The following is a 121,896-nucleotide window of genomic DNA, read 5'->3' as shown; positions in this document are numbered from 1 at the left end:
GGAGTAGCAAAGGGCTAGACAATTTCCTGTTCTAACGGAGGCCTGGGGAAGGCAGTTTGCTCAAGTGGCTGGTGAAGACACCTTCAGATAACGCAGAAATGAGAGCAGGAGAAAAGACAATTTAATGACTTTAAAGTTAGAACGTGGCATAAAGCAAACTGCTTAAAGAGAACGTGAAATAATATTCCATTAATTACGAAAATGTACATAGAATAGCCATTACATAAGAAGCAGGTTGTAAGAAAGCCAAAGCCCTTCCCTTTGCCTATCATTTCCCCCGAAGTGATCACAAGGGGAGCAGCATGGACGTTTCAGGTGGGATAAGATTCTGCTGAGATGTATTTCAATGTAATTACTGTTTACTCAGGGCAAAGAAACAATTAAAGCCAGGTGATGCGAAGAATGTGGAATTCATTAACCTTCCTGCCCATGGCTCCTCTAGGAGAACAAAATCCGACTGCTTTAAAAAAAAAAAAACCGATTTAAAAAACGGCAGGTGGTGGTAATTTTAGGTAGGTATTTACAAACCTGCCCCAAACATACCATCCTGCCATGAAAGTTTTACTATTTTTTCCTGCAAAGAATTAACATAAACTCCAAAGACTGACATGCAAACGGTTACTGGGAAGCTCGGGGAGCTAATAGGGCTTGCAGGTTGAGCCTCAGTTCTGTGCCTTGGGGACCCTCTCATATTGTCCCAGACCTCATATCCCCTAAAACACCGATCAGATCCCATTCGTCAAAAGTAACTTGATATACTGAGAGGCTTGGAGGACATGGCTGAAAATACAACAAAATCATGCTGACTATAGCAGCAAGAAGCTTCTGATCCACTGCCGAACTCAATACACAACGAAATTGCCAGAGTAGGACATGTGTAAAACACATACACATGCACACAACAACTCTGGATTTTGACATAATATTCCCTAAGGAGGAAAAAAAAAAAAAAAAAAAAAAGATTGTGACCAAGAATAATCATGTAGCTTTTACTCTCATTTCCTGTGCTGGAAGTTCAAGGCCAGGAACTGTTGTTGAACTCGCATCCCTGAATTCACAGATGAGCCAAATCTTCGTTGACTCATTCCTAACCCACAGAGATCTCCAATTAGCGCCACCCAGCCTCTGAAACCGGAAGTGCCTGTGTGTGGAGCTTGGTGTTTTCATCTCCTTTCTGGGCTTTGTGGACACTGAAGCACCAGGCATTGTTGCTTTAGCTCATGGTTTTGGGTTCTGTTATCGTTGTTGTGCATGCTAAAGGCCATCGTTCTGTTTGGAGCTATTGCACTGAAGATGAATACGTATCTCTTATACAAGTTACCGTCTTTCCAGATACTGCAACATCATCCTTTTCAGGTTTTAAGTCATGCTAGTGCTTAAAAAACTTCCCAGATAATTGATTCACTCATATTCCTTGGTAAATTTCCCCTGACCATCTGCTCCATATTATCAGAGAAGGTGTGAACATGAAGACCACCCCCCACCCCCCACATAGTTACTGGAGTCCCAAAAAGCACTGTTCAGAATTTCATTATTTTTAAAGGAACGTTGAGGAGGAATTATGTAGAATCATCATATGATGAACCCCCTAGGCTGATTATGGGACACTCTTCACATGAACAGTCCTCCTTTCTTCCCTACGGCTCTGGAGGCCAGGCAGAACTTAGCCAGTGCCTGGGAGAATTGTCAGGTGTATGTGTTTTACCTTGTGTTTCATTTTAGTTTTCTCTCCATTCTCTAAATGGTTCCTTTTTCAAAGGTACCTAACTTTCTTTGTTAAGAAACACGATTTCCCCCATCTTCTTTCTCTCCTTCTCTTCCTAATGGTTCTTGAGATGAAAATACTCTGTTGAGTTTCCTTATTTGTACTCAGGCAGCCTACTCAATGACTCATAAGAGAGTAGCTGGTGACCTGTGGCTCTCCCTGTTGAGAGCGAAGGCACATTTGGCATTCTGGCATCCAAACATAGAGGCCGAAGACATAAAGGGTTAGATAATCATCTCTAGCATGGTGCCAAACATTCCTTTAAAGCAAAACCTCAATTTCTAATCTTCTATCACTTTGGTCACATGGATGACTTTGCCTTTGTGAATGCAATACTACATGTTTGAAGTCTTACTGCAGGTCAAGTATTTCTTTTTTTTTTTTTTTTTTAAAGATTTTATTTATTTATTTGACAGACAGAGATCACAGGTAGGCAGAAAGGCAGGCAGAGAGAGAGGGGGAAGCAGGCTCCCTGCTGAGCAGAGAGCCTGATGCGGGGCTCGATCCCAGGACCCTGGGATCATGACCTGAGCTGAAGGCAGAGGCTTAACCCACTGAGCCACCCAGGCGCCCCTCAAGTATTTCTTTTTGAACAGTATACTTGGCAAGGTTATTAACTGCTCAAAGAACTTACACAGTACATAATGTACATTTTTGTTGGCCTCAAGTTTGGCTTTTAACTTTAATTTCTCCTAAAACTGTGAACATGGTTGTGATTTCTCTTTTACTACCATTTAAATATTATTTCCTCATTGATGATTCTATGAAAATTGTGTATGGTTACATCCACTGCATCTGGAACTTCTTTTATGGACCAGAAATCTTCCAAATGGTTCTTTGCGTATCATTATCAGACATATTGTTATTGGAGTCTCAGGACCAAAACTTAGTTCTTGTCATAAGTGTATGACTTATTTTTTTCATTTCCCAGCTTACTGCTTCCTGGTTTAGGCTTGCTGTAGTTATTACATTTAGTAATTGTTCTTTGAGTGTACCTTTTCTTGGCAGAAATCAGCCCAGATTACTTACGATGACACGGCTTTGACTCTTGTAGTAGTCTTTTGTATTTCAAAAACAGCCCAGGGGGGTCCATTAATTCTACCAAATAACCAACCATTTGATTGAAAAAAAAAATCTGTCAAACCAGCTACTTGATTAAGCCACTAGATTGGGATTACATTGCTGTATACTGTGCAATTAGATGAGGATTATAGAACGTTGTACATTGTGGATCCCAAGTATACTGCAGATCAAATTCCTATCCAGTGTGATGGATTATCTAAATTATAGTGGCCTAAGTCATGTATTTAAAATGGGGCTAAGATCTGTAGGATGCACAAATGCAACTCCAATAACACACCTGCAAAACTACAACTTAGTATCTGTGATAATGAATAGATTACAGTGCGGAGTTCGGGGCACTGGATGGGAAGCAGAACGGCTGGGGTCTGTTCCAGCTCTGTCACAACACATTTCTTTTGACCTGTCTGGACTTGAGTTTCCTCATTTGTAGAATAAGGGAGTTGGACTGTATTTTCTGGGGCCTCTTTTGGCTCTGAAAAGCTAAGACTCTACCTTCCAATGGAGATTGGCTTCCCCTTCTTGACCTTGGAAGTTGGTCAAAAGTCAACGATCCTTCTTCAGATCCGTCTTTCAGATCTCTTCTGATCTTTGGCTTTGGAATATAGTTTTATTTAATCTTACGGCAGGAAACATGTTTTACTGAAATGAACTACCTCTTGCCATGAAACAGGCAACACATGGTTAATTTGGTGGAATGACATTAACTCATTTATGTCATTTTGTTCTTCATTATTTTATTTAATAATGAGCTTTATGACCTTTATGACCTTTAGCAGCCTCTCCACCCAGACACTAACAGACTGTCTCCAGGTTCTGGTTCTAGGTGGGAGAGTGATTTTCTCACTGTGAACTCGTTAATTCCCATGGTCCAGTAGGCAGGTCATGGCCTGGGGAATCATTGCCTCTTAGATGCACATGTCTGGAAAGTTCTCCTTGGTAGAGCAAACATATGCACTCTTTCATCAACATCAGTGAGAATTGAGGAATGGCCCTTTAGTAAGATGTAACCATGCGATGATGCAACAAAACCGGCTAACAGCATTTCATTTATTACGGGGCTAAATGCTCATTATTGTTTGTAAAGAAGGAATCCATAACCTCTGTAAAGTTACTGTTTACGGACGGTTGATTTCCATTTACAGAGGAAGAAAGTCCTAGTTGTCTCTAAATGTCAAGCTTTGGCTCACAAAACTCCCATTTTCTTTTAGTTTGGGGGTGTGTGTGTCTCTGTCTGTGTGTATGCATGCCTGTATGTGTGTGTTTAAGAAAATGTTTAGCAACTGGACGGTCGAGCAGGGAAATAGGACTCGCAACGTGGAAGAAGGAACAACTCATTTCAGAAATTCTAAACAAACAAACAAAACCCCAAAACTGAGGGGATGTCATGGAAGGCGTTAATAGAGAAGACCCACGTCCTATGTTTCTTCGATATGGGGCTGTCTCCGGGAGCAGAAGGGACTAGAAAAAGACTGGATTTTTCCAACAGAAGGAGTGTGAATCTGGAAATTGTTATGCTAAAATTGGTGTCATTTGATGCTGCAAGAGGCACTTTGCTTATGCGACTGAAATCAAAAGTAAACTGCCTACCTGGGCGTTTCCAGGCTAACTGCAAGCAAATAAGACTAATTAGGAGACTTTATTGTCTCTAAAAGCTAGGAAATAATTCATTCTGTGATGCAAGAATCCCTCGCTGTTTGGAAGAGGCATATAGAAAGCGCACATCATTCCTTACTGGGAGCTTTTACTTTCAAAGACCCAAGGTGCTGCTCTACAGAGCACAGCACTTTGGAAGCAGGGGATAAATGGATTCAGAACTTGGTACCCGCAGATCCATCCCCTAAATACACATTTGGGACAATGAGTGTAGGAAGTAGGGAGAGGCAATATATTAGTACCAGCTGTACTTGGAAAATGTCATTTAAATGGAACGGGGAGTGGACATGAACCAAGCTGAGAAGCCCTTTGGGTTGAAGCAAGTGGAAATATGGAAGCACTTTGCTTAACCTTTGGGGACTTTTAAACATTTACTTTTTCGTGCCCCATGGCCAGAGCTTTCTTTTAGATCAGGTTATTATTGGGCAAGGGAGAAAGTGAAATTAAGGGAGGAAAAGGGCAGGCGCCTAGGAAGGGAGGGAGCAGGAAATTTCACTTTGCTGAATAAAGAATATTTTAAAACCTAGGTCTGCCATATTCTTCCCCAATCAGTTTGATTAAAAAGCAGAAATACTACTTTCTTAAACACAGTTCATTTGTAATTTGCCATGACAATATAAATATGGGGAAAAAAAATAAGGCTACACATCAGCAAAAGCATTTCCAGGGTGAATCTTTGGCAAAAACGGGGACCCGCGACAATTCAGGTGGTGTTTTTCTTTCAACCAGGTTCAAAAATCTTTGTAAATTTCCAAAAGTTGTAACATTTTCTTGTTTCCTTCTTACAGTCAGGCATTCAGAGGTACACGTTGGTTCTAATAGCTTTGGTAGAAACAGGCTGAAAATGGAAATGAATATAAAAATCTTTGCCTTGAGGCTAATTTGGTATGGACTTGTAAGGCCTGAGTAAATTGATAAATTAGTACATTTTAAAAAATAATACAAGTAAATGCAAGACACATAGGTTTAACAATAGATTCAGAGAACAAGGTTAGTATAGTGTTCCTGGGTTTTGTAGAAGACACGGGGTAAGGCCACCAATACAGGAACTGAATTCCTCTTCTGGTATGTTGGTGATGATCTCCTCTCATCAGCTTCACGTTCATGGAGGGAAGACGCAAAATGCAACATGGTCTTTGCTTTCATTTGCAACATGGTCAGCAGCAATGCTGGCTGACATCTGGGCGGGCTCAGCATTTTCATGGAGTGTACAATGTGGATGCTTCGGGCTAAGAGGGGGGACGTGGCAGTTGGTGTGCTGTGCTCGCTGGGGGCTCCTGGGGTAGAGGAGCAGGGCTCCGTGCAAAGGGACTTCCTCTCTGGTCGCGCCTTCCTTCATGGCTTGAGCTTGGTCTGAGAGGTCAGCGCCACTGTCACCTTTAGGTGGGGTGGAGGCCAGACCCCCAGCAGCCTCAGATAATTGAACAGCAGCTGTGACACTCAGAGCAGCGTTTCTTTTTTTTCTTGGGGTGGAAAATGGTGAGAATCGCTTCATCAAACACCGCTTTGAGACCTTTCTGAGTTAGGGCCGAACATTCCAAGTAGCACTGTGCTCCGATCTTCAACACAAAAGAGAGAGAGAAAGGCATGAGAGGGAAAGAAAAGAGAAAAGCGGAGTGGGGTCACATCCTGCTGGGCCAAGTGCTGCCTCGGCTTGTCCTGCAAATAGCCCTGTGGTTGGTTTGGATGTTTTTTGTTTTTTTTTGTTTTTGTTTTTTCCTTTTGCATTTCCAGTTGCATCTACTATCTTGATTTTAATATTTTTTTACTTTCTGATATTAGCAATAAATGGTTATGGATTGTTTTTGGTTAACCAGTAAGTTCTGAAAGTGAGCCATTGCCACTCATTCCTAATATAAGAATATAACAAATTTAAAACTTGAGAGAGGATTCAAAAGCAGTGATATGGTTTAAATATACTTTGTGAACAACAGGGCTACATGATGTTGTTTTTAGCACCCTTTCATAGGCGTGCGGAATGTGTAAATCTGGTACGAGTGAAATGTATCTCCTTCTGTATGCAGGAAGGCAGAGTGTCAGCTTGGTTGGTAAACCATATAGAAAGGGAATGGATGATAAGGTTTGATAGATCGTTCTTCACCAAAATGTACTTTTTCTCCCCCAAGACTATTTATTTATTTATTTGACAGAGAGAGACACAGTGAGAGAGGGAACACAAGCAGGGGGAGTGGGAGAGGGAGTAGCAGGCTTCCCGCCGAGCAGGGACCCAGGCGTTCCTAAAATGTACTTTTCTTAAAAAAGACTTTATTTATTTATTTGACACAGAGAGAGAGATCACAAGCAGGCAGAGAGAGCAGGGGAAGCAAGCTCCCTGCTGAGCAGAAAGCCCGATGCGGGGCTCAACCCCAGGACCCTGAGATCATGACCTGAGCTGAATGCAGAGGCTTAACTCACTGAGCCACCCAGGTGCTCCCCACTAAAATGCACTTCAGATGAAGTCTCTCTCACCAAGGTAATATTCAATTGGTATTATTATTTGGTTTTGACATACTTTAAAAGGTGTATTTCTAAGGAGTTGAAAAACCCGAAACATGTAAAATAAAAATAATGAAATATATTTACTGATGGAGACACCCTCCTTGTCAGTATACGTTCCATGCGTACTTAAAATGATAATATTTTGTTCTTGCTTCAGACTTTATTTCAAAGCTTTTGATGATTTCATACTGTGATATATTTGATAATCACAAAAATCCCTTTGAGAAACATAGGAATTCAGTCCAGAACTGGAGCTTCTCTTTAAAAAATAGCCAGCCAGAGCAGACCATGTTTGGCAGGCAAACCGACGAGATTGTTCGCGTGAGGGAGACTCAGGGTTTTAATTGCTCATAAGCTTGGCATTAGCTAATGATATGATGCGGGCCTTTTAATATTAGGGACATCTGGAGAAATGCTTTTATTATATACTTCACATTATGAGAATAATTAAAGAATCGAAGCAGATTCACAAGAGGGTGGTTGGACGGTGAGCCCTCGGAAGGCACAGCGGATCCATGACTAGAGCAGGGTAGCAGAATCACATGCCTATTCCAGTAGCTTCTGTTAATGAGGAAAGCAGGGCAAGGTGCCAGCCTGGAGGGACAGGTGGAAACCGTGGGGAACCTGAACAACCCCCTTCCCCCCCCCCCCCCCCCACCAAGAGCTGGCAGTCTTAGCCAGCTCTGGACAGTCGTTGCCATGGTTCGCTGCTGGCCATCTTTGCACAATTGGACTTTTGGATTTTTAGGTAATAATTACCAATTTAAAAAATACTTTGTGAGCCAACCAAGACACTAATGTGTGATTTCTTTGGCAGCAACCAGCCAGTTTGCAGTGCATGAACTAAAGGAATTTGTAGTAGACCTTAGGATAGAGGGGGAAAAGCCCCGGAAGGTAAAATGATTTGTTGAAGGGTACCCAACCAGACAGTGGAACTAGACCAGAATCTCGGTTTCTTGGCCTGTGTTCTTTGTTCCATGACGCTTGCCCTTATCATTCAACTCCACAAGGAGCTGGTCGAGGGACATCTGGATGGCTCAGGTGGTTAAGTGTCTGCCTTCGGCTCACCCTGGGATTGAGCCTCATGTGGGCTTCCTCTCTCTGTATGAGCTAAAGGAAAACATCCACAGAAGAGATGTTGGATATTAAAAACTGCTCTTACGGTTTCATTTTAACCACGGTTTGGCCTTTGGATTAAAAAATGGCTTTTTTATTTGCAACTGATGAATCACTAAACTCTACCTCTGCAACAACCCCTCCCCCCGCAAAAATGGCTTTTAAAAATCATTAAAAACAGATGGATGCAAAAAAGGGATAAAAATAGAGACCATTTTCCTAATAATGTCATGAAATGGCATTGATTACATTTTGGGATTGTGGCCAATGCTTGCTACGAACATGTGAAAAGCACACCACTCTTGTGAGTTGCCGACCGAAGGACTGCTTGTAACGCGGGCTCTTCTCTGTCATGCTGAAAACATACCCAGAGAGTGCTGAGGGGCCATTTGTCTGGAATGCCTCCCTACTAAGCTCACAAGCCTCACTTGATTCTGGAAGGCTCAGTTCAGGTGGGGCTCTGGGCCATCAGATGCTGCAAGATGGGCGGGGCTAGTGCGTCATCCTCCCTCCTGGGTGCTCCTAACAGCCCAGCAGGCCTTGCCTTCTGAAGGCGGAGGAGGAACCCAAATGCCTCTGCCCCTATGCAGATATTTCTGAAGATAATGAAATAGTGGATCAAGGCATTACTGTGTAACTGAGTTAATATAACACTGTTTCGGACTGATAGTTCCAGGTAAAATAGCAAAGAGATTTTGGGCATGATTTGGGAAATAGGTGTGTGAGAGAGAACCCAATTATGAGGTATTTTGAAGATTTTTTTTTTTTTAATTCATTTGAGAGAGACGCAGAGACAGAGACAAACAGAGCACAAGCAAAGAGGGAGAGGGAGAAGCAGACTCCCTGCTGAGCTGGGAGCCTGACATGGGACTCGATCCCAGGACCTGGAGATCATGACCTGAACCGAAGGCAGACGCTTAACTATCTGAGCCACCCAGGCACCCCTGAGGTGAGTATTTTGTTAAACATCTATCAAGTGCTCTGGGTCAGAGAGAAGACTTCACCCTGGTTCAGGGAAAAGGCACAGCCATTATAGACATTGCTAAAAAGAAACCACCTCATTAATGACTTCAACGTTGTGAAATGGAAAACGGTCTCAAGGAAACATGGCTTTCCTTACAGCTTCCTCTGCCTCTTGGAGCAAAATGACCTACACAGCCAAGTATTTGGAACATTCTATAAGAGAGCAGGATTTGTGGATGCTTGTTTAGATACACATGTTAGCAATCTGTGACATGCTTTGCCAAAATGATTTATTTTCCAGGAAAAAAAAAAAAGAGATTGAGGAATGTACACTGAGGGAACACTTTTCTCATAGCTTTATAATGGCTGAAATGTATCACCCCAAAGCTGAGAAATTTATCAGACATGTAGAGAACATACAAGAGTCTGACAAGAAGAAATTAAAGAAACAAACAAATGGACAAACAGAATCCACAGTGACCAGTCGTGTGAAAGAAAACCTCCTACATCTTCCAGGTTGTCATTGTGGAGGTGGGACATGTTATGGAATAAAATAGAGTGTCACTGGAAGGAATGAAGGCAAAGAGGTCTTCCTAGCCATAGATGCCTCTGAGAGGCACATGAATTTATTGACAACTGTAGCTTGCTGAGCTGGACCTCACCTTTCTTTGGGTCACTTAATCCTTGTAAGGACTTGGCAAGGTAAGCCTGTAACCATCCTCATTTGCAGCTCAGCAAACGGATGCCAGAGAGAAGAGGTGACCTCCGGAAGGGCACACAACTGAAACAATGTCAGAGGTTGGAATTTGTCTTAACCACTCTGTGGGGCAGCTTCCAGTGAATGAAAAGAAATGTGGCTGGAAAAGCAAAACGAGCAGACAAATGGAGACGTTGTTTTGGTTGTAGTGAGGGTGACGAGAGAGGGGATGGGGCGAAAGGGTAAGGCATTTCTGATAAACGGAGAGAAGAGAAAATATTAGTGAAATAAACAGGGGAAGCTGGTATCTCAGCAACCAGTGAATGACCAGAAGTTTTTTCTCTCTTATTTAAGAATTTGGAAAGGTACAGGCAACGTGAAAGCCAAGAAAAGGAAAAGGAACCCAACAGCTTGTGTGATAAATTTCATCCTAACAAATTGCTCCAAGAGGAAAAATGTTTCTAGGCTGGATGGATTTGCAGCTGACTTTTTGTAAGAGTATAAAGCAGTGGTTGCCAGCTCAGGGGTGGGTAGATGATGTGAGTGTGCCGCCTGAGTGTAGGTGAGATGGAGTGGGGGGGTTGTGGCAAACTGAAGGGTAGGTGCCTTTTCGAAAAGGCTGTTGAAGGATTGCAGTTGATGAGGAAATGCTGACCTAGTGCTGTCAAACCTTCTGATTTTTTTTTTTTAGAAGCCAGAAATATGTATCTTCATGAAAAGTTTCTATTGTTCAATTTTGGCCACTAAATCACATTAAAAATACACATGTGGACGGATGAAAGCATTTGTGGGTGAAGTTTGGTTCATCGCTTGCCAATGTTCTCCCTATGCTTGAAAGGATACTTTTATGTGTACTGGTCTCTCTATTTGGAATTTTTTCTCTCCCTAGTCCCCACCTTTGCCCACTTGACAAACGTGTCCTTATCCTTCAAACCTGGCTCGGATGTCACCTGCCCTGAGACATTGTCTTGGAATCCTCTTTCCCTGAATGTGTCCATCACTTCCCCCTCTCTGCTACCTCAGTACTAAGTATTCATTCAGGGGGCAGGCTTTGGTTTGCTGGTCACCCTCCTCTTCTGGCCTATGGGCCTCTTGAAGAAAAGGGCTTCATTTTGGTAACCCAGACCCCAGCAGTGAAGTAAACAATTTTCAATGACCATGAGAAAGAGAAGCAATGACTGGCACACAAAACAAGGGGGATTATGGTGACTTTTGCAGTCAGTAGGTAATTTAATAATTACTATCGTTATTATTAAAGATTCTATTTATTTACTTAACAGAGAAAGAGCACGAGCCAGAGTGGGGAAAAGAGGGAGAAGCAGACTCCTTGCTGAGCAGGGAGCCCGATGCAGGGCTCAATCCAGGAATCATGACCTGAGCCAAAGGCAGATGCTTGACCAACTGAGCCTCCTAAGCACCTCAGTAGATGGGTATTGAAGATACCGGTTGATTAAGATGACTGAACATTGAGGAACGCCTGGGTGGCACAGTCAGTTAAGCATCTGATTCTTGGTTTTGGCTCAGGTCATGATCTCACAGTCGTGGGACTGAGCCTTGTGTCGGGGTCCACGCTCAGTGTGGAGTCTGCTTCAGATTCTCTCTCCCTCTCCCTCCCCGCTCACTCACTCTCTCTCTCTCTCAGATAAGTAAATAAATAAATAAACAAACAAAAAAGTAAAATCTTTAAAAAAATATGATTGAACGCTGATGACAGGATTTCTACAATAGTTTTGCTGCCGTCAACCCACTGGTGCAAACCTGTTCCAAAGCCAGAAGGAAACAGGTATCAAGACAAAGAGTGAGAATAACAGTAAGAAAGGCACAGGGTGAACAAGATCACGAGAGAGGGCAAAAAGAGGCCAGAGGCTGACACAGGGATAAATGTTTTGTCAAGAAATACCTATTACTTAGGAAGTCTGGACTTAGAAATTCAGGTTTAGGGTGTGTCAAATGGAATTGGGAAAGAGAATGCATGAAGAATTATAATCTTTGGGCTAACGTGTAGCAAGGTGTCTGGCACATGCGAGGTGTTCAGTGAGTTACTGACAAGTAAACCCAATAGTAGTGTGGACATACGCAAATGAGGAAAGCCGGCTGGAGATTAAGAAACACAATAAGGACAGGAAGAGGGAGGATAAAACAAGTAGAGGGATAACTATGAATATTTATCATCGATTGATATGACATATTTACGTAAATGTGTTTGACTTTTGATAAGTGTAAAGAATTGTAATATGCATGATATGAAAATATCCTTTAAAAATAAAAAGCCTTTTGAGACTAAAAAGAGATGCTAGATGAAAAATGCTTTGGAAGTTGGAAAGTACTGAACAAAAGGAATCGAATACGAAAAATCGGAACTTGCAAGGCATTTAAACTATGGGGGAGGATGTGCACATTAAAATACGGGGCTTCTGTACCCCTGGGGAAAATAGTACATTATATGTTAATAAAAATAATTAATAAAAAATTAAATAAAATACAGGGCTTCAGTATATAAAATAGAAGCCCCAAACCTAAGGGTTTCTTTTCAGAATATAGGAGGGAAGCAGAAGAGGATGGTGGTTAAAGCAGTTTCACATCCCAGCTCTGTCCCTTTCTAGCAGTGTGACCGTCTCCTCCCTGAGCCTCAGTTTCCTTTAGGAAAGTGGAACTAATAATACACACACCTCAGGGGGTTACTGTGAGGGTTAATTAAGACAAGGCATGCAAAGCGCTTGGCATAAAGCCTAGCACACAGCAAACACTCCATAGATGCTAGCCGTTATTATAAACTACTTGACAGGAAAGTTAGGGAGCAGAGAAACTTAAAGCATCTCTATAATTACATGTATTGTGATGAAACAAGTTAAACTCTTGCTTGGATTTCTTCTAAATTGGATTTCGTAAGCTAAACATGATTCTTTCCATATCCGAGAGCAGTTGCTAGGAGAAACTGGCAAAAGGCAATAAAGTGGTGAACTCAGCCATTGTTCTTAAAATAAGTATGAAACGAGATGGGAGGCTTTGGAGTGACTTCTTTTCAGAGGGGAAAAACAACTTCTTAAATGAGAAGTCAAGCCAGGACGCTGACAACATGATGGTGGATATAGGACAGAAGCAAGGGACACAGAGACCAGCTCCTGCAAAATGTACCAGCTGATTCTCTGGGGTGGGGGGGGGGACCTCCTTATTGTGAAAAATTGCATACTGGACTCACACACAATTGTCTGTGGAGGTATATGTCTATGTGCCTTAGCAAGGGAAGTTAAACTGAATGTGCGAAGAGGAGGTAGAAGATTGGCATACATAGGCATGTACCCATTTTACAGAAGGCAAAATAAATGATTGGAAGAGACCATTTACACCATGGTCAGGTGCACAGGGGTCACACCCACAGATCTGGATTAAAGTTGCTCCCATGATTTTAAGCTGTGTGAATCCAACACGTTCATCTCCCTAAGACTGTTTCCTTACCTGCAAGATGAGATGCATGTTATCAGCTTAAGAGGGTTACTGAGAGGCTGAAATGAGACAGAGCCTGTAAAGTGTGTAATATTGTAAGAACTCGATGAATGGCTCGTACTGGTAGTTCTGACATGATATTCACAGAAGTAGGAAGTGTTGTCTCAAGTACGTGTGAGACATTCTCATGTATTGCATCCGTAAAAACATAATTCTATTTAATTCATTTCTATTTGAGTGTATCGCTTAGTCTTGGTGCCTATAAGAACATTTTAAGACGAGAAATGCATACATTTTTGTTCACAAAGGATTTGTAGGTAATATTCTTCTTGATTGGTTTAAAAGGGTGACTCCTTCTCTGCCCAGGGCATGCATTTTGCAGGGTTAGTTACTTTAGAAACCTTAATTACTTTATTTATTTATTTATTTATCTATCTGTTTATTTATTTATTTATCTGAGAGAGCACGAGCCTGAGTGTCGGATGGGGGTATAGAGAGAATCTCAAACAGAATCCCTGCTGAGCTCAGAGCTCAACTCGGGGCTCGATCTCAGGACAGGAGATACCATGACCTGAGCTGGAACCAAGAGTCAGATGTTCAACCGACTGGGCCACCCAGGTATGCCCAAAGCTTTAGTTATTTTAGAAAAGGAGCAGTTTCTGAAACCTCTGGCCCAGGTCTCTGGGTTTATGACTAATTCAGTGAGGAGGTAGATTCAGGTTATGGAAATATGTTAAAAGCCTCCTGGTCCTTCTTCTCTTGTGTCCATTTTAGTGTCTGCTTTTGCACACATCTTGGTAGTAACTGGGAGACAAAGATTTGGTCTACATAATTTCCCCATCGGAATCACCATTCACATGAAGCTTTCAAGAACAAAGACACATCGGTGAGAAATGTTCCAGCTGTGAGCTGGTTGCTATCATCTGTCAGCAGCCCCTTGGATTTTCCAACTGGTCACCTGCTGGTCTATGTTACTCTTTTAGATGCTGTTTGGGACATAATCCAGGCTCTCTAAGTGGCTGTTCACTAGATGGTGAACAAATATAACCCTACCAGATGCTCATCTAAGTTTTTCCTAAGGAAATCACAAAATGCCTTTTATGGGGTCATTTCAATGAATTACATTGATAATAAGAAGTGAGTTGTCAAATATATATATCTAATAACTCCCTTTACTCACACGCACTACAGCAACCGGATATTTCAAAGGTTGTTAAATCAAATGATAAGTGCTTCAGTGGTTTAAATTCACCAGGTTTCTTTCTTAACAAGAGACAACGATGGCTGAGAAGAACGCTAACCAAATGGTCCCTTCCAATCCACTGAGAACAGAGGGGACAGCAGGAAGCAGACTGAACATCAAAGCAAGAGCATACGTGGCTCACCCATCCCAAATCATACACCTAGTTCTTCTGTCAGCATATACTTAAAATGGAATTCAAATTGGACTGTACCGCTTTTGCAAGCTTCACACCGTGCTCGTAAGTGAGAGGTTTCTCTTTCATATACAGCAAACGGGCCAAGGTTTTGGGGTCATCGCGGAGATCAATCTGGCAAAAAAAAAAAAAAACCAAAAAACAAAAACACCCACATGATAAATTCACTTTTTTTTTTTTTTTTTTAAGATCTACCCTGAGATTTTAACTGTGATTTTTAAACCGTGGTATGGTAGAGATTCCCTGTCCCCCAACTCCCCCAAGATCTATGAAGTCGCTCAGTTTTCGTTAAGGAGGCACACACACATGCCCATGTTACATCTGAAAAACTAAAGGGTTTTCTTTGTAAATGTAAACATCAGGTTTTCCATGTGCTTTCTTCTTCAAAAGCAAGTCCCTCTGGGGAGCTGAGGACTTACACCAATAATCCCATAGTCGTCTCAGTTGTCTCAGGCATCTTTGGAATTCCCTGTTTATTTTTAGATCCCACTTCTAGGAGGTGCACCGTGATTGATCAGTCTTATTACCTTACGGTAATGCCTCATTTGATCCCAAATTATATTACTCGTTTCTTAATAGTCTATTTCCTGGCTCTGAATCCATCTTTGTCTTCACGCGCACCGGGATCAAGATTTGCCTCCTGTGAGGATCTTCTAATGAATGTCACTGCAGGTTCTGAAGGCGCGTCCCAAAGAGGAATTCCCAAAGGGTTTGCTCAAGGAATAAGCGTTAATCTTTTCAAAGGCAGAACTGCTTTGAAAATGGAGTATATGTTTGGATTAGTGTTGATAATTTAATTAAATATTTTAGTTGTTTTAAAAATCTCACTGTGTATGCAAACCTATGCATACATGAATGGGTATAAATGTGGGCTTGAATTTTAAAGAAAAACCAATATATTCATCTAGTAAAGTTCCATTTATAAGCACATTGCTCAGCTTTACTAATTTGTGGTTTTTTTCTTTTCTAGTCTCGGTTGTTCAATGTAATGCCCACCAATTATAAAATCAGCTCAAATTGCACAAAGATGTTAATGCCGTCAATATTTTGGCAGCAGGAATCAGGCTCCATCAATATGGCCAAACATTATCATCTGGAGTTAAGGTAAAAGACTGCATTTAAACAATTATCTTGGGGTGCCGGTGTGGCTCAGTCGTTAAGTGTGCCTTCAGCTCTGGTCATGATCCGAGTCCTGGGATTGAACCCCATATCGGGCTCCCTGCTCAGCAGGAAGCCTGCTTCTCCCTCTCCACTCCCCCTGCTTGTGTTCCCTCTCTCGCTGTGTCTCTCTTTGTCAAATAAATAAATGAAATCTAAAAAAATAAACAGTTACCTTTCAGAATTGAAGCACTAACTATACTCTGGTTTTTGGATGTGTTAATTATCTGTCCGTATCTTCTCTAGGAAGTACTTTTATTATTTTTAAACATTTCTCTTTGTTAAACAGAACAGAAAATGAGAAATAGAAAGCAGGAGCATGTGAAACAGATAACAGTAAAACCCGTCAGCATTATTATGTTTCTGTGTCTTTGGATAGTAATTTAGGTTTTAGCGTAGCGAAGAACACAATCCTTCCAAAACTATAAAAAGTAGGAACAATCTCTAACACATTTGTGCAGTTGGCTTACTGTTGGAAATTCAAATTATGGAACTTTATTAGCTTTCAAAACACTTCAAAGCCTTTGACAATCACAGATTTGTTTATCTGGTACACCTGTTTTTCACTTCTTTCCTAAGCTCCGGAAGACCAAGAGGTTTAAAGGGGAACAGAGAAGAGTGAAATCCTGTCTTCCTTCTCCAGTGGTGTTGAGGAGTCCCTCTCATAATGTGCCCATTCTGACTGCTGGGGTCATTTTGACATTCACCTATTTTGTGACTCCCAAACAACTGTAGATTTCAGATATAAAAAATATTAGGCAGTGTGGTTGATATCCCCATCTCATTCCTCCCGCTCAAGGCTAGAGAAGGGCATCTGTTTCAAAACGTGCTTCGTTATTTAAAACTAAAAGCAGAGAGATTAATTTTGAAAGACCACCTCAAAACCTCCTGTTTCATATTAAATAGCTCCGTCGTTTTCTCGACCATGGGCTAAATAATTACGCAGATCTTAAGAATGGCTGTTTATTGGATTGATAACATCTGAGACACTCTTCTCTCATGTTGTTGAAATAGGATGTCCAAGAGACACCTAAAGGGTCTTTCCTTTTTTGCCACCCTCCTGCCCTGCCTACCCGCCCGCCATCACGGTCACTAACCTGGGTCCCTATGAGGACATAAGGCACGTGAGGCATGCAGTCCTTCAGCTCTGGGACCCATTCCTCCTGGACGTTGTGGTAAGAGGCAGGATTCACGACAGAGAAGCAGATCAAAAACACATCAGTGTTGGGGTAGGAGAGTGGCCTCAGCTGGTTGTAGTCCTCCTGTGGGAAGAGCAAAGAGTTTGTACAGGCGGGAAAAGGCGGGTCCCCTGTGGTTGAGTGTCCCGGGCCAGACTCCCCCGTAGCGCCCTGTGACCCGATTCCTTCCTGGCCCTGGGATCTGGTGGTTCCCTCCAGGTATTCCTAGAAATAAAGAAGCCGTCAGTCAGGAAAACACTTGTTCTTTGTGTATGGAGATGGTAAATTGCTCCCCTTGAAAGAAGAACTTAAAAAGAAATTTTTTGAGCAGGTTTAGTGAGATCATGTACATGCTATAAATTTTACCCACTTAATGTATATAATTCAATAAGGATTATGGCAATTCCCTGTCCTGTTGGAATTATGTTGTATTGAATATTATTTAAATTAGTGTGCCATTGGCCAAGGCACAGCAATTCTCTTCTTATACAACTTTTAAAAGTTGCATGCAAATTTAATTTAGAATAAGCTATCTATAAATGTAAAACAAAGAGTTGTTACCAAATCAGACACCACAATTTTGTAGAAATAATATTGTGTGAGGGTTTAGAGTTCAGACTTTGGCTAAGTCTACCTAGAGGACATCGTGTGGCCTAGTAAATAAAATACCAGATTAATTATTTTTTCCCCAAACACTTTTCAGATCAGAATATGCTCTTGTTGAAGAGTTCCCAGTTACAGAAGACGTTTATGTATGTGCTGTTTCCGTGGAAGAGGAAAAAGACAAAGTAAAACATTGAATCATCTCAACTTTGGGAAAATGTCAGCAAGTACCTTTTGTATGTGAAGTGTCTTAGGAGGTTCCAAGGTAAATCTGCCATTTCAATATAACATTTTCTGTTTTCATAGAATTTAGTAACACATAAGCGAAAAGTAATTTTATGTGTGTGTATTTACACTATATAAGTATATGCTATGTATACGTTCATGTCTGCACATACCACAATTTATATACTGGTCGTACATACCGTGTGTACTTCATATATGCACACACGCCATGTACATGCACACACTACACATACATAGGGCAATGAAACCTGTATGTTCATGCTTATCACGTACTTAGATGTAGGCAACATATCATTTCATTTATTAGGGTCCTGACTTCTCTTCCTAACATTAAAAAAAAGCATCTAAAACCCATATAGTTCATTGCAAAAATTCAGACCTTACCTAGAGTAATACATATGGTACAAGGGAAAGCTTGTTTTTGCCTTCTTTGTGATCTCTCCTAGTTTTTCCTCTCTTCCCAGAGGGAGCCATGATTGAGCAGTATCCGTCTGAATTTTACATACTTATAAACAGGTATAATAGACATGGCGCTTAGTTTAAAAAAGATAAATTGATGGTATAGTTCCTATTGTTGTGCCACTTGATTTTTTAAACTTGCTATGTCATGGTTATTTAAAAATGTCAACCTTGTGCTCTTTCTGTTGACTCTCATGATGTCTTTATAAAAAGGGAGAACCTACGTACGTACGTGAACGCCTGGGGACTGGAAGGGAGTCCCTGGGGAGAGGGCATGTGCTGATCTACGGTGGAGCTTCTCCAAGTACCCGGCCTGCACAGACTCAGCCCACAAGGCTGCAGCTATTACCACTGCTAATCCTACTAAAATATAAGCAAAGGTTTTTAATTACCTAAACAAAATCAGTGTAAGTTGGCAAGGAGGCTAAAAAAAATCTCAAGTCTTAAAAAGTAAATTAAAGAATAAAAAAATGAGTTATAGTGGATCATTGATCATATTCCTATTAAGCAAATAATCAGAGTTGATTGCACTGCTGAATAAAGACTGGTCATACTGGGCTGTTGGACTGGGGCTACTGGTTGCATATCACTTAAATTGTTCCCTCTGTTCGTGTGTGTGGTGCTGGTAGTGGCAAGGCAGTGGGAAGTGGACAGCTCATTTCTTGTCATTATTCCCTCTTCTTTATACGAGAGCCCTGTAACCAAACCGTCTTGCCCACGGTCTCTGCACTGCTCTCCTTTTTCTCTGGGGCTTTGCCTTAGGGAGCAGCTGTGAGGTCTGACAAGCTACAAACTCTCCTTCCCAGGCCGTATCTTACAGCTGTTCATGATACCACCTGCCCTCTGCTACTTCATCCTCCCATGTGGATTGTGTTAAAGGGAGCAGGGACCATGCTGTTCTTTCTCATGCCCTACTTATACTCTGTCCACAGCATGCATTCCGTAAACCCCGCCCACGGGTTGGTGCGGTGACGAACCATGCTAGACGAACCTGCTAACGAACACATGGCTTTGTTTGCCATTTATGGCAGAGTTTTCATTAGAATCACCTGGGGAAATTTAAGACCATCCCAACATGCTGGTAGCCAACTACCTGCCTCTTTCCCCACACTCCAGGACCAATTAAATCACTGTTTTTGGAGATTGGGCTGGGAATCTGGGCATTCTGGTATCATCAGTTTGGAACTGACGTGGAATTGAGAATAACTGATTTGCGTCCTCCTTATCTTCATCATTGCTGAGGTGGGGTCAAGGGCTTAGCACGAAGGGTCAGGCATTGTTTCAGGCACTTACATGAATTACCTTGTTGGTTCTTCACAATGGCGCTGGAGAGATGGCAGCATCCACATCCATATTTCACTTACGAGCAAATTAAATTTTAGAGAAGTTCAGTAATGAGCTAATGTCTCAGAGCGATTAAATACCGGGATGGGTTGTTTAGCCCGAATCCAGCTGCAGCTCTTAATTGTGACCACATTATTTGCTCAGCTCAGAATGTTAAGCGACAGATTAAGCATTTTTTTTTTTGGAAATTCAGTTTTCTGCGAATCTTAATACGGACTCATGCTTTTACCCAGGAATCTAAGAAATGTTGGATTTCGCAGGTTTATTATCTACTTCATAGCCTGCAGTTGCTAGTAATTACCACCAGGTGGCAGCAGATACTGTATATTTAAAACCTCAAAGCCAGAACCCAAAAACTGCACCATCAGAACTATATAAGGTAGGAACAAATAACTAGTTGTCTGAAAGGATCATGTTGATTTAATTCTATAACCAGAAGCTATCAAAGCAATTCTAGAAGAGCTAGGAAGACCATGGGTTGCTGTGGGGACTGCAGGTGGGAGTGTAAGAGGAGTTCGGGTTTTCGATCATTTACTCCTGGCAGGGTAGCCAGGGCCCTCCAGCCGAGGGACTTCCGACTTTGTCCTTCATGGGGCCTTATCTTGCTCTGTATTCTGGATATCTCTTCTGTAGACACCTTAGTTCTGCTGTGTAACTCCATTCAGAAAGATCGACTGATTGTCTCCTGCACTGTTAAAGATGCTCTATGAAGCCTAAAAGGTGAATAAGAATTGACTCTCCACTTGGGGGAAAGAAAACGAAAATATAGAAATAACTAGTTTGTCCTAGCTGATATGTTTTCTTCAACAGGGCACATTTTGAGCCTAGGTTGGATGACCCCGTGTGGAGATGCTGTAAAGGAGCTCTGAGAAATGGAGAAATGGTCTCGCTGGTAGTTGAGGCCCCTTCCAATGTTGAGACTGAGAATGGAAGACCAGGTCTTGAATGTTTCTAGAGGAGACAGGTCAATCTAAAATTGCGGCTTGAGTGGAGCTTTGGGGGGCTAAAAGGGACAAGGGGGCTGGGTAAGGGGTGGGTGGTTCAGGGGATAGGGAGGAAGCTGGGGCAAGGTAGGCTTTTGAGTACTTTCCACTAACTTTGCTTCAAAGGCAGGAGACTGGTTTGAAGGCAGATCCGGGGCTCTAGGATGACTATGGGACACTGTGAAGAAATAACAGTTCATGGGTAGCCTCGGTCTGATGGCCATGTGCCTTCCACATATGTCTGGAACAGCCAGAGCCTCATGGTCCAGGTGGTGAGGAAATGAAACAATTCGACCAATCCTCCTCAGACTTTTGGCACCCATGAATCTTGTTAACGTGTGGCTTCTCATTCAACAGCAGGTCTGGGATGAAGTCTAAGAATTTATTTCTAACAAGTTTCCAGGTGATGCTGATGTTGTGGGCCCAGGGACCACACTCGGAGTTACAAGGAGAGTTGCACTGAGTCTCCCCCCCACCCCGCACCCCAAACCCACCCCATTCCCCACCCACATTCAATTGGAAATAGAATTCTGCTTCCAAGTCCTCTTGGGTTTAGTGACTTTTATCCCAGATTTTAGCATAAGTCTCATTTCTATCTTCTCCCATAAGTACACTCATATCTGTCAGGCTTGGGCTGGAAAATGTGCGCAAGAGCCAGTGGGTGGGAGTGTAGCATAGCGCTTCAAAGCCTGGGCCAGGGAGACACATTCTCTGGGTTCAAATCCCAGCATGGCCTGTGACTACTGTGTAACACTGGGTAAGTTCTCTCTGCCTCAGCATCTTTATCCATAAAATGAGTGGATAATAGTGTTGCCCCATAGGGTTTTTTGAGAATAAAATGCATTCGTATGTGTTGACTGCTTAGAGCACAGTCTTGAATGTAGTAAGTTCTTTAGTGGTCGAGAGTCCCTCCCATGAACAACAGTCTCAGTGTCCCCGCCCTCAGGGGATACCAGGGCTGAATCTGAAATTCACTTATTCTAAACTGAATAGTAACAAGACCCACGTGATTGCATACTCTAATTTCACCTCTGAATCCATGTCCCTAAAGCTTTATTATTATTATTATTTTTTAAAGATTTTATTTATTTGACACAGAGAGATCACAAGGGGAGAGAGAGAGGGAGAGAGAGAGAGGAGGAAGCAGGCTCGCTGCCCAGCAGAGAGCCCGATGTGGGACTCGATCCCAGGACCCTGAGATCATGACCTGAGCTGAAGGCAGAGGCTTAACCTACTGAGCCACCCAGGCAGCCCAGCTTTATTATTTTTTAAAAATGATTCGAGAGGTAAGATTTTGTCCTGAGGTTACTTTTTTAAATAACTCGTCATGTTAGAAAACTTCTTCCTGATCTCTAAATTGCACGCTTCTAAAACCACATTAAGATGCTTATGAGTTAGAAAAGTCGAGTTGCTCACTGGGGAAAAACATTTGTTTTGAGCCTTAGGCAAACTTTCTGTGGAGGGTTGATGCCAGATTCTGTGCTCCAGATGGCCCCATGGGGTCAGCCAATGGCCACAGGGAAGGCTCATGTCCTTCTGAATGGACCCTGGGTTACCATGAGGGAACCCCAGCTGTACTTACCTCCCATGCCTCGTCAAGCTCTCGGGGTCCCGGGAGAGATGCTTCAGAAATCAGGGCAGGTGAGGACACGCGGTGTACAGTCCTGGCTGAGGGAGGCGTGTGGCTGATGGCCTTTCTACCCCCTCACTTCCCTGGTCACACAGCTGAGCTGCTGGGGGCTGTGGCTTTGCATCCCATGCTTGCCAACATACAGACAGCACCCCCCCCCACCCCATCCTGTGGGTCTTGTGTGCAGAGAACATGGGGGTTCATCCTGCCGAGAAACCCAGCTCCTAACACCAGGAGATCCCCATTCTTCCCTGGCAGTGCCACCAATGCCACGTTTGCAAATGTGGCCTTTGAGAGGTGTCTCTCCTAGAGTTAGGCCTGAGGGGTCACGGTCTGAGTAAGGCTTCACCCACACGCTCATGTAGCCAAGGGCCCACTGACAGGAGGAGGAAAGATGTCTGCTGCCGTGGCTGGCTCTGTCCTAGGTGGCTGGGATGGGAGGATGCCTGGCTCTGAGCCATGACCTGGGACAGACTGGTCCCCCAGTCTGGCATTCCTTGGTTAGTGAATGCCCAGGCTTTGCTGCACCATCCCTGCCCCAGCATCCTGTTCTCTGCTTGGTCTCTAATGACGCTCTTGACACGTACTGGCCTGCAAGTACGTCACGGAAAAGTTGGCTCTGGGACTCTTTGTAGCCGAGCCAAAGGTCTGAACTCTAGAAATCCCTTTCAGAGAACCTTTCAGTAAGACACTACCAGGGGCTCATGCTGTACAGCCTGACTTGGTGTGACCTCAACAGATTTGGTGTCCAGGCCTGGCCTCGCTGCCTCTCCAGGGTGAGCTGAGCGGAAACACGCAGAGTCAGCCTGCAGAAAATCCCACACCTCATTGCCTTAACTCACGGTTTGGAATTCTGTCTCACAGCTGAACCAGAGTTCTGACGACTTTGTTTTCAAAGGATTCTACTCCAAGTCCCAATATTTGTTTGTTTTGGGGATTTGGGGAGGAAGTTCATGGTTAATAGCAGCGGCTGGGTGCTGGACTTCATTCTGAACTGTCTTTAGCAAATGCTTGGTGGGTTCCTGAAGGGCTAGGAGCCTGTCTCTGGGGGGTGCCGGGGGGGCACCCTGCCGTGATGTGTCCAAAAGGACTATGTATGACCACGTGGACAGAGCTAGGTTAAAGCATTTTGTCTAGGGCTGACTTTGAGCGTAGAAATACCAAATTCCAATCACTTTACTTTTCAGAACATGCACCTCTTGAGGTTGTGTTCATGGACTCTGACCCACAGTTAGTTCAAAACAAAGAGGAGGGACACTACTTCCTGGTTTATTCATGTAAGAAAATCTAAATATTCCCAGCAAGATAGCATTCTAGAGTTGGTTTCAGAGACTTCTTTCTTTCTTTCTTTCTTTTTTTTTTTTTTCAGTTCAGGGATTAATCAGTTGGTTTTGAGATCACTTCTCTTTCTTAGTAACTCTGGCCATATGCATATTTTTGAATTAGTTGAATGTCCCTTAACCTTGTGACCTCAGTGAAATTTGCTGGAATATAACTGAGGATAGTGGATGATCCTACCTGAGGCCAGCCATGGGAATTTTGGGATCGTGCTTCTAAGTTAAGCATGTCACAAAGCCTGATTAGCAGAAGGGTAGAACCAGGGGAATCAGCTCAGGGAAGGGGTATTTTCTGCTGCACCCTCCTAAGGTTAAAGCCATGCTCTGATCACCAAAGACTTGTAGAGTAGTGCTTCTCCTATAGGTCATGTGGGGATCTTCTGAACATGAATTTTCAGATTCAGTAGGCTGGTCTTGAAAATCTGCATTCCTACCAAGCTCCCTTGGTGATGTCGATGCTGCTGGTGGACCACACTTTGAGTGGCAAAGTTCTAGAACAATGATTCCCCGCCCGCCCCCAGCACGGGGCTTGAACTCATGACCCTAAGATCAAGACTGGTCTGATACCAAGAGACAGTTGCTAAACCGACTGAGCCACCCAGGTACCCCCAGACGTGTTTCTTTAAATGTGGTGTACAGACCAGCAGTCACAGCATTAGGAAGCCTGTTAGAAATGCAAATTTTGGGCCCCATTTCAGACCCATAGATTCAGAAATTCTGGAACTGGGGCCCAGGGACCTGGATTTAACAGGACCTGCATGTGATTCTGATGTCTGCTTAAGACTGAGAACCACCACTATTGTACAAAATGAATTACATGTCACCCTTTAGTGTAACACACTCCAATATTTAATAATCCTTTGCTGCTGGAAGGTCTCCCTTGGGTCTGGCCTCAAATCCTTTTGCTTAATTACTCCAGGTCTTTTAGGCTTTCTTGAAGTAGTCTGTTAAAAGTCCTAATCATAGAATTTTAGGCCTAGAAGAACTTTAAGATGTGTTCTGATTCCTCTTCCCTAAGCTGCATGTACCCCTATGATCCTTGTCCACGTCTGAGCTTTTAAAGAAGTGGGCGGAAAGCATTAGAGTACAAGTTAAGTTGCAGAAATGTCTATAACCCACTTGTGATATTTTATCAGCGCCCATCACATCTTCTGTGTCAGAAGTTTGGGTCATTCCATTTTTTTCAAGTTGGAGCTTAAGGATATTTTTATACTGCCTTACAGCTTTAAGTCCTATACTAATGTTATTTAAATTTTTTTTTCTAAAAAGGACAGCAGTGGGAAAGACTAATTAAACTCTATAGGGGCTTTTAAACAGTTTTATTGGATTTGAAATTAAATAGAGGCTTGGGGAGATTGTTCTGGGGACAATGAACAGGTAGAAGCTAACAATTGTTATGGATTGCTACTGAGGCGGGGAGCACTGGATGGGTATGAGGGGCACACAGAGCTTTTCAGAAGGCGAGGGAAACGGAGAAGTTTCAGAGCCAGGCAATAATCCTTGCTGTATTGAACTTTTCAAACTAGACTGTATTTATGAAAGCTGACTGTGGGGATAAAGGGTGTAAACTCCTTTCTCTTCCAGGCTGTGAGTTTCTGGTGAATGGGGACACCCTAATGACTATATGACTGAATGAAAATAGGCAAATTCAATCCAAAAAAGAGAGTAACTCTATTGCTGCAAGGTTTTCTGGTGGAGGGATATGCAAACAGCGGGTGCACGGACGCCTTTGTACCTTAACCCAGAGGAGGCCAACCGAGTTTGTGATTCAGGCATTTGAAGCATCGTGTCCGAGTTCTGTGTCTTGATATCGATGTGAGAAATCTCCTCTACTCCCCAGTTCCTGAGAGCAGCTGGCTAACACAACCATCTTCAAATGAAGGGTAACTGACTCAATCTTACAAGTCTTGAGTCTGGTGCAAGATTTTTTCCAGGTTCCCCACTGTCCAGGCTTACCTGACATCAGCTTCTGATGTCCCACAGGCTTTTATAGATGGTCCTTGCAAATACACACAGAAATCCCCCCAAATTCCATTTCTTATTATTTTTCCTAGTACAGAGTTTTCAAATTGAGCAAAAAGACCTATCTCTAGATAATCGTGGGAAAAAAAAAAAAAAAAAGCCCAGACAAATGCATAACTACAAAGAACAATAACCAGGAAACTCACAGTAGGAAAGAGCATGGTCAGTGTTCACTCCAAAGGACTTAAGATGTATGAGTTTGGACAGACTGAATAACCCGCTGATTTTGACCTGAATAAATGACCCAATGGTAACAAAAGCTCTATCAAAGAAATTGGGCCACAGCCATCAATTGCTTAACCCATGAATTTGTAACATTAGAAACCTTTCATAGTGGAGTGTAGGGTACAAGGAAAGAAAGATGAGGTGGCATTTTTATCCATGTAGGGCACATGCTAGTTAACAAGTGTGGAGGGCTCTTTCTAATCCACGGCCTTACATTACTGGTTGGCCACGTTCTCCATCTTGAAGGTACATCTCCGACAGAGTGAGAGCATTTCAAGAAGCTTAGAGAATTTAGAGTCAACCTCTGGTTATTCAGGACTTGACCCTCACTTTTGGAAACCATTCAGGATCCTGGCTTGTCTTCTTACTGACACTTAATCCATCTCCCTCCCCTACCCCCACCCCCATCCCCCATCTCTTTTTGGACCTATCCACGGCTCATTAGGCAATTCAAATAAAGGCTGAGCAAAGAATATAATGTGAAAAAAAATAGATGAAACGAAAATTTATAAAATTGACTCATTAATCCCGAATTTGGAATTGGCATGGGTAGGAAGAAATTGAGGTACTTGGCCAAACAACATTATTTTGGTTATTGATATACACCAACCAATGAATGAATGGTTATTTGCCCATCAACACTTTGAGTAATGTAATGATTTGGCTTTTTTGTAATTATAAACATTAAGATATTAAGAATATGCCATTGGTTGTCATTTAGATAGACAATAAATTTGTCCCAAGTGATCAGAACAGGTCATATCGGTTCCTACATGCCTAGCCACATGGATCATTCTCCCTACTCCCAAACCCTTAATGAATCAAAACAGCGACACTGTACCTGTCCCGCGGTGTCATACAGTCCGAGCAAGTGTTGCTTGCCTCCCACTGTCACGGTAACTAGGGGAGAAGAGAAGAGGAGAGTCCATAAATGCAAGTGTTCATCAGGAAGCTTCACATTTCTCCACGCCAGCATCTTCCTGGGCAGTAAGGAGAAGCATATGCCTCACCCACGTATATTCTAAACCAAGCTGACCGCATGATTTCCAAATGAAAGGCAACCTTGGTCTGCAGTGAGAGCAGATGGGCTCAGCCAAGTTCCTAATTTTTCAGCTGAGATGAGTATTATTGGTGCCGCGAGGGCGCTCTGTAGGCTACTCATGGATCCCGATTAGGCCCTGGAATATCAAGCTCTTGAAAGGAAAAGGTTGCTGGATCCTTTCTTGGTTTGGTTATTTTTTTCTTTTATTTCATTTGAGCCATGTTTCAGGATATAGAACTGTGTGAGCAACTTCTCTGTTCGAAATCTTTCTGCTATAGTCTGTCTCTGAAATGTTAATAAAACCATGAAAACCAAGACTAGTGACTCACCTACCTATTTTATAGTCTATAAGGCAAAGCTAATAATGAAATGAGAAGGGCTTAACATTTATTTTTAAAAAGTTTTTTTTTTAAGATTAAATAAGTGCTTTAGCCTACCTGATTTATTACAATATTGAATGTTAGGTGCAGAAGGAGATGTTGTCCGGGTTTGCTTTCATAGACCTGAAGGGTGTACATAGAGTGGAAAGTTGACAGTTTGATTTACCTAGCAGGCTTACTGCCTTGCCGAGTAATTGTGCCCCAAAGGGAGAAGTAATAGAGGGATACAGACCACTCTGTACATGTCTGGAAATGAAATAGAGTCCCAACTTGAAACTAAACTGAGACGGATCACATGGAATGCAAAAGAAATACAACCTCATGGTGAATAGAAAGAGTGAATTTAAGCCCCCCCCCCCATTTAATCTTTTTAGAAAAAGGAAGTAAAATGTGAGGGAGACTGATTTTTTTTTCCCTACTTAATCAAAAAATGTGCAAATACAAATAGTATAAAAATGATTTTTGTTCCTCCAACCATTAGCTATGCAGGAAAGACAGATCTATGGCAGAGGAACCTTTGTCACTGGCTTCCCGCCCCTGCCCACCACCCCGGGTTCTCCAGCCTGTTTCAGAGCTGCTGATTCAGGACTGATTGGACCGGTATTGGTTCTCAGGTTCCTGGGCTACACGAAGGCTAAGTACCTCTCAAAGTCTCATCCTCTGAAAAGCATTGGTTTAAAAGCGCTGCCTCCCTAGACACCGGAAACGATGTTTCTCATCTACCCAGATCGACACGTGTGCGGCTGGATAACGGGGCTGCAGCCGCTCGCCCGGAGCAGCTTTCAAACGTAGACCTGGCGGACCCAGCTCCACGCAACGCCGGCGACCATGCTGACAGAAGAGGGGCTTCCCAACGTTTTGATTTCCTTTCCTATCAGGCGAGCAATGGGAACGAAGGTGAGACTGTGTCGCCCCAGCACTGTCCGGACCTATTTCCCCTCTCCCTGCATGCTTGGCGCACACTCAGATGTTCCTAAAGTCTGCCGAAGTGGTTTCTTTCATGACCAATTCGCTACCTAGTCATGGGTCAGGAATGAAGGGAAGAAATCCAACCATTACAGCATGGAATTTCCTGCTCTGGTGAGCCCAGGACAGGCGGGTCGGGGGTGGAGGGGGAGGCAAGGGTTGTTTTGGGGACCCTCCTGGAGCGTCCCACGACCTGCAGGCCCAGGGCCATCTCCAGCGCGAGCACCAGATGCCAGGTCATCCTCATGGCCCCCGTGGGCGCTGCAGATGTTCCTCATCAATGGCTCTGACCTCTGTTGTAGGAGTGCTGCGGGCTCATCCCTCCGGCCCCACCCTTTGCTCCCCCTGCAGCCTTTGGGAGACTCCGGCAGAGTTTGCCCTCTGTCTGTCCTTCCCAGGGTTTACGGGGTTCCTGGACCGCACTCAGTGTTGGGACTACAAAGACCAGCTAGAATCCCTCCTGTCCTGGGGGGTGGGGAGGAGGGGTTCACCTGCAAGGCCTGGCTGGGCACAGTGCCACGTGGTAAACACCCTGCTGGGGCAGCGTGGAGGGCTGTGGGAGCACACAGTAGGGCCATTACTGTTTTACTGGGCATGCGCGCATGTGTGTGCGTGCCGGCGGGGGAGGGACCATGCGCGGCGCACACACGCACGCACGCGCACACACGCAACGCGTGTCAGACAAGACTTTCGGGAGGACAGGTGTAAGCTGCGTCCCAGGGGTGGCTGTGAGTTACTCAGGGCACACTAGGGGAGGGACAAGGGGTGGCTCACCAGGTAACCCGGGTTTACTGGGGGAGGTGGGGCCGAATAGGTGAGCGCACAGTGCCTGGCGGTCCTGACGCACTAATTTAGACTTTTCCCCAAAGGCTTTGTGAAGCTACGAAAGTCCCGAATTCTTTCTCCCAAAGAAAGTGAAAGAGAAGGAATTGAAATAATTTCCTCGTATTAAGGAAAAAGGGGTGTGTGGTGTGTGCATTTTTCAGGTAGAAGTCTCATTGGCTTTCAGCTTTGTTGGATAGCGGCTATCTACTCTGTGTATTTGGCCAGCCCTGGTGGAGGGATCCCAAAAGGAGGGGCAGCGCTTGTACCCCTAGCCCTGGCAATCACTTTATTTTCTCTTTTCTGCTCTTTCAGTCTCCCATTTTATTGGAGGGAGATAAGTGGATCCCACGGATGATGCTAGGGAACACAAAGGGACAGAACCAAGCATTAATCATCATAGGCTGTCCAGACAGCAAATGGCTTTATGAGTCCTTATCTTAAAGGAGCAGTGGATGCCTTATGGCTTGCCAACCTGTGTCCTACAAAGTTCTTCAGTTTGGAAACACATGACAGCACGAAAGGCCCTACGATGCTGATAGTAAATGTAGTGAAGATGAAAGAACAAGATCTTCTAAGTCCCATGGTTCCGTGTTGGACACCTACCTTTGCTGTTCACCATTTGTGTGATCTTGGGAAAGTCACCTAACATCTCTGAGCCCTGCCTTTCTTATTTGTTAAAGATGGGGATAACATCACCTACCAAAGAGAGCACCTGTAAAGAGCATGTTAAATGAGAAAATGCCTGGCACACAGCCTGGTCTATAGGAAGCGCTGAACAATTATTACCCTCCCCTCCCCTCCTTCAACAAAGGCTTCCTGAACCTTTAGTAAAGACAGGGACCTGTCTTGCTGTCCACTGAATCCCCAGTGCTGATTAACTGGCACAAAAATTCATAATATTTGTGAATTTCTGGTCACTTTTTTTTTTTTAACTTTATTTATTTGAGAGACTGAGAGTTAGATCACAGAGGGAGAGGGAAAGGGAGAAGGAGAAGCAGACTCGCCACTGAGCAGGGAGCCCAATGCAGGGCCCCATCCCAGGACCCTGAGATCCTGACCTGAGCTAAAGGCAGAAGCTTAACCCACTGAGACACCCAGGCGCCCCTACTGGTCACTTTCTACCCCCAAATGGTGGCTATTTAGATCTCTGTCTTCTATCTCCTGCTAGATAGGAAGACCCTGGAGGAAGAATGTCCATACTTCCTATCCCACATGGTACACAGCACAGTTCCTAGTACACACAGTTGAGGCTGAGCACATGGTACAGAAACAGAACACCAGGGGCAACTCAGGTGGAAGAAATCCTTCAAAATGCACCAAGCTGCAGCTAGAAGCCCCCTGGCAGGACATGGACTGCTGGGAAGGCGCAGCCAGCTAATCTGCCTGGCAGACTGCGGTCAGGCTATGGTCAGGCTACGATCCCAGAACACCATCTATTCTTGGAGCTATTAGAGTTGTTTACTGAGTGTAGAGGGGTTTTAAAGAGAGTGGGTCAGATGACCTGATAATGGCTGTTGGTTCTCTCAGTAAAGTGTGAAAAGTTGCCAACGACCTGTTAAGATGTAAAATGAAGGCCTTCTCCAAATCCTTTAAGATCTTTGCTTCCTTGTGGTTCTTTGCACAGACGGGAGTGGTTAATTTTGTGAGCCAAACGAGGTGCTAATGAAGTCGAAGTCGGGGGTGGGATCTCTTGAGCATCACCCAGAAAGAAAATGTCCCGGGTGGGCTCGGAACCTGCTCCCCTTGGCATTTCAGTCCCCTTGTGTCTGGCCCCATGTGTCATTTGCAAACCTGGATGAGGAAGTGTTGGTCATTCCCCGAAAGCCAGGTCAGACCCTTAGCCCAGCTCATGAGCAGCACGAGGCACTTGAGCCAAAGTCCCTCCCTTGTTAGGTGGTGGGCTGGCCATCTCATCCTCCAGGAGCAGTCTTTGGAAGTCAACATGATGCATCAATGATGAAGCCAAAGAACCGCATGGTGGAAATGCCAGGTCAGCCAGGAGGAAGCCGCCCTTTCCTTCCCAGCACCTAGCTAGCTGTCCGCATGGCTCGTGTGGAGTATACTCTGGGAGGTAGGTTGAAGCAGACCCAATGAGGTGTGTGCATGTAATACCATAAAGGTGCTATTTTGGAGGAAGAAACACTAGGTGATATACCTAGCAAGAAATAGAATTTTAAAGAAGATAAAAAATGTGGCTCTCAGGTAAATATAGGATGAAGATAGGTCAAAGATTTATTAACTTATTGATGAGGGAACCAGTAAGGTGACAAATCTTATACAAGGAGCATTTTGAAGAACTGACATTTAGAGGTACTTAAAAAGAAGAGGGGTTGGAGGAAGTGACTAGGTTCAATGGGAAACTAGTTGTTCTGTGGAAAAGATAACCTTCCGTGTTTTCTTTTCTACTAAATGGGAATTCTTTGCGTGTCCACCTGAGAAGATTTATAAGCTAACATGCACCTTCTGAAAGTCCCCAAGTTTTTAGTTAGCAGAATCACACACAAAGGTACATTCCCTTAGATTGTTAGTCCCTGGGGGGAGGGTTGCCCCTACAAGACAGCGAAAGGAGAGTTTCATGCTCTTAGCCTTATATCCAAGTTTCAGATAATTTTTGTTCATGTCTGAATCCAAGTCCATGCTTTGTGACTCATTTGCTGAGATGTTGGGCAAGCCAGTAGGTCTCTCACCTGGGAAATGAACAAATCATGTTTACCCTAAGGGGCCATAAAAACTCTTTCTAAGCTGTTCAAAGTCAGGGGTAATCATCACAACAGTCGTCTGTGTCTAAGAATTTAAATGAAAATTCTTGATCATGACTTTGATCATGCCTAGCTGACCGACACCTTCAGGAGCAGCCTCACCTTTCCCCTCTCTGAACTGACCCTCATCCCCTACTCTTCTTCCTTTCGGGAAGAGCCTGTCTGGGGCAGTGAGTTACCTAGCTTCCCTGGTCACTCTTAGGAGCTGCCTGTGTGTGTTTGTGACCTGGTTGAAGCCTCAGAGTGCACATGTTCCTTTTATAAGGGACCAGTTCAGAAGCATCTGAGACTTTCTTCAAATTAAAATAAGTTAGGGCATGCCTGGGTGGCTCAGTTGGTTAAGTGTCTGCCTTTGGCTCAGGTCATGATCCCAGAGTCCTGGGATCAAGCCCTGTGTCCGGTTCCCTGTTCAGTGGGGAGCCTGCTTCTCCCTCTGCCTCTGCCCTTCCCTACTGCCCATGCTCTCTCTTTCTGACGAATAAAAATCCTTAAAAAAAAGTAGTTTAGAAAACTGTATGAAACTAGAAATAAAAGATACATTTTCCTAAATAAGAATGTTGGTGAATTCCTTCCTGGTTAGTTTCAAACTTCCAGCGTTCACGATCCTCTTTCTTCATGTGGGTTGAAACCCTTCTCACCCGTCTACACTGGCCTACCCCAGCTAGCTTTTTCCCCTTCTTTGCTTCTTTGCTGAGCAGCAGGCTCTCCCTTTCCCTCTACCCTTTTCCTCCCCTACTTATTCCCCAAATACAAGTCGCCTGGGGATGTCTCTTATTTGATGTGCGGGCATGAGGTCTTGTTTCTGTAGAACACAGACCAAGGAGAAAACCCAACACGCTACCCAAGAATCTGTTCAGATTCTGAGTTGAGGTCTTTTGTTGTTATTAGTGTTGTTGTCATTGTTGGGTCTGTATATGGGTCCTACAAAAATGAGAATTCCATGTGAACCGGCTACCACATATCTGCAGGCATCTTCCATCCCTGGTCATGTTTCTTTCTCTTCTAGGCATTTAGGCATCATGACAGGGGATTGGGTTTGTGGTTATTTTGAGGTGTAACCGCCCTGGATTTTAAGGTGGAAGAACTGGTTGGAACTGTGGACTCACTGCAAATGAACTCTGGGAGCTTGAGCAAGCCACAGCTTCCCTAAGTCTTGATTTTTCTTATTGGAAGTTTGGGGAGCAAGAGAGAGCGTGGGTATGATGATTTTGTACAGCAAAGCTCACACAAGTGGAAGGAGGCATCACTGAACAAATGGCTTCTTAAAGAACAATAACTTTGAGGACAGAGCTTGTGGGAATGAAGCTGCCTTGGTTCTGGGCGTGGAGTGTGCATTCAGGAAAGGTCTGCTCTTGCCAGTACTTGTCTGATGATGGAAGAGAAGGAGGAGGAGGAGGATGGGGCAGAGCTTGTTTAGTTCTAGGACTCTTGGAGCCAACTGGGGATGAACACACTTATAGTATGTTCCTGTCAAGGGTTTTCAAGGAATTTCACAAAGCCATGATTCCATGACATCCACATCCTGGAATTTCGGAGTTCTTCTTGGCCTCACTTTTCCTTCCACGACATTCATCCTGCCAATTCTACCTGCTTGGCAGCTTGGGAATCTGAGTCCTCTTTATTATCCTTGCAGCTGTCCCTGTGCGGGCCCTATTTCCCAGGCTTGTCAGTGGCCAAAGCCGCCTAATCCACATCCGGCCTCCAGGCTCAGCTGCTGTGCTTTCCTTACTGCCACCAGAGTTCACGCAGCTGTGGCTCCCGAACATCTCCAAGATAAACTTCAAATACCTTCCAAGAGTTTACAGAGTCCTTGTAATCTGGCCCTGGCTTACTCTTCCAGCTCTCTTTTATTATTATTTTTTTTTAACCATCCAGTGATCCACAGTTCTTACAGTCTATTGTACTCATGATGCCTTTGCTTAAGCTAGTCCCTCCGGAATTCTGGAAAAAGAAATTCTGGAATGCTCTCTCTGCACTTGTCAGTCTGGAAAACTCCCACAACCATAATACTCCCTTCCATAACTTTTTCTTGATTCCCTCCAAATACATTAAGCCTCTTTCTAGGCCTCCTTGCTCCTGAGCCATACAGCATTGCACATTATTTATTCTCACCTCTCAGAGCTCAGCGTGGGCGGCCCTGTAACTCCACAAACGGTGGCTGAGTGACTGATAAGTGCATTAAACTCTACCCAAGTGGAAGGTTTTCTCTGAGACATTTATTTTCTGTAGATGAGTCTTAGGCGTTTCCCAGAGGGTCACCTTGAGCTTTTCTGTACAGTAACGGGCAGGATGGAGTCACCAGCAATGGCGTCCTCCACTGGAGCTGGCCCACCTACTGTGAGAGATTGCCCTGGCAGTGGGGCTTTGCTGGCTGGGATCTGTGTTTGGAGCCCTCTGCCACTTTTCCAGACAACTCTCACCAGCCTGGGGCTGCCGGATTCTAGGCCAGTAGGGCCGGACCACTGCCAAGGTGTCCTGAGGTTCACTGGGGCTGTGAAAGCCATAGTAGCCAGGCAGCTTGGCATTAGCCACAGAGTACAAGGGATCTGTCTTTTAATGAAGACTTTGGGAAGAAGTGACTGAATGATAAGTGAAGCCTGCACACAGGGGCTTGTCGTGGCAAACCAGAGCATGTTTTTTGCAGGATCCCTGTATAAAGAGATACGTTTAAAAAATGCCAGCTTCTTCATAAATTGCTTAAAGAACCTTCATAATTATTGGGTTTGCCGTGAAGTATGGTGGAATAGATGCCTAAGCTGGAGGCAGAAACGTTCAATTTTAGCCTTTTGACACTGTGATGGAAATGTTTCACGGCAGCCACCAGGGGGAGCTAGTTAAAAACACGGATTCCCTGGTTTCACACCCTGCCCCTAAGATTTTGACGGAATAGGTGTGGGACAGGACCCAGATGTTTGCCTTTTTTTTTTTTTTTTTTTTTTTAGTTTTTACAAAGATTTTATTTTTTCATTTGTCGGGTAGGGGAGAGAGCGCACAAGCAGGGGGAGTGGCAGAGGGAGAGGGAGAAGCCCACTCCCTGCTAAGCAGGGATCTTGAAGTGGGGCTCCATCCTAGGATCTGAGATCATGACCTGAGCTCAAGGCAGACACTCAACCATCTGAGCCTTGTAGGCACCCCAGATGTCTGCGTTTTAACCAAGCTCTTCAGGAGACTGATTCAGATCTGAACCTCTGTTTTCTCATCTTCAAGATGGGACTAATGACAACTTGATTACTCTAGAGTAATCCACTTCAGACAGGTATTGTGAATATTAGATGAAATAATATGTGGGAAAATCGTAAAGTTTACCGAATGCTGCACAGATATCTTTTTGGCCATGTCTGACCTATACAATAGGGGAATGAGGCACTTAGGGTATAATGGCACTCTCCCCCCCTTGTTTAGAAATAGTCACTGTGGAAATGCAAAGATCGGGTGAAGATGAAGGTGGACTGGTGTGTTCCTGTGAAGAATTTTCGAAGAATTATTGGCCCATAAAAATTCCATCAGGTACCAGCTATAAGTATTTAGAAAATATGATGGAAAGTATTCTTTTCAAAATGACAACAAAAACTATAAACTGCCTAGTAATGTGCCAGACCTTTCTGGAAAAAGTACTCTGCAGAGCAACATAAAAGAAGGGTATGGAGAAACACGGATCTGGACAAGAAGCTCTGTATTAAAAAGATGTCAGGCTTCCTCAGTTTAATAAGTTAAAATAATTCCAATAGGATTTTTGAACTGGGAACCCCACAGAGTGATTACAGTCGTTATATGGAAAGTGAAATTGGTGAGGATAGCTAATAATTAAAAAATGATAGGATAAGTGGGTTAATATACATTAACATGTATTATAAGGTTATACTAATTAAAGAAGCATGGCACCAGCACGAGAATCAATGAAACGGAACAGGAATCTCAGCCACAGAGCCGATGCTACCTGTGTAAGAATTTAGTATATAAATGGCAATGAAGAAAGATGAAGTAGTCAATATATTGTATTTAGACAGTTGGTTACTATTTGGAGATAAAACAGCAAGTGAAGAACACCATAAAGAAAATGATCAATACATTTGATTTGAAAAAAAGAAACATAAGTGTACTGGGAAAACATAATCATGATATATGAAGGTTAAAGAAGGTTATCTTTGATACATAGGGTATATCCTAATCAATAAGAATAATAACTGATCCAAAAGAAAAAAATAAAGAATATGTATAATTTACAAATAAATTAAGGGCCAGTGAATATTGGAGTGAAAATATTCAAGTTAAACAAGATATAACCTCTGGCCTATCAAATTGACAAAATGAAGAGAGTGGCACCCAGTGTTGGTGAATACAAGAATGTGGAGGAAATGTAAATTGGTTCAAGTTTTCTGGCAAGCCATTTTTCCATATAGATCAAACGCTGAAACACGGATCTGTCTCTGACTCAGCAATTCTATCTCTACGGTGTATCCCCAGGAATAATCATACATATGCACAACAATATATTCCTATAAGACAATTTATCACCAAAGTATTTATAGTTGCTAACAGAAACCTAAAAGTGCAGTAATTGGGAATTGGTCCCCTTCAGTTATGGAGCAACCTTACATTGTAAACTTTTATTTTATTTTATTTTATATTTTTTAAAGATTTATGTATTTATATTAGAGGGAGAAAGAGCTCTGGGGAAGGGACAGAGGGAGAGGGAGAGAGAGAATCTCAAGCAATCTCCATGCTTCGCAAGGAGTCCAATCCAGGGCTGGATCTCATGACCCTGAGATCAGACTTGATCTGAAACCAAGAGTCTGAACCTCAAAGGACTGCCCCACTCAAGCAACCCCCAAATGTAACCTTTTAAACAGTAGTGAGAAGTGAGGTAAAATAGTGAGGATATAATGTCTGATAGGAGATAAAATTCTATATTGCCTCTATAAAAATATTTACAGAAAATGCTTTTCATTTTTTTCTGTACTTTGTTATCTTGAACACGTAAGTCAGAAAAAAAATGATATTTGGGTGCTCCCCAGTTGTGGCTATCGTTTTATGATTATCACTGTTCTATACAGATTAGATTAAATGTCATCTGGGTTGTCTTCTTCTTGGTTGCTGATGCTTTCCTTGTCTACCACTCTGACTGTAAGTGAAAGATAAAGACACCAAAGCGGGATTCAAATCATAAACCATAGCACTGCTTCTTAAATTCATCTTCTCAGTATTTTTCAGAGCCTACCAACAGCCTTGAAGCTTTGTCCCTATCCCCCACTCTTTACCAGCGCTCCTTCTGTACATATTTTAGTCTTCTTTCTGCCAACACAAGGAAGCCCAAGACTTGTGGGGTGCTCTCCATTGGGCTTTGGAGGGGAGGGAAGCTGAGTAGTCAGAGGTATTTTCTCTCTTCCATAGCAGTGGGGTTGGGGATAGGAAGAGGGGGAAGGGGAAGATTATAAACATTTATAAGTTAATATCCTTTCTTGTATACCTGATACATTTATAATGCAGCTGTTTGTTTCACAGGTCAGGGAGGTCACTTGTCGAACTCTGGTGTGATACTAACATCATGTCTTTCTCTTGGAATCCATAGATACTGAGGAGTTTAAACTACTATATTGTCAAGGACATCAGGGGTAGCTGGGATGGCAATTTCTACCAGACCAGAAGGTTAAAGGCTCAAGGGCTGAAAGGGGAATGAGAGATAAGATGATGGCACTCTTGAGTCGTCAGGAATTGGTCAGAAGCAAAATGCGGTTGTGCTGGTGGGAGTCATGTGGACACAGGGTCAGGTGGTTGACAGGTATTTATGAATGGGAAAGGGTACTCTACCAAAGAAATGCAAGAAGGAGCCAGGTCCAGCAACTGGAGGGCCCACTTTCACCTGCCCCCTCATTGGTCTTCAGGAATTAAGGGGGCATAAGGGGGCATAAGCACATTACTGGTTCTGCTAAGAGTGAGCCTCTGGAAATGGCTGTTGGTTTCCTTGATGGGAATTTGAGGCTTGGAAGGAACTTGTGCCAAAAATGAGGATTGTAAAAAGAGGAAATTATAAACAAGTAATCTTGAGGCTTGGAAAATGTTGTGTCATTCCCCTGGGTCATCACTGAGAGGAAATTGACCTCAAAATGTGAGAGCATGAGTAAGGGGAGGGAGGCAAGTGATTTGGGCAAATGAGACCATGAAAAGAACTGATTTGCTCAGTAATTTATTTCAGTATTTCAGTAGATTGTACCCTGGCAGCTTGGAGCATAATAAACACCAGTGTGCTTTCTTGTGTGTGGGGATTTCTGAGTGTCTTTGTGAAGTTCTGTGATCTATTTTAGAAAGTGTGCTTCCAGGGGCACCTGGATGGCTCAGTCTGTTAAGTGTCTGCCTTCAGCTCAGGTCATGACCCCAGGGTCCTGGGATTGAGCCCCACATCGTGCTCCCTGCCTAGCAGGGAACCTGTTTCTCCCTCTGCCACTTTCTCTGCTGTGCCCTCCTGCTCTCTCTCTGTCAAATAAATAAAAACTTAAAAAAAAAGTGTGCTTCTGGACCTGTGGAAGTATCTACTCTTGCTGCTGTCTGTCTGTCTATCTAGTGTAGAGGCTCATGCAGTCCTGGCTTTCAGAACCGCTGGTGGAGCTCATCCAGACACGTCTGATTTGTTTGGATGAACTCCCCTCACCCTGTTTCCCCTCTCTGGCTCAGTAACTGGTGTCCTTCTGTCCCCATCTTCCTTACCAACATCTATTGTCCTCTGTTTTCCCCACACATTGAGGTTCTACAAATGATTAATAACTGACTAGACTGTGAATTCCTTACAGGCAAAGACAAACTTCTGGGATCCAGCAGTGTCTTGGAAGTAAGGGTATTTAATAAATGGATATTTGTTGAATGAATGGATAGCCTAAAATCCACCCTTCCAACCCCTGAAGAGAGCATACATTTTACAGATGATCACACCAAACTGATAAATCTCTAATAGGGATTTCAGGAGCATCTGATAGGTTGGAGGAGAGTCTGCAGACTTGCAGCTTTCCGTATACTCAGGAAATCACAGTAGAGGGTCCTGGTGATACTTTCAGGTGTAGAGGCCAGGAGACATAATTGTTGAATTGAAATTGATCAATTCTAGAAAACAAGGAAAGCTATTGAGCTCAAGGCTTGGGCTCACTCCAAGATGGACAGTGATGGCATATTTGGCTAGTTCCCAGCACTGACAGTTGAGACAACCCTGATCTGGTATTGTATGATATAATGCAGCCCTTGAGGTCTTCAGTTTCAGGGCCTTAGGGGAGAAGCCCAAGCCCTTGACCTCTGCGGCTCTACCATCACTCTGGCCACCATGCTGCCTGGGAGCCCTGGGGGGCCAGTCCCGGCTCCTCAGACTCTGCTTCCTGATCTCACTGCCCAGCCAAGAAGGAGAGAGAAAAATAACTGAACACATCTAATTATGTTCCAGATAGTTTTTTTGAAAATACAGAATTAGTGAGGTAAGAGCATTAACCATACATCTTGAGACAAATTCATACTTTCTTTGTTTTTTTAAATCATCACATTGGCTGATTCTTCAATGGTCAACAAGAACTTTTCTCTTTTAGACTTTGGTCTAAAGTCTATAGAGATCAGGTCTTCTGGCTCTCTGTGAGTATGTCATTTATGACTGGTTGTTGTTATATAACCCCAGGAAGAGTGAGAAGAGATCAGCCTTACAAACCAGTAAGTCCTGCCCCACCTAAAAATAGAAATGGCTGGAGAAAATCAGAGATAGACAAGAAGGGGGCAGTGGCCTCACCCAGTGAGAGAAAATACTAAAGAAATGATTTATGATATTATTTAAAGCCTGTGTGCTTTTGAAGTATTCAGGTGAGTGTATTTTTAGCAGATGAGAGAATTAGGAATTGGCACTTGCAAGCAAATGACAGCCAGATGCTCATGATTAATAACAAACAAGTATCTATTGGATGTCCCTTTGCATGTCATCACCCTGAATTCTGAAGGGTTTTCACCTTCACAGTTATAGAGGCCTTGACCTTTTATTCAAGAGTAAGGAAAGGCAAGAGAATAAACAATATACATAAACAATCCAGAGCCAGCAGCGGGGCTAGAAAAATTATCCAAAAATCCAGTCAGGTTCTTCCTATAGAGTTGTGGGAATTTCCCAGTTTCTCTGTCAAAGGTCTCATCTTCACGTTCCTTTTCTTAGGAAATACTTCTTACTCCATCTCATGCCCCATTCTGATGCTGTTGTCTTTCTGGGAATGGGACTGGTGGAGTGACTGGAGGGCAGGAAATCTCAGGAGTGGGGAGTGGAAGGGGTGGGAAGGTCTGGAGGACCACAGAGACTGGTGAGAGTTCCAGGGGGTGGGGTGTGGAAGTAGAGGGGGGACTAGGGGTGGGGCAGAATAACAAAATAGTTCTTTCCTCACAGCTGCATGCTAGAGGGCTACAGATCAGGAGGAAGGGATGTTTTTGTGAGGGTTAAAATCAGCTTTAGAAATATTCCTTGACTACTTTTCCAGGGCCAAAAAGTATTTTTTGTATCATGTCTTTTGATGTAACCGTTGTAATAAAGGAAGTGGTTTGAGTGGATGGTTCCAGATACGGGAGACCGTTCTTTGATATTGTTTTAATCCTATCCCAAATTCATACCTTGCCATATCCGCAGATGCCTGATTTAATGCAACAAAGGTAAAGCAGAATAAAGATCTTCCAAAGGTATCCACCTCCTAATTCCCTAATCTGTCAATAGGTTACCTTATGTGGCAAAGGAGACTTTGTTAATGTGATTAAAATGATTAAATTAAGGATCTTGAGCTGGGGAGATTTTCCTGGATTACCTGGTGGGCTCAATGTAGTCCCACATGTCCTTATAAGGGAAAGAGGGAGGTGTGGGAGGGGATCAGAGTCAAACATGTCAGAGCTGGAGCAAAAGTTGGAGTGGTACAAAAGGGTCCACAGAAGCTGGAAAAGACTGAGAATGGACTCTCCCCAGAGCCGGTAGGAATACAGCTCTGCCTACACCTTGATTGTACCTTAGTGAGATACATTTTGGATCTTCAGAAATGTGAGATGATAAGCTTATAATTTGTTATGGCAGCAATATAAAATGAATACAGTAACTATATTGTAAAATAGCTACTAGTCAAATAAATGTTTGCAAGTCAATGATGTTTGAGGGGAGAGGACATTCTTTCTCTTGACTTAAAGTTTCCACGTGAAGGGTATCAATAAGTGTTAAGGCTTGGCCTGACCACCCCTGGGAAAGTGGAGAGAATCAGAATGATCTGATTGCTAAGTGTGGGAGCAACACTTAGCATGCAAGGGCATGCCTTGCTTAGTACTTCCCACTTCCCCTTTGGGATCTGTCTGCCCAGAAAAGTAAAAGTTCTGCTCTCTCTTTGGAATCAGAGGACTTTGTTTTCCAATGTCTTTTTTTTTTTTTTTTTTTTTTTTGCTGATGGATTTAGAAGCCCACTGTTACCTATGTGCCTAAGCCCATTCTGGTCTTTTCCTGTTGGATTCTTCTTTCTTTCTTTCTTTTTAAAAAAAGATTTTATTTATTTATGTATTTGACAGAGAGGTCACGAGTAGTCAGAGTGGCAGAGAGGCAGGCAGAGCAACAGAGAGAGAGGCGGGTAGCAGGTTCCCTGTTGAGCAGAGAGCCTGATGTGGGCCTCGATCCCAGGACCCTGAGACCATGACCTGAGCCGAATGCAGAGGCTTAACCCACTGAGCCACCCAGGTGCCCCAGATTCTTCTTTCTTAAGCAGGGAAAAGAGGTCTTATTGAATCCACTGAAACAACTCATCACATAGGTGTGCTTTCTCTTTTCCTTGAATAACTTATTTGTCATTATTTAATTTAGTTATTATGTCTTGCTTAGTTCCATAGAGTATTTAAGATGGCTTATAATACATCATAATTAAGAAAGAGAAGCAGAGGGAAAATGAAGGAAGGACTGATTAGATGAAACTTGATTAGGGTTAGAATCATGAGAGTCTCCTCCGGGGCTGGCAAGGGTTAAGGCTGGGGAAGCTTGCAAATCTGACCCTGGGCTTCTTTTCGGTCAAAGCAAAGAGGGAAGCCTAATTGGTTAATGATTTATAGAATCATTGTAGAATCAAAATTGAATGATTTACGGAATATGATAGCAAAACACCAGCAGGTCACTCAAGAGAAACATAAGTATACATAGAACTGAGACTGTGGGAAAACTTCCTCTGGGGCTTCATAACGGGACTGCTTATAGAATGTAGGGGCAGGATTCTGAACACTGTGTTGCGTAAACATGGCTGTACACTTCATGATCTATTTTTTACAGTATCCCTCCGTGTCAGTAAATGGTGCAATAAAACACACTTGTTTTATTTACATTGAATATTTACTAAGCATCTACTATGGGTCAGAGAAAGTGTTGCTGGGTGACCAAAGCAGAACTGTCCTTGTCTTCAGGGAGTTTATGGTCTAGAGGGGGAGCCACATACCCTAAAAATAACCCCACACCAGAAAGATACAAAGTCAGGCACTGAGAGAGTATAAAACACGGGACTCACTCTAGATTGGGGGTCAGGGACAGTCTCTTTGAGGAAGTGACTTTAAGCTGAGATAGCAGCAGTGAGTAAAGTGAGCAAGGCAGGGAGTATGTGTGTGTGTGTGGTGGGAAGAGATCAGGGGTGTGTGTGTGTGTGTGTGTGTGTGTGTGTGTGTGTGTGTGTTTAAGGGAGAGAGAACAACACACACAGAAGCCTGAGGTAGAAAAGATGTGCAGGAAATGAAAGGTCAAGGTGGTCAGAGTGTAGTAAATGAAGAGGGTGAGCAGACAATGGCCTGGAGAGCTTGTGTGTTTTGTAGCATGAGCAGTAGGAAGCCTTTGAAGGTTTTTGAGGAAGGAAATTACATGTTCTTATTTATATTTTAAGAAGCTCACACTGGCTGCTGGCTGCTTTTTGACGGCAGGCAAGAGAGAATAGGGGGCCTGTTTTAGTGGCCGAGGAAGATGGCGGTGGCTTAGCCCGGGTGATGGCAGCAGAGATGTGATGTGTCTGGGGTGGTGAGGGCAAAAGCATGCACAGATGAGTGGCTGGCTGTTGATCTAGAGAACAGTTCTCCCTGAACTTGATTTAATCCTAGATCAATGTCGACTGTTTCTTGACTGATTGACTCTAGCATTTAAGTTAGTTATATGTGCAAATTGAACATGTTTCCTAGGATACACTTCATCTCCAACAAGGTTGTACTTAGAGCCGTGGTCCTCAACCTTGCCCAGGCCCTGGGCCAATGCTCACAGGATCCCTGGGGCTGAGACCTAGGTGTAGATATCTCTGAAACCTCCCCAAATGACCACACTGTGTGGCTGAGATTAAGAACCACTGACTTAGAGCATTTAGATTGATGATGAGGGATAACACGTGGGCTGAGAATTAAATCCGATATATAATGTTGTAAACAAAGTGGAGAATGGATATGTCTAGTAATGTGAGGTTTGGATGGAACCAACTACTTGCAGTTTTCTCTAAGCAGCTCTATATGGGGAAATTTAATCATGCTCAATGGAGGAAACTAACATCCTTGCAAACATTTTAACTTTCAGTAGCTCTTGTCAAATTTGTCTGAAGCCTTGAACTTATAAATAAAGGTGAATTCTTAGGCACTGCATGAATCGAAGTGTAGGCTAATTGGACATGAAAGGTTTTGCTTCTAAATCACTGCCAGAGGCCAGCAATTTTGAGCATATGGTGGCTTCCTAGTGGTGGTTTTTAACAGAAAAGTCAGCCTGAATTCTGTTGCTAGGGGAAAGTTTCCAGGGCTTCACACTTGTTAGCCCTCATGGATCAGAAATGATTCATGCATGCACTGAGTCGTGAGTTCCCATCCTCCTGCTAATTCTTCAGAGGCTATTAGCTCTGTAGGGACAGGGAGTGGAGTGGATGTATCTTGTTTCTTCCAGCACCAATTTCATACGTTCCTCCGTTTCCTAAAAATGCCCTGAGAAGCATTATGCAGCGGGCTTTGACTGGTTGCAAGAGCGAGCTGGGGTTACTGTAAGCCTGTCACATATTCTGTATCCCTATTTTGTTGACTGGTTGGGAATTAGCACATGACCCAAGTCACACCAACTGGGACCCAGAAGACTAAATTCCAGGTCCTTTACTTAAGCTATAGGACTCCTTCTGGCTAGAAGGGAGTCAGTAAGGAGATACCTCCAGGAGCTACTGGTAGCCATTTGGAACTAGGAAAAGAAATCTGGCAGTGGAATCAGTGTTGAGAAGGCAGGATTGAAAGATGTTGTTTGAGTCATGTATCAGATTTCAATTAAAGCTAAGACGGCTGTCTGGGTGGCTCAGTTGGTTAATCCTCTGCCTTTGGCTCAGGTCATGATCCCAGGGTCCTGGGATCCAGTTCCACATCAGGCGTCCTGCTTTGTGGGGGAGTTTGCTTCTCCTTTTCATTTTTCCTCAGTGCTCTCCCAATCTTGCTCTCTCAAATAAATAAATAAAATCTTAAAAAAAAAAAAAAAAGCTAGGATTCCTCCTGTAACTCGTAGTGATGCAGGCACTGTATCCCTTGTTCACTGTAGCTCCAGCTGGACAATAAATGTCTATTGAATGAATGAATGGTAAGCAGAGGAAAGAGAGCAAGATTAGAAGAGAAATCAGTATGGAATTTATCTAATTTCATAAGCAATTACATAAAAGGTCATTTTCAAAGACACCAAATCCCATCTTTTTTTTTTTTTTTTTTTGACAGATCACAAGCAGGCAGAGAGGCAGGCAGAGAGAGAGGAGGAAGCAGGCTCCTCTAGAGAGCAGAAAGCCCGATGCGGGGCTCGATCCCAGGACTCTGAGATCATGACCTGAGCCGAAGGCAGCAGCTTAACCCACTGAGCCACCCAGGTGCCCCAATCCCATCATTTTTTCTGACTCTGAAATCTCCTTGAATTAGCAAAGTATGGAATTTCCTTCTAATTACCTTACAATGACAAAGTGAGTTAAAATGGAAAAGAGTAGTAATACATAATAATCTGGCCATGAGGTGGATGGGAGGGAGCAAATCCTTTTTCCGTAACACTAGTATCAAGGGGAATCTGACTGAGATTTAATGCATGTAAGTCAGTAAGTTCCCAAGCTGAAGTATTTTATTATTTCCTTAGCTTTACACATGGTTCGCTTCATTAATTGCATTTACCTTGACATAAATTATCAAGATTGTGTCCATAAATGAATTTATAGAGCCACCATATCATGAAAGAAAATGTATTATTCACCGTTTCAATACACTAATCAAAAGATAAATATACCTAGTCAATGATCCACATCATATAATTTGTTACCTTATTGGAGTTATAAGGATACTTTATATGAGGAATCTATCCCATTTCACCTATAACATGTAGGTAAGAAGAAGGCAAAAGGAAAAAGATCTCTATGATGACCAGTGGTCAAACCAGTGATGATTTTTTACCCAAGGACATATTCAAGTATGAGAGACAATACACTTTTATAAATGAGAAAAAAAGGTAGTTTTGTATTTCCCAATAGAAGCTTATACTAGTGTCTTCCAGGACACTATGCAATGAAAATTTTCATCATTTCTTCCCTTCATGATTTTTTTTCTCTATTTTTTCCCTAATCACTAGAGAAATCTAGATTCTGGGCCGATGGAAAAGGGGGAAGTAGATAAAATGATAAACGGAAGGTAGGGTCTGCGAAGGTTTTAATCTTAGATCTCATGCTTTGGGAATCCAGGTACACTTGGTGAGCAGGTTCTCACCACCGGGAACATCTCTGTAGAACTAGGTGCCTGCTCTAGGATGTCCCCTTCCAAGTCTCCTGCTGAACAGACTTGTTGAGGGTCTAAGGAGCCACTACAACCCTGAGTGTCTACACTGAGAAAACCTCAGTGTATTATTCTGCCAGAGTGTACACAAACTACTCTTTGATCTCTCTACTCCATTCCTCACTTCATCTAACAATAAGGGCCCAAACCCATCAGTCCTTTGGGAACCTCCCTGATTGGCTCTACTTTCTGATCCCAGCCTTGTTCTCCATCCCCTTCCAGTTCTGTCTCCAGACCTGTGACGTGGAGCTGGGTAGGAACACAGGGAATAGTTAAAGGGAATTAATGAGCCTATTTCAGCTAAGGGCTGACTCTAAAATCTATTATAAGCCAGTAAACAGATTGTGATCTGAAGTTTGTCCAGCTGAATTTGCAACTTGGAATATAGTCTCCCCACCCCCTGAATGTTTAGGTTTCTAGGCTAGCCCACAATAGCACACACTACAGCTGACTTCTTATGAATTTATATGAAAAGAGTAGTAGAAAGTATTCTCACTCCACATGCTGTTAAACAACAACAAAAAAATTTTTTAGAACTGTATCTTGAATCTTAGTGGTCAAAGGAAAGCCAGGTGCAAGAAACTGGAGGAGGGAACTAATGGGATTAGTAATAGCTCACAGTCACTGCATACTTGCCATGTGGACGCTATGCTAAGTGCTTTATGTGAATCATCTCATTTAATTTCTCATTTTAAGAGTGAAGGGAAAAAAAGTCTCAGGTTATATGATTTCCCCAAGAACACACCAGAAATAAGAGTCAGTACGCTTGTCTAATTTCTAAGCCCAGGCTTTACCCACTCTGTGGTTTTGGTAGAGAGTCTGAAGAAAGCTTCTGGAAACTTACCAGGCTCTTGAAGTCACTGGCTTATTATTAAGGCCAATTTTCTTAAACTCAGACTCCTGAGTTTTTTATTGTATGTCATCATTTTAGCTTACACATGAAATGAGAGAGGACAGCCTGAAACAAAGATTTTGAAGCCTAAAGTGAAAGGCGGGGGTTGAGATGAGTGGAGGGAAGCAAGGACATGAGGAGAAGGAGCCAGGAGTGAGTGCTGGAGAAGGTAATGGGAAACAGGCATGGGGTGAGCCCAGTTGCCTTGGTTGTTGCCAGGAGAGACCTGCAGTCGGGGGAGGGAAGGGTGAGACACTCCTAAGCCGGGTCTTTGAAACATTAGGAGACCTTGCACTAACTCTGGAACCCCCTCCAGGGTTAGAAAGAGGTCATTAATCATCTAATAGTAACACCAGCTGCATGGGTAATAAGGGTCAAAATGAGAGTTAGGATCCAAGCCTGTTCGAATTCAAAGCCTGGATTCTAACCAGAATCCTTTTTGATGTCTCAGATGGTCTGCACTACTGTGTGTGGCTGTGGATGTCTTCTGGGACATCCCTGCCATTGGTGGTTATGGATTTTAGAAGTTTCCCAGACCCTTCAGCTTCTAAGCATTTGGCAAGAAAGAGATCACAGTCCCAGATTTATCCACTGGCCTATGCTCTGGTCAGATTTGGACATCTTAAGAAATATATATATTTTCTAAATATATCCTGTGTGTTAATGCAGCCAATTGAATCTTCTGCCTTTCTTCTCAATGAAGCAAAACAGTCTTGTACTTATTCCCATTATTGAGTTTACACCATGATGACTCCTAGGTAAGACAAAGTGATGCTGAGGAACACCATGGAAAGTTCTGCTTTACTGCCTTAATGCACCCAGAGTCCTTTAGCACTAGATAGAAACATCTTGGATGTAACATTTCCATAGATGCGATTGAGGACATTTTTGGTTTTTTAGTTATTCAGTGACTTGATATTACTGGATCGATTATCAATAATTGATAAATTATTTACTTTGTTCTTTATGTTTTCAATATTATGCTTTTCCAGAAACTGTTTAAAGGGGGTTACTAAAACAGGTGTAATATTTTTGTCAAGTGAGGAAATCAGAGTGAAGAAAAATTAATGCAAGAAAAATTAAGTGAAGACAAAGAAAATATTATACAAAATAGTAGTCTAAGCTGTACACAAAGACTTGTGAGAAGTAGAGCACAAATTTGGTCCTGCCATTTGTGCAGCCAGTGTGAGGGGGTCATGGGACAACTCACAATGTACTTATGATCCATCTTATAGTTAAGGATACTGATGTGCAGAGAGGGTCAGAAAACCCTGGATTTGTATTTAAATTCATGTCTGGCTGACTCCAAGCTCATGCTGTTTTCAGGGAGCCGTGCTGCTTTTGTGAATACCCCTGTGTGAGTGGACTCAGAGACCAGTTTAAAGCTTTGCTTACTTGAAAGCTCCCTTATTTGTTGAAAATTAATTTTTATGTAGTTTGATGACCTTGGGAAAATGAATTGATGGATTTGAGTCTCAGTTTTCTTGTTTTTAAAACTGGGATCTCAACCTTTAAGGAATTGCTGTAAGGATTAGAGATAATGTGTAGACATCTCACTAATAAAATGCTTGAGATATGATAGGTGTTCAAAATGGTGACCGTTATCAATTTCCAAAGCATTTTCGACCAGGCTTTTCCTCACTTTGATAACATCCCTCCTAGTGTTACAACCTAGAAAGCTAACATTTCTTTTCTTCTTGCAATGTGTGAACTGTCAAGCATTTTTTCTGAGCACCTTGTCTCTCACATATTGCGGGAGCCTGTGAAGTCAGAGCGCTATCATTCTCATCTTTGAGATGAGGAGACGGAAGCTGAGAAGTAAGTAAAACTATCTGTTTCAGAAATGATTGTGGTACATGTTGTGGGTAGGAATAGGTGTGTTGATCAATCTGTATTAGTTGTAGGACTTCATCTGTAAAATATGCTAGTCATGATGCCACCCTTTTAGCGACGTATCAGAGATGGGCCTGTTGTGCAACTGTGTCAATGACCTCCATTCGTCTTGGAAGAATCTAGGACTCTGACAGCCTAATTCAAAAGAAAACCACTACTCCAAAGTAGTCACTGTTATTGTTGTGTTTCCCATACCGCGTCTGAAGGAGTCAAGAGGGAAGCCTTCCTTAATGGCTGAGGAGTTATTTTATGGCAATATTTTTCAGGCTATTCTGGCCATTATTTAGGCAGAATATGGTGGGTGGGTCACCGTGTGGGGCGTTGCATCAAATCCTTTGCCGGTGCATTAGAAATGGCAAGTTTTATGCAAGCATGTTACTCCAAAGAGCGGGAGCACGAAAGGAGCTAGTTTTGGTGCCGTGGGTGGATCACTTCAAGACACCAGTTAGTGATGCCATCTGGGTTACCGAGAGACAAACGGGGAGAAGTATTTTTTCTCTCTGTGGCTTTTAGAAGGGCTTATTCAGATTGGAAGTGGGGAGAGTCTGAAGGCATATTTTATCATTTTTTTCTGCTGGGGGTTTTTCTTCAATTAGTTTTTGGTATAAATTAAAACAAAAATGAGAAGTTGCAAATACCGTAGTTCTCCACCCTGTCATTTTGAATCCTTCTGTGCTCACAATATACTTTCCAGTGCCCCCTGGAATCTGGCAGGTTCCTTGTATTTGATGATACGGATGACACAGCACATGCCCTCTATTGATTTGAACTGTAAAACTCAGTAAGAGATGAGCGAGTTTCAAATGAGTTTGAATTATTTTCCAGAGATTTTTTTTAAGGTTTTATTTATTTATTTGTCAGAGAGAGAGAGAGAGAGAGGGAGACTGCACACAAGGAGGGGGAGCAGCAGGCAGAGGGAGAGGGGGAAGCTCCCTGCTGAGCAGAGACCCAACATGGGGCTCGATCCCAGGACCCTGAGATCATGACCTGAGGCAAAGGCAGTTGCTTAACGACCAAGCCACCCAGGCGTCCCTACCAGAGATTTTATTTCTATAAAAATACTGCATGCGGCAAACAGTTGTGGCCATTTAATTTTAAATCTCTGAGTTACCTCTCTTGTATAACTATAAAACATAACTGCTTGTATAGGTCTGTTGACAGTTGCATTTGGTTTGGATAAGAGCTTATGGATTTTTCTCTCAAAATGACAGTGGAGAATGGCTTACTTAAGGAGAATTATGGCAAAGAAACTTATGGTGATTGCTAATGTGTGCCTTTTCATCAGCACCCAGCTTCTTAAAGTGAGTTTGAGTAACAGGCCAGAGAGAGAAAAGGGGTGCTCCTCCCTGTAACATCAGCTCCCAGTAAAACAGCCGAATGACAGCACTCATTCTCACGCTAGAAAAAAGAAAGTTATAATGGGACAGAATGCCAAATTCGTAAGGATATTAAAAGCAAATCATGGAACTCCAAAGAAATTGTCTACTTGTCACTGCTTGGTACGCCCCTGCCCCCATCACTCCCTTCCTCCTGCTTCCACTATTTCCACATTGCTCCCCTTCTTTTGGGCTTACCACCAAAGGATTTACTTTGCAGTCATTTCCACCAAAAGAGTACGTTTGGTAGAAACCTTTGAGAGGCACTGGTGATTCCACCAGGACCCTTGGATGCACTTGATGGTAATGTGGTCTTCAAGGTGGAATCCTTACACCATGTATTCATTTATCTTCCTAACGTGGAATCTCCTGGCCTGAATATAAGTTAGCTTGGCATTTAGCTACTGAATCAACCAGCACTGGAAGGGGCTGTGCTTCTGCAGACACCACACAGGCTCCAGGCTGACTTCTCAGCGGGCCCTGGGTGCCCAGCCTGCACTTTGTCCTCTTAAGTTCTTAACAGCGTAACGAACTGCTCTGCAAAGTTAACTGGATATTGATGTCCTTGTCATCTGCAAAGCTGCAGAAAACACATGAAGGTAGTTAATGTGAGTGTCTTTTGCTTGTACTTGCTTTTCTTTACGTCAGTAAATCCTAAACCTTCCCTTGAAGTCACCAAAAGCTACTGGCAAGTCATTCCTCTGAATGTGTGCCCAGAGACAAGGGGAATAAGTATTTGTTTAAAATATAAAAATAAAGCCTACAAGTTGGTGATGGGGCTAGAAATCTCTTCCTCTCTTCCTCTTTCTCGCTAGTGATTATGGCTGTATGAAAGACTTGGGAGGATACAAACATGTTTTTAGTCCCTGTTTTCCCAGAGAGCTTGGAGGATGGATGATCGATACTATTAGGATGGTGTTGCATTTTTGACTTGCTGTTTAAAATTAACACTTTTTAAAAAAATGCAGACCTCCAATGACTACGGAATGAATGCGTGTATGGTGCAGCCTTCCAAGATCCAAGAGCTGTCCCCTGGGTAGCATTTGCGAGCCACTCTAGGGAACTGATAATAACTGCAAAGGAACTTTTGCTGTGCAGTCTCTGATATCTGGAATTTATATTAATCATTACTTCTCATGACTGCTCTGGGAAGAAAGCAAGTGAAATATTGACGGAAGACTTGCCATGTGTTGAATTTGAAATCAAAAGCTTTCACAAATGGGAAAGCAAATACATTGGAATCCTGTTTTAAATGTCTTTGATGATCTGTGGGGATTTTTTTGTTTTTGTTTTGTTTTGTTTTGTTTTGTTTTGCTTTGCTTGTCTGTTTTTAAGTAAACTCTGCCCCCAACTTGGGGCTCGAGCTTAGAGCTGGGAAATCAAGAGTCACATGCCCTTCCAAATGAGCCAGCCAGGTACCCCTTAAATATCTTACTTACATTAAGTATGTTGGATAATTTTCTTTCAAAAATCTAATTTCATGAAAACCCTTATATAACTTGATTTCATTATGTTCTTACTTATTCTGTAAAGTCAGTAGGTATTTACACAGTGTTCACTGTGAGACTTAATGACAAGATTATAAGGTGGTCCTATAGTTTGTGGGCTTGGTTGTTTTTCTTGACATTTTGAGCTGGGCATCCATCATCTCCCTCCCTCCTTTACTGCTTTTGTCATGTATTCAATGTAAATATTCCAGTATCTTTCTATTTACTGACAATTTCTCTTCTGCTGCCCAAAGCTCTCCACATCTTTAGCCATATCTTTTTTTTTTCCTCTGAGATCAATCAACCTGCAAATATTTTATATTGTTGCTGTAACAGGCTTTGCAGGAATTAAGCTATAATTCCTAAAGGAATGGGGAAGATTTCTGTCCAAACTGCTCCATGTAACAACTAATAGAGTAATATTTCATGCCAAAAAGTACTTAATGGTTTTGATGACAGTAATAAATAATTACATTAGAAAAGAATGGGATCTTTACTCTCTATCTTTTAAACACAAGGAAACTTAGACTATTCAAGAAAGAAAGTATATTCTCTTATTAAGACTTTTTATGTTTTTGTTTGATCATGAGTCACCGCCCAGCCTTTGCTTCTTTCTGTGAACCAAATCCAACTCCTTTAGGGTTTTGTCATGAGCCTTATTTTTGATAATATAAATTATTCAACTTATCACTCCACCATATTCACAGAGTATTTAATGTACAGAATAAAATATAAAAGGCCATGACAATTTATAAAGGCAGTGCAGGTGAGGGCCATCGCCCCTGAGGATTAGAAGTAGTGGGATTCAGATAGCCACAAAGGTTTCTATTTCAGTTTTTCAGAATTTCATCTCTGGTCTTTATCCTGGAATTGACTTGCATGATGACCCTTTCCACCACTCTTAAGTCCAGAAAGTGTAACACATGGATTGGTGAAGAACCTTCTGTTTCTCTTCCTCTGCTCATCTTGAGAGAAGTCGGCTTTCATGTAATTTTGTCCTACAAGTAGATAGCTGTAACCATCACAGAATTACAGCCCAGGCATGCTGACCTGACTCTCTTAACCCCTGAAATGCAGAAGAAACTCCTGACAGGGGCATTCGGTCAGTCATGTCAGGGTCTGACAACTAAATGAGTGGTTCTGGGCAAAGCAACTTTCAGAAACAACTTGAGGCCATTTTAATTTCCCAAAGATATCAGTAAAATTATTTGAACTGATGACTTCTAATGTTCTAGAATGACGCAGGACCACAACGGGTCTATGAGGCCCACCTGAAGTCTCCCTGGTAATAAGGGTCAAATTTGTTGGATGAACTCTCATTTCAATTTCCACTTTAAAATGATTTATTGTAAAAAAAAAAAAAAGATTTATTGTTCATTCAAATAAGCTATGTTTAGCAGTATTTAATGACATAGAAAGGTCACAGTATGGGTTTGGGCCCTCGTTCACCCAGCACCTAGCCTAGGGTGTGATAAGGCAGTGTGGTTTTACCATTATGAGCATGGGTATGGGATGTCAGCTCTGCTTACTGGCTCATAGATGATACAACTGGGCACATTTCTTAATTGTCTTGCATTGTTCTCATCTCCAGAAATGGAGAAATCACAGTTGCCTCCCAGGATCACCATGAAGATATACTGATAAATACGAAAGTTCTCTTCATGGTTCCTGAAGCATGAATAGCGTGCCATCAATTCCATGCTGACTGTGTTATTGTCCTAAGCATGACTATAAGTACACAGCTTGAGACTTTCCCCGACCCTGATTTTTGGAAAGCTAACTTTAACCACCATGGTGATGATGTCTGTTGCTTTAACTAATTTTTTTTTTGAAGATTTTATTTATTTATTAGACAGAGATCAAAAGTAGGCCGAGAGGCAGACAGAGAGAGAGAGGAAGACAAGCAGGCTCCCTGCCGAGCAGAGAGCCCGATGCAGCGCTCGATCCCAGAACCCCAGATCACGACCTGAGCCGAATGCAGAGGCTTTAACCAACTGAGCCACCCAGGCGCCCTGCTTTAACTAATTTAACCAATTTTATAACTTCCTAAACACGGCCTAGTCTGAACTAGACCTGAGTGAAACAAAGACACAAGCAAGCAAAGTATAGGAGTTACCTTTAATACCTCTAAGATGAATCTGACTTCAGCTTTCTGAATATACCTGAACTCTATACCTACCCATCTCCATCCCCCATTCCCCATCTCTCACTTAGGAGTTACCAAGAAAAAAATTTTTCCATGAAAGATTTGCTAAGTTAGACCATGATCTGCTGGTGGCAACCAAGGCCAAGAGGAGAACCCATTATAGGAAGTCTAAAGTGTGTTGAATGTGGTCTGAATCTCGTCGGTGCTTGGCATCAGGGCAAAGCCAGGCTCACGTGGCAAGGAGAATGCCTCTGACGCCCAAGTTGTACTTGCCACAGAATGACAAGCACATGAGAGATCCCTTGATCTCACTGTGCTGAGCTAACAAGACCAGGTGTGATGGAGATGGTCCGATGAGACACATCAATTAATTCAGCCTCACCTTCAAATACAGTCGAATTTCATGAGAAAATCTGACTTAAAAAATGAGTACCTAAATTTTCATCAGCATTTCTCAATTCTAGCTCTTTTTTTCTCTACATTTAGATACTATTTGGAAAACTGAACAAGAAATTACCCTTTGAAGCCATGATTATTTATTTATTTATTTTTTAAGATTTTATTTATTTATTTGTCAGAGTGAGCACAGGCAGACAGAGTGGCAGGTAGAGGCAGACGGAGAAGCAGGCTCCCGCTGAGCAAGGAGCCCGATGTGGGACCCAATCCCAGGACGCTGGGATCATGACCTGAGCCGAAGGCAGCCGCTTAACCAACTGAGCCACCCAGGCGTCCCTGAAGCCATGATTAAACGGAAACCTAACAAGAGTGTTATTGGAGTTTTTGACTAATAGCTAATAGAATGCTGTGTCCCACACCACTCTCCTGCTGTTGGCCTAAGGGAGACCAGGAGGATTTCAGAAATCATACTGACCACCAAAAGCAGATGTATTTTAATATTTAAAATTAAATTTTCCAGGGATTGGTATTGATCTGACTGATATTGAATACCAGGGAGTGGTACTGAAGTATTCATACTGTTTCAAGTGCCGTGTAGAGCACTTGGAAATGAAAGACAATTATCTTTTTATGTTTGAAAGTTTTTTCTCATGGGATAAATTGAGCTGGTTAATGTTTTGTCAAATCATGCTTTCTAGGCTATGTCATTTTATTTCCTGCTAGCATCAAGCTCTTTTTTAACATTTGAGAAACTGATTTTTTTCTCTTGCTCTTTTCTCTTATTTCTATAGGCAAACTATATCTCGTAAAATATCCTCTTTTGTCAGCTCGGGATCGGTTGACATAACGTTTCCCATAGTGTGTGTGTGTTTCAAAATTCTTTGTAAAAAGAGAGAATTCTGGAGCCTTCAATGCTTCTTGGCCCCGAGAGAACATTCCATGCCACATACAGACATTGGAAAGAATATCCCAAAAGGTATTTAGTTGGATCATTTACCATCTTGGTTCACATAGCAGGTTTTGTTGACAAGACTTTGTTCAAATCAAAGGGACCATGCCAAATGATTCACGACCCCTGTAGACTCTCCTAGAGCCTTCAGCCTTTCTTGGAACTTGCTAGCCATTTAAGAGACTTTCTGGAGCCAGGGTAAGGAGATTGGAGGTAGAAGGGGAGACGTGATATATGTAGAAAAATGCAGAAACAACTTAAAGTCTTTGTGAGAACTGCATTTAGCTTTCAGAACGTTGAAATAATGAAATGTATTTATAAAGGAGAATTTCTTCCATGTGTCCCACATGACATTTTTTTCCCTGGGAAATACCTATCCAAGCAAAAAAATTATTTGTTAAAAAAAGTAATGAATTTGCATTTTGACATTTCCTCTCTGGGAGAAAATAATGCTAACTCCAGGTCTTTTGGGAGGTTCTAGAGTAGGATTAATTAATTGAATCTTCTGATTTAAGTACAATTCCAGAGTTAATCAGAAACAGGCGCTGCCATCTCTGTATCAGTTCCAACAGCAGACTTCTTTTATTTTTTATTTTTTTTAAAGATATTTATTTGACAGAGAGAGACTCAGTGAGACAGGGAACACAAGCAGGGGGAGTTGGAGAGGGAGAAGCAGGCTTCCCACCAAGCAGGGAACCCTGTGTGGGGCTCGATTTGGGGCTCGATGCAGGGCTTGATCCCAGGACTCTGGGATCATGATCTGAGCCAAAGGCAGACTCCTTAATGACTCAGCCACCCAGGCACCTCAGACTTATGTTTAACTGAACTTACTATCTCAATTTGAAAAAAATGTATGTGGCAGTGCAGGGCACAACTATGATTAAAAAAAAACAAAAACAACTTTCTTCAAAGTGGATTTTATCCTGATTTTTTGTTTTGAAAATTTGGAAACATACAGAAAAGTTGAAAGAATGGTAAGAACCCACTCTCCCTCCCGGCCTAAATTCAATAATGTGAGCGTTTTACTGTGTATGCTATCTCCATGTTTACGATGCATGCAGGTTTTCTCCCTGAACCCCCTGAATTGCAGACATATGGGTGACATTTGACTCATAAGCACTTTAGCAAAAATAAGGACATCTCCTCCCAATCACAATTCTGTTATTGTATGTAAGAAAATTAACATTAGTTTCATAACTAATCTAAATTATTACATATTAAAATGATCTTCGTTGCCCACAACATATCTTCAGTAGCTTTTTTTTTTCTTTTTTTGAAGTCAGGTTCCAATCAGGTTAAAATACAGTTTAATCAAGAGCAGTCTCTCCTTTTTCCCTCCCTACATTGCTTTTCTTTCTTTCTTTATTTTGAAGAATCCAGACCAGTTTGCCTATGGAATGTATCATATTTGAAACTACTAATAGTTTTGATATCCCTTCTGATCATTTAGAATCACAAAAACAGCAGTCCAAGAACTTAGTTTAATGTATTGGTAAACGAGAGTTACCAAAAAGCTCTTATCTTAGTATAGAAGCCTCGGGAGATTTAGATTAGAGTAAATTTGGCAGGAAACAAAATAGTATTTTGGGATCACAATGTTTCTAAGTTTACTGGTTTTTAAATATTCTAAAGTCAAAAGAGAGGGAAATGATTTCTTTAGCGGGCCAGCTTTCTTCAGTGGATATGTTTAGCAAATGGCAGGGAATGGCGGTTTGCAGCTCACAGGAGAAATTGCCTGCCGTTAGAGAAAACGAAGTTGTTTGTGTAACAGTGTAGCTTGGGAACTGTGGGCACAGGAGACCTCACATTTCCTTCCACATGTACAAGTTTATATATGTTTTTAAGAAAAGATACACGCGAAAAGTGAGATGTGAGAAAAACCATCTTCTTTTTGTGGTTTATTTAGTCTCTTCACATATGGAAGTATATATAATTATAAGTGTGTATATGCACTGCATATCTGTATTGTTTAGATCTGAACAGCCAGAAAACAGCAGTACTGTTACTAATACAAATAAAGTCTATCTCTTTGGAATCAGGTATTTTATATTGACGTGAAAGGGGGTTCATAAGTAATGTTGGCAATGTTCAAATAACCTCTTTAGTTCCCTTTTCTCATTTACTGACAGAATTATTTAGCACTTACGATGTACCAGGTGGTATACTTGAGGCAGGAATGCGAGATGAAAAAAAGAACATGATTCCTCTCCTTGAGGGATCCCAGTCTACGGGGAGGAGGCAGAAATGTACTAAGTTATAGCTGTACGAGACTTGGTATAATAAAGGGACATACAAGGTGCTATGTGCTTGACCCACAGCAGAAACTCAAAAAATATATATTTTTAAAATAAGTGGATGAATGAAGGAATCATAGAGTAGGAATCATCTAGTGATTCCTAGAACCTAAAATAAAAGATTAATAAGGAGGAGGTAAAGTTTAAGCTGTGTCTTAAAGGCTGTACAGGAGTTTTCCAGAAGACAAGGATGGTTGAACATACCAGGTGGCTGGTACAAACATGGGAGGAAGAGTAGTTCCGTTGGTCCAATGTCAGGGTTCCCATAGAGTGGTGGTGGGGGATGTGGTTGAAAAGTGGTCAGAGCATGGACAATGAAGAATAGACAACTCTATTCTAGAAATGGTTGGGGGCCAGTGAAGGATCTTGAGTAGAAAATTGATGTATTTGGATTTTCTTTTTTAAACCTTTCTGATGATGGCAGAGAATGAACTGAAGGAGGAAAGAAAGAACTGATTAAGAAGCTTTTATAATAATCCCCGGAAAAGACAATGGATAAATCAGTGACAGGAGGAACAGAGATGAGGACAGATTGAAGAGTAATTTGGCCTAGTAGTCGGTTGTTACTGTAGTTATTAGATAGGACTCTGCATATGCATTTAGTAACTGAGAACTTTGATAAATTTTTAATAAGAGTTAGAAATGAAAATGTCCCTCATGTTATTTTAGTCTTTAGTTACTATCCAGTTTCTGTTAAACTTTTTTAAGCAAAGAGATCTTCACTTTTTTTCCCAGTCCTGATTATTTTTACAGCTTTTAAAATTGAGATATAATTCACATACCACATAATTTATCCATTCAAAGTGTACAGTTCTGTGGTTTTTTCAGTATAATCACAGTTGTGCAGCTATCACCACAATCAATTTGAATGATTTTCATCACTCCCGAAAGAAACCTTGTATCCGTTAGCAGTCACTCCCCATTCACTCATTTCTCAAGTCCCTGGAAACCACTAATTTACTTTCTGTCCCTGTGGATGTGCCTTCGCTGGGCACTCCGTAAAACAAAATCCTACAGTATGTTATCTTTCGTGATTGGCTATGACCTTCAGTTTTGCTCACCATTAGAGCCAGGGAATTGGGAGGGGACTAAGAAATGGAGAAATCCTTTGAGAATCTGAGTTCAGACTGTAGAGTCCAGACAAGGGATAGTTAGTTGTTCAGAGCTCTGTAAGAGGCCAGATAGAGACAAAAAAAAATTTTTTTTTTCAGTAATGATGCTACTTCTAAATTATCATTAAAATACATAATAATGTTTCCATGCATTAAACGCTTGTTAGATACTTTATGTACATAGCTCATCTATTCCTTACAACATATTTATGAGGTAGTATTTCACTTTTTTACAGGGAAAGAAATTAAGGATTGGGCAAGAGGTTACCTATTTTGTATCTCACTTTGTATGAGCTCCAAAGCCATGCTCTCAATTACTGTTAGAGAAGATGAAGCACCCTATTTTTTAAAATCTCCAGGTAAATTTTTCATTTCTTTTTTATATGCCGCTTTTCATGATCTTTACATTTTCCTCGACTTGGAATAGCTCACCTATCCTTTGGCTATTGGCCTCACATTTTGAAGCTTTAGGAAAACACATTAGAGGAATGAGTAAAGAGGTTGTAGCATACACACACACATACACACACACACAATGAGTATTACTCAGTCATAACAAATAGTATCTTTCCATTTGTGACAACATGGATGGACTTAGAGGGTATTATACTTGGTGAAATAAGTCAAACAGAGAAAGACAAATGTAATATGATTTCACCTATATGTGGAATCTAATAAACAAAACAAATGAACAAACAAAAAGTGGGAGGTACAGGCTTCTAGTTATGCAATGAATAGGTCACAGGGATAAAAGGTACAGCATAAGGAACATAGTCAATGGTGTGTAGTAGTGTATGGTGACAGACGGTAGCTACGCTTGTGGTGGGCAAAACATACTATATGGATTTCTCAGATCATTATGGTGTACACCTGACAGTAATGTGATACTCTGTGTTGGCTACACTTCAATTAAAAAAGAAAATAATAGCAACCAAAGATACTATCTAAATTTTTTAAAATAAGCACAATGGGCATGGTGTATCACAGAAGTGTAAAACTTCAATGGAGGACTATGGAATAAATATTGCAACAAACAAGAAAAAAGAAAACACACATAAAAATATGTCTTTCTTAAGAGATGGCAGGACTAAGAATCTCCCAATTTCCCCATCCTTAGATGGCGTTGGGAGAAAGCTTCATTGTGAAGGTGGGTCAGGGTGATTCCTGTTTAATCACTCAGCCAAATGGATAAGACTCACTACTTGAAAAATACAGGCATTTATATAATGATTATGATTACAGAAATCACATTTTATTTATTATTTCTTCTCAATGTTTTGTGAAAAACATGATAATCTGATTCAATGTTAAACCAACTCTGGTTTATTGTTTGGATGTGGACTGTGCCACGAAGACCCCAATGGGGGTCAACTGTGCATCAGCTGTCAGCTCTATATTCTAGCAAACCTTGAGTGAAGTGGTTCTGAGAAATAGCTTGTCTTTATTTTCTTTCTTTCCCACTCCCCAGGTACCCTAATTTACATTTCTCCCTTGTGCTGTTGTCTAAATCTCCCTTGAGATTATTGTATCAGCCAAGTTTAGTTTTGGGAAGGTGAGATGGCTTTTCTCATCTTGAATTTAAATTTAACAAGCACTTGTGAAAATTAACCTTTTCAGGTATCAGAAGTTCTGGGAGGAAGGTATGTGTGAATGCTGCAGAATGTAGGAGTTTACTTGAGGCTGTCACTTACGATTCTCTAGTTGAAGATGATTTGATGAGACCACAGTATGGGGGAGGATTTATCAAGGAAAATAAAATGCAGTTTTTGGAGGGACCCCAGAAAGATGTTTCATGGGATCCACTGCCTCAGGCATCGCAGTATCCTAGGCACTCAAGGACCATGAGTCTGTTCTCTTTATAAAGAGAGATCTCTTTATAAAGAGATCTTCATATACGTGACTTCATAAATCCCGTCTTCATTTCAATGTCTTATGAACAAATCAGAGTATATTGAGTTAGTCTATGGAGACTTTGTGTTATTTACTTTTTCCTAAATGTTGGAAACTGACCATAGTCAGGGAAAATACAGTCTGTGAGGTCAGCTGTTATGGAAAAACAAAGAAATTGGGACACGTATCTCTCCCACATCAACAAAAACAACAATAGCATTTATTCACCACTGATAAATATACTGACACATTGGCTCAGTTAATCTTCATATGTCCCACATGAAGTAAGTCCCATTATATCTTTGTTTGACACATAAAGAAACTATAGATTATAGAGTTAAATAACTTGGCCAAAACCAAAATGACCACAGAATGATAGAGCTATGTGTCTAATTTAGGTACGTTTGATCGAAAGCACATCTTCTTTTGTTTTTAAAAGAATTGATTTATTTTTTTAATTTTTATTTATTTTTTTAAAAAGACTTTATTTATTTGTCAGAGAGAGAGAGAGAAAGATAGAGCGAGTGAGCGCACAAGCAGGCAGAGGCTTAGAGAAAAGCAGGCTCCCCGCCGAGCAAGGAGCCCGATGCAGGACTCAATTCCAGGACCCTGGGATCATGACCCCAAGCCAAAGGCAGTGGCTCAACCGACCAAGCCACCCCGGTGTCCCTAAAAGAATTTATTTTTAAGTAACCTCTACACCCAATGTGGGGCACAACCCTGAGACTGAGTCGCGTGCTCCACTGCCCGAGCCAGCCAGGCATCCTGAAAACACATTTTCTTGACCATTCTGTATGTATATGCATCCATTCCTAACATGGCTATGCAACATAATGATATGTTACATTTTGCAGAAGCATAGCTAGTTCTTTGCCCACATAACCAAAAAGAAGATAGTTCGAGCATGTCATGTTATAAAGAAAGTAATTTTTAAAAACGTATCTTATTTTTTAATTTTATTTTGAGAGAGAGTGCATGAGTGGGGGACAGGGCAGAGGGAGAGAGAGAGAATCCTCAGTAGACTCTGTGCTGAGCATGGAGCCCAACTTGGGACCTGATCCCAAGACACTGAGATCATGACCTGAGCTGAAATCAAGAGTCAAACACTCAACTGACTGAGCCACCCAGGTGCCCCTAGGAAAGTAATTTTGATTTGACTAGCTGTTAATGTCACCCAGCAAGATGGTTGGATTCACTGGATTATGGAACTGGTCAGCTTCTCTGTGCCACACACTCTCTGCCTCATGATGGTGGAGGGACATATTTATAGAAGAAGTGGAGGAATTGACAATGGTTATCTTTGGAGGTTATCATACCATCAATTCCCTATTTTGCTGTTGTTATTAAATCAATTTTTGTTATTAATTTTTATAATGCTTTGTCAATCTCCATGAAGATGACCATACTAATTTTCTCCCTAGACCTATTGATGCGATGAATTTTATGTTTGTTTTTTTTTTTTTAAGATTTCATTTATTTATATGTCGGGGGCGGGGGGAGAGAGAGAGTGCGCGCACCCAAATGGGGAACGGCAGGCAGAGGGAGAAGTAGGCTCCTCACTGAGCAAGGAGCCTGATGCGGGACTTAGTCCCAAGATCCTGGGATCATGACCTGAGCCAAAGGCAGATGTTTAACTGACTAGGTCACTCAGCGTCCCTGATGAATTTTATGAATAGACTTTCTAATTTTGAACTATCCTTAAATACTTGGAATAAATCCCTCTTGAACATGTCTTTATCTGTATGATTCTTCATGAGATCCTTAGCTTCTGGGATCTGAACCACATCTACGGAGGCTTGTAAAACCCTCCGATTACTCTCTTTTTTGCACTTCTTTATATACATGGGATGTAGTTTTTTTCTTTTCTAGATGTGTCCCTCAGCTTAAAAAGTATATTTTTGTTTGCAGTTTTGGGACTTGTTACCAGTGGACTGTGTCTCCTCAGCTTCTTTCTACTTCCTTCCTTTGTTTCTTCAGTGAGTTCTGTTGTCCTGGTCATCCTTTTAAAAGTATTTTGGAATTTATGTCCTAGTTTTATTGGAAACAGCTTATGTTTTTGTTTTCCATTTTTCTTTTGGATGATTTTCAGGAAGAGAAAACTGAAATCATGGTCATATCAGAAGCCCCGATAGGGAAACAGAAAATTTTTACAGAAGTAAATATACAAGTATTAAATTGATTTTCACAAGCTCTCAATAGGCATTTTAGAGTTGAAATTGAGAAGTGAAAGGTTTCATTATTTATGAAAATAAGGATGAGATTATTTTAAGTTACTTTTTTAATCTTCTTTTCTTTGGTAGCAAATACAGCTGTCTCATGGAAAGCTTGAGGCAATTTATATTGCTCCAAGGGCAAAGTTTTCTCCCCTATCAACTCCCAATTGTATCTTAAAAATGTATAAATTATAGATGTTTAACTGATAAGGATTGTTTAAGTGACAGTTGGGTGCAATTGGGAAAAATGCTTTTCCTTGAAGATTAACCTCAATCACTTCCCAAATTGTGAGGGTCTGAAGAACAAGTCTGAGAGTTAGCAAGAGGCCTCCAGGGTGGAGGTAAGGGGAAAGGAAATTTGCAAAATTGTCTTTAGGAGTCAGAGAACGCTAGGGAAATCAAGAAGGAGACAAATGCAGTCTTCCAAACAGCTAACTTTTGGAACCATCTGAGTAGGGACTAATTGCACTTATTAACTATTCTGTGATTTTGGTAGAGTAGGCCTGGATTTTTCACTAGGCAATAGATTTTTTGAGGTAAATTATCAACAGTAAACAGTACAATTACAATTATGTCTGTAGAATAGAGTGTTTTAATATCCAAATGTTCTTACTGTGAGTCTTTTTAAGATCGTAAAAATGGATTTACATTCCTGATTAGAAACGATTCTTCTGGTGCCAGAGCTGGGTGATCTAGGCCGTGGAGACCCTCTCCTGGCCCCACCTTACACCTGCTGCTGAGATAATGCCCACAGTTCTGAGGCTTTTCTACCCCTAGGGGCAACAAGTGGGCTGTATGTACAAGTTACAGTATAGGAAGCAATACCACCAGTTCTGAGCCCTCTTACGGGCATTCACACATCCACATTGTGAACAAATGTGTGAAGGGACAAATCAGGATTAAATGCGTTCTTAGAGATGCAGTCCTAGAGAAAGAGGATGTATGTGCTTTTACGCTTTCAGTGTACTTTCTGGCTAATTATATCTTATGTCATTCTACACTTGTGGAGCATTTAATAAATAAAGTGATTTATTGCTAGTAGAAAAAAATAACATTTGATAGTATTTTCCAGCATACAAAATGCTTTCATGGACATTATACAATTTGTGATTTCTTGGGAATGTTTAGTTAATATAGATTAGGTGCTTGGGGACCCCTACTACACTGTATTATCAAGAAGACAGGTTACTTCATGGATACTTGGTTTCAATGCACAATTACATGTTAGAGTTATGGTGGTAATAAATTTACTCAAGATATTTTTAGAGGCTCTCATGGTGGAGTGAAATTGTATGATGAAAGGTGACTATAGACATTTCTAAGGAGCTTTTAAGGATAATACCATCTTTTCTTTTTTTGTTAAAGATTTTATTTATTTATTTGACAGAGAGGGAGTGAGAGAAAGCAGGGAGAGTGGCAGGCAGAGGGAGAGAGAGGGAGCCCGATATGTGGCTCAGTCCCAGGGCTCTGGGATCATGACCTGAGAGGCAGATGCTTAACTATCTGAGCCACCCAGGTGCCCCTAATACCATCTTTTAAAAACAAACAGACATGTTGAAGTTATCCTATAGGGATAATATTGAAACCCAATCTGGAAAAGCAGAGCTGTGTAATGGGTACCTGAAGAATATGTTCATATATTTCCTTCCTTCTTTTTTCTACCAAGAGAGTTAGGGCTTCTCTATCTTTGTTTCTGTTTGTCTCTATCACACACACACACACACACACACACAGACACACACATTCAGTATCAACACTGAGTTGGGGTGCACTTGTATTTCAGTCTTCCAGAGATGTCCATGAAATTCAAGGTTGGAATGCTCATATTGAAAACATTGCTTCCAGCCTTGAGCTGATAAAATTGGCATGAAAGTTAGTCTCTGACTATTTCACACCTTTCTCATGAAACTCTGCAGATAGTAACCTCCCAGTGAGGAAAGCACGGACCTGTGGATGACAGAATGAGGCCTATGAGCAATAATCAACTCACTAGATATGCTCCCTCCCCTGTGCACCTCTATGGATGACCTAGGATAATGGTAGAGTAGGCCAACTGATAAAAACATCATGCATAAATACAGAGCATAGATGAAAATGAGACCCCCCCCACCCCCCCCCCCCCCAAAATCCGTAACTCGAAGGAAGAGCTTCTGTCAATGCTGGGAATTCATTGCAGAGACATGCCTGGGGACCTAGAGACAGATAGGCAGAGCCACAGGGGCTCTTTCTTAGACTAATAGGTTCTACTCTAGCAGTAGTCTCTACGGTTGAGCATAATTTCCTCCTTTTCCACTATACACAGCAGTGTGGGTAACACTTGGAGGAAGTGACCCCAACATCTTCACAAGCAGCTTTCAGCTTTGAATTCCATGAGTAACAAACTTAAGGTCCATTCATCTGCCCACAAGCCCCAAATTCTACTATTACTCATTCTTGGTACTTGTCATCAACAATGATAAGTGAGTTTGGAGCATTAGGGGTCCCTCTGTGTCCTTCCTTCTCTCCTCCTTAGCTCCTTTTTGTTCTCCAGATACATGGAGGTGAGGAGAGCAAGAAGTAAAACCCATTTTGAAGTGGTGTTCCTTGACTTTGTTCTCTTGCATTCAGACCCAACACAATACAGGGCTGCTCCCATTTTGAAGTGGATCCATTCACGCTGAAATCGTCTCAGATTCTTTGAAGGGGGAGATGATAAAACCACTTTGGAAATGGCACAGCAATGTCATATTCAAACCGTTCTAGTCTAAATCCCTCATTTTATGGTCTAAGACAGTCATCTTTGGTGTCTATGATGATGTATGATGCACTTTTCATCACCAGGGCACCCACTGTGTTCCTGATCCCAGAAAAAGTGCCACATCCTTTCTTTGGTGTTGGAAATACAATCAGCATTTATAATCCAGTGCCTACTATAAGCCCATGTATGATGGGGGAAGAGCCTTTTGCCTTAGTAAGAGGACCAGCCTGGCAGAGGGGAGAAAAGCAGTTATTTTAAGGGGGGTATTCATACCACCAAGAAAGAGCAGAGAAGGAAGAGGAAAGCTTGGGGGGTTTTATTGCCTTAAGGGACCGAGCATGATAATAAAGATATTGGAGATAGGCGTAATACCAGATTCTTTAATAAAAAATTCCAATTCTGCCTTTTGAATTTCTGTGTCTTTGGTCATTGAGCAACAGTGTGCGTGAAGGAGGATGGAGTCTGGCAGTCTTTTGTAATTCGGACAACACTGGGATGTTTTCTAAGAACTGTGGCTCACACGTGACGTGCTTGCTCTGACTTAGTAGAGCAAAACTCCAGGCGTCCCCTGTTTTCAAACAGCAACTTCCCTGGGGAGGGAGATGGGGTTACCCAGTCAGTGATTCTAGGGACCAGGCATTCCTGGGCTTGTCTTCATCCTTAGCACACAAGAAACTTTACGTATCTGAGACTTAATGTTAAAACGAGGAAAGAGCAGATGGGGCGCCTGGCGGTCTCCACCGGCTGGGCGTCCAGGTCTTGATTTCAATGAACTCAGGTCATAATCTCAGGGTTGTGAGATCAAGCCTGTGTTGGGCTCTGTGCTGGGTGTGGAGCCTGCTTAAGATTCTCTCCCTCCCTCTCCTTATGCCCCTCTCCCAGGACCCCTCTTAAAAAATGAGAAAAGAGCCAAAACTTGGGGAGTAATAGAGGAGGATCACCCTGTGTACTGAGGAAAGGATCCTAGTGGGTCTTAGTAGAAAAAGACCAGGGAGTTTGGGGCTAAAAAAGCCCTGTCCTTGAAGAATTATGGAGAAAAGTTTTACTCAGTTTTTCTCCTATAGATTGGATAGACATTGCTCAGGGGCAAACTTGCATTATTCCTTCTGAATTGCTGATTAACTTAACACTGCGGAGATAACGCAGTGCTTCTTGACTTCTTTTACATGACAATATCATTTCCATAACTGAATTTCTATGATTCCCACATATACCATTAAAATATTTCTCAAGTATTTTTTTCCCATAATAAAGGGCAAAATTTAAATAGTATTAGCATGAAATATGGCCAATCAGAGGCTGCTCGTCAAGTTAATATATCACGCAGCCTTTCTCTTAAAAGATGTACATCCCCTTTCATGTAGAATTCACTAGATGAAGGTACCGCAGAGGGGGAGGGAAACTCTTAATGCCTACACTGCAGAAAGTTTGGGATCCTTTAAGAAAAAGAAGTAGGAGAACATGGGAAGACTAAATAAGAACAAAAACAATCTTTATGAGGCTCTTTCTTGAGTATGCCATATATCTTTCGATGGCAGATTATTGATTTTTAAGAACCATGAAAAGAAAAAAAATGTGCATTAAATCCTCTGAAGTCTCCATTTTTAGATACTTTGTTTAAAGGTTGTTGGTGTCCATTTACAAATAAATAGAAAAAATGGCAACAACTTTTAATGGACAAATAGATCATTCTGTGAGCTAATCCTTCTCACCCTAAAAATGCTTTACTTGGTGCTTTTTCTCTGGGCTCTGAGTTAATTGCAGGGTTTGTGGGAATAACCAGACATTGGCTATAAAATCAGAGGTAAGTGTCTCTGTCTCTGTCTCTGTCAGTAGAATAGAAATTATTTTCCTCACTTCACAGGGAACAGACTTCTGAACTGTTCACGAGGTGGTGAAAGATGGGGAGGCTGAGGCAGTGACATAATCAGAAAGGAAATCTGTGTGTGTGGGTTTCCTAGCTCCTTGTGACAATCAAGGCAAATACAACGTGTTTTCCTGAATGTTCTGTGGATGCTTTGAAAGTTCTGTTCATCTATATTTCTGACCCCCATCCATTCCTTCCCCATCACTATAAGCTGTAACTGCAAAGTTTGGAAATCATTTGAGGACACATGTATCAAACTAGGTGTGCTGTGAAGTAATTTCTTTTCTGTGTAAATTACTATACTTAAGGTTAGTTGATGATGTAGTAGGGTCCATGATCTTGTAGATACTCTAGAATTATAACTCATGATCTTGTAGATACTCTAGGATTCTCATAGGTTGGAGCCCAAGATTATTCTTGTATCCAGAAAAATCTGAGTTCTAGACTACCCTGGAATAAGATGTCTCTTGGGAAACTGATGGGAATTCAACCTGTGGTAATTGGTGAGGTTACCAAAGGATGTCTGGCTAAATAAACTTTTAATATGTTAATGTGTAGAAAGTGAATGAAGCATTAAAGTCATTCAGGATGATTTGTAGTCTACTGCATACTAAATCCTAGTCAGACAAGCCTATCTGTTACAATGATTGGATATTCAGTATTATAAAACACAGTGATCTATGGTAACCACAGGGATGAAGATGTCTCCTAGAATACCAAAAAATGTGTTAACCTACGGACCCAAGATTTATTCTGCGATTTGAGGAAATCCCATGTTTTGAAAGCCTTAACATGATCTTGTATTGTGGATAAACTTGGGAACAACTTAATAGAGATGTATTAAAATGCTGGGGGAGAAATGTGGTACTCTTCTATTGGCAACTTCAGTCCTGTACACGAGTCAGACTGACTTAACTTAAATAACAAGCAAAAAAGAAAACAAAAGACAGAAGTGCTTGAAAAGATTATTTTGTTTAGATTTTTACATCCTGTTAATGATTGTACCTAACCATTTTGACGAGGTGCCCATTCCTACCAAACCATTATAAACGCTGTGTGCCAGCTATGGGTTTGAACAGCAAGCTGTTCACGATTGACTGAAACTGAATTTGTGAGAAACCATCCATTAAACAATGGGGAAATACAAGGTCAGATATCTATGAAGGAAGTTGGAAAGATCTGGGTGTATTGTCTGAAGACAAGGAGGAAATTTTCTGTCTTCAAATACATTAAGGTTCATCATTCTGGGCATGCCTGGGTGGCTCAGGCTTGGGTCATGATGCCAGGGTCCTGGGATCAAGCCCCACATCGGGCTCTCTACTTGGTGGGAAGCCTGCTACTCCCTCTCCCACTCCCCCTGCTTGTGTTCCCTCACTAGCTGTGTCTCTCTCTGTCAAATAAATAAAATAAAATAAAATAAATAAAATCCTCAAAAAAAAAAAAGAGTCATCATTCTGAGGGTGATAATGAGTTCTGCATTTTTGCTGAGCTCAAGTGAGAGGAGATAGCTTGGAACTGCTGCCTGATGGATTCCATTTATCTAGAAGGAAGGACTTAGTATGGAGAATTAGTAAGAGGGTAAATGAGTAGAATGAATAGAATAAAACCACTACAGCAAAGTTTGTACCTAATATTGACACTTAAGATTTAACATTCATTCTCTCTTTTGAAAAGTTTGGTTAAAAACATGTCTACTATTGGGGCGCCTGGGTGGCTCAGTGGGTTAAGCCTCTGCCTTCAGCTCGGGTCATGATCTCAGGGTCCTGGGATCGAGCCCCGCATCAGGCTCTCTGCTCAGCGGGGAGCCTGCTTCCCCCTCTCTCTGTGCCTGCCTCTCTGCCTACCTGTGATCTCTCTCTCTCTGTCAAATAAATCTTAAAAAAAAAAAAAAATGTCTACTATAGAAAATTCTTTAAAAAAAAAAAAAGATTATTTATTTGACAGAGAGAGAGCTCATCACAGGCACACAAGCAGAGAGAGGGGTGTAAGGAGAAGGAGAAGCAGGTTTCTCTTCCCCACCCCAGCCCCTGCTGAGCAGGGTTCCCGATGTGGGGCTTGATCCCAGGACCCAGGGATCATGACCTGAGCTGAAGGCAGATGCTTAATGACTGAACCACCCCAGGTGCCCCTACTATAGAAAATTCTCAAGGCTCTTATCTACCAGCTTGAACTATGACAAATGTTATGCGAAACTCATTTTAGTTGAGGGAAGAAGCATTTAGGGCTCACAATGCAAGCTTATCCAACACGAGCAGAAAGGAGTCTTGTTTCCCTCTCATATCTCTTACTTTGGCAAGTATAAAACACCTCATTATTAATATTTATGCACATGTTCACTGCATTTCTTATAAGCATACCAGCTGAAAATTAGCGCATTTTCTGGCTAATGAATGCTTGTGCTTTATAAATATCATTCATAATTCCTAGGAGTTTTACACCTGTTATATATTAAGAAGATTATTAACTTACTGTTTTTCCTCATAATTAATCTCACTATCTGGAAGAAAACTTCTATGGCACATACTTTAAGGAATTAAGCTTTTCTTTTTGTTTCTGTAACATCCGAAAAACAGATAAAACAGAACTCCTTTATATAATTAGGAAAACAACTTCTGCCTGGTTAAATCACTTAGAACTCATAAGTTTGAAATTTGACTAGAACAAAATATTTTGGAATTTTTTCCCTAGAAAAATAAAATTGTTTTGCAAGTTCTAAACCAAGCCAATACTGTATTTCTGAATGTATGTTTATGATGCTTAGGATATATCCTTTTGAGATGTGGGAGGATCAGATTTCAACATAGAAAATTATCCTGACTATTCACATAGAATGCTAACTTCAGTGTAAGTGCAGTGGTTAAGGCTGTGAGACTCTCGGATCTCGTTCGTTCGTTCATTCACTCATTTATCCAACATTTCTGAGTGTCTGTTGTATCATAGGCTTATTCCCAGGCTTTGGGACATAAGAGAAAACAAGACAGAAAGAAGCTTGTCTTTGTGAAGTGTATATTCTAGAGGGAAGTAAGAAATGGACAATTAAATAAACAAATAAGACAGTAATTACAGAGGAAATAAATAGGTCTTGAAAGGAAGCCTTATTTAATCTGAGTGGTCTGGCCTCACTGATGAGATAACATTTGAGCTGATAGATTTGAATCCTTTCTGCCACTTCCCAGCCTTGTGATGTTGGACAGGTGACTTCTCTGAGTTTCAGTTTTCTCATCCATGAAATGAAGATACTTACCACCTAGAGAAATTATGGGGCTCAAAGAAGTAAGCAAAAGCAACACAGGGATTGACGCATATTAAATATTTAGCTAAACAGTATTAATGAATTATAATTATTATTTTTTTAAAAAGATTTTATTTATTTATTTGTCAGGTAGAGAGAGAGAGAGAGTGAGCACAAGCGGGCAGAGGCAGAGAGAGAAGCAGCCTCCCTGCCGAGCAAGGAGCCCGATGCGGGACTCGATCCCAGAACCCTGGGATCATGACCTGAGCCGAAGGCAGCTGCTTAACCAACTGAGCCACCTAGGTGTCCCTGATTATTATTTTTTTTAAACATGGGGCTTGAACTTACAACCCTGAGATCAAGACCTGAGCTGAGATCGAGAGTCAGAGGCTTAGATAACTGAGCCACCCAGGTGCCCTGCAAATTGTTATTTTTACTAATCAGCTATAGTTATTCCTGCAAAAGGATCAGGAAGCAATTTTGTTCACTATGTTACGTTCTGCTCAGGCCACATGGAACATTGTTTCTCCCCTGTTGGCAAGCAGAATCGCATTCTGAGGCTTGATTTGCTAATCTGTATTAAACAGCTGGAGAAACTCCAAAGGAAGGCTCAGTCCCCACTAGCAGGACTGTTTGTCAACTGGTTGCCCCGTAAGGGTACCTGAGTCCCAGTTCTGAGATTTCTGCCTCCCCCAGAACTGACATGCTCTGTCTTTCAGGAACAAGATTCTAGCCCAAGAAGAAGCCTTTCAGGACGCTCAGTAACTGCATTTTAAGAGGTTTTCGATCTTTGTTTCTCCCAAATGTAGGTCAAAGCGTGAAGAACAGAAGGATTGGCTGAGGGGAAACAGATGTTTATGTTCATTTCGTAATCGTACGGCTGGGTGGATGTGGAACAGTACAGAGCATCCAAGACATCCAGAGCTACACCAAAACCATCCCAAGGGTCCCCAGCTCCTTCCTGTTTTTTGAGACTCCTTTGCTTCTTCCCCTGAGAGGAGGCGTTCTCCACTTTCTCTCAGTGAAGGTCTCCCGGTCAGGCCAATGCTTGTTTTCCAGACAGCAGGCTCCGTGAACAGAGAGATTCAGGTGTGGGCTTTTGTCAGTCATGGCCGAGGCTTTTCTCCCAGCAACTGGTGCTTGGGGCACCCTAATTTGCTTAGTTAGCCTCCTTTCTGCTGTCTTACACTTCCTGTTCCTCTCTGTTCTGAGCTCTGAGGCTTCCCTGCTCTCCCTGCCCCAGCCCTCTCTCAATACTTTGAGTCTCAGCCTTGTGCATTCTCTTTCTTCCAGGATCTCTCTACTCCCAGCCTTGACAGCAGATCTTTGATGAGAGCACTCTGGTCCTCAATTAGGAATTTGCTAGTTGTTTCTGAGAAGTTCTAAAGGCCTTTTCTGTTTTACACAACTTTCCTTGTCAAAAACTCCCAAGTCAAGAAATTATATATGTGGATATGTATTTTTAAAGTTGCTTTTTACTAGTTGATGTTTTATCATAGGACTATCCCTTTTGACTTGATTTATAGGCACCTTATAGTATAAAGAAAGGTTTTCTGAACTTGCTAAATTACTTTAGGTTGAACTATATGACCTTATGATATCCAAAAGATTTTGAACTGTAAAATGGCTGTTTCGTGGGTTCCATCTAGTAAGAAATGCTTAGGATGCTTGTTGAAATTTAGATTTCTTGCTCTTTCTCTCAGTGGCTTTGATATAGCAGACTAAGGCTATGGTGTGGACTAAAAAATATGCATTTTCAACAAGTAGGTTTTTCTGATGAGCAGGCAAGTTTGGGAAATATAGGTATGTCATTTATAGCAGAATAGACACCTCATTCAATATGGTGTTTAGGGCAGTTAGTATCATTTATGTGGGTCTAATGTATTTGGTATAAGAAATTTCAACTTAGTGATTATAGTAAAGATTACTAGAGTCCATTAAAATCTGTTCACCTTTTATTTGGGCATAAAGCTAGACTCACCATTATGTGTGGCCTAGGGTCTAACTTCGCAGTAATGAAGTGTGAACAGAAGTGATCCACATCACTTGTGGCTCTGGCCCACCCCGTGGCTCCTTTTCTTCACTCCGCCCTATTTTACCTTCCACTGTCTCAATACATGGCCCTATGAAGCCCCAGGTAAAGAGCAGAATCACAAGGTGGAAAAAAGTCAATCCTCGAATGGCCACATGGAGCAGAACCATCTCATTAACACAACATTTGCCCAGCCTTTTATATAAATAAGAAATAGAATTCTGATAGTTCGAATCATTACATCCTTGAGTCTATTTGTTACAGCATCCTAGTCTATTGAGTGTGTTGTCATTATAAGAACCTAAAAAAACAAAAAGCAAAAACAAAACTGTGCTGTTGGCTAAGCTGTTCAGTGGCAAGTGGTAAGAAAACAGAACAGTCTGGAAAGATCAAGATTTATGCTTTCCTGTGGCAAGACTGGAGTTTTGCAAAACTGTTACCTGTGAAACCTGGAAGGTAAACTGAGTTCCTATAATGTCCATAGCACTCAAAGGAAAGCCTAGGGAAAACCAGAATGTTATTGTATGTTAATTGTTACTGTATTTAGCAAGGTGTTCTAAGAAAAAAAAAGCTGAATTGGTTATTTTTTTAAAGCAGAGATTGATAGAACACAGGTATTGATGGACTTAGAGTTATAAAACTGATTATTTTTGGATTCCACAATCCAAAAAGGAGCCACGAGTGTCCACTTCTCTGTTTAAGCAGGAGAATCAGTTCTGTGTCAAAGATAAGATGCTTGCATCTGAGCCTACTGCTTCATATGGCCTCTTGGTGGCTATTGTTAATTTGAGGGGGAAAAAAGACATTGGGTAAAGGAGGCAGACAAAGTATGTTTAAGAAGTATGTCTAAGGGAGACATACTTTGGTCTTGGATGTGGTTACTGGGCCATGGAATTTACCAGAAACCTGGTAAGTTTTTGAGGCTTGTGTTTCCACAGAAATGCCAGACTTGGACTGAATATGCTTATAGGTATAAAATAACACTGAGCCCCCAAATTGTAGAAGCAAGAAGCAGGCTGTGAAAGTGTAGTCCCCAAGCAAAACATGTTCCCAAAGGCCTACTTGAGATGTGTGTCATGGAGAGCAATGGATGAACAAGACGAAGCTCCCAGACCTGAGCCAGGAAAAGCCAAGACTAATGGATGCAAAGTCAAGACTGAAGGAAGCCGAATTTCTCCTCCAGAGAAGAGCGTCTGGATCAATTCAAGAAACTTCTTCCATTGACAGCCCAGAGGGTCTTCCCAGTGTTTGCTATCAGGATTCCGTTATTGCCATGTGCCCCCCATTCTTTCCTTTTCTGAAGGGGTTTTGGGTATTTTGGTTATTCCATCCCTGTTCTACCATTGTTTAAGGGGCAATTCTGTAAATGGGGCAGATGGTGACCGTCCCAGCAGACCACCGGGAGCCACTTCTCCATCAGATGGAAAGAGCTGTGCATCACCTGCAAACACTGGACTCTGACTGGATGCGGTGACAGAATGGGAGTCTGGGTGGTCCCTCTGTGGAAAAGGGCAAGTTGGTTTCACAGGGGGGGAAAAGTGTGAAGGGATATTTAGTGGCTGGAGAGCCTGATAGAAGCAGAGATGCCTGGTCTCCACTGAAATCTGTTCTTCCTCTGTGGGGCCTGTGGGTGGGCTTCCTATCCCAGCCTCTCTTGACTGAGGCGTGGCCTCAGACTCATTTATTTACAAGTCGTCTGGAGTGTGACTGGAAATGATGTCTGTCACTTCCAGGCATGGCCCATAAAACTTTACATTCGAGTTTGTCTGTGTTCTTTCTCATTAGTCTGGTTGGATGCAGATAACTGTGAGATCCCAGGGGATGGCAGAGTCACAAGATGGAAGGAGCCCGGTTGTCTACATGACTAAATGGAGGGAAGCCGCCCCGTTGGCTTGAATCCTTGCCCAGGACCATAACATTAGCAAGAAACACCCTGACGTGCTGTTAATCCCTTACATGTTCAGGTTAGGTTAGTATATCCTAACAGTGGCTTTTTGATTAATGTTAATAGCTATAAAACTCTAGACTGCTTATGTTGTTTGTTTGCTGCCTCCATTTACTCCTTTGCAAGTCATTTAACAACCTTGGGCATATTCGTTAATATCTTTGTGCCTTTCTTTCCTCATCAGTAAAATTGGGAAAAGAATACACCCGCAAGGGGCGCCTGGGTGGCTCAGTGGGTTAAGCCTCTGCCTTCGACTCAGGTCATGATATCGGGGTTCTGGGATCGAGCCCCGCATTGGGCTCTCTGCTCAGCGGGGAGCCCGCTTCCTCCTCTCTCTCTGCCTGTCTCTCTGCCTACTTATGATCTCTATCTGTCAAATAAATAAATAAAACCTTAAAAAAAAAAAAAAGAATACACCCGCAAGATCATTGTGAGGAAGCAGGGAATTGATGTATGAAAATACCTCAAACGTGCCTGAACCATAGCGAAGACTCTGGAAGGGTACAGCTACTGTCATTGTTGTTAATACATACACTAGTGACAGTAAAGTTTCATAATTAACACTACTGCACCGCTTGTTGGATCACGCATGGCCGTAATGAGAAAAGCACCAGAAACAAGAGCTGTTGTTCACAACTGAGACAAAACCAGGTGGATACACATGAATCAGGTCCTTTTGTTTCATGAAAATTGGACACAATCAAGAAGCTGGTGGACTTCAGAGCTTTCAGGAACAATGCCAGGCCACACTCTGACTCACAGTTGGTCTCTATTGAATTCATGATGGAATTTATCCAGAGTGCATTACACCCGGGAAAATTAACTGTTTGGATTCTGCTGACTAACCCAGCGGGTGGCATGGATTTTTGTACATGGTGGGTAGGGTCTCCTTCACAGGCCCTTGTAATCTTGTGCTCAGGATTGATGAGGGAGACTGTTTCTCTTGATTTGTGTTACCTGTCCTTTCCCGAGGGGCCTTATGTTCATTTGCCCATCTTCATGCTGCCTTTGTAAAACAAGCCAACTGTACCCAAAACATAAACGTCCAGTGTGCTGGGCCATCCCTGAGCCAGATTTGCTATTTGTCTCACACTAAGAGGGAGAAATGACAGATTTTGAAAAAGCTATTCCAGAAATAAAATACCGTTTCCCTGAAGCCCAACCTCCTTGGGTAGGTCAGTAGTAAAATTTATGAAGGATTTCCTAGCCTGGACATGAAGGGAGTCAGGCCATGTGGAACTAAGAGTCTTGGTCACAGGGAGCCTGTCCACTGAAGCCTGAACTGGTCTTGCTCCTTGGTTTGCTGCCAGCTAAAACTGGAGTGCAGGATGGCTGGGAACTGCAGATGCTGTTTCTAGTCCTGGGAGCATGGTTGTTTTTGGGTCACAGATATTTAATTTTCTTTATCCCTCTTCTATTCTCCTTTCTTACTCCCAAGAGCTGCAGCTCACAATTCACCATCCCTACAGTTTGCTTTGGCTTTGGGAGTGTAATTTACACCCTTGAAGCCTATGAATGTGCTTGCTTCCAGAAACATCTCAGGGTGGAAGGAACCGTCCATGTATTTCCTGCCACTGCACCTTTGGTGTGGCCTCCAAGGGTCCAGAAAAAGCATCAGCCACACATTACGCCCCCTCACAAGGAGATATTGGGGGGTTGGATACCTACAAGATTTTGTATTTTTGAGCGTCATTGCATTTAGAAGGAACAGAGTGAGTGAGTCCACTGGTCTGTTCTTGTCTCCTCTTAGACAAACTTCTTTTATATTTTCGTCTAAGGTTAAAATCTGGTGATTTAGTTCATAGTCCCATGAGAGTTGTTTCAGGTTTCCTTTTGGCTAACAGAAAAGGAATCTCTTCCGTTCTCTAGAGAGTCTTCAGCTGTCTTCAGGAAGAGCAAAAGAGAAACTGCTGAGTAAATATTCCCAAATGGGTAGAACTATGTCACAAACCTTTATAGGCTCGGGTTTGGTTTTATTCACTTTGTATTATTTTGTGTTATTCCCTCTCCTTCCCTTCCCTGGTGGTTGGACAGTTTCCCCTCCTGCTCTGGCTGTTAAGGTTGTGATTAAGTCTACCTTGGACAGGTTACCATTTAATTAGGTGAAAGAGTTGGACTTGACTTTCAGCTCTCTGTGAAAATGACTTCCTTTTACATCTCACTCAGTTGATAGAACAACTAGATTTTCTCCCCCCTTTCCATGAATCGTGTGAATTTCCTGCATAGGTGGCTGGATTTGCAAATAGTGACTTCAAAAATGAATTTTGAAACACAGATAGTTTTTTGACAAATTCTGGGAGGGGTGGTGATAGAAGAAAAAGCCACAGAAAAAATCAGTTCTAGGCCAGAGGCTGATGGAAGTGGTAAATGAGGTACACCGTGCACAGGTTCCTACTCGAACAGGCTTATTTGAACCTGTGTACATGAACATACAAACCACGGACATAATCTAACTTGACACACAAACTAACAAAACACAAAATGGAAGTGCTATCCTGATGTCATATGTTATGTGGAACATCACTGGATAATATTTCATCGGCGGGGGGGTCTGTCACAAAACTCAAAGTTCAAGATAAGATAAAGATAGAAGAAGTGTGATTGTTTTATGGGAAGTTGTGAAAGCTCTAAAGGTTCTTAGGGCATCCGGAGTCACCCTAGAAGGGAACAGGAAGCAAGGCCCAGTGAGGTTTCTCAGGCTCCCTTGTTGAAAGATGAGTGGCCCTATCTACTTTCATCTTGCTCTCCCTAATTTTTAGTCCTAGCCCTTGGTTGAACTTGGGGTCACTCTGAAGCATGCTCTGTATACAAGAGCTGTAAGTCTTTGAGGGGGCCTCTCAAAATTTTGGTAGGCTTTTGAATATAATGTTTATGGGGCAATTTGCAGCTCAGCTCTTTCCAAATGAAATTTACGTATTGCAGAGTTACATTATTCAACAGATGTGACATTGGCTGCTCGGGTCAAGAAAATTCAATGCTATGTTACAATTCCACTAGAGATAAAATAATACTTGTGAACAAAATAGTTCAAAAATGGAATGTATTTAATTCTAAACATATTCCTTCCTAAAGATTGGACTAGTAGCTTGTTCATTTTTTCAGCAATTTCAATGGACCAGAAATTACCTAAGCACTGGACAGGGACAATGATTAAGACATACCAATTTATTTATTCAATAACTATCTATTGAGAGTCTACTGTATGTTGGAGTCTTTTTTAAAAGCTGGAGATAGAGCAGTGAACAAGACAAAGTCCTTGTCCTCATGGAGTTCACATTCAAGTGTGGAATAAAAGTGGTAAGCAATAAATAGGAGTATAATGCCAGTAGTGTGAAATGTTTCAGGTGGGTAGCAGGGTAAGTGGTTAAAGAGTGACTCTGTGTGTGTTGGTGTTCTTGCATGTGGATGTATTAAGTAATGTGGTCAGTTGAAGCTGAAGAGGCTCTGCGGGAACAGTGTCAGGCTGGGGGAAGGACCAATGTGAAGTCTTCAAGGAAAGTGGGATATCAGTGTGTTTGAGGCATACCAAGATGCTTGGTATGGCTTGAGCAGAATAACTGAAGAGGAGAGTTAGGAGATGGGGTTAGAGAGATGACAGGAACCAAGTCATGGAGGGCCTTGTAGACCATGATGAATGATGGGGTCTGAGTGTGAAGGGATTGGAGGAATTGGGCTGTGAATAGCCCTTGTGCCAGCTGTGTGGAGAACTGACTAAAGAGGGGCAAAGTTGGAAGCAGGGAAGTGATAGTATAGTAGTTATAGTTATATATATATATAGTTATATATATAACTATATATATATAGTTATAGTAGTTTAGATGAGACATGGTGGTGATTTGGACAAGAGTGAAGCAATGTAGGTGGTGAGAAGTGAAGGGGTATTTCGAATGTTGCACTGCTCAGTAGCAGGAAGGAATAATAATGAGTAGTTTGAATGGAGAGGGTGGGGGTATTGTCATAGGAAGAAAGGAGTCAAAGATAATACTGAAGTTTTTGTTCTAAGCAACTGGGTGCAAGACAGTTGTCATGTACTTGTATGGGGAAGTCTAGGGGAGGACTAGAGTAGGGGGGTTAAAGAATTTTGTTTTAACAGGTTAAATTGGAGATGCCTATTAGATATTCAGAGGGACAGTTGGATAAATGAGGCTGGGTCTCAGGGGGAGTATTGGGACCAGAGATATAAATGTGGGAGCCATTGATATATAAATAATAATTAAAGCCATGAGACTAAACACAACCAACTTGGGTATGAGTGTAAACTGAGAAGAGAACTGAGGGAGTGAACACTGGGGTTTACCAACATATATTGATTGGGAAGAGACAGAGTAGGCAGCAGAGGATATGGAGAGAGATTTGCCAGTAAAGGGAATAAAAGCCAGGAGAAACCGTTATCCCAGAAACCACGCAAAGGAGCAGTAATAAGCCGTAAAAAAGCCTCCAAGCCGGGGTGCCTGGGTGGCTCAGTGGGTTAAGCCTCTGCCTTCGGCTCAGGTCATGATCCCAGGGTCCTGGGATCAAGCCCCACATCAGGCTCTCTGCTTAGCAGGGAGCTTGCTCTGCCTGCCTCTCTGCCTACTTGTGATCTCTGTCTGCCAAATAAATAAATAAAATCTTTAAAAAAAAAAAAAGCCTCCAAGCCATCTAATAAGATGAGGGCTGAGAACGGACATGGGATTTGGCAAAACACAACCTTCTCCCTGAGCTCAGAGCACAGTGGGAGTGGGAAAAACAAGAAAACAAATAAATTGCTCTATATGGAGGAAGCTATCTTCTAGAAATGTAAAGAAATTTCTGGAGCTGGGTTTAAGATGAAGCAAGGACCTCTCCTTATAGAGTCAAGGGGGCTTAGAGGGGAAGGATGCCTGGAGGAAAGATTCCTGCAGGAGATGTGCTTTTGGGCAGAAGGAAGAGAACTAAGATTCATAAAATTTCAGTATTTTTTCTAGCTGGTTCTTATTTATTTATGTATTTATTTATTTATTTTAGAATCACTCATTCAAAACCGATATTTCCCCTCCCAGTTTAATATCCCTCTACTATTACTGCATGCATATTTGTCAATTATCAATACACGTGATTACTATAAGGGCATTACATGCATTTCATCATTTCCTACTCCATTTGGAGGATACTCTTAGAATTGTATTTTTCTTTGTTGTAGTCTTTATCTTTTTATTTTGGGGGGCAGGGGCAGAGGAAGAGGGAGAGAGAGAATCTCAAGTAGGCTCCATGCACAGTGTGGAGCCTGATGTGGCGCTTGATCTCACAACCCTGAGATCATGACCTGATCCAAAAATCAAGAGTTGGACGCTTAACTGACTAAGCCACTCAGGCAACCCTGTAGTCTTTATCTTTTAATTACATTTTAATTTCCTTTCATGACTGTGTGCAAACATAGAAAACTTATTCTTAACAAGAATAGCTGCTATGTACCTAATACCATGTGTGAGGCACTGTTCTAAGAACTTCACATGTATTAATTTATTTGTTCTTACAAACACTCCTGATACTTCTGTTGTTGTTGTTGTTGTTCTTCTTCTTCTTTTTGTGTGTGATAACTGAGGGACAGAAAAATTAAGTAACTTATTCAAGGCCACACAGAGGTGGCAGTGCCAGTATTGGGACTAAACTCTCTGGCTTCAGAGCCCACCATCTTGAGCAATATGTCAAGTATGCTTCCATCCTTTTTTTTTTTTTTTTTTTTTTTTGCTTCTATCCTTATTTTTGTTATAGCTCTACTTTCCTGGGATAGGCAGCTGTTCGGGAAAAATCTTCAAGGGATAGTGTGTTGTAGACTTCGGCTGCAATTTCCTAAAGACTCAGGAATTCAGTTGCTGCTTGTGATTTCAGAATGTGCCAGTAGGACCCAGGGACTGGACACTGGAAACTTGTCCACATTGGGGAAGAGAGGTAAAACCATAGAGTAGCCAAAATCTTTAAGGTGCTTTGATTCTCAAATAGCAGTAATATATACACAATTGAAATATAAGATAACTCCATCCTAATGGAATCTAGGTGGTAGTTCAGTCTTTGTTTGATCTCAGATATTTTTTATAGGCTGACTGAATCCCTGAGGATGGTTTTATCCTTTTTCTCTTATACTAGGCTGATAAGTGGTTCAACCAATAGATGGGGATCAGGATACATCATTTCCAAAAGCATTTGAGGCCTCTCCCTTTAGTAAATTTTGGGCCCCACCTTTGATCTAAAAGTTTTTGAAATTAGGTAGCAGCCAGTTTTCCTCTCCTGGCAGAAAGAGGGTGTAGAATAAATAACCTTTGCTAAGATGTTTCCATGTCAAGTATCTTAGTAACTTAAATTCCCAGACTTCTTAATCTTATTAGTTTTTTTTTTTCCTCTCAGAGTGAAAATTTTCTGTTCTCTTTATTCTGTTCTCATTTAAATGTTCTTCTTTGGGCACAGTCATTATATTTTCAGAAAAGCTTAGAGCCAGACTTAAAATTTGCTCTTAATTTTTACAAATATTAAAAAAAAAAAAAACCTTCTGGGAAGTAGATACTATTTTCACTGTGATATGGTGGTACTCTCCCAATCTGCGATGTAATATTGTCATAAAACATGTAACTGTAGGAAAAGGAGGGGACTTAGGTGATTGTTTTGCTCTGGAAAAGAAGCTACTTCCTAACAGAGGGAGGATTTCAAATGGCCACATAGCAAAGCCAACATTCACACAGGTTTCCTGTGGGCCACTTCCCCTCTGCTGAACCTGACCCAAAGCCAAGGTGAGGGAAGGGAAAATTTTCTCTTATGAAATCTCAAATTTCTGATAACTCACCAAGCTGATCACTCTGTTAAAAAAAAGTTATAAAATTAGGTTACTATAAACTTGAAGAATCTCATGAACTTGTTTTTGAGGAACAATAAGATTTGCTTTGGAAATTGAGAGAAAAAGGAAGAATGAAAATGGAAAAATTGATGGGGCATCTGGGTGGCTCAGTTGGTGAAGCATCTGCCTTTGGCTGAGGTCATGATCCCGGAGTCCTGGGATCCAGAACCCCCTCAGCTCCCTGCTCAGTGGGGAGTCTGTCTCTCTCCCTCTGCTCCTCTCCCTCTGCCCCCTCCCTGCTTGTGCTCTTTCGCTCTCACTCTCTCAAATAAATAAGATCTTAAAAAAAAAAATGGACAAATTGAGATAAACTATAACATTGACAAGTACACCTACAAACTTTAGAACACTCAAAAAACAAAAGTAACTGAAAGGAATAAGTTGTGACTACTGTATTTTAACTGTCATGCCTTAAAATACTTTATATCCAATTTAATCCTCTTCTGGATATACTTTAAAATGATTCAAATTTTATTTTTATCTTTATTTTTACTTTAAAAACACATTAATTAAAAACGTTTCTTTGAATTCAAGATGCAGACTGCCTAATAGATACTTAAAACCTTTAGTACTCCCCCCACCGCAACTACAGCCCCAGGAAAATAAAAGTACAGTAGTACAGCCACTGATTTTTATAGAAAAATGAGTGTTCTAACGTTTGTTGATCTTACCATTTCATTTATGAATGGCATGAGATAAATAGTTGAAAAGCAGCAAAGATACTTCTTTCACTAGTTGCGTAGTGAGTGGTGCTCTTTAAAAACTGTGTTGCAGTTACACTACATTCTAGGATGTTCCCATAAAAAGTTACGAATCTTCCCAAGAACGTTGAGTGAGATCTCTGTCCCCAAAGCCTGGAGGGCAGTTCAGGGTATTTCCCCAGTGTTAGTCATTTGATTTAAGGAGGAAAAAATGTGAGGATATCAATGGATGGACAAATTGTCCTAACCGTTCCAGCAGAGACCTTGGCTGTGTGTGTTCTGCTCCGTGACCTGGCAGCTGCCAGGCCGGCACCCGAGACGGCTGCCCTGAGAACTAAAGCTGGGGTGTGGCCGCCCGCAGCACGCACCCGGTCCCCCGCCGGGTTCTGCTCCTTCCCTTACCTGCATAGTGGTCAAACACAGTGGGCACGTACTCCTCTGGGAAAGCGTCGTTGGCGTAGCTCATCAGCAGGCAGGTTTTCCCCACGGCGCCGTCCCCCACCACCACACACTTCAGCATCTTCTTCTCCTCCGTGCCCCCGCAGCCACAGCTGCTGTCCCCTCCCTCTGTGCAGCTCATCCGGGTGGCTCCAGCTGCTGGGACCGGGCAGTTGCTGTGGCTTCTCCTGCTTCTCCCCAAGCCCATGGAGCGCGGGAAGCGAGTGAGCAGCGGGCTCGAGATCACTCTGCCTTCCTTGGGGTGCCTGGGGTCACAGGGACCTGTCCGAGGCAGCTGGCACATGCCCTCATGCTTACCATCCTGGTCAAGAAAGGTAGCACACATTTGGGAGAACGATTAAAAGCATCTGTCCCCTTTCCCCTCTAGTTTGAGTTAAGAAACCCTCATTTTTCTCTGAATTCTAGGGGCTTCCTGGCAGTCTAGAAATTTCAACAGCCCGAGGGTTTTGCTGTGCCCTTCCCCTCTCCAGCCTGGCTGAAGACTCGGAATTCTGCTAAATCTTCCCCCTTTTCCACTTCACATCTAACATGGAGGGAAGCTGGGCTTTTTAATGGAGTTTTCCCTTGCTTCCTCCAGCTTGCCGAGTATCAGGAAATCATGGGTTTCCTGCTGCATTCCATATTAGGATCAGTGGGCTGGGGAAGGCTGCAACAATGGGAGCTGTGTGTGTGTGTGTGTGTGTGTGTGTGTGTGTGTGTGTGTGTTTGTACTTGTGGGGAATGCTGCCAGGGCATGGAGTGGGAAAACACTAGGGGTCCCACTGCAGACTCAAGCTGTCAGACTTCCTGTTTCATCTGCTGCTGGGGAGGCTGTTTGCCTGGGGCTGGCTGAGGAGAAGCTGACGACAGGATGGAAACTGGGGAGTGCTGTCTGCCACAGAAACCAGAGGGAATGGTTTAAGTGAGCAGAGAGAACCAGCCGTTGTGGGATAACATATGACATCATCCCTCCCTGAGTCACCAGTGAAAAGCTCTGCGAAGTAAAAATGGACAGTTCTTCACATAGTTAAATGAGAAACTTTAGGCAATTCATCCAGGCAAGAGAGAGAGAACGAGAGAGAGAGAGAGAGAGAGAGAGAGAGGAAAACCTTCCAGCATTACATTGTTTCCAAGGAATACACTCTTTTAGATCATAAGTTAACACACGCGATCAGGTTTATGAGCTGCCACATTTGGGCACAACGCTCAGACGTGTACTGCAGACACAAGCATCTTTATGGTCGGAGCACATAAGAAATCAACCAGACATGGGATGTTTGCATCTTCTTATTAGCGAATAAACACACTTGTGTTTGGCTCACGGTCCTGGAAATGAAAGTATGTGGGACGGCTGCGTTGGTTTGCTTCAGGTCCCCTAATGCTGCCTTTGCTTGGATGGTTCCCTTTGTTCCCTTTGGTTTACTCCTATCCCCTTGGGTCAGCCTGGTCCTCTGCCATTACTAAGGGAGCCACTGGCAGCTAATTTATTTATCTCTTGGTTTGCTCATAATGAAGTTCCTCTGAAGCCCTGTGTTTGAGTAATGTACTTGGTCTTGGAGAAGAAGTGGAACTCTGCAAATGATTTTGATGAATGGATCAAGACTTTTTTGATGAGGGAGTCTCAGTTAATTTGAGATTTGTGAGCACTTATTTTCAAGCATTTAGATTACCCAATTGATTTGAGGAAGTTTGTGTGTGTGTGTGTGTGTGTGTGTGTGTGGAGGAGATGGGGAAATGTCTGTTTTAATAGGTGGCTAACAATAATATACATAATATAATAATATACAATAATATAGGATATTAGTATTATGTATATATATATAAAATGCTACATGCATATATATACATACATACATACATACATACATACATAACACATATATGCTACAGTGTAACAGATAGAACCCCAGATTTATTCTGTTTTAGATTCCAGTAACATTCGCCATTGGGCTTGGTATCCCGATATTTTTTGCCTAGGTTGTGTTGCCATAACAAACCAGTCCCGAAGCACAATTATTTTAAGTAACACATGTATTTCTTGCTCACACTATTGTCCATTTTGCATATTTTTGTCTCCTTTATTCAGGGATCTGGGATGGTGGAGCATCCACAATGAGAACACGATGACCCCTGCAGCAGAGGAAGAAATTAATGTGGTCAAGTGGCATTGGTTCCTGAAGCGTCCTTCTCAAGGTGACATTTCTTCTTGTATTTGTTGGCCAGAGCAAGTCACATACCCATGCTAGCTAGGTTCAACAAGATCAGAAGTATAGTCCTACCATGTGTTGGGAAGGAGGGAACTAAATATTGGTGAACAGCCTGAACAGTTTAGAGTAGTTCAGATCACAGAGAGAGTTTAGTTAGTTGAGATTATGTTAGCAGTACGAAAGTTGTGAATTCTTTTTTTTTTTTTTAAAGATTTTATTTATTTATTTGACAGAGAGATCACAAGTAGGCAGAGAGGCAGGCAGAGAGAGAGAGAGATAGGAGGAAGCAGGCTCCCCGCTGAGCAGAGAGCCCGATGCGGGGCTCAATCCCAGGACCCCGAGATCATGACCTGAGCCGAAGGCAGAGGCTTTAACCCACTGAGCCACCCAGGCGCCCTGAAAGTTGTGAATTCTTTATGGTTCATGTCATTCAGGAGCATTTGAAGGCACTATGACTGCATGAGATCAAGATAATTTTATTTTCATATAGTCTACCAGAAATACTGGGAATATGTGATAATAAGATTGCAACTTGAAAACTTATGTTTTTCTTCTAGAAAAAACCCTCAAGTGTGAAGGTGGCACAAATCTGGGCAGGTAGAGTGGTTGGCAATGTCAGGAACCCCAAATTGAAGATGAACAAGACCACTTTGAGCACAGTGAGATGATAGTTGTTTGGCAGAACTTGGACGGGGTTCTGACTTTGACCTTGTCCCTGAGGTCAGGCAGTAAATATGGCATAGAATGAATATTCCCTTCAAATATGGAGTTCTCCAGCAATGGCTGGCCCCACCTGCACTCCTCCACCACAAATACACTTGAGCCCACTGAACACTTGGCCTAAGAAAAAACTGAGAAATTGGATTGGGATGAAATTTAGCTACATCTGTGTCTAACCTAAATCATGTGTCATCACATACAGATATTTAAGTCCATGCCAGTTGGAATGTGACTACAAATTGGGACAAGAAGAAGAGACCGGAAGCATCCAGTGTGGTCCTTGACCTCTAACTCAGAGGACTGATACATTTGCCAGATCGGATTGTATGCGAAGATGGGCATGGCAGTTAAGAAGGTTGGCTCCATCTCTGAAAATAAACTTGTTTCATCACTGTTTACTGCTTCCCCCTGCCAGACTGAATATTTATAAGAAAAAAATGCTTAAGACATTCTATGGAAAATGGCAAAAGAGTTAAAATTTCAGTAGCCTTCTGATTCTGTGAATCACATTGTCCATGTGAGAATAAATCTTTTTAAAAATTAAAAGATGGAAAAAAAATTAAAAGATGGCTCAAGCCAGAGTAACAAAATTTAAAGAAAAAAAAAAAGTGAAGACGGTTCAGCCTTATTTTTATAGGTCTCTGAGTCCATTGAACTGTGACTGCTTCCTTGTCCAGGTAGAATAGTCAAGAATATGCTTTAATTCCAAAGATTTATAGTTAGGAATTTAGAAGTAGTATGAAAACCATGTGCTGAACTAGTCTCAACCAGATGCCTGTATTTTAAGGATCTTGGGCCATTTGAATGATCGAGTGGTGGTTTTGTAGCCATTAATTATTGGTTTACCTCGAGCACCAAGTTTACACAAACTTAGCAGTACGTGGTGAAATCTTGTTGGGTGATATTTCCTGCTTTTTTCTGAGATCTCAATTCCTTGGCTCCCTCCTGTCCTCTGAGCTCTGGTTTCACACGAATTTTCCCAAATGCCAAGAGAGAATTTTTGTATAAAATTCTGACTTCTCTGATTGCTTTCAGTTTTAGTATGACTTTATTAAAGAGCCCAGATTTTTCTTCTCTATTTTTTTTTCTTTTGTGCTTGAAACTAGAAGTTGCACAGGGAAATAAGGCAATTGAGTCAGATACTCTGATTCTGGATTAGCCTCTCCATAGGAGAATGTTTTGAATCCAGTCTTAGGAATGTGGGATGTGCTGTGGTTATGGTGATTCCAAGATGTTCAGCCCAGTCACGAGTCACCCTGTGTTCCATAGGAGGCCCTCTTTGGGGCTAAAGTGGAAGTCAGGCCTCTAGTGGTGGGGGGTAAGTGGGAGACCAAAAGGGGAAGCATAGTTCTAGGAGTTCTCACCCAAATCTCCCACTGGACCTAACCCTTAAGATCAGTTGGGACATTGCTAAAACTTAACAGGCTGTCCTAGGACTGCCCTGGTCCTGAACGGCCACTCCCCAAGAGGGATGTCATTATGATCACCAACACACATGGATCTGTGTTTTTTTAATCTGTCAGACTACCTGTACTCAGCCTCTGACTATTGCCCATGTTAGTCATATGTCATATGATACAGTATGATAAGATATCATAATCATTTATCAGCCACATTTTCTTGGATATGATCTTTTTATAGTTCTTGAAATGGCTTCCTTTTTCCCTGCTTGGATGATTTTTTTCTTTCTTTGCTGAATCTCTTAATTCTGATAGAAGTAGTTACTTGTGAATCTCAGGCAGATGGGGACTTCTTTCTGTCTAAGAAAGAAGAGTCTGATTTGGCCAGTAATGGTAAAGGGGTGTGTAAGGCATTGTGTGTGTGTGTGCGTGTGTTCTGTGTATCACTATTGCATACTGTAACAAACCAGAGCTTTGTCTATTAAAAACATTTTTTTGGTTCCCCTCTGTAGAAGCCCAGAGATTAGGGATCTTTCAAGTTTCCTCTATCTGGAAGAGATAGCTAATGGTTTGGAAAGATTTTGGATTGATTCCTGATTTTCCAGGTTGAAGAGTTATGTTTTGGAAGGCAGACAAGTTTGAGGTTGAGGGGGTGCTAAGTTGTTTTCTCCGTCAAGGCCATGGAGCATGAATAGCTTTCAGAAATAGCCATCTTCGAGTCAAACAAAGATCTTCGATGATTATTTCAACCTGTTAGTGATATGGGACCCAGATGCCTAAGGTCATTGATTTGGTCATTATCTGAGTGGGAAAGGATTAGTGTCACTGCCTCAGGCTGAACTTCTGTGGGCTCAGGGCCCTGCCACACCTTATTGCCCTTTTTACATGGGAGAATCTATTGCAGAAAGTAAGAAAGACTGGTTTAAGTCTCTACCTCTGCTAGAAAAACAATTCCAAATGTGCCCTATGCTTAGGATGCCTGGTTGTTACATGAAAAATTGATACAAAGATTGAGGAGTTGAAGGGCAGGGGACATGGGACGTGGCTTGTATATAAGGAAGTGTTTTGGTTGTTGTGACCAGATTAAACCCACAAATCAGTCTTCCTGAGAGCCTGCAGGTTACTGACCAGCTCCTTGTTGGTGAGACACTAAATGGCAAGGGAACTTCAACTCTACTCTGTGGACGTAATGTGTGTGATCACACTTCTTGAAGAAACCATTTGCTAATTAATTTGTGCCTAGAAATCACCTGCATCAGAATAAAGAGAGATATAAAGACTGCCAGTGCTTAAATGAGACTTCAGCTCTGATATCAGATTTGGTGTTTGTGCATGACAGGGACTGAGGAAAGATCTGGAAACTAAATCCCAGGGGGATAAGTGGAAGAGTGAAGAAAAAGTAAACAGCTTCAAGCAAATCTATTAAAACCCCCAGGACAAAGGGAAGAAGACAAAGCCTTCTGTGATTGTAACCCCAGCAACCAAGGGCAGAAGGTAGGTGGAGTCATTATATGAAAGGACACAGGGCTTTCAGGTTGAGTGCCCTAGAAAAGACTCTCCTCTATTGTCAACAAGGAGAATTCTTGCAAAGTGTTTATTTTCCATTCAATTTTATGGAATTTTCTTCTTTGTGAATTTTCTATTCACTATTGTGCTGACTTATTAAAAGTGCTGTGAGTATTTCAACAATGCTAGTGGTTTTTAATTTGCTTCTTTTGTTTTTGATCACATTATATTTGGAAGTTATTTTGTACTTTCCCTTTATGGAAAACTGAAGAAATTGTAATCGATTTTGTGAGATGTATATTTCTTTTGTCTACTCTGAAGTTCTGAAAGTAACTTCTTTAGACCATAGTTTTGTATGACAGAATAATATAATTTTTACTAACTTATAATGAGAAAATTGGTAAAATGGTTTTGTTTTTGTAAATTTCGTGTACGCAAGCTTTTATCCAAACTTTATTTTTTTTCTTTCATATTGAAAGGAAGGTGATCCTCCAACACTATGCACATCTCCAAAGCATTCATGGCTAATTCCAATTATCGCAGACGCTCAGTGCCATCATTTATTTGTTTTCTCAAGTGTGGAGATTTCATGATAACTGTTGTCCATTCTGTAGATGCCCAAGGTTTTATTCCTGTTGTATTTTTATTTTTTATTATGTCTCAGAATTCTTCCAAACCTCAATTTCATTGAGTCTGGGAGGGAGTTTTTGTAATTATCGAATACAACTTTTTAAACAATAAAGGAATTCTCTTTACAACGAGGCTCAGAGGCTGTGCCCTTTTCATGAATACTGTTGTTCACTCTGTAAAATGGCAACTGCTATTACTTACTATTTGAATGATCACATTTGTTGTTTTTGTCGATCTTAGATATCTTTCATCTTTTGGGAATGGCACTCCAATTTTCCTTCTACCGTCTACCTATAGTCCAAGTTGTTCAGCTCAGGCTAATGCCACCCTCTAGGGTGGGATCAGGTACTTGATCTAGGTTTGGCAAATAAGAATGATTTCTCGGGCATTTGCTGTTGCTCTCTAGAAATAAATGCTCTTCTCCCCTGGAATTTCTTTCACTAAGGATCACCAGGTAGAAAGATCCTACCTCATGTTGATCATAATGATAATGATAAAGTAGTTTTAAGGAAATTTTTTTAGGGTAGGTTCTGTACCCAGCATGGAGCCCAACACAGGGCTCAAACTCAGAACCCTGAGATCAAGTCCTGAGCTGAAATCAAGAGTGGGATGCTTAACTGACTGAGCCAGCCAGGTGCTCCCAGTAGCATACATTTTTAACTCATTTAATCTTCCCCCAAAACATATGAGGTGAATATTATTATTTCCTCCATTTTCATGATAAAAAACTGAGGCTAAGTGAGGTCAGGGGATTTGGTTAATGTCAAACAGCTAGGAAGTGGTGAATCGGGATTCTCAATCTGGCAGCCTGCTTCTAGAGCTCATGCTTTTCCCATTATACTAAAGAAAAACACGGCTGTTAAGAGAGAAAAATGGATTTTTGATCACATAATTTGAGCTCTTGGATCAAACTATTCCTATCAGAGCCCTGGGTTTCCCTTTTGAATGAACTGTTACATTATCTTTTTGGCCTACCTTAATTTGGGTTGGATTTCCCTTAATTACAATTGGAAGAGCCCAGATTAGTGCCTGAAAGAGCAATGAGGAGATCTTGGATAAACTGCCACATGATATTTGAGACAAGGTGTGTAGAGATGACTTGTTTAACAAAGCTGTGAAATGCTAGAGTATCATTTCCTGCATTTGTGATTATAATTTGAGTTGAGTTGCTCTTCAAATTCGGGTTTTGGGTTTACATGTTTGCATTCAGTATGAACTGAATGTTCTCAAATTCACATATAGAAACTCGTTGTGATGGGATTAGGAAGTGGGACCTTTAGGAAGTGATTAGGTCATGAAGGTGGGACCCTCATGAATGGGATTAGTGCCCTTATACATGAGACCTCCACTCCCTAGCCCTTTCTGCCACGTGAGGACACAGAGAGAAGACCGGCTCATGAATTAGGAAGCAGGTTTCCAGATACCAAACCTGCCAGCACCTTGATCTGGCTTCCCAGCCTCCAGGAGTGTGAGCAATACATTTCTGCGGTTTATAACGTTTGTGGTATTTTGTGATAGCAGCCCAAACGGACTAAGATAAATGGTTAAGACACTTAAGCCCCCATTTGTGCAGACTGAGGGAAACATGAAATAATAATTCTCTGTCTTCTAAATGAAAATATATTAACAATAGCTCTATAAATGTAGTCATGAATATATAAAAGAGCCAAGAAACAAAATTCGATCCAAACTAGCTTGAGCTAAAAGAGGTTTATAATCACGTAACTGAACGTTTGGGGGAAGCTGGCTTTGGGTTTGGCTGACTTAGGACTTATTGTTGCCACTCGGATTCACTCTTGGCTTCCTGCTTCTGGGCGGGATCCATCTTCAGCATCTCCAGGATACTCCACAGCCACAAGTGAGGTGAGTTTCACTTCTTTAGCTACCTAGCCCGGTAGAGACGACAGTGTGTGTCTCAGGATTTCCTGCACAAGGGCCAGGTTTCTCTCTGATTTGGGTTCAGTGATATATGCTGATGGGTTTACACCAATCAGGTCCACACCAGGAGCCCACCAGGTTGAAAATGGAAGATGTGATGTTCAGAGAGGAAACTACAGATATTGATGTGAGGAAGGGGAATAATAATAGTAGTAATAATAATAGTAAGATATAGTAATAATAGTACTATTTGTAGTTACAATGATAATAATAGTCATGGCTAATAATACAGTACATAACATGTTGGTATTTATTAGTGTATTTAATCCTTACCATAACTGTATAAGTACCACTAAATTCTCAACTTGCAGAAAAAACAAGGAAAAGCTTTAAAAATACATATTCCTTGGGACGCCTGCATGGCTTAGTTGGTTAAGCGGCTGCCGTAGGCTCAGGTCATGAGCCCAGCGTCCTGGGATCCAGTCCCACATGGCTCCTTGCTCGGCAGGGAGCCTGCTTCTCCCTCTGCTTCTGCCTGCCACTCTGTCTGCCTGTGCTCTCTCTCTCTGACAAATAAATAAAATCTTTAAAAAAAATAAAAAAATACATATTCCTTAATTTTAACCATGTGTCTGATTGATTATCTTTTATTAAGTATATCCTATGATAGGATATTTGTATGACTTCCTGAATGGGGGATGGGGAATAGATGTTAGTATATTACCCAGGAGCCAAACTTAAGGATCCTCTAGAGTTAAATGAAGATGTGTATTTATATTCCAAAATGTCTAAATATTACAAATGTATCTTCTCCTTTGTTTAAGCCATAAAATATATTTTATTTGGAACGTACCAGTATTCTTGTAATAATATATTTATAATACACCATGATAGTGAAAGAAAAATTCTCATCTTATAGAAAAGGTAACCAAGACCCAGAGAGAGAAAGTTTGCACAGCTAGGAGGTGGCAGAGCAGGGATTCCCACAGGCAGTCTGGCTAGGGAACCCACACTGTTTACCTGGCTATGTTAAGAAGGGATGGTGGTGAGTCAGAAACAAGGAGAGTCCTGCATTCAACATCCACCCTCCAGTTAGAATCCTTGGCCTTTTAGGTGAGAGCTTGTAAAGCTGTAGTTATGTTCAGTGCTGTGCTCTATAAGCTAAACCTCCTTTAGGCTGTTTGTGGTGAGCCTGTAAGCCATATGGGGCAGCGGATTTGTTTCTGAACTCTTGTACTTTAGGTCATTGTCAATACTCCTTTGTTCTTACTGAAGGTGTTGATAAAGCACCACTTGTCCTCGTGAATCGTCTCTGCAGCTGATTTCAGTTTTTCCCTGAATCAAAGGTGACTGTCAAATACCCTTCTCCCCTGTTTGTCTTCATGGCTATTGTTTACATAATCACAACAGGGTCACGACTGTGGGTAAGGGTGAAACTGCTTGGATGTTCTGACGCTATCTTTAGCTCCATGTTTCTTGATCTTATATAGAATGAGAGCCATCCAACCATTTGTTTGATTTAATGTTTGTTTTCTTTTTTTTTTTCCAGTAGATAAATTTGGCACATAATAGGAAACATTTATTTCCTTCTCTTAGGTACAGAAGCTTATTTTCAGATAAGTTGCTGCCTTTGATACCAACTAGAAAAAAAAAAAGAACTAAATATCATTTTGCCCATCCTCTTCTATCCTCCAGAATATATCATAGCCATAACACATATTTTTAAAAATTTAGCTATCACATTCTCTATGCCATGAAAATCTAAGTTACTGTTACTAGGCCACACCAGCTTGATGAATAACATAACATCGTAGGAGAATAATTGTATTCATGTCTAATGTTCTTTTCTTCAGTTAGCATCTGTCTCCTGTACTTTTCTTAATATTTCTTACACCACTGGAATCAATAAAATGCTTAATCTTGAGTTAGTCTGGATTGAAGATCTTTATAAAAAAAGTCAAAATTTTCTCTATGTCATTGGGAAAAGCTCCCTTAGAGTAAATATGGGCCTTCAAAATCTAGTTGAGGAGATGGGATTTGTGAAGCCTGATTAGCTGACCTTCTGCGCTTTTAGACCCTGAGTATACTGAAATATACTGAAAAAAGGCAGACTCCATAAAACGGAGTGACAGCTCAGATATCTTGATAAGCCTTCTGTAGAAATATAGATTTTCTGCTGCCTTTCCTTAAGCCTTACCTCAGAAATAATTCTACACTTGATGCTGGATATAATATAGCTCCTCTCACAGTTCTGCTAGAAAAATCACACGAGCATTTTGAGAAATAGAGGGTTCTTCTGTGAGGCACTAGGGTAGACCATTAAAGCAAGGATGATAGATTCCGCTTAGATACCACCATTTCCCTCCCCTCCCTCAGTTCTTAGTTACCATCATGGTGCAAATTCTAGCTGAATCTGAACTTTGGCCATCAAATCCTTCTCAACCCGGTACTCCAGGCATATACCGTAAACTAAGTAGTATGTAAAGTGAAATCCTTTTCCAGCTCTGCTCAACTCTACCAGAACGAGCAAGTAACTCTTCCTGTGATCAAGGAGGAAGGAGAAAAGGGAGATGGACCTTCTAACATTTGATGAACAACTATTACATGTTAGGCACTGTGTTGAGAAATTTTGCACGTATCACATTTAATCCTTTCAAAGATCAGAGGTAGGTGATGTGATTTCCATTGTTATTAAATGGAAATGAAATCTTGGGCTCAAAGTCACAGAGCTGATAGGTTAAGTGATGTATCAGGGATTCAAGTCCAAGTCCAAATCTGAAGGCCATATCATACTTGCTCTTCAAAACTTTTTATTTTTTTTTTAAATTTTTATGTTCAATTATAATTGAACATATAATGCAACATATAATACATCATTAGTTTTTGATGTAGTGTTCAGCAATTCATTAGTTGTGTGTAGCACCCAGTACTCATCACCACATGTGCCCTCCTTAATACCCATCCTGGTTACCCCATGCCCTGCCCTTCTTCCTTCTGTAACCCTCAGTTTGTTTCCCAGAATCCAGTGCCTCTCATTGTTTGTCTCCCTCTCTGATTTCTTCCCAGTTTTTCTTCCCATCCCCTGTGTTCCTCAGTGCTACTCCTTATGTCCTGCATATGAGTGAAACCATATGATAATATTCAAACCTTTTTAGAACCATTGTTAATAATCAATTGTTTATATAATCTTAAATGTATAGTATTAGTCTGGCAAATCCAGCTTACCATGGATTTATTAATTATGGCAACAGATATTCATGGAGCACCTACCAGGTGCTGGGAATATTGTGGTGAACTAATCAGATAAACACCATCATTGCCCTTGTGGAATTTACATTCTAGTGGAAGGAGGTAAATAATAAACAACGAACATAGCAAATATGTAAATTAACTTAATTGATGATAAATGCTATTGGAAAATAAGAAGACTATAGTAAATAAGAATAATTGGTCAGAAGAAGGGTGGAGCAGAAAGTAGTTCTCAAAGGTGAATGTTTAAGAGGGGACAAGATATGTGAGGGAAGAATATTCTAGACAGAGGGACTTAGCCAGTGCAAAGCCCCTAATGTGTGAGAGTATCCCTGGAATGTTTGAGCTCCAGTGTACCTGGAACAGAATGAGTGAGGAAACGGAGCAAAATGCCAGCTGTGGGACCTTTTAGGTCCTGGTATGGACTTTGGCCAAGTGTGATGAGGAGCCACTGAAAGGTTGGAACAGAGTAGGGCTAAGATTAGGTATATTTTAAAAGGATCACTCTGGCTTCTGTGAAAAATGTGGACTGGGATTGAATGGGGGGTGAGGATGAAAGCAAGGAGATCCATTGTAATAATTCAAATGAAATATGGGTGGCTTGGACAAGAGTGGAAGTGAGAGAAGAGGTTATATTCTGGGTGTACCAGTCATCTGAAGGATTGGATGTACATTATCAGAGAATAAGAGGAATCAAGGATGAACTCTGAAGGTCTTGTTCTGAGCAACTGGGAAGATGGAACTTCTATTACCTGAGATTGAGATTTTAGTTTGGGGGATGTTGTGTCTGTTAGACCAAGAGGACATAACACGGTCCTGGATTTCAGGAGAGAGCTAGGGCTAGAGATGTGAATTTGCTTCTCTGGAAAAAGGAGAAACCTCTTGAGGTTCAAGGAGCAAAGGGATTGGAGGAAAAGCAAGTAGAGTGCCTCCAGAAGGAAGCTGCAAGTGTGCAGTATCCAGGAGACCAGGTCAGGTGTTTCCTAGAGGAGGCAGTGATCAACAGTGCCAAATGCTGCTGATGTTCAGTGAGAGGAGAGCTGATAACTGACCATGAGATTTTGGAATGTGAAGGTCACTGGTGATCTTGACAAGGATGATTTTGGTGGAGTTGATGAGAACAAAAACCCGACTGGAGAGGTTTAAGAGAGGGATTGGAGAAATCAGGGATTTTTTTTTTTTTTTTAAGAAGAAATAGCAGCATAGTTTTTATGCTAATGGAAGTGAACTGATAAAAAGGACAAAATTGGTATAGGAGATAGAGAATTGTTGGTGAGAGGAAAGGTATTCACAAGCATCTGTAATGAGGAAAGAGATAAAAATATTTCTTCACGGTAATCTGATAATGACAGCTTTATGTCATTGGCATATGTTTTCTTTTTTTTTTTTAAATTTTTAAGTAGATTTATTTATTTATTTATTCGACAGAGCGAGAGAGAGATCACAAGTAAGCAGAGAGGCAGGCAGAGAGAGAGAGGGGGAAGCAGACTACCCGCTGAGCAGAGAGCCCAATGTGGGGCTCAATCCCAGGACTCTGGGATCATGACCGAGCCGAGGCAGATGCTTTAACTCATTGAGCCACCCAGGCTCCCTGACATATGTTTTCAAGTGATTTGCTCAAGTGGTGTATATTACTGATACCAGATTCTCAAACAGCCTAATCCATTATTTTGGCATACTGAGATTTTTAATGTTGAGAGTGAAAAATGACAGTTTGTTTCTAAGGTTGACCTATGGTGAAAGAGCTCCATTGCTGAGAATTTTATTTTTCCCAGCACATGATGATGTCCTTCACTGATTCCAGGAAAAACTGGTGATGTGTTATAGGGGAATATTTGAAAATCATATCTATATGCTACAGTAGAACCTGAAGAAATGCTGCTAGAATTGCATTTTGTCAGAGTGGATTGGATCCAATTGCTAGCCTTTCTGCTTTTGAATTGGATCCAACTGGATCCAATTGCTAGCCTTTCTGCTTTTGTATGTGTTGGGTTCCTTGACTCAGCAGCATCTGACAGAGCTTTGAATAATCTTCAGTGAAAAATCATCCTATAACTTTTGGATCATCTGCTTAATTCCATTATGAGCTGTCTGAAGATCCATTCTAAATTGTCATTCCTGATGTCTACAACTGTAATTTAGGACTTTAAAGTTTACTAGAAACAAAATGTAAGAAAATAAGCTGCCTATATGTGGATGGAAACTGATCTAAGTTGACATAGAACGGATGCCTTGGTGAAAAATTGCAAATAATATACTATCTCTCTCTTTCATGAGACCACTTTTATTTTTATTTTTAAATTATATTTTTATTATTTTAAATTGGAGTGAGCCTTTGGTTCTTTTTTTAATCTACAACTTATAGCACTGTGTCAACTAACTGTCCATCAAGTGGTCTTCAGCTGTCAAAGGTTGGAGAAACATTAGGCTAGATCATGCAGAAACACGTACGTTTTTGAAAAGTGTTTGAATTGTGTTCAAGGGCAATAGGAAACCACTGAGACACATTAAACAGGGAAGTGAGATGCTTACAAGTGTTTTTAATAAAGATCATCTAGTTCTTGTATTGGTTAGGGAGGTGCAAATATGAAATTATGGAGATCAGCAAAAGGCTGGTCTACTTGAGGGGTGATGGTTATTTGAACTGGAGTGGTGGCAAAGAAGACAGTAGTATTTAACATTTATTGAGTACTTACTCCAAGAACCTTATGAAGTAGATAGTATTATTGGTCCCAATTTTACAGATGAGAAAACTGAGGCAAAATGAGGCAATGTATCTTGTCCAAGGTTACACAAGCTATGAATTTGGAGCTTGGCTTTCAATCCAAGTAATCTGATTTCATAATTCATGATATTAATTACTAAACTAACTTCTTTTGAATGGAGATGAGAAAAGTTGATAAAGATATAGTTAGAGGTGAGGTCAGGAGGACTTGGTAACTGATTGGTTGTGGATATTAGGTAGAAGATAAGATGGAAGATGCAGAGGTGACTCCCATTTTTCTCCCTGAATCTACTAGAAGGATTCAGTGTTCATTGACACAGAGAAAGAGTGGAGGATACCAAGATTTGGAGATCAACTGTGCTGTTTGGCAGGTACATGTTAAGATGTCTTTGAGACATCCAAGTGAAGATGGTCCATGTAGAATTGCAGCTCAGGAGAGGTCTGGGTTAGAAAGATTCACATGGGAACTGGTGGTTCATTGGAAACTATGGTTGTGCTCTCAGTTGACCTATAAACAACACAGTACCTGTACATAACACGGGCCAGTAATGCTGAAGGATTCATTTTGTAGAGTAGCCATAGATCTTTGGATTTGGAGCACACCATACATAGTACCAACTCATGATATTCAACGTTTTGCTTTCTGGATGTTAGATGGTTAACAATGCTCACTCAAAACATTCTCAGATATTTCTCATGGAATGGCTGTGAAAGAAGAGCACTTAGAAAAATGCCATTTTGAACACATACATGAATACTTAAAACTATCTGCTTAATGAATAGATCTAATGATCTACATTCTTAGTTTGCTAAGAGATAAGCTTTTTTATTTTTGTTCTAAAACTCACCAGTATTATTAAACAAGATTGTGGGTATTGAAAATAGTGATAACTTTTCTTATCTTTCAAGTCTTAATAACCTCATATTTTATTTTAGTTATTTTTAAAAATAAGTTCATATCTTAAAAGAGTTAAGTTTAAACATTTTAAAATTTAAAATAACTATAAATCTAAAGAAAAGTTGCAAGAATAATACAAAGATCTCCCATAAATTCTTTTTTGAATTTTTATAATATATCCAAGAATTTTATTTTTATTTTAATTTTTTTAATTTAAATTCAATTAATTAACATATAATATATTATTAGTTTCAGAGGTAGAGGTCAGTGATTTATCAGTCTTAAATAATACCCAGTGCTCATTACATCACTAACCCTCTTTAAAGATTTTATTTATTTATTTGACACAGAAAGAGAGATCACAAGTAGGCAGAGAGGCAGGCAGAGAGAGAGGGGGAAGCAGGCTCCCCACCGAGCAGAGAGCCTGATGTGGGGCTCGATCCCAGGATCGATCCCAGGACCCTGAGATCATGACCTGAGCTGAAGGCAGAGGCTTAACCCTCTGAGCCACCCAGGCGCCCCAATCACTAGCCCTCTATAATGTCCATTATCCAGTTACTCCATCTCCCTGGCCCCTTCCCCTCCAGCAACGCTCAGTTTGTTTCCCATGATTGTTTCTTATGGTTTGTCTCCCTCTCTGATTTCATTTTGTTTTATTTTTTTCCTCTTTTTTTTTTTTTTTGGATAATCACAAAAATCTACATTTTTTAAAAAATTTATTTTCAGTGTAATAGTATTCATTGTTTTTGCACCACACCCAGTGCTCCATGCAATCCGTGCCCTCCCTAATACCCACCACCTGGTTCCCCCAACCTCCCACCCCCCGCCCCTTCAAAACCCTCAGATTGTTTTTCAGAGTCCATAGTCTCTCATGGTTCACCTCCCCTTCCAAGTTCCCTCAACTCCCTTCTCCTGTCCATCTCCCCTTGTCCTCCATGCTATTTGTTATGCTCCACAAATAAGTGAAACCATATGATAATTGACTCTCTCTGCTTGACTTATTTCTCATAGGATCCTCTGTTTTGTTTCTTAAATTCTACATAAGAATGAGAGCATATGATAATTGTCTTTCTGTGATTCACTTATTTTACTTAACATAATACCTTCTAGTTCCATCCATGTCATTGCAAGTGGCAAGATTTTGTTTTATTTAGATGGCTGAGTAGTATTCCATTGCATATATGTGCCACTTTGTCTTTACCCATTCATCTGTTGATGGACTTCTGGGCTCTCTCCACAGTTTGGCTACTGTAGACTTGCTGCTATAAACATTAGAGTGCAGGTGCCCTTTTGGATCACTACATTTGTATCTTTGGGGTAAATCCCTAGTAGTGAAATTCCTGGGTCATAGGGTAGCTCTATTTTCAACTTTTTGAGGAACTTACATACTGTTTTCCAGAGTGGCTGCACCAGCTTGCATTCCTACCAACAGTGTAAGAGGGTTTCTAGGTATCTTATGGTTTTGGGTACAATTGTAAATCATATTGACTCCTTAATTTCTCTTTCTTTTGTCTCATTGTTAGTGTATAGAAATGAAGCTGATTTCTGTGCTTTGATTTTATATCTTACAACTTTACTGAATTCCTGTATGAGTTCTAGCAGTTTTGGGTGGCGGGAGTCTTTTGGGTTTTCCACATAGAGTATCATGTTATTTGGAAGGAGTGAGAGTTTGACATATTCTTTGCTGATTCAGATGCCTTTTATTTCTTTTTGTTGTCTGATTGTTGAGGCTAGGACTGCTAATACTATGCTGAACTACAGTGGTGAGAAGAATATCCGTGTCACGTTCCTGACCTTAGGGGAAAAGTTTTAGTTTTTCCCCATTGAGAATGATACTCATGGGTTTTTCATAGATGGCTTTTATGATATTGAGGTATGTTCCCTCTACCCCTACACTGTGAAGAGTTTTAATCAAGAAAGGATGCGGTACTTTGTCAAATGCTTTTTCTGCCTCTATTGAGAGGATCACATGGTTCTTGTCCTTTCTTTTATTAATGTATTGTTATCACACTGATTGATTTGTAGATGTTGAACCACCCTTGCAGCCCAGGAATAAATCCCTGTTGGTTGTGGTGAATAATCCTTTTAATGTACTGTTGGATTCTGTTGGCTATTATCTGGTGAGAATTTTGACATCCTTGTTTATCATGGATATTGGTCTGTTATTCTCCTTTTTGGTGGGGTCTTGGTCTGGTTTTGGGATGAAGGTAATGCTGGCCTCATAGAATTTGAAAGTCTTCCTTCCATTTCTATTTTTTGAAACAGCTTCAGAAGAATAGGTATTAATTCTTCTTAAAATGTTTGGTAGAATTCCCCTAGGAAGCCATCCAGCCCTGGACTCTTGTTTGTTGAGAGATTTTTGATTACTGCTTCAATTTCCTTGCTTGTTATGGGTCCGTTAAGGTTTTCTATTTTTTCCTGTTTCTGTTTGATAGTTTATACATTTCTAGGAATGCATCCATTTCTTCCAGATTGCCTAATTTGTTGGCATATAGTTGCTCATAATATGTTCTTATAATTGTTTGTATCTCTTCAGTATTGGTTGTGATCTCTCCTCTTTCATTTGTGTTTTTATTTATTTGGGTCCTCTCTCTTTTCTTTTTGATAAGTCTGGCCAGGGATTTGTCAATTTTATTAATTCTTTCAAAGAACCAGCTCCTAGTTTCATTGATCTTTTCTACTGTTCTTTTGGTTTCTAGTTCATTGATCTGCTCTGATCTTTTATTAATTCTCTTCTCCTGCTGGATTTAGGCTTTCTTTGCTGTTCTTTCTCCAGCTCCTTCACGTGTGAGGTTAGATTGTGTATTTGAAACCTTTCTTATTTCTTGAGAAAGGCTTGTATTGCTATTTACTTCCCTCTTAGGACCACCTTGCTGCATCCCAAAGGTTTTGAACAGTTGTGTTTTCATTTTCATTTGTTTCTGTGAACTTTTAAAATTCTTTAATTTCCTCATTGATCCATTCATTCTTTAGTAGGATGCTCTTCAGCCTCCATGTATTTGAGTTCTTTCCAAATTTCCTCTTGTGATTGAGTTTGAGTTTCAAAGCATTGTGGTCTGAAAATATGCCGGGAATGATCCCTGTCTTTTGATGCCAAGTGAGACCTGATTTGTGACCCAGGATGTGATCTGTTCTAGAGAGTGTTCCATGTACACTTGAGAAGAATGTGTATTCTGTTGCTTTAGGATGGTATACTCTGAGTATATCTATGATGTCCATCTGGTCCAGTGTGTAATCCAAAGCCCTTGTTTTCTTGCTGATCTTCTGCTTAGATTATCTGTCCATTCCTGTGAGTGAAATATTAAAGCCTCCCACTATTATTGTATTATTATCAATGTGTTTCTTTGATTTTGTTATTAATTGGTTTATACAGTTGGCTGCTCCTGTGTTAGGGGCATAAATATTTATAATTCTTAGATCTTCTTGTTGGACAGACCATTTAAGTATGATATAGTGTCCTTCCTCATCTCTTATTATAGTCTTTGCTTTAAAATCTGATTTGTCTGATATAAGAATTGCCACCCCAGCTTTCTTTTGATGTCCATTAATATGATAAATGGCTTTCCACCCCTTCACCTTCAATCCGGAGGTGTCTTTGGGTCTAAAGTCTCTTGCAGACAGCATGTCAGTGGGTCTTGCTTTTTTATCCAAGCTGTTACCCTGGGTCTTTTGATAGGGCATTTAGCTCATTACATTTGGAGTAACTATTGAAAGATACGGACTTAGTGCCATTGTATGCCTGTAAGGTGACTGCTACTGTATATTGGCTCTGTTCTTTCTGGTCTATGTTACTTTTGGGCTTTCTCTTTGCTTAGAGGACCCCTTTCAATATTTCTTGTAGGGCTGGTTTGGTAATCCCAAATTCTTTTAGTTTCTGTTTGTCCTGGAAACTTTTTATCACTCCTTCTATTTTCAGTGACATCCTTGCTGGATTAAAGTATTCTTGACTGCAATTTTTCTCATTTAGCACCCTGAATATATCATGCCAGTCCTTTCTGGCCTGCCAGGTCTCTGTGGATAAATCTACTGCCACTCTAATGTTTCTACCTGGTAGGTTACAGACCTCTTGCCCTGAGCTGCTTTCAGGATTTTCTCTTTGTCTCTGAGATTTTCAAGTGTCACTATTATATGTCAAGGTGTTGACCTATTTTTATTGATTTTGAGGGGGTTCTTTTTGTCTCCTGGACTTGAACACCTGTTTTCTTCCCCAATTTAGGGAAGTTGTCTGCTATAATTTGCTCCAGTATACCTTCTGCCCCTCTCTCTCTTTCCTCTTTTTCTGGGATCCCAATTATTCAGTATTATTTCACTTCATGGTATCACTTTTCTCTCAAATTCTCCCCTAGTGATCCAGTAATTATTTATCTCTCTTTATCTCAGCTTCTTTATTCTCCATAATTTTGTCTTCTATATCACTAATTCTCTCTTCTATCTTATTTATCCTGCACTCAGAGACTCCATGTTTGATTACATCTCATTAATCGTCTTTTTTAATTCAACTCAATTAGATTTTAGTTCTTTTATTTCCCCAGAAAGGGATTCTCTAGTGTTTTCTATGCTTTTTTCAAGCCAAGCTAGTATCTTTATAATCATCATTCTGAACTCTTGCTCTGACATTTTACTTATATTCATTCTGATTACATCTCTGGTAGTCAGCAATGCCTCTTGTTCTCTTTTTTGAGGTGAGTTTTTCGTCTTGTCATTCTTGCAGAAAGTGGTTGTTTTTCTATTTGTAGAGTTGCAGCTATTCTTTCCTTAGCTCTCTGGTTGAGTTTGCAGGTGTTCAGAATGATTTGAGAGCTATCTAGCTGAATTCCTGGGACCAGACAAAACTAAGGTCTCCTATTCCTCCACCATCTCGGACTATCTCTATTCTTCCATAAAGTCTTAATCCAGAATCACCAATTATTAACATTTGCACATTTGTTTTTAATCATGCCTTTTCCCTTTATATATAGTCTTTCCTAGCCCTTTGAGACTATGTTGCAGGTATCCTATTCCTTTACTTCTAAATATTTAAACATATATTTCCTAAGAATGAGCTCATTCTCATCTATAGCCACAGTATAATTTTCAAATTCAGGAAATATAACATCTTTGTAATACCACTTTATGATTTGCAGTCCATTTTCAAATTGCTTCATGGCAATTTCCCCTCCAATAGTGGATCCAACTGAAGGTCATACATTTCATTTAGTCATGATGTCTCTGTAAGTCTCTTTTAGTTTGGACAGTTACTTGGCCTTTGACTTTTAAGAGGTAGTTTTTGAAGAATATGTAAATCAATGTTTTGTAAAATGCCCTCACTTTGGGTTAGTCTGATGTTTCCTCAGGATCAGATTCAGGTTATGTGTTTTTGGTAGAAATACAATAAAAGTTAGGGTTATGTTCTTCCTAGTGTACCATGTCAGGAGGCAAATGATTCTGGTTCACCTGCTTATTGGTGGTGTTAACTTGGGTGTCTTGGTTACAGTGGTATTTGTCAGGTTTCCTTATAATAAGATTATAATTTGTCCCTTTATAATATTAAGTAATCTGAAAGAATTAAATTTTAAGGTAATAGATACTACATCTACAAGTTAAAACCTGGTTTTTTCATTGCCAGATTCCTAGGAAGAAGATGCATTAGGAATCTAGAGGCCAGCTAATAGAATCTGCTTTGGGGACCCATGTTAATTTGCTCAGTTTCTACCATGCAACTTCTCATTTTATTTAAATCTCATAATCACACCATAGGGCTAAGTTGGAAAGGGATAATATGTGACCATATTCATGATGTGGTTCTGACCCATTCTGGTGGGTAGAAAACTTCTGGTCTTTGTACCATTCCTACTTTCCCTCACAACCCAGTACTAAAGAAAGGTTGCTTGATAATTATTCAATATACATCCAAACTATTTTACATAAATTACCACTGGCTTATCTTTCCATCCCCTCTTTATAAGGATTCTAATATTCCTAATATCCTAGAACTGGGTCTTGGCTTTTTACATTGTCTCATTCCCAATACTTATAAATCTTAAGATGCCAAAATGAACCTTAAAATACTAAGAATCTACTCCTATAAATATGAAAGTGTAAAACTGAGTATTTCATTTTATTCTTGAATTAAATGGCTATTCCCTTAGGCCTGTAATCATTAGTTTTAACCCAAATTCTGTAACAACCATAAAAAGATGAAAAACAACATATTTGTGTAAGGCTTTATGCATATTTTATCCACTTTCATTTTATAACTTCTAATGAGTCATCCAGTATGAATTTTGGCAGACTAGTGTAAAATAGTACAGTTCTGTGATTTTTCAGACCCTGTTAACATTGGGTCACATTTTGCCTTTGTTTCACATCTGCTCAAACCTTGTAACAAATTCAACAAAATTCCTGCTGTATATGACTGTTCTAAATGAAAGAGATTTCAGAGAATAATTCCTTTCAAGCATGAATATTTAAATAAGACATTTGTCCATAACATCTTCCCGTGAAAATTGGCTTCTTAGCCTTGTTTCCAGTTATTTAACCCTCAGATGAATTCCAATGGGTTAAAGACAATAAGAAAAATTTATTCCATTCAATCATGTTGTCTCCATGATTGACCCCCAGGGTAATGGAATGGACCACAAAATAGAAAAGAAAAGCACATCTTATGCTATTAAGTAGTGTGTCGAATCTGGTAAAAATCAATTGCCTCATTTACTATTAATAAATTTGAAACTATTGAATATCCAGGTTGAAACAGGAATCTCACTTCATTTGGTCAAGTATTGAGATTGGATACTGAAAACAAAAAACAAAAAACAATACATTGCTAAGATGAGCAACTAATCTTAGCCCAGTAATAGGCTGAATACATTGAATACCTTTAGAATACTTTAAAGCTAATGTCAAAATTGTCAGAAAATTTTTTTGTAGACTTAGTACATTGTGCTTTATAATAAGTATGAGACATTTTCTTGAACAGAATTTTTCAGACTGTCTTATAGTGTTCCATGCAGCAAGACACTTTTCCTGTAAGGGAATATTAAAAGACCCTAATAGTTTTATGATGATGTCCCTATCACCTTTGCTTCATGAAAAGAGTACCAAACAATTTCAAATTGGCCTTAAGAATTATTTAAAGCTAAGGCATAGATGGTATATTAGTTAGGATAAAAGCTAAAATGCTATAACAAAGAAAATGAACAATATTGTAGCTTAAAGAGCACAGAAGCTTATTTCTCTCATGCTGTAGTCTAGTGAGTCCAGGCTGGGGAGGGGTTAGTGGGATCTATGGCGTATTCAGGGGACCACATTCCTTTCATCTTGTTTCCCCACTATTTTCTCAGATGTCGTCTTTGTCCAGAAGTTGAAACTAGGTTGTGGGCTAAGTTATAAAGCTAGGTTGCATATTTTAAAAAGGGTAGGTTGTCTTTGGTGGAAGCTAGGTTGTGGGTACATGCATCTGGTTCTTCAGAAAGGGAAGGGAGCATGAAGAAATGCATGCCCAGTGTCTTAAGGTCCAGATCAAGAAATGATGCACATTTATTCAGTTCATCTTCCTTAGTCATGTGGTTACTACATGTAAGGGAGGCTGGGGAATGTAATGTAGCTGAGCAGTCATGTACCCAGTGAATATTGTGTTCCTATGGAAGAAGGGGTAGATGTTAACCTCCAGAGAGGTTGGATAATTAGCCTAAGGCCACATAGCTGGTAAGTGAAAGAGTAAGTAAGAAAGAGTAAGTGAAAGAGTAAGAGTAAGAAAGAGTAAGTAAGAGTAAGTACCCAGACAATCTTGTTCTAAAAATAATGGCCTTTAAATATTGTTTCAGTTTTTGTTGCTGTGTAACAGCCATCCCCAAATGTAGCTATTTTTCATGCTTCTGTGGGTTGGCTGGGTGGTTCTTCTGTTGCCCGGAGTCACTCATGTGGATACATTCAGCTGGCAGGGTGGTTTAAGACTGGGTTCAACTGGAGCTGCAAGTAGGGCACTTTGATTCTTCTTCTTGTGGCTCCTTCACATGACTGGCTTGGGCTTCCTTACAGTACTGCATTCTCAGGGCAGCATTGTAAAAGGGAGTGTTTTATGAGCATAGAAATTGAAGTTACAAGGTTCTTATAAGCCTACCATTGGAATCATATATCTTTACTTTTAGTTCATTCTTTTGGTAAAATCAAGTCAGAGGGATAGTGCAGATTTAAGGAGAGCTTCCATAGCTTTATGAAAATAATAGAAAACCCTAACTGCAAAGGGTTTATGGGATGGGAACTCTTGTGTCCATCTTTCTAAATTTACCACAAATACTAGGCAATTCTACTTCTAAAAATCTAGGATTGGAGAACACCTAGGGAAATCTGAGAGATGCTCTGGTCCAGGTTTGAAAAATTCACATAAGAGATATAGATATATGGAATCTGTGGTCTTCCGTTTTCATTCTGCTCTAAGCAACGATCAGGACAGCAAGCATAGCAGGATGGAACTAAGAGACTGTGAAAGAATGTCTGGTTCTGAACGGGTGATATGTACCATTGGCTTTCCCATGGCATAATGTATTACATTTTGTGGTATGTTCAAGGAACGAGGAGGCTTGATGTGTAAATGCATGCTAGTTGTGTTCATTAGAGGACATCTTGTGTTGGTAATGACTTCATCTGGGGTATAATCAGGAGGAGATGTTCTCCGAATAAAAAGACCTAGATCTTGGGGCCAGGCTGCCTCTGAATTGAGAGGGACAGTCTGGAAGAAGCAGGGAATCTAAGCTCTGTAGGGCAAGGTAGAGGGGCTAGTGTTGCTTAAAGTAGGAGTCAGGAATCTATAAGACAGTTGACAGTGGGAAATAAAGTTCAGTGGGATGATGGGTGAGGGGATCCAATGGGATTGGGAGCATGGAAGAGGAGGAGATTGGGAAGAACTAAAACTTCAGATGGAAATCTGATAGAATTCATCCTGAACTCCTCAAGGATAGGAAGCACATCCCATTTATTCTCACATCCCTTGCGGGAGCTGGTGTTAAATGTGTGCTAGATACTTGTAAATGTATATTTAAAATAATTTTGTACTGAAGCAGAAGTGAGAAAATTTCCAACAAATAAAGGGAAGTAATAGTGGGCACTAACAAAAAGACCAGGAGGCTAGTTGGTAGCAGATGGTCAGATTTTGTGATTTTGAAAATCAAAATGGGATTTATTTCTGCCCATTTTGTGGGAAGGGGCACTTAAGAGCCATTGCCCTTTTCTGCTGTGGTCTCTGATTTGATGGGAAATACATCTCCACATGCCTATACTTTTTTAGGACATAATTTGACTTCCAGCTAAACCCAAACTCATGAAATAGTGGAGCATTTTAAAGAAGTTTTCCTAAATTTTATAGCTAAATCCCAGATTTTGAAGATGGGGGATCTCAGTTGTGCTGAATTATTGATTTTCAACTAGTTCAACATTTTTAAGTCTCTTTCAATCTGACAATATTAAAAAGGCTTTTTCTTACATTAATTCTGTAGTTTTTTCGGTCTTTAGTTTCAAGCATGCAATCAAATCTAACTTTTATATCTCTCTCTTTTTTGGTCACTGAGGTTTACCATTCTAGGCAAAGTAAAAATTTCCACGGGTTTTAGTGAGTAGCACTGCCAGCAACTGTTAGTTGTCTCTTAACTGTACTGCCTCGCATTCAAGGTTGGTTGATTATATCCTGTTTCTGTATGTTTGAGCTGAATTTGGACACATACTCAAGAACAATGGTGTAGCTCTGGAGTTTTTGTATAAAATATTTTTGGAGTTCCTATATGCTGTCTTGCAAGTGTATATACCAAAGTAAGAATAAAAAAACTTTCTACTTCTGGTTATGATACAGAAGAATAGAAAAAATATTTACTCTCCTGGTTCTAACAACTAAAAAGTTGATAAAATTAAAATTATTCTTTTCTATGGGCCTAGGGACGAAAAGTGAACACAGGAAGCCTTGAAGAACCCAATTCTAGGTAAAAAGAGAAAGGGAGATAGAGAGAGAAAGAACAAAAGCAGGCAAGCCAGCCTTCTCTGGATAACAGAGCAGTTTGGCAACTTCCATACATGGGGCCGGTCACCCCTACTCTGGCTTTGGGCAGGTGCAATGGCAGACCTGCCAGAGATGCAGAAATCCTGTAGGATGAGGACACATCAGCTGAGCCTTAGGTGACTATGTGGGCTACTGGGATGGACATGAAAAAAAGCAGGAGTATTTGACCAATAACTAGAAGAAAACAGATCCACTAGATGCAGACTTGTAGATGACCCAATTATTGAAATTAGCAGGCAAAGACATTAAAACATCATTAAAATATGTTAAAATAATTTACAGGAAGGATGGTTATAATGTGTGAAGAGATAGGATATTTTAGGAGAAAAATAGAAATTTTAGGTAAGAACCAAATGAAGATTATCAAATTGAAAAATATAATTTCTGAAATAAAATCAAAACAATGTATGGACATCAACTAGATTGGGCACTGCAGAAGAAAAGATCAGTGCACTTAAAACCATATCAATAAACATTACCTAAATGAAATAGAAAGCTTAAAAGTCAACTTTCTAGGGAACTGAAATGCTCCATATCTTGATTGGGATTAAATAGGCTTATAAAGTTGTTGATATTCATCCAACTCTATGCTTAATATCTGCGTATTCCACTGTAGATAAATGATAATTCAATTAAAAAAACAGAATCATGATAAAGACTTGAAGGTTACAGAGAAAAATAAAACTGCCTTGTAGCCCATGTTCTACAATGCAATGGATAAAATTTTCTTCATAATTAACCTGGACTGGTAATTCATTTAACAATGTGTAATAAGGCGTGTCCTAGGAATTTGGTGAACGAGCAAAAATTAGCTTGGCTCGCATATGCTTTACATTTTAGGCAAGGTAAAAGGATGTGTTCATGTGTAGTGGGGAGAAGTAAACTATAAATAAATGACTTAATGGATAAAATTATTTGAGATATGGGCTGAGGAAAACTGGCTGGAGAAGGAATAAGAGGAGAATTATATTAGATCAGTTGATGAAGGAAGCCTTTTGAGTGGGTGATGTTTGAGCTGAGTCTTGAATGATAAGAAAGAGCCAGTCATGTGAACATCTGTGGAAAAGCATTCCAGGCAGATGGAATAGCCAGTATACAGGCTCTGTAGTGATAGCAAGCATGGCCTATTGTAAGGACCACCGTGAGCTTGGGTGTCAAGGGCATAGTGGGCAAGGAGGAAAAGACTAGAAGATAAGAGTCATCTTGTATCTGTTACTTAAGCTATATGGATTCTCAGTGATTGTTTTGAATATAAATATTCCTGGCTAGTATCCAAATCATGTTATGGATGGAGAGTTTGCACGAGAATATGCTTTGTGAACTGAAAATAACTAAATGCATTCTGGTTATTATTGCTGTTATTTTAAAATTTTAAATATTTGTATGTTTTCATCAGTAAACCCTACTTTTAAAAACTCTGCTTTTTTTTAACTGCTTAATAATCTAAGTTATAGTGGAACAATTAGAAAACCACATATAAAGCCAAAAGAATTTAAAAAAAAAACCAACACTATGGTCATGTTTGGTATATAATTCTGGATTTAATCATATACATTAACCAGCTGTGTTGTATTGTTCTGAAAATTGACCTCATTACTTCCGTGTCACTTAATATGTGTTACAATATTATCTTAAAGGCTATATAGTGAACTGTCACGATCCTATAATCCTGTGATTTTGAATATTTAAGTTTTTTTTTCTATTCATCATGACAAATAATTGTGCATCTTTGTATTTATCCTTAATTATTTTTAGGGTAGATTTTTGGAATTGTTCCTTTTGACATATACTGACATTCCTAGTGTCTCTATCAATAAAATGAACTGTTTCAGTGTAATTATTTCCTTTACAAAAATTACCTGGAAAAAATGATCATCTTTCTATTGTTTTGCAGGCACATTCTGAACCAGGAAATGTGCTGTTTTGGTTTTCAGAAAATCAAATCCAAGACAAAAGCTTTTTTTGAAAAAAAAAAAAAAATAAGAAAGGTTATGGTCCAGTGGAAAAGTTATGGCTCACAGGTTGACCCATTACGCTTCCTTCTTCCTGTTTGGCTGATTTTACTGGAATCATTATGTGGTTATGTTATGAGGGGAAAGAATGAGAGGGAGACGATGGGTAATAGAATGAAGGGAATAGATGCAGACAGAATCAAGGACCAGGGCAGGTGAGATAGAATGAGCCTCATACAGGAGGAGAATAATGACCCCCATAAGACATCCATGTCCTAATCCCCTGACCCTGTAAGTATGCAGCTACACATGACAAATGGGACTTTGCTGATGTGATTAAGTTACAGATCTTGAGGTAGAGATTATCCTGGATTATCCAGGGGGTTTAATGTAATCACAGGGATCTTTATAAGTGAACAAAGAAGGCAGGAGAATCAGAGTCGGAGAAGATGTGACAACAGAATTAGGTATCAGAGTGGTGCAGTTGGTGGTGAGAAGGGGGCAGCCCCCGCCAACTGGGAGAGGTGAGGAAACCCAGCCTCCCTTAGAAGCCTCTGAAGGGAATGCAGCCCTGCCAACACATTGGTTTTAGCCAGAAAGGTCCATTTTGAACATCTTACCTCCAGAACTTTGAGAAAGTAAATTGTTTTAAGGCACTAAGATTGTAGTAGTTAGTTACCGCAGCAGTGGGAGGGCAGGACAGGTGCTGAAGGTAATGGGGGAGTTAGGAAAAGGAGTTTGATGTTTGGGTGGGAAAGACAATGATGGAGAAAAGTAAGGTATGTGGGAACTGCAGGGAGGGGCAGAGCTGAAGAAGGAGGACCCCAAGATGAGTTTCTGACCCTCTGCGGGGTTTTCTCGCCATACATACTTTTCCTTCCTCACACTGCTTCCTATATACACGTAATTATTTGTTTGATCTCGGTCTTTCCCTCTAAAATGCAGACTCTGTGAGGGCAGGGACTGTCTGTTTTGATCATCATCTTCTGAGCAGGGTTCTAATAACTAATAAGGAACACATGAACATCATGAAGAAAAAGTCAGTGAGTGAACTGGGAGAGAAAGCCTTTGGGTAAATAGAAAATAATAGAAAATCCAGTAGGGAGGGAAGCTTGACACATAGCCAGTTTATAATAGATGTAAACCTCTGTACCCTGCCTATCATGATTTTTTAGTCAATAGGGCTTACTGACTGATTCAGTTCTATAGGCAGAGTGATTGAGGAAGAATACGTGGGAAACTACCACGTATTCTTACACCACATAGCTATGCATACTGTTGTATTTAAGTATGTCCCAAGCATACTTAAATATGAGAAGCTGGGCTAAATACAGCAGAAGGCTCCATGCATCCTTGCATCCATCTGTCCAGTCCAGGCTGGTGGTTAGGAACACATGTGGTAGGGGTGCCTGGGTGGCTCAGTCGGTTAAGCGGCTGCCTTCGGCTCAGGTCATGATCCCAGGGTCCTATGATCAAGCCCCGCGTGGGAGTCTTCTTGTCTCTCTCTCCCTTTGCCCCTCCCCCCTGCTCGTGTGCACTCTCTTTCAGTCTCAAATAAACATGAGGGAAAAAAAAAAAGAAGACAACTGGGGAAGCCAGTGTTCAGTCTCAGCTCTTCAGTTACTATAGGATGCTGGGCAAGTTGCTTACAACTCAGTTGTTTGATCTGTAAAATGGGGGCACTAATAGGGCTGTTGTGAGAACTAGATGTAAAGCCATTAGAGTAATTGCTGGCACCTTGCTGGCATTGATAAATATTATCTATTATTATTATTAGTTGAAGGAGATGAATTTTGGTTAAATACAAGTCGAGACCAAGTCTGCCACTAGACAACTGGGCGAGTGTGTGGAGAGACTCTGTATCTCTGGTTAGGGAGAGGAGCTGTTCTAAACCAGTGATTGCCAATCTCTGATGTGTGTGTGCACTGCTCGGAGGCCTTGGAAAATGCAAACTCGGCTTCAGTGGGTCTGGGTGGAGGCCGGGGTTCTGCATCTAACAGGCTCTCAGGAAATGTGACACGGCCGGTCCGTGCACCACACTCTGAGCGGGTTCCTCCTAGTTACAATACTTCTGCTGTTTGTGTCACCAGCCTTCTAGTTTCGCAGGCTGGGGAAACCTCGCACTTTCCTTCCACTTTTTCTTCCCTCTCATTGCCTCTTCCAGTCTTCTCTTTGCTGAGTCAGTTCATCTTTTAAAAATGTCTCTTCGGCGTCCACAGAGCCTAAACTGTGAGAGAATGATTTAGAAAATTGATATAACCGCTCTGTAGCTATGAAAATGTTGAGGACCATGAACTTGGCAAAATTTGTATAATTCGATATCACAAATATGAAAACATACATCATGTATGATTAACTCTAGGACATTCCCAACCCCCAGCATTCTATATACAGAGGGAAAAGGGTAGGAAGCAAATACCCAAATGGGCTGAGTTTGGATGGTAGAAACATGGTCCTCTCCAGGTGTGTATTATTTTTTTTTTCTTTTCCCGTAGCTCCTTTAATGAGTATTAGTATTTAGAAAATGAAACATTGTTTTCAAAGAATTGCCGGACCAGAGTTCTTCCAGTGCAAAGGTATTTCTGGAACTTTTAGAGAGGCTGCACTTCTTTCTTTTTAAGTATCTTTATCGGCTTTTCTTTCTCCTCATTCCTTATCTTCAGGCTTCACTGACGGAAAAGGCCCCACTCTCCAAAAAGATTTCGTCTCCCATTTCATGGGAGTGGAAGGAAACATCCCCTCCATCCTCCAGGTTATGCCTGATGGAGGAGATTAGCCTCTTTCCTAAACCGTAACATGGTACAGAGTGCGGGTCCCCACACAGCCAGGTCTAACTTCCAGGCCCAGAGGGCTGATGCCATCCGGAATCTCGCCCTGACCCCTCTGGGGTCTGCTCCGTGTCAGAGGACAGGGAGGGGATGCGGAAAGGCGAAGTCACATGCAGCCCAGCCACAGCTGACGCCTGCAACAACTTGGGATGCGGCCCCACAGCTGTGAAGCTGGCCCAGCAGCCAGCCACGTCCACAGCCGTGGAGCCTCCAAGGGAAAAAGCGCCATGGAGCCAGATGTTATTTCTAGAAAAAAATTGCTGTGGAACTTGGCCTCAGAATGGTGCATCTGTCCAACTTATCTCTGCTTGGTCATAGATGATGAAAACTCTGCTAGGAAGCCTGGAAAAAAACAAGGAAGAAGCATAACTTGACTTTGAAAAGAAAGTCATGAAATAGATGTTTTTGCCAAAGTGTTTATGTTGGAGTTTCTCATATTTCTTAGCTTGAATTCATATTGAAATGTCCTTTCTGAGAAGAATGAAGGTCTGTTAATCAGCTGCTGATAAACATTCTGCTTGATTCTACTTTTTATGTCCCAGAGGGTATGAGGAGGACATTTGGTTGTACCTCAGAGGAGAGAAGGAAAACCCTTGCCTTGCCCTCGATTCTAGGCCGTTCTGGAAAAAACCTCCTACGTTAAGCCACTGTACTTTCCAGGACTGCTGGGTATGGTTGGATAGATTGCTCACTGCCCAAGGGTGCCCAGTTGAGGAACCCAGAAGGGGGTTAGAATGTAGCCTGTGCTCCACAGAGAAGGCTGTGCCCTGCACAGGTCTGTGTCCAGCTGGGAGGGGTGTATTTTTATTGATAACACAATGATGCTGTCCACTTGCCAAGCGCTGTGCCCACACATTTACCTCCATGTGGACAGGATACGGTTTCCTAGTTAGCATAAAGGGTTAAATGGGCATATAGCCCAACCTGACCCCATCTCAGACCTTCAAACTGAGACCACTGCCCTCTTGGTTGCTGAGCCAGCAGCAGGCAAGTCTCCATCCTGATTGCAAACCAGAGAACTTGTAGGACTCTGTCCAGGGGCCAGAGCATTGGGCCCTGAATTTGTATTTCCATTCTGATCCGGGAGGTTTTATCTGGAAATCAAGGCTCTCCACTTATATTTAAGAGAAGGATTCTTGTCTTGTTTTCTGAGCCAAGTTGATATTTCAGAGACATGCCTGGTGTTTTGGTTCCTTTGGAGCTAAGGACCTGTCTTGGTTTGGCCATTCTCAGGCCGGGGATTTGAACAGAGCTCTGGTCCCCAGCCTGCTTACGGCTCCTAGTTTCCCCAGTGGTCCTTTCTAGTTAGATCTTGGAATATGACCTGCTTTAGAGTGAATTTCTTTATTCTTCCACTTACCTGTATAGATGCTCCTACCAATTTGTGTTATACTTCTGAAGTTGACAGCTCCCCTGGACGACTTCCTTTCTCTTTTGCCTTAAATGGCTGGACATGGTATTCTAAACTTGTCATTGAGGCCTGGCTCTCTCTGTTGGGTGGGTCTGGTTCGATGTCTGTTCTTTCCTAAGCCGCCTCATTCTGCTTCAGGGAGGAGAGCACATACTTGGCCATCCTCTGAGATGTGGTACTTAGCTCGGGGAAAGGCTGACTTTATATGAGCAACTAATCACTTAAATGTTATAATGAATACTCCTTCCTATCAGGTGTGCAGTGTCTGAAATTCTGTCAAAGGCACTTATCTCTTCAGGAGGGACAGGGTGGGGGACAGTGAGTTACAAATACTTATGGCCATTAGTTAGTAATATCATTATCTTTCTTAGCTATAGAATCCAGGGTAGCAGGCAGACATAGGAGGTCCAGGGAGAACAAAGAGAGACTTATATAGAGAACAAATTAGGGAGACATCAAGGACAACTCTTCCCTAATCTGGTCCCAGTCTTTGATAGAATTTGGATGCTGAGAATATATTGGGTAAAAATATTGTCCTTTAGGGTCAGTGGAGAAAGAAACAGAAACAGGATTTGGCTATTATTTGAAAGTAGGCAGAAAAGCTGAGGAATGAGCCATAACTGCACCATGCAATAGATTATAACATAAAATAAGGACCAAAAAATGGTTAGTGTCAGGAATGAGTTAGGGATAGAAGCCAAGGAAAGGATGTGGGATCACAGACAAGACAACTAGCAGTTAGACCTCCCGTCACCAACGTTAAACTTTGAAGGTGACGTACACACTCAGATGCTCACGTGAACACTCCTCTGGGACAGGCTGGGGCACCTTCCTTCCTACAGGTGAATAAGGGCAGTAGAGGCCAATGGAAGAGCTGAATATGTGATTGAGAGGTCACTAAGCAGGAATTTAAGAACGTCTTGTGATTTTCCTGAAGTATAAGTGTTGCAGCATGGAAACTCACCCACCTGTGGGAGGGGTGGTCTGGAGTGGCGGGGTGGAGGCTTTGGTGTCAGCGGAGATGGGACTCTCTAGTCCTAGCTCAACCACTTGTTCGTTGTCTATGCTTGAGCACTTAACCTAAGTCCTCCTTTCCTCCTCTAGGAACTGGGTACGATAATAGTGCCTGTATCAGAGGGTATTGTGGGGATTACATGGGATTGTATGGGATCGTATGTTCTTACACCACATGATATTACGAACCTCCAAATAGAATGTCCGGCAGGGGGTGAATGTTTAGGAACGGTGCCTCTGTTTTGGAGGAATGCCCTATTTTCCCCCAGAACAACCTGGTATTCCTATCAGCAGAGTTCCCAGATGTCTAAAGGGGTCAGAGCACTTCCATTTATCGAGTCTTCTGGTGCATGGAGAAGATTTATAATTTACATAACTGCATTTAAAATACCAATGCTGGGGCGCCTGAGTGGCTCAGTGGGTTAAGCCTCTGCTTTCGGCTCAGGTCATGATCCCAGGGTCCTGGGATCGAGCCCCACATCGGGCTCTCTGCTCCGCGGGGAGCCTGCTTCCTCCTCTCTCTCTCTGCTTGCCTCTCTGCCTACTGTGATCTCTGTCAAATAAATAAATAAAATCTTTAAAAAAAATAAATAAAATAAAATAAAATACCAATGCTGTTGGGGCGCTTGGGTGGCTCAGTGGGTTAAAGCCTCTGCCTTGGGCTCAGGTCATGATCCCGGAGTCCTGGGATCGAGCCCTCCATCAGGCTCTCTGCTCAGCAGGGAGCCTGCTTCCTCCTCTGTCTCTGCCTGCCTCTCTGCCTACTTGTTATCTCCGTCTGTCAAATAAATAAATAAAATCTTTAAAAAAAATACCAATGCTGTTAACACAGAAACGTGCACACATGGGGCATCTGGGTGGCTCAGTGGGCTAAAGCCTCTGCCTTCGGCTCGGGTCATGATCCCAGGGTCCTGGGATCGAGCCCCACTTTGGGCTCTCTGCTTGGCAGGGAGCCTGCTTCCCTCTCTCTCTCTCTCTGCCTGCTTCTCTGCCTAGTTGTGATCTCTCTGTCAAATAAATAAATAAATAAATAAATAAATAAATAAATAAAAACAACAACAACAGAAAAACGTGCACACATGGCATTGTGCAATACAGTTATGTTAGTCATATGATCCTGGTGGGCCTGAAAGGGCTCCAGGTTTAAAGTTGTATGGGGGAATGTCTTTTGGTTCTGTTTGGGTGTTTCTAGAACTGAATGTTTAACCTTATTGTGGGTTAAGGTGAAAAGTCTAAGTTTGAGGCTCGGGCTGGTGGTCCTTCTAGCCCCTTATGTGATAAGCCTCAATGAAAGAGAAATCTGAGCTGTATAGACCACCTATTCTGTTTGTTTCTGTGGGTAGAAACCATAAAGTGTCTGCTTTTCTCTGGTCAGGGTAACAGATACACACGGTTTCGGTTCAACTTGTCTTTATTTCAGGAAAATCATTATGTGGGACAGGCACTGGACTAGGTATGAGGAGCTCTGTGTTAAGGTTTGAATCCATCCTCCAGCAACAGGAAGTGTGGATGAAGGTGCTTCTCTTCCCCAGGTCCAGCGTCCTGTCATTCAGATGATGGGGCTAGGATTCCATTTTCCAAAGGTCTAGGCTCTAGGTGTCTGTGATCCTGAGTGTGCGTGGAGTTTGCACACATGCAGGGGGCACACTTTCTCTCTTAAAGGCTGAAAGAATCAAGCAGAGTAAAAGATTTGACCTTGTACTTTTCAGACCAAATTAATTATGAAATGTAAAGTAAGTAATTAATTGCTAAGTTAATTAAAGTGATTTCTTCTTGGAATAATCAAAGTTAACGGTATCTTTAGATTTTGGGGTATTTTTGCAAGATTTAAACATCAGAGAAAACAGTGAATCTGAAGGTAAAAGGAGTAAGGCATCAAATATGAAAGGGACCATCCTAGAGTAAAAAACTATCACCAAGTTCTGCAGATACAACACCAGGATCCCAACAGACATTTTTCCATTCAATCCTTACTTTTTTTTTTTTTAACTTAAATTCAGTTAGCTAACATATAGTACATACTTAGTTTCCGATGTAGTGTTCAGTAATTTATCAGTTGCGTATAACACCCAGTGCTTATCACATCACATGCCCTCTAATACCCATCACCCAGTTACCCCATCCTCCTACCCACCTCCCCTTCTTCAACCCTCAGTTTGTTTTCCGTAGGTAAGATTCTCTCATGGTTTTCTCTCTCTCTGATGACTTCTCATTCAGTTTTTCCTCCCTTACCCCATGATCCTCTGCACTGTTTCTTATATTTTACATATGAGTGAAACATATGATAATTGTCTTTCTCTGATTCAGTCCTCATTTCTTTCATTTTCTCACTGAGTTTCTTTTTAGCTTTATGATCTCTAAGTACCTTTGTCTGTCTAGAGTATTCCACTTTTATCCTTTCATTTTTAAAATAAGTTTAGATATATGGCATAATGACTTGACTGATACGTATCATGAAATTATTACTACAGTAAGTTTAGTTAACATCCATCGCCTTATTCAGATAAAAAAAAGTTTTTATACTTGTAGTAAGAACTCATAGGATCTATTGTACATTTAAAAAATGTATAAGGTTTAAAGTGGCAGAATCTGGAATAATTGTGAGCAAAAGGAAAATCATCTGTGAAACAACTCTGACTTCCTATTTTTTCTCTTTGCCAACAATGATCAGTTGGAAACTAGGAAAACATTTTCCAGTAAATAACTCACATATTTGGACATGCCTAAGTGTTTAGATGAGCGATGAGAAAATAAATGTATAACTTTATTTGAAGAGAAAGTTAAAAGTCTATATTTGAGGTCTTTTGTGAGAGTGATTAAAGCATTAAAAATAGGAGAGATGTGTATTTAGAAGAAGACAGGATAAAAAAAAGAACAAAAATTATGCTGTGATTTAAAATGTTGGGGAGATAAAGGATATAGCAAAAGGCATTTAATTGAGTTAATTTATGTATTTGAATAAAAATGTCTTTTGACTAGAGACACAGATTTCCTTAAAAAATTCTATTCACATAAGTTTTTCAAGGATAATGGGAAATTTACTACAATTCCAGATCAAGACAGATCTTAGGGTGGGTCTGGGTTTAACAGTTGTTCTCAAATTTCACCCTTAGGGGTTTTATTCCTTTGGATTCTGAGGATCATCTGTCCCTCCAAGGCCCCCAGGAAAAAGGGAAATATTTCTGGAGAGTATGGTTGTGGTCTTTTATGTTTTTTTGAGGTTAAGGATGGTATCTGAGTGTGTCCCTGGGACTGGAGGAGGAGACAAAGGGGCATAATCCCTTCTATTTCATAGATAAAGCAAGAGCTGTGTTACCCGGAGCTAAAGGCTGAGAATCAGAACAATGACTTGTTAATTCAAATTCTGAGGATTATCTTGATCAGAAGGGCAGGGAACTCATTCTTATAAAGTGAATACATGGATTCCAAGGGAAAGAGTAATGACCTCTAAATGCATGGAATACTTGGGATCGCCTTCATAGAGGTTTCTTTTGTTCACAACTGAACCCAACCTACTGTCCTGAGAAGTCGCTAAAGCAATCTTAGAAACTAAAAATTCAGTTCATGCCTTTGCCTAGGGGGTCACTGAGTATCTTTCTCCACCTAGTGGCCAGTGCCTCCCAACCACAAAACTAAAAGACAGTTGGTTATTATAGCAGTGAAACAAGTGAGGTTTCTTGTTTTGTAATACCAGGCTAGCGAATCCTAGAGTGAAGAAGATATTTAAGCATATGTTTGGAAAAGCCAGTGGGCGTATTAATAATTAGGTTGGCTTGCAAAGCTTCCATTGTTCAGATGACATGCTTTGCATTCTAGTGGAGAAGGAGCAGTCGGGAGGAATGCTTGCTGATCAAATAATGCACACGAGTAGAGTTAAAAGCTTGAGGCCAATTTTATAATATGAAGTGTTCACATTATAAAACCCACTTTCCAAGGACAGAAGAAGATGAGAAGAAGAGATTTAAAGAACCTCTAATTACTACTTTTTGGTGATTTTTGGATAATCTGTCTCAGTTATGCTCTGAGCATACTATAGGAACTCAATAAAAGCCTTCTGCATTTAATTGTATTTTATAGATCCTTCTGTGCCTCAATTCTTAAATTGTTCCTGTTATTTCTGCTTCTCCCACCTAAAATCCTATTCCACTAAAAACAAATACATCTTCTGAAATATGCACATAAGGAGGATTTTCCAGTTGTTTTCACGTTGGCCTTGGCAGAATTTGACACTGCTGAGTACTCTGTCCTCCTGGAAACACTTGTCTTCTTCTCTGCTCTGGTTTCCATGACACCATCCTCTTCTGCTTGCCTCCTACTTCCCTGGCAGGATTATTTTTTTTGTTTGTTACCTAGTGTCACCCTCCTTTCGTGGTCTCTTAAATACTCTTGTGGTTGAGGTTTTATTCTTAGATCTCTTTTCTTCTTACAGCTTGTTTTCCTCCATGGTCACATATCACCATTTAACTCTGATGTCCACACTGGTGGTTTCCAGTCACTGGCTTCAGCTCCACACAGTTTCTCCTGAGCTCCAGACTGAGTTCTAGTCTGTCTCTTAGATCCTTCCACCACAACATCCTGCAGCCACCTAGAACACTGGGAAGTCCTAAATGAGCTCATCCTTTTCTGGCCTTCCTACTTGAACCCTTGCCTACGTTATCTATCTGGGTATGTGACATTGTTGTTCAGTATTCAGAACCCAGAGGATGAATGGTGTTAGCTTCATATTAATAATAAGAACAATGATTCATTAAACAGTTAGGATTTTCCAAATCCTGTATTTAGCATTTCATACATTGTACCAGATAGATTCTGAACCCGCAACATATGGCCTATATCAGCTTGATTTTAGTGTAGCTATGGTGAAAAGTTCTGTGCTGTTTGCCATCACCCCACCCCAAGGACATGCCTCAGGACTTCCTCTGAAGCTGGGGAGGGCTGCCTAGCCAGTGAACAAGCCAGCCAGGAAGTGAGGGGAAGATTAAAACTCCTTAGCAAATGAGGAGTGGGAGTTAGTGGATAAATGTCCTAGCTTCCTATCCTGCAGAAGCATACTTTTGAGGGCCATTCTACAAGGTTCCTCCAAAGGCCCCTTGTAGGATTGAGCCACCGTTGCCCAGGTTGGGCACCAGCCCAACAATGTATTCTTAGTTGGCTTGGCTTTCCTCCTTTTCTTGCCTTACCCTCCCAGCTCCTGGGGAGCACCTCCTAAAACAGAATTCTGAACCTGAGTTCTAGCTCAGGTTCCACTTTTGGGAAAACTCAAATTGAGACACACACCTTTAATCCTCACAATAGGTCTTCCTGTGAGATTATGGTATGATTAGCCCCATTATAAAGATGAGGAAACTGACACACAGAGGAGGTAAGTAGATTTACCCAGGGTTATTCAGCCTTCTGGTTGAAGAGCTGGGATTTGAACACAGGCACTCTGACTCCCAAACCTTTTTCCTGCCAGAACAGTGGCCTGATAGAGAATAACTGAGCAGTTAGACTTGATTGGCTCTAGTAGCCATATGTCATTGTCCCTTCAATGTCAAGAGATTTTTTTTTTTTCCTCAACCTTTTTCAGTTCTGTGATGAGAATCCTCAGGAGATTTTTGGTTTGATGTCGAATAGAATGGAAAGATTTATAGTTAAAGAACTGTACGTCTAAAAGAGAAAACAACGTAGGCTTGTATTTTGGGGCAACTCTAAAGGATATTAATATTTTACATGGGAAAATATGCATGATTGCTGAAACTTTTTGGCACTTTGCACACTTGAAATGAATGTTTGGATGTTCTTGTGAATCTCTCTGCTTTTTGTTTCCATTAAATGAGTATGTACCTTCACTGATAGAAGGCATTTTAAATGTAGATAAAAATGTGATAATGTTATACTAACACATGGTAAGAATTTTAGAAACATTAGTGGTTCCTCGTATAATCATAGATTCAGACAAAAGGGAAAATAAAATGTGAGAATTCATCTGAATTTAGAGTAGCGGGAGATTTTGAAACATTTTTTGAAATTGGAAATAGGATGAGGAAAAGGAACCATGTGTTTCCCTACGTGCTTGAGATACATGATCTCCTTTTACTTTCCATCAACCTTGCAAATATTCTTGTCATTTTTCTTGTTTTATGGTTGAGGGATTAAGTTTAAAGGATCTGACAAACTCCCTTCAAATCACACAGTTATGAACTGGCAAAACTGGGATTCACACCTGGTTTGGGTAACTCTTGTTACGGTGCCTGGGCAATAGAATGTATGATCAGGTTGCAAGGATTTTGTAGTCACACATTTATAATATGTATGTCTTTCCTGGTTACACAACATGTCACGCCGATGGTGTGGTATAGGATATGCACAAGTACAAGTTCGGTGGACCTTGAATTAATGCAAACAGTGACCTCCCTTGGAATAGCGACCTCCACATTTCCTCAGACAGTGTTCTCAGGAGAAATCAAGAATTTTACATATAATATAAACTCAAAAGTATTCTAATTTATGAAACTACCAACCCTGGCTAAACCACTGCACCAAAAAGAATTTGCATCGCTCTTTTACCAGAAAAATGTCCACTGTGGGATGTTATCTTTTATACCAGGGGTTGGCCCACTGATCAGCTTGCCACCTGTTTTTGTTCAGCCTGTGAACTAAGGGTTTTTACATCATTAAATGTTTTTTTAAAAAAACAAAGGAAAAGGAATATTTCATAACATGAAAATTGTATGAAATTTAAGTTTAATGTGTTTAATAAATAAGGTTTAATAAATAATAATAAAGTTAATAAATAACAGGAAAATTTCATAACATGAAAATTGTATGAAATTTAAGTTTAATGTGTTTAATAAATAATAAATAATAAAGTTAATAAGTTTAATAAATAAACTTTTATTGGAACACAGCCCTATTCATTTGTTTGCATGTTCTGTATAGCTGTTTTTGCACATCTGAGTTGAATAGTTGTGACAGAGAGCCTATGGCTCTCAAAGTCTAAAATATTTACTATCTGGTACTTTACAGAACAAGTTTGCTGACCCTTGTTCTACACTGTTTGGTGGCTAGAAGTGAAACTTGGAGCATTGGCTTTCTATGGCTTTGTTTTCTAAAAACCATTAAAATCCAATGCAAATAAGATGTACACTCAAATACTAATGTGCATTTATGCCTTGTTTGTACCTGCTAGATTTTCTTCTCTACTTTCAAGATAACACTGTCTTGAAACTTTTATCTTCCAGTGTTGGTTCCAGTAATAAACAGACAAAGGGGTGCAAGAAGCGAATTCATATTGGGACCGAGTTATTCTTTGGAAAGCAATTTTCCTGGTAGGATATTAGTAGAATAATGGTGATCTAGGAGTGTACAGTTTAGAAATCACTATTGTACACCAAGTCACATTTAATCTT

The 121,896-nt window shown here is 41.1% G+C and overlaps 1 protein-coding gene across 1 annotated transcript; it reads right to left on the bottom strand.

Annotated features, from left to right (window-relative positions):
* Positions 1-3,869: 3,869 nt before the first annotated feature.
* LOC111160521 (ras homolog family member J) lies at positions 3,870-82,740 on the bottom strand. Its single transcript, XM_022523682.1, has 5 exons — positions 82,025-82,740; positions 26,683-26,741; positions 16,912-17,076; positions 14,675-14,770; positions 3,870-6,060 (listed from the first exon to the last, which is right to left on the bottom strand). The coding sequence occupies exons 1-5, from the start codon at positions 82,404-82,406 to the stop codon at positions 5,914-5,916; spliced, it is 849 nt and encodes a 282-aa protein (XP_022379390.1). The 5' UTR covers positions 82,407-82,740; the 3' UTR covers positions 3,870-5,913.
* Between the last annotated feature and the right edge of the window lie 39,156 nt (positions 82,741-121,896).

Source organism: Enhydra lutris, unplaced genomic scaffold (genome assembly GCF_002288905.1).
Source record: "Enhydra lutris kenyoni isolate GAN:26980312 unplaced genomic scaffold, ASM228890v2 scaffoldscaffold4, whole genome shotgun sequence".
Lineage (NCBI taxonomy): Eukaryota > Metazoa > Chordata > Mammalia > Carnivora > Mustelidae > Enhydra > Enhydra lutris.
This window is presented reverse-complemented; position numbering and strand designations above follow the sequence as displayed.

Bases quoted from the DNA above. Each gene is read 5' to 3' on its own strand.
- LOC111160521 (XM_022523682.1), bottom strand. From the start codon at position 82,406: ATGTGTGCTACCTTTCTTGACCAGGATGGTAAGCATGAGGGCATGTGC. The intron at 26,742-82,024 runs GTAAGGGAAGGA...CTTCTCCCCTAG, and splicing joins TGTGTTTGACCACTATGCAG to TTACCGTGACAGTGGGAGGC. The intron at 17,077-26,682 runs GTACAGTGTCGC...CTCTTCCCACAG, and splicing joins TGTATGACACCGCGGGACAG to GAGGACTACAACCAGCTGAG.